At 37.2% G+C, this 144,179-nt stretch overlaps 2 protein-coding genes across 4 annotated transcripts; both read right to left on the bottom strand.

Moving 5' to 3' along the window:
• Window positions 1-93,107: 93,107 nt before the first annotated feature.
• LOC149078228 (uncharacterized) lies at window positions 93,108-142,650 on the bottom strand. 3 transcript variants are annotated; one of them, XM_089241832.1, is made up of 6 exons: window positions 142,398-142,613; window positions 140,225-140,284; window positions 137,950-137,992; window positions 132,975-133,087; window positions 127,730-127,826; window positions 93,108-94,345 (listed from the first exon to the last, which is right to left on the bottom strand). In XM_089241832.1, the coding sequence occupies exons 3-6, from the start codon at window positions 137,963-137,965 to the stop codon at window positions 94,185-94,187; spliced, it is 387 nt and encodes a 128-aa protein (XP_089097958.1). In that variant the 5' UTR covers window positions 137,966-137,992; window positions 140,225-140,284; window positions 142,398-142,613; the 3' UTR covers window positions 93,108-94,184. The 3 variants fall into 3 exon arrangements, with proteins under 3 accessions (XP_089097958.1, XP_089097957.1, XP_089097959.1); XM_089241831.1 differs by lacking the exon at window positions 140,225-140,284 and having other exon boundaries at window positions 142,398-142,650; XM_089241833.1 differs by lacking the exons at window positions 137,950-137,992; window positions 140,225-140,284.
• Window positions 128,307-132,961, bottom strand: mus301 (mutagen-sensitive 301). The gene has a single exon (XM_089241830.1). It carries the CDS (start codon window positions 132,851-132,853, stop codon window positions 129,929-129,931), a length of 2,925 nt encoding a protein of 974 aa, XP_089097956.1. The 5' UTR covers window positions 132,854-132,961; the 3' UTR covers window positions 128,307-129,928.
• Window positions 142,651-144,179: the final 1,529 nt, after the last annotated feature.

The following is a 144,179-nucleotide window of genomic DNA, read 5'->3' as shown; positions in this document are numbered from 1 at the left end:
TAAAAGAACACGAAATGATAGTTTGAATTTCTTTAAATCTTTCAAAAGTTCCAACTTTGGATTATGGATGGTTGAAAAGACTGTTTGCAAGCCCAACTGAACTCGCGATCATTCTGATTCTCGGGAGTGATCAGCGGCTGATCGTGACGATTCAAGCTTGAATGTATCTATGTAAGAAAGACACGCAAATCTACATTATATCAATTATGCCTCAATCAGATGGCTTAGCAAAAATTTTTTTTTTCCAGTCCATGAATTGACATGACTGGCTGAGTGATTTTATTGTCGTTTGAAAGATTAAGCTTCGCACGTGATTTAAAAAGGAAAAAAAAAAAGAGAATTCAACCTAGATTGAACAGAACACTCCACCTTATGAGGAGGAGACCCATAATACTTCAAAAATACAGGGTGGACGAGAAGTCCTAGATACATTTTGGAAACTAATAAAAAATCAAACAATTTACGTAAAAAGGTGTACAGTTAAACCTCGTTAGTGCGTCACCCGGTTTACACGCCACTCCGCTTAACGGGTCACTTTTTGTAAGTCCCAATTGTCCTCAGGCAGGAATTGGCACAGCTATGTCTTACTCCGTTTAACGAGTCACCCCGCTTATCAAGTCATATTTTTGCTCTCCCAAGAGTGACTCATTAACGAGGTTTGACTGTAGTTTGCTCCAAAGTACATATCATGGCCTAGAGTTTCTTTTTTTTTTTTAATAAATTGAAAAAAATGTTCAACCTTCACTCACGGAGGGCAGTGTAAAATGAAAAGCTCGATATAACACATAAAATGAACACAAACAGTGTGTAATTAATGTTCATGACGATTTGCATTACACAAAGCAACCATATTTCAACATGAGTACCCTTTCACCCGTTCAGATGTAGCCCGAACTAAAGAAAGTGCACTCACTTTGAAATGTGATAGACTTGTGTAACGCAAATTATCCTTAGCATTAATTATGCACTGTTTGTGTTGCATTCTATCTTTTATATTCGGTTTTTCATTTTACAGTGCCACCTGTGAGTGAAATTTGAACTCTCTCTTTGTTTTCTTTTCTGATTTATCGAACATTAAAAAGATCTCTAGACTATGATAAGTATTTTAGCGTAAACCACATCTTTTTCTGTGAATTGGTTGATTTGTTATAAATTTTTAAAATGTGTTTCCAGGACTTCTCTCTCGTCCACCTCGTATAATATTATTCACTCTCTACTGAGATTCCAAAAATCGATAGCAGCACCTGCTCTCTATAAATGTACGAACTTTTTACCGAAAAGGTGCTCAAACTGTTAGAAAGTGCAAACCACTTCAATGTGTCGCAGGCCACTCAAGTGATTTTGACATTTCTCGTGGGTCAGAAAGGTTTGGTCATCGGTCATTGGTGTCAATCGAATAAAGTTTTTCGCAATTTCCAACCTCCGAATAAATTTCATGCACAATATGCAAAATTTCAAAACAAAAACTCAAAATTATCTTTTACATTGGAGCTGCTTCAATTTAACCCCTTTACGATCACGGACGAAATATTTCGTCCAAAAGCCACTGGAATAAATTCAATTCCGTTCTCTGTATTTTTTTCCCTCTCTACTGACCATCACGATGCTTTTTTGTAACCCTATGAACCGAAGTTGTCTCTTTTCCTGCAAGTTTATTTCTTTACTCCTATTGGAGATTTCCCCCCCCCCCTATAATGTATTTTTCTACTGCATACATGTAAGAGCAAAAGAGAACACGTAAGGTAAGGGTGAAAAGAGAAATCTACTGTATCGCTCTTATCTACTTATCTATTATACTTTTTTCTCACTTTTACTATTGTTTTTTTTTCTTTCTTTTTCCTTTTTCTAACGCGCGGTTAGAATAGAACAAGGTTAACATCGCCGATTCGCCAAATAGAAATCATCCAAATTTATTGCCAAATTGTTGTACGTAAAGGGGTAAATGTCATTTTAAACAAAACCCCGTTGGCAATTGCAATGAAAGGACCGCTGTTTAATCACCGTCACATAAAGAAAGGACCAAACTTGTATCAACAATGATTTAGATCATTTTTACAAAATTATATTTGATGTCACTGGCCGCATCTGGTGACTCCGAGGTCCCCATTTTTGCCGCGGGACACAGGTTCAGCGTGTCTAAAACAGCTTGAAATAAAAGACCTTAAGTTATACACCAATCTTCGGATTACAATACAAAAGATTATCAGAGGAAGTATCGTGTTGAACCATCATCTGCATCACGGCCATTTTATGTACACAAGAAATGGACAGATCGGAATCTATGTTATTTTAAGGCTGATTCCGAATAGTCATTCTCGCGTGTCACCTCTGTAGTTCAAACCCAGACCTGTCAAATCGAATGATGGCACGTGAAACCTTACTCTTGAGTTGTCGTTCATTCTTCGCATGTTTTGACCTTCAAGTTTGACATCTAAATCATTAGAGACAGTGATCAAATACAGATAATTCTAACTATGTATTTTTTTTTACAAATGGTCTCAAATATTTTTTGTTATTGAAACAAAGGAAGGTGGAGAGAGCTGTGTATAAAATTTGACGAGGCTGTTATGTATATGCGACTTTTCCCTCGAGCAAACAATCAAATTTCTGTAGGTTTAGTACTACACCGAATCAGAGCAAAGACATTTTAGCCGAAATCGCTTTGCCGATACCACCTGACTCACTCGAATTCAGGGGATAAGAAAAAAAGAGGGGGAGAGGACGGTTATACCTCCGCTGTTCGGAACTAACTGTATTAAGGGTTAGGCCAAGGTACAGTGAGTGCTCTTCGAAGCGCGGCATCTCAGAAAATCAATATTTACGAGGGAAATTTAAAACTTGAAAAGGTAAAATAATTCATTTCCGAAGAATGCAGATGAACGTGACAGCGACCGACTGAAGTAATATACAATTCCCTTTTTTATTCTTTTTTCCCCCTATTTTTCTCTACGTTACACTTGATTCATTAACTTTATGAAAATCAAACCACCCGGAGATGGAAGAACTTTTTTTTTTCACGACTCGTTTACATTTTCCTAATGATCTTTTAGAACTAATTTATTACTTTAATTTTTCTTTAATGTCTGCGTTTTTTATGGGAACAACCGACCAATGACTTATCCCAGCCTTGGTGGATCATCTAGCGATGATTCACACAGCTAGTTAAATCGGATAGAGATTGCTCACGACGGAGAATAGCTAAATTATAGGGAAATGCCTAATTTACCATTTTTCAAGCATATACGAAATGAAAAGAACAGAAACTCAAAGAAGAGTAGAGATGATGAAAACATTGAATATCATATTTTCTTGCATGTGATCCGCGGATTCAAAAACCTCGTAATTTCTTATTGCTGCTTCTTATCTGTAGATTTTGGTTCTGAGATGTTGGAATAGAAGTATCCAAAATAAATTTTCAAAAAAAATTTTTTTAAAGATGTGAAAGATATATATTTGAATGGAAAAGCTACATTTTTTTCAACAAAAAATAACAAGCAACCCCTCACATTGAGAGAGAGACAGTTTTTTCTCAGACCGGTATCTCAAGGAAATAGACCTTTTCTGGATATTATGCCGAGGTGAACTCGGAAATAAAAGTCATTTGTCTCCACCGGGAAACGAACCCAGGTCTTCTTGCAAACCGAGTAAGTGCGTTATTTCATACACCACTGCAGACACGATTCTCGTTTCTTTATTTTAAGCACTGTGGCGTGACGTAGACATGAGCCTCCCTTATCTCCAGCACTTTCTGGCGCTTTTTTTTCAAATTTAACACAACTAAGATCTATCGCCATGAGCAATTTACTACTTAGTGAGTTGTGCCGGAAGTGTAAACACCTAACAGTCTGAGTGAGTATCTAGTGTTGTGTTTGATTTTTTAGTGCTGTAATCTATATTTCAGAAGTGAAGTGACTGAAATTTAATGACTGACTATTTGTACTGTTTGTACGCCTGTTGCTCTCTGTGACGAGACTTTTTAACGGGGAGATCGGCTTGCATTTGTACGTCGAAGTTAGGAACAACAGAAAACCAAATTCAGCAGACCACCACTGTGGTGACGGTGGGGTTCGAACCCACGAGTCCGTCACTATGACCACTCGCCCACCACAGCGGCTACTTTCTGAAGCTACATAATATACAGAAAGGTCTATTTCTTTAACCCTTTATATTCCTTAGGATTTTATTACTAATGCATGAAGTTTTTCACAAGCGGATCATACACCACTCAACATACACTGAACGTACACTCATTACCATAAAAATTTGCGCACCCAGAAGAAGTCGTCAAAATGAAACGAAATTTTACACACATGTAAGTACTACGTTGATATAAGTAAGTGATTAGAAAATCCAAGAAAAAGGATAATTTATTGCAGAAAAAAGTACAGATGAACAGAAGTTTTAGTACTCTGTTGGACCCCCTCTAGCGCGAATGCACGATGCGATACGAGCGGGCATTGAGGCATACAATTTCCGTATGATGTCCTGAGACATCTCGTTCCACAGTTGCTGTAAATGCGCCTCTAGTTCGACCAACCTCGTAGGGTGTCCAACTTGCCGTCCCAAATGATCCTAGATATGCTCGATTGGTGACAAATCTGGGGATACAGCAGGCTAAGGAAGGGTGGTAATGTGCCGGAGGCAGTCTTGTGACACCCTTGCTGTGTGTGGCCTAGCATTGTCTTGTTGAAAAATAGCTCTTGGGAGCCCTGCCATGAGTGGCAACACATGTAGCTGAAGGATGTTATGGACGTACCGCTGGGCTGTCATTGTGCCATGGATCAATATTAGGGGTGACCGTGTATCGTAAGCAATGGCACCCCATACCATGACACCAGCTGCGGGAGCGGTGTGTCGCTGTAAAGGCAGGATTGAAACGTTCACCACGGGGCCTCCACACACGAACACGATTGTCATCACTGCTCAAGTTGAATCTCTATTCGTCGCTGAAGACGACCTGGTTCCATTCCGTTGCAGTCTAATCCCGTCGTGCTCGACACCACTCCAAACGGAGGCGTTGGTGGATGAGTGTCATTGACAGCACACGTAATGAGCGCCGCGATACCAGATGTCCTTCAGCCAGGCGCCTTGCGATGGTTCGGGAAGACACAGGGGCCCGTAGTGAAGCTGCTGCCTGTGTCTGGATAGCGGCCAATGAGGCAGTTGGCTCTACGCGTGCGTTTCGGATGATGTGACGGTCTTCTCGACGACTGGTCTGTCGAGGGCGTCCTGAACCTGGTCGCCGTGTAAATGACGTCTCTTCTGTCCACTGGTCCCAACACCTCCTCACAGTAAAATCATAACGGCCTAGTTGACGAGCTACTCGCCGAGCTGACCACCCAGCTTCCATCACCCCGATGATTCTTCCCCTATCGAACTCTGACAACTGCTCATATGGTCTTCGACGGTGGTGTAACGGCATGTCTACCTCAGCATTTCCTTTGCAAACGATTAAATACACTCCAGCAAGCTCTGCTTACCTGTTTTATACTCCAAGGAGAACGAAGTTCAACGCCCTCTAGTGGCATTAATGCGCATTTCTAATCATTTGCATATCTGCCCGACATGTACCTTCAGGCCAACTTTCGTTTCGATCCCACAATTATTTCTTGGTGCGCAAATTGTTATGGCAATGAGCGTACATAGCGGATCATATACCACTACGTTTATTTCTGAAAGTGGCAAAATTTGCATCTGCTGATTATATGCTACCGTGGTTAACGGGCAGGACATTACCGTTATATAAATCGAGATGAAAGTAAAAATGCCCGAAATTCCTAAGGCATCAGAATTATCATGGCTGTGCCATAAATTTGTAAACAGTTTGAAAATTCATAAAAATTAGAAAAAATCTGAATAAATCGAATAGACCGAGTATTTCTATTCAGTTTGCAAAGCAAGTATTCTCACAGGGGGGGGGGGGATGATGATTTTTTTTTTTTCGATAGAGGTCACTGCAAATGACTGAAAATATGCAAGTCAATCTCATAAAATGCAAGGTATGCGATTAACAGCTCATTCTGAATTTTCCTGTTACTGACGCTTTCATAAGGTTTTCATGGTGGTGGTGGCGGCATTCGTGGATAAAGTACTATTGCTGAAATATTTTATCTCAGCCACGAATCGCAGGCTAAAGCTTTACGAACGTTTTGGACACAAAAGAGGTGATTTTTAAATTATTTATGAATTTATGGAACACAATAGGGGGGTTTCAGATGTAACAGTGTTTCCAATACTGCCAACGGGTAGTTGGGCATTTAGGAGTAGGATCAAATATTTCAACTCAGGCCTGACTAACATTTGCTCCACTCTTGGGGGTCACGTTTTCGAAGCTTCCTGGCTTATGGAATGAAGTTTAGGTACCTACCAGTGCACTTACCACTGGTAGGAAGCTTAGTTGGGATGGGATTCATCTGAATAGGCGAGGTGCCTGGGAGGTTTACAATAGCCTTCTACTCAAAGACCTGGTTGACGGGAATATTGGTTAGTTAATGATAGTAATAACGGTATTGACAGGGAATTACCAATCTCTGACTTCTCGATTGACACCAAATCACTGGGAAAATTAAAATGTGTTCTAATAAATACCAGGAGCTTGGGCTATAAGAACGATTTTTTAAAAACCATGATAGCTTCGGAGGGATCTTATAGCCATTACAGAATCTTGGGCAAATGATGGGGATGAACCCTTCTCATACATCTCAGGGTATGATAATATCTTCTGGCAGGAAAGAGGGTAGAGTCTTGATTTACGTGAAATCGAGTTTTCAAGCTAAGGAAAGTAACATACAGGCTAACGATATTGAAACTACTTGAATTGACCTTCAAAACAAAAGGCGACGTAAGTTTATTGTGGGAGTTTGTTACAATCCACCGAATAGGGATCCAAACTACATCGCCAAACTTTATGATGAAATTCCCTACATGTGTAAGCATAAGAGGGTTGTTATATTAGGGAGCTTTCAACTATTCGGGTATCGATTGGGAGAATCTTTCAGCTAGAGATCAATATGAAAGACGCTTTCTTAAGTTGGTGCTCGATAGTTTCTTGTATCAGCAGGTATCAGAAGCCACAAGGGATACCACTATTTTCAATTTAGTTCTCACTACATCCGAAGACCCTGTTCAACATGTTTTGGGGGAGGAAAATTTTTCTTCTTGTGATCATCGTTAGTTTTCTCTGTAATTTTTCTCTTCGGGTAAAGCTGATAACAGAAGAATGGTTTCTTGTTTTCGAATAACACCAACTTTGATTTTACGAGAGAAAGGATAACGAGAATTTTCAAAGGCGGATGAATCAAGTGGTAATTCGGTATGGTGGTAACTCGATGGGAAGAATTTAGTGCGAAGCTAACCTCTGTTTTGCACAACGTCATACCCTTTGTTCGTAAAAAGCGCGTTTGTACATTACGCCTATTCATGTTTACGGATAGCGTGAGTAATCGAGTTTGCAAGCTAAATCTCTATCTTTAAAAGAAAAGAGTGTATATAAATGGATTAGATGACCTGTCACCATTTACTGTTAAAAGAAGGGCGTTCAAGACAGCGATAAAAGATAATTGAGAGTCAAATTTAAACGAAAACTTTGGAAATTATTATCAAAAGGATAGTAGTGAAGTGGATAGACGAAAATAGTGTATTGTCTTATAATCAACATGGTTTTCGAAGGGGGAAGTTATGTGTAACCAACCTCCTTCGTTTCAATGATCACGGGACTAAGGTTTTGGGTAATAGCAGAAATGTCGATGTTGTTTACCTTGATTTCCAGAAGGCATTCGATCGGATCCAACATGATAAACTCTTGAAGCGTTTACACGAGATTGGGAGCAACTTGCTGAATTGGATAGAATCGTGAGAGATAGGTCACAATGGGTTATGGTGAACGGGGAATTCTCTGATTGGACAGGCGTCACAAGTAAAGTTACTCGAAGAAGTGTCCTTGACCCCATTTTTTTCTTTTTTTATCGATAAACTCGATCAGGGTATCGATGGGATTGTTAGCGAATTCGCAGATGACGTGAAACTAATGGGGATAGTCGGGAATCAAAGCGATAGGAAGTTGCTTCAGACCAACTTCTAGTATTTTATTTGGAATTGAATGAAATATTTTCTGATTTCATTTTTGAAAATTCAACTTTAAGGGTGGTAAAACCCCTTAAAAAGAGAGGGTGGTAACACTCCTTGAAAGAAACATGAAAAGCATACATAAGTTTCGATCAAAAAGAATGAGTCTGTTCTTCTTTCATCAGCGTGGGTTTTGAATAATTGAATAAAAAACATGGAGGTGCATTTGTCAGAAAAACGAAGCATATGTCTTTCTTATTTGAGTGAAATACGCTGAGATTACTTATTCATTTCTACGTAGTATGGCGTTGGAGCTATCTTTTGCTTCTTCGACACCGAAATGTTTAGAGCATTTGTTTCGGATCGTTGGGTTTCCGTTGTTATTCGAATCCGTGATAAATAAATGGCCAGTCTTTTCTTTCTGAAGCGAGGCCTCACTCAAAACGCCAAGCACCAGGGAAATCAATCGAGGGGGTTCTCTTCTCCCAAAATGGGTACTTAACGATGCAAATGGTTAGCGAATTGCCGTCGCTCTCGTTAAAGTCGTTACAAATACTCACAAAAGCTTTGTTCACTATTACGGCTGTAATTTTGGAATCATTTTCGGGTCGCCGCGGCCTCTTTTCAAGAAAATTAAATTCCTCGGAAACGCGGAACAACGGAATCAAATTGCGGCCGTGCAATCGTTTGATTTAGGGTGGAGGAAAAATCTCTTTAATTATAAATTACTAATTTTGGTAAATGACCGTCATGTTTATGCGGAAGAATATTTGCGTAATTGCTAAGGATTGCGAAACACACACTCCACCTTTTTTTTTAGCGAGAGGACATCGGCTTTTGTTATGCGAAAGGCACGTCGATTATTTTGTTACATATGCATGAATGTTTTGCCGAAATTAAACATTTGGCGCGTAATTATTGCGCATCGGAATGACATCCGCTATTGTAATTAGACCTTCGACAGGTTTCCCCTTCTTCGGCTTTTCAATCTTTTGGACATTGAATGGCATCTTCATCTGCATGATAATTACTTTCTTCCGAAGAATAACGGTTATGGCGAACGAATCCTCTTTCTTTTTATGTCGCGTTTTAAATCGATAAAGAATGTGGTGTATTTATATTTCTTAATTGGAATTCCAAAGACGAATTTGAACAATCTCTTGTTGCAATTTACGAAAGAAATTACCAAATTTCTGCGACAAATATGTTGGCGAACGTGATTCCTCGTATTTGTTCTCACGTACGCATTTACAGCAAACAAGATTTCTTGAATTTATTTTATAATAGTGAAACATTGCTTATGTCTTACAAATGTTTCGAAGAACAGTTTCAAATTTATTCAAAGAATAAACATTTTTTTCAATTTTTTGGATAATATAGAGAATATAGTTAGTTATACACTGAAGGGAAAAATTGTTATACACCACTTAGTTGGGTAGCGCGTTGGTCTAACTTTCACGTAAAAATAGCGACTATCATATTTGGGTGTATGACTGTGGTAATCCCCATATCCTACAGCAAGACCCACACGCAAGAATCTTTGACGGACTTCCTAGGCCAGACTTTTCACCTTCCCTTTATAAGAAATTTACAGTGTGAAAAAACTTCACAATATGGGAAGCATATGGCAGCACCAGTGTAACACGAAACAAACATAACTCTTAAAACATAAATACTTTAGAGCCACGCATTCGTTTTGTGTTCTCAGCGAACGTGTTGAGTGCACAACACGTTCCTGCATGCACCAATTCATTAGAAATTCTCCAGAAGAAAGTTTATGAGGTGCACTTATGGTCAAGTAGCAATAGTAATCAGGTTACAAAAATACCGAAATTACGTGATGCAGTTTCCCCTAACAGCGAACATTCATTGCGAATCATAATCGCATCGAACAACATGGGTGTTGCGGAACTTTATGCAGTCTTGGTACTTTTCCTTCAGCCACCTCGTTGAGCAATATGTTATTTCTACACTATTGTGTGTAGTTCAGATTATGTTTTTGTTTTCTTTCATTTTATTGAGAAAACACATGACACACAACTGCACTAATGTATTTTGTTTGTTCGTATTTGCTTGGTTATAAGGGGTAGTCCGGAGCTCCTCCGACAAACTCCTAAGGATGATGATACACTTCAAGACAAATAACTTTTGCAATGGAACCTTTTGTCAAAACACGATTATTTCGTCGGAAATAATGGTCCATCAAGCGAATTTAGCTGGAAAAATTAATTTCTCAAAAACTAGCACATGTTTTATGAAACTTCTTTTGGATCCACATTAAAAACATAGATCCACGCGTGTTGAGAAGTAAGAATGAATAATAATATCATTCGGTAATTTTAAAATCGTTTTAACACGATTTCCACATTTTCTATTTTCCTGAAATTCCCGCGTTTTAAAACCAAAATTACTTTTTCTAATTAATTTTTGTCAGTTATTATTGATATTTGTTATTTTATTGATTGATTTTACTTAAAACACTAATATTCAGAACGAAAAAAATTGAAATAAACCATGATACCAAAGTATTTTTAGTAAAATGCCACCCACAGTGAAAATATTTCTTTTCGAATCACTTAATTCAATGTCTGCATGCATAAATCAAGTTTTTCATTCACAAAAAAAAATATTTTTTGCCCTATAGCACAGCATTTCAAAAATAAACTATGCAAAACGGGAAAATATAATTTATATTTTTTTGATTACCCGATCACACATTTCATTTTAGAATGGAACTGCAAACAAAAAATAAGAGAAACCACCGATTATTTTAAATTAGCAAATATATACTCAGAGTGCTCCAAGCACTTGAAAAATGTATTATTTGATTGTTTTTTAACTAATTTTCGCTTATATGTAATTTTTTTCTGCAAATAAAAAATTGACAAAAAAAATTCCGCCAGTAACGAATCTTTGCCTTTAAAATGTATCTAGCGATGGCGAAACTTCATCATCGTGCGTTGATCGTATGATCTGACATTAGTTTTTACTACTAAACTACTGTATCGCATAGCAAAGCTTACTCTTCGAAAGGCTACTACTTTGGGTCCTTTCTGCTTTAGGGTCCATGCTTTTCACGCCAATCTGTTGGAAAATTCTTCGACTTCTGAACTGATCTTTGTAAGAGTATTTACTATGGTTTGTCGCGTTTTTTCCTTGTAATCACGACGAATTCCTTTCGAGGAAACACGATAGGGTCTTGTTGCATCATTTTCAATTTTCTAAAAGGTGACTAATGAAAATAATGTTTCTACTCAAAGGAATGTTTGAATTTTGTATGCGTGAACTTTTTATCAGTGTGTTTGATCAACATGCCTATTGACGTCTTAAAAAATCAAGCTCAACCCACCGCTGACACAATGGGAGTCATACGTAAGTTAATTTTAAAAAAATTATTAAAAGAAAGGGGCGGCTAAGGGCAGCAATGGATCATACAACGCGTTCACCTACAGCATATAAAACATCAGGAAAGACGTTTCACGGTGGGACAAAGATGGACTTTTTTTCGTAAGTCACTTTGTGTAATCGAAAATATTCAAAAGAAAGCAAAGCTTCAAGCACAATTTTCTGAAATGATTTATTCCACACACAGCGGGAAAAACAAAGAATCGAAAATAAAAGGAACTTAAAAACGTATGACAAAAAGAATTTTGTTGTTTCATTTAAACACAGCCGTGTAATAAGCTAAGGAAGTTAAATTTTTCACCACATTCCACCAGCAAAAATCCCATCTGAGTGAGTATTGGCCCTCCGATGCTTCCCGATGTAAACAAATATCACAAAATAAACACCTCAAGACGATTTTCCCGACACCGTTCCCGATACGAAAACTTCACTTTTGCTTTTTTTTCAGCTGATTTCGCAATTTGGACCACTGTGTGACATTGGCAACGGGACAAATTCAGGGAGGTGGATTGGCTGTAGTGGCATGGCCTGCACGCTCCCAGGACCTGAATCCATTGTCTTGGAGCCGCCTGGTACACCAGTAGACTCAGAGTAAGAACTTGTTGCCGGGATCCTTGTTGCTGCCAACAAGATTAAGGGGCATTTCACTTTCGACCGATACGCTTAGCGTCGCTTGCAGTATCGCCACAGTGTGCACTCTGACACCGGGCCTCCAAGAGCGGATTCAACCGGCACCGCCGTTCGCAGGTGTAAGTTATGCAACCGTATCCTCGGACGCCACTTTGAGCCCTTTGAACAGCTACTGTGAGTGAATAGCTACATAGTTTGTTGTATTGGCGTGTTTTATTATCCGCTGATATCCGTGACTTGCAGCTGTTTCTGTATTTACTTATTCCCGACTGAATACAGCGGGTCTCGCTTATATCGTTCCCATTCAGAACGTTTCCCCCTTTGGTACGATTCCCTTTCATGGTTCCAGCAAATGCCTATCGAGATATCCCGTTTAAAGCATTTTCCCGCCTGCAATATTTTTTCATGGTGGTTTCTCGAAAAACGTGAAAAGTGGGATACACTGTAAATGTATTACGACCCAAGGTTGTATTGAAAAGTTATTTGTCGTGTTTTCGACCACCCCTAGAAGTTTGTGGGTGGAGTTCCAGACCACTCTGTATTTTTTTTTTTCATCATTACCTTCTTTCCTCCCTCCTAATGCTTGGTAATTATTGTCTAATTTCTCATTGTGGTTCATAATCTGTGGCGCATGTCATCAAAAAAATAAATTTGTTTACAAAAAAACAAGGTTTTAGAGAGAGAGATATTGTTAATACAAATACAAATACTGAGGACATAACAGACAAATTTCCCAACGAGGTGGATGAAAAAGGTGCCCATAAAAAATAAAAATGTCAAATATAACTAAAATACAGCAACCCAATATAAAAACATGTATATCTCGAAAATAATAATGTATAATACTGCCCATAAAAAAGTACTATGGTTGTCCTACAAATAGCTTCTCGATTTATCGCACTATGTTCATCGTGCCTCTTTTTAAGCGTGTCAATTGTGTTAGACACGGTAACAGTATTAGAAAAACTCCCTGCGACACCACAATCTGAGTTTCCCCTTAATACTTGTGTTCCCTTGTCGAAGCAGTGGATTGGCGATGCATTAATAACGCATCGTCCATCCTATTCATCCCGTTGAAAATTTTGAACAGTTCGACCATATCCTCCTGACACCTGTGTTCCTCCAATGCAAACATATTCAAAAAACCTTTTTTTTTTCGTATGCCAAGAGTGGCTCCTCTCTGCACCCCCCCCCCCCCAACCAAGTCTATGTCTCTGTGTAGGTAAGGTCTCCAAAACCATACTCGGTCTAGGACAAACTAAGCCTCGGAAAAGCGGAAGAATGACTTTAAGGGAACACAAAGAAGCCTTTTCAAGAATAAAGCATCACCCTATCGCTTGGATTTGCGACTAGTCCAATTAGCTTCACGTCATCTGTGAATTTGTTAACAACCCTATCGATACTCTGATCGAGTTTATCATTAAAAGTTGAAAAAGGATGTGCCCAATGACACTTAATTTCCTTGAGGAACTCCAATGTTTTCACAACTATCTCAAATCAAAAATTCCCCATTCACCATAATTCATTGTGACCTATCTCTCAACCACGATTCTATCCAATTCAATTAATTACTGAATCAAAAATTATGCCAAATTATACGCGATGAATATCATACCAAAATATATATTTAAAAAATCAGGAAATTCGAGTGTATGTCCTCGTCTTCTCTCGCTTAACTAGACACAGTTTTGCTCATTTTTATGTTCACGCTAATGGTGAATATAACGATTTGTCTTTTCACTAGAATTGATCATTACACACACACCCGTGGACTTCTTTTTATATGGAGCTAAAGAAGGCTATTGAAAAAATATAAACTAAATTTGCGAGAATGAGTTCAGTTAGGGTGTATATGCATAACGGATGAGGACGTTTCTCCGTAGAAAATGCATAATTCATTCGGGTTTTCGTCCCAGTGAATGCTGGGAAAAAGCACTTCATTCCTCTAGATTCATTATAGGGTAAATTGTATTTTTTTTTTTACTTTTTTCCCGTGTGCGGCGAGCTCAGTATCGGCGAATAATTAATTGCATTCAGTTAAGAAGGCAAATTTAGGCAGAAAAGGCTCGTCACGCATCTTTTCTTTTTAATCTGATATGCATGGAATTCAGTATGAGAAATTCAAGTGATGAGGAAAGCAGGAGAGGGGTCAACGATTTGCTAATAGCAATTAGCGAATTTTTGCAACAGTAACTAATTGCCCTTTGTACCATTTAATGCCATCCAATTACCTACTTTGATCATCTATTGACTCCGGCAGCACTGAATTCTCATCAAACCTGGACAACGAAAAATCCATTTATTTGAATCAGTTTTTCTTACAAGGCAAGAATAAAAAGTACAAACGGAAAAAAAAGGTGTGTTACAGGTAACCGCGCGAGAGAGAGCATAAAAAAAACTGAACGCCATCGGCTGAAAATCATTGATTTATCAGTTGCTGTGTTTTTCGCGACTGAATAAACTCGTATCCAAAAAAATACACAAGTCAACCGAAAAGTTCTTTTCTCTCAAAAATCAACCGAATCGTTTGTTTCGTGAGGATTCAAAGGGAAAAAAACAATTAAACTGGTTTTCCTTATCCTCATCCTTTTTTTTTTTTACTTGAAATTTTTATTTGGAATCCTCAACGGATAGGAGATTGGAAAAAAAAAAAGGAAAAAACGAGAGAAAAAGAGAGGCGCCTGGAAATAATTAACGAGGATAAGGTATCCAAACCGTCAGGTCTAAGATCTGAATATATATACGCACTATACATTATAATCGAATACTAGCGGGAAAACGCGAGTGTGGAGATTGAAATGCAATCTTTTTTTGAATGGATGAAGCTGTTCATTTATTCAAGTGAAATAACGCTGAATCACAATTTAGACGCTTAAATGGCAAAGTAAAAATTAGGGACGGGATCCGATTAGAATTTTTTCGCTAGTTAATCAAAAATTTGTAATCGATTGATTTTAATTCGATATTTTTAAATGCCAACCATTTATATCAAATGTAGTACGGGTAACTATGTAACATTAATTATATTGATGATATGAAAATACAGGGTGGACGAGAAGTCCTGGACACATTCAAAAAATTAATAACAAATCAACCAATTGAAATCAAAAGGTGCGGTTTCGCACTGAAATACTTATGATGACCAAGAGTTTTTTGTTGGGTTTTTTTTTTTGATAAATTTTGATTAAGGTTAAAATTCCATTCATGGGTGGCACTGTAAAATGAAAAATTCGACATAACACATAAAATGTAACACAAGCATTACATAATTAAGGCTTATGACAATTTGCGTTACACAAACTATCACATTTCGATATTCAGTGCCCTTTTTATCTTGGGCTATATCTAAACGGGTGAAAGGTGATCCTGTTGAAATATGATAGTTTTCTGCTATCGAAATATATTTATAAAAGCCGGGTTTTCCTAGAAGTAGAATTTCAGCGCCGGGTGCAGCGCGAAAACGCTGATTAGTCAAAAACCTGAAATTCAGGCTTTTTGACCAATCAGCGTTTTCACGCTGCGCGCACCATAGAAAACCTACTCCTAGGAAAACCCGGCTAAAGTTACGCAAATCGTAATAAATATTAATTATGCACTGTGTGATGTGTTGCATTTTCATGTAGAGATTTTCGTTTTACAGTCCCACCTGTGACTAATAAATTTGACCTTTTTTTCAATTCATCAAAAAAATAAGAAATAAAAACCCTAGGCATGATGAGTATTTTAATGTGTGTAAACTACACCATTTTACATGAATTGGTTGATTTAATATTAATTGTTTTTTTCCAAAATACGTCCTACTCTATTCAGTTTACGCATCAAATGTAAACAAATTCATGAATAAATTAAGAAATTAAGGCCAACCGCTTGAAGCAATTTAATATGCTCTGAAAAAAATATTCGTAAAATCCTGGAATTTCTTATTTATTTATTCACGTCTCAACAGGCAAGGATTGCCGAATTACAGAGATGGACAAAAGCACAAATACAACAAACTACAAAAAACAAAAACGAGTGGAACAACAGAAATACATACGAAAAGCATAATAACATGAATATTAAATAGTCACACGTAACTTTTACGAAATTCTCTTATAGTTAAATTGAACATATCGGGTTTCACATCGCACTGATTATACATATTGCACATCTCAAAAATAGGGGACCGTCGTAAAATATTTGTTCGGGGTTTAGGGAGGCGAAAAGTCCGCCGAACAGGCTTATTTCCAATTGGAATAGAAAAATCAACAAGTTGAACAAGGTAGCAGTCATCAATTATATTATTGACAATTTTATACAAAAAGCGAAGGTAACTTCTTCCTCTTCGGCATTCCAATGATTGGAAAAAACGTCGTAGTTCAGTTGTACTGTCATTGATGTAGACGTGAAATTGCCTGTAAAACATATAACGTAGAAATTGAATTCTTTGGATCTTGCGCGCGTGTTTTGTTTTTTGTTTATTTATTTACTTGAGGAAATCTGTTCTGGTCACACAATCAGTGAGTTCAAAACTTCCGATCTTCATACTGTTGCTTGTTTCCCCAGAAACTGCTCCTAAATGCTACTTGGAGTGGGGCCGACTAACGCTTCTGAGCACGAAAACCTGCTTCTTACAGTTGGAACAATAAATTTTGTCCGAGGATGATGTCAATCTCCGCTATCCGTATGAAGGTTTTCAACGGCTGGCTGATGACCTAAGAGAGAAAGTTGAACTGCCCTTTCAAGTACATTTTTCCTTAGGGCTCGTGTGTACTGAGGTAGTGCACGCGAGCCCTAAGAAAAGAATGAAATTCGTAGCGTAGTATAGTGCGCTAACTCTTCAAGTGAGAGAACGAGGGTTCGATTCCCGACGGTTGAATTTTATCCCTTTCCTAAATTCGTCTTCACATCAGCCAGCTGTTAAAAACCTTCGCAATAAATTTTTATCTTGAAATTTGATGTTGAATAAATTTGTGACTGAAATCATCCCCAGTTTTCGTTGAATCGACTTGCATTTATACATTGCAAATAATTTGATCAAAATATTGATTCACACAAATATTTTTTTTAATGTGGTCGGGAACGATAAATAATCGCAGGTCGATAAGATAATCGCCTAAAAATACCAAAGGATGTATAGAAGTGTCGCGAGTTCGACACCCAGTTCGTTCTTGTCTGAAACGGCGACATGCCACAGAAAAAGATTGCTACCGCCGGAAGTCCCACACTGAGGGGTTAGAGCACCAACCTCTCGGTGAGTATTAAAAAGGCTGAATTTTTTAAAATCGGCAATAAATTGCAGGTTCTGGTCTAATTAGCTTTCGTGTTCAGAAAATGGCCGTGGTGAGACAAAAATTATTATTTAAATACGGTCATCTGTACTGTTATGTATATGAACATAAATTTCAGACATCTAATCAATCTCATAAAATAAATAAATTTCCAAATTTTTGATCGCATTTTAATCAAATTGATCGAGTCGATTGACTCAACCAACCTTGCGATTAACAATTGATCGATTAACCGACCCTATTAATCGGACTAGAATTAATAAAATCTATGTAGTATCGACCACTCTTATCACAACATTTCGTTTAAAACATTAATGAGCGATGGTCCGATTCCCTTAGAGGAAAGTGTTGATGAACCTCGCTTTAAACGTCAACCAAAACCTTTGCTATGAAACGACAAATTTTTCAGCACTTTTGTGTTTTCAATAATGTTTCTCAAAAAAAGTTTTAGATTTCAAAATCCATAAACATTGCTGAATTTCTTGTATGTCTTTTTCTACTGATACGGCAATAAAAGAAACAGGATCATCGAACATTGCTCCGTTTCCGTTTATGGTGCATAGAAAACATTGGCCGGGTTCCAGAAGCTGTGAAGTCCTATTGATATTTGTTTTTACCTTTTAGCGAGCTATATCTACGGAGATTGGGATCAGTGACCATTTAATCCTTGCATCTGTTACCCTTTTATTTTGACTAAGCATTCTGTTTGTCTGAAAATTATTTCAAGGAATACGTAGGAATTTAAAAACTCTTAGTTATCATTTCTTTCAATTTGAATTCAAATTCGATTTAGATTTCAAAGATGTACTCTAAAGGTGAGCTATACTGAAATACTTTCTGATAATTTGAAGGAAAAAAAAACAGCGAAATTTCAGTCACAGTTATAGCCTATTATTTAAAAAAAATTAGACATAACACATAAAAAACGACATCAATAATGTAGGTGGCGCAGTAACATCCAGACTTAACGCGAACTTTAAATTACGCGATATTCTATGAAAAAGGCTTTTGAATAAAAATATAATTAATGAATATCACGAAGTAATTCCTAATGCGAAAATAATTATGAATTGATAACCAAGTAAGACTTGTCCAACCAATGAAAACATCCTATATAACCTAGCTGCGCTGATTTTTTAGAGGCTAAAAGTATCTGTTTAAGATTAAATTTTGCATTAATTGTCGTACCCTTTCAAAAATACCCGGCATTTCGTGAACGTTTGCAGCTACGACGGCGATTCTTGCGACGAGGTCGGTGTTAGAATCAACAGGCGTCTCGTAGAACATGGCTTTCAGGGTCCCCCAGAAAAAAAAATCCCGGCTAAATATCGTTAAATAAACAGTTTTACCACCCATTATTGGCTTGTCATTTCTGCATCTTCGTTTATCCTGCAGCTGATCAGGTTGGGGTTTTCGGTCATACGTTCCTATGTGATTCTGTTTGTTTCTTTTTTTGTGTTTTCTACCTCCCCTAAAGGTTGGTGGAAAAATTCGTTCCTCAAGTGGGGGGTCGGCTTATACTCGGGTCAGTTTTTGATGAGAAAATATCAATCCCCCACAATCAGTAGTCATTTTTGTAGCAGTGTTCGAGAATCCGGCATTATTGGTATGGGATATGTTCAAACCCCCGATAATGTCAAAGACGAGGCAAAGAAATCGAAAACATCATTGGCTTTGATACCAGGTGGTCTAACGTCGATTTTAAAGTCTTATGTGAGCATCAACAAGTCTTTCAAAGGCTATTTGAGGAATTTGTGGATCGAATGGATGAGTTCCGATAATTAAGAAACTACAAAAAGTGGTGCTTTGAAGAAACCTGACATTGGCTTAGTGTGCCAATGGGTACATGAGGCGTGGAATTCTGTTTTTACCGAAATTATCATCCGATCCTTCAAAAAGTGTTGCATCAGCAATGCGATGGACGGAACTGAAGATAATATCCTCTTTGAAAGTGACAATGACGGTGACAGCCCAGATGAAGATAAAAACGAAGATGGCGCACCCCCTATAATGACCCGACTCGTATATAAGCCGACCCCCCCCCCACTTCAGGTCACCAAAAGCGCATTGAAAACCCGTGTGATCCCCAAAAAATCCGTGCATTTCAGAGAAAAACAATTCTTATATTTTCATGCAAAATGAATAGCTCTTACGGAAATTTACAATAGAAAATGATTCAAACTTTTTAATCCGTTTCTTCTGAGTCTCCAAGCTCATCGTAATCCATCAGATCATCATAGGGGGTGCGGCATCTTCGTTTTTATCTTCATCTGGGCTGTCATCGTCATTGTCACTTTCAAAGAGGATATTATCTTCAGTTCCGTCCATCGCATTGCTGATGCAACACTTTTTGAAGGATCGGATGATAATTTCGGTAAAAACAGAATTCCACGCCTCATGTACCCATTGATCCGATCCACAAATTCCTCAAATAGTCTTTGAGAGGCTTGTTGATGCTCACATCAATAAGCCTAAAGGCCAATCAACGTTAGCCACCACCCAACCAATGATGTTTTCGATTTCTTTGCTTCAGCTTTGACAATATCAGTTCCGTGGGGTTTGAACATATCCCATCCCAATAATGCCGGTTTCTCGAACACTGCTACAAAAATTACTACTGATTGCGGGGGGGGTCGATATTTTCTCATCAAAAACTGACCCGAGTATAAGCCAACCCCCCCCCCCCACTTGGGGAACGAATTTTTCCCCAAAAAAACTCGGCTTATACATGAGTATGTACGGTATATAAGCATACGATACAATTCAATAATAATAAATATTGCGCTATCACTACCTAGAATCATCATTAGGCTCAAAGTTGAAACCTTTCAACATATTTTGATATTTGCAAGCGCAAAAAACAATGGGCAGTCACCAACAGAATGCTGTTTATTCAACAGCACCTCCACGTCACTTACCAAAACGCAAGTATTTATGGAATACATAGAAACATTAGTTTTTTCAATAAACTAATATCAAATATTTATATAATTTTTTTATTTAAAATTGTACCCCGACTCAAAAGGTAATCGACGGTACCCTTTATGTCGTAACTTCGGTGTATCACTGCATAATAAGTAGCGTATATTTAAAAAAAAAAAAAGAAGGTTTTTATGTTATTTGATCTTTTTTGTGGCTAGGTTTAGTTATGAATATGGAGGAAGAAGAAAATTTTTTCATGTATGATGAAAAGAAAAAGACGGACTGAAAGGGACGATGTTCCCATGTTTTATGTAAAAAAGATTCTTTTTCTTTCTTTTTTTTTTAACGGAAAAACGTGAGTGAGCACGAAATCAGCTTGCGAGAATGTGAGTAGCTTTACACCACTGTGTGTGTGTATATAGTACATTCGAGGTAATGTGATGTGCGAATGAAAAAGGCAAATCTTTTTTTACGCTTTTGTTTCTTGTCACTAGTTTTGTTTTCTCAAACTTTTCTTATTTTTTTGGCCTCGAAATTTTTTTCTTCTTTTTTCTCAACTTATTTTCGTGTTTTATTTATTTATTTGTTGTTCGGGAATGTTGTTGTTGTTGCACTGCTGCCACCGACTCTCGAAGGCAAATGCATCAAAGACCCAACAGCCGACGAGAAAATAACACGTGGTGGTGCTTTACCTCGCCTCGTGTTTGTTCTTTAAGCGATTTACGGGAAAAACAGCTTATCGATTGCGCGAGATGCGTAATGCGTTACCCAAAAGTTCTCATTCTCTGGCATTTTCTTGTCTTGTTTTCAACGCCGAAATTCCTTTCGCTGGGAATTTAACCTGCTCTCGAGATAGGCGAGAGAAATTTGCCTGATTCACGAAATATCGCACCATTCTCTCGAGACGGTTCTTAGCTATAAATAGCTATCGGTAAAGACTTTATTTTCCCCAGTGCATAAAAAAAATTTAGTTTTTTTTTCCTTTTCTTTTTTTGGTTAATAGTTCATTAGCTCGATCGACAAGTCAGATTGATCTTCAAACTTTTGAAGCAAATAATACAGGGTGAGTCCATAAGCCCTGGCTTATTTTGAAAAAAAAAATGTTTGAAAAAAGCTATCAAAACAAACGGTTTGAAACATAAAGGTTCATATATATATATTTCAAAACTGATCAGCACTTCTCGACCATCTAGAACTTTATGCAAGTAGAGGTATGAAAAGGTAAAAATAAAAATCCACAAATTCAGTCAAACCGTTTGTGGCAACAACCCAACAGTAATAAAATCAATAAGTTAAAAAAAAAGTTTTTTTACATCCATTTTACTTTCATTCTTTGTAACACACAACGTTGCAAATAACGTGACAAGAAATGCTATACAGCAGAACTTTGGTTAACAAGGTTTATTCGTTCCGCGAACGTGCTCGTTATCCGAATCACTCGTATATCGAGTCAAACTTCTCCATTCCCCGTAGGAAATAATGGAAACTCGGATAATTCATTCCACAAATATCCACTTACGTAAAAATGACTAATGAAAACGGCATTCAATCAGCACAACTCAATAATATAAAAATAAATAAATAATGCAATAAAATATATCGCCATAAATAAACATGCAATACTACAATGGTATCTACAAATTAACTAACGGAGGACTACTATTTAGATTTCGGATCATTATGTTGCTTGCAAACTTATTCGTTTAGTGTGACTTTAAAACGAAAAAAAAAGCCTATCCAATGGATTTGCTTTTTTTTTTTTTTTGCCTCCTTTTTAGGATCACTCGAAAAAAGTAAATTGCATTGTCTCTGGACAGATTCATTGCTCGCTTTGCTACAGCTTTATTTGATTGGTTCTTTTCTGCACAATTCCACACAGATTCCCATATTCTGTACATCTCTCTAATCTCATTTGAGAAGTGAAGGACTTCTCACTTCTCTCTTCCTCAGACGTCCATAAACTCTTGCTGTTGTATGCAAAGATATGCTATAGACCAGGAGTAGTGAGAAGACTAGCGTGCCAAGTCGCCATTCTACCGATTTGGAAGGTTTGCCAGTCATCAATACTGTATTTTAATACTGTACCTCTTTCTGAGTATAGAAAACGTTATAGAAATATGCGTGTTTGTTCGCCTGGATACAGTCTTCTGGTAACCATGGGCAGAGGAGATACGGGTAGGTATGCCCCGCGTCAAAGGCGGAGCTGCCCGATCTAATGTATACGCGTATATATGAATTGACATCTTCGTCATCATGCCCCTCAGCAATCCTCATCGTGCCCATCCCACAGACTTTTGCGTCTATCTCCGCCTATGCCGGTATCTAGGTAACATCAGTATCTGCTCGAAAGGGGAACCTTAAGAGTGTAACATTTTATTTAATGATACCCTTTTACCAATGAAATGGAGGTCATTGACATTCTTTCTGAATAACATTCAGCACATAACCAAAAATATAGTGAGTTAATTCTTATTCAACCTCACGGAATCCCTGAAAGTCTCCCAAGGAACCCTAGGAGTCGTGGATCCCGGCTATGGACAAAACCAATCAATATATTTCAGAGTAGCACGAGATAAACTTCAGCATGGTCTAAAGCGGTGGTTTTCAACGAATGACCCACGTAGCTTTTAAGGCCCACCGATCTTTTTCGTAAAATGGTTGAAAACATTGAAAAACGATCAATTCTGGAATTAATGAAAGAAATAATTTTGGAATAAATAAAAGAAATAATTTTGGAATAAATAAAAGAAATAATTTTGGAATAAATAAAAGAAATAATTTTGGAATAAATAAAAGAAATAATTTTGGAATAAATTGATGAAAACTCAGAAGATTAGGATAGGAGGGGAAAAAGACTGCATCTAAGGGTTAATGAAATAAATAATTACAGAGCTGATGAAAGTTCAAAATTACTGAAAGAAGTAATTTTCTAATTTTCGAAACAAATAATTTCAGAATTAGTGAAAAAAGTAACGTAAATCGATAAGAGAAATAATTTCGTAGTTTCTGATAAAAATATTTTCCCTATCAATAAATGAATAATTGCACAATTTTTGAAAGATAGAAAGGGAAATGAAATTTCTCAGAATTTCCAAAAGAGAGAAATACAGTCGGACCCACTTATAACGAAGTCGGAAAAAACATCGAAATTCTTCGTTACATGCAAATTTCGTTATATCCATACCGACTTGAAGAACGACGCGTTTAAGCAAAATAGTACATTTCACATGCACGATTCGCATTTTGCAATAATCTGAGCGTTCTTAAAACAAATAGATTAAGAGTAATATACTTTAATAAAAATTAAAAATTTAAATAAAATCTCACATAACTGAATGCATCAACAAAAATATGTGCCAATCATTGCTTCTTGATGTTTTCGCGGACGTCGAAAGCTTCCCGTTTAAATTATTTTTGCCAAATAATCATGTATTTCTTCATAGTAAGAGCACGAACACGGATATTTTTTCGTCTTATTCTTTTTGAACCATTTGAAGAGAGAGTTACAAACTTCAAGTAAGGGGTCGTTCAAGTATTACGTAAGCAAATTTTTAGCCATTTTTGACCCCCCTCCCCTCTTGTCAGCAAACTTTCGTCAGCACTGACCCCACCTCCCAACGCATATTGGTGGGATCAGAAACGTACGCGGGAGAACACAATTTTGTAAAAATGAACTAAGCGGCACATTTACAGATCGCTTAAATGAACTGTGGCACAATTCCAGAGCATTAAAGTGGCCCGTAGCACATTTTCAGATCACTGAAGTAGGCCCGTGGCACATTCACAGATCACTTAAGTAACCCGCGTCACTGTTCCAGAACACTTAAATGAACTGTGGCACATTCACAGATCACTTAAGTAACCCGCGTCACTGTTCCAGAACACTTAAATGAACTGTGGCACATTCACAGATCACTTAAGTAACCCGCGTCACTGTTCCAGAACACTTTTAGAGATCCCTTGAGTGACATGTGGCTCAATTTTAGAGCACTTAAGCAGCCCCCCCAGTGCGGTTCTACATCGCTCAATTTATCCGCGGAAAGTTTCCAGATTACTTAAGTGATCCGTGGCATAATTACGGATCACTTTAAACTAGCGAAAGATTTTTCTCATTTGTGGCTCACCGAGTAAGATCCCATTAAGGATATTTTCATATTTTCATATAGGGTGGTTGATGACGTGAGCATCATTCAAATCCCCTATTCCCCTTGTCATCAAAAGTCATCAAATCGGAAACCCCCTATCGATGCTGACGTAATACTTGAATGACCCCCCTAATCCCGAAATGTTTGATTCTTCACTTTTTGTTTTACATTGTTTTTGTCTTCAACCAACTGTAGAGCTTCAATTTTTGAAGCAATAAGGCCAAGCGTTTTTGCACTCGGACATTCTCAAAATTAATTTGCACACGATGAGCTCATCGCAACTAACGTCCGAGTCTAGCTTGAGAATGGCAAATATGCACTAAAGGTGGTTTGGAAGTTAGATTCTCTTGGGACTTCCCCTTTTTCTTCCTAACAATGCAACCAAAATAACATTTGATAGAAAAAAGAAGCAAAATTGGATTTCACGGTGCTGAAAACAGCTCGACTAGAATGTCTTCATAGGGAAGGAAAAAAAAGCATTATCAGTTGTAGAAAGGTAAATTTGTAAATTTACCTTTCTACAACTGATACTCGATCGGTACTGAAATCCGATTCCAGTACCGATAAATAGATTTGGATAAGATTAAAAAGAATTGTGTGACAATTCCATGTCTGAAAATTGGTCGAAAATTCGTTATAGACGTACTTTTCTGAAATCGGGGTTCGTTATAAGCAATCAAAATAGATAAGCAATACGAAAATTCTCGGGACATGGTAAAACTTCGTTATATGCAAAAATTCGTATATATCCGTATTCCGTATTATAAGCGAATCCGACTATATGTATATAATTAAAGAATGATTTAAAGTTATTCCAGATAAAAATTAAACTTAAAATTAATTAATTCAGTCAGTAACTAATGATGTTTTTGAGAATTCGTGAAAAAAATTATTTCAGAACTTATCAAAATTTTGACAATTAATAAAATATATAATTTCGGAATATGTAGTCTTCAATTATTTTTTGTCCCTGTTTTACCACTTGGTTTAACTCGGGGTCCCATTGACTCCTTGAATTAAGATGTCACTAAATTATACATGAGTCGGTGGCCCGCGGGCTTGTGGGAAGTTTCAATTTGGCCCGCGTGTCTGACAGGTTGACGACCCCTGGACCAACTCGATGCTTATCTTGTAACTAGTCATTCCGTTTGCATTACGTACGAACATCCGATTCCCTGAAATAGCCGTTGCCAGGTGTAGTGAATAAGTAGTTTACGTGTTTTGCACAGCAAGTATGATTTCCAAGTGAACAACGACAACCTTTTTTTGGTCGATACTCTTCGTTAACTTACATTCTGCTCCTTTCTATTTTACAACCTACTTTGTAAAGTGTTTTCTTTCATCGCTAAGATTTGATGGAAAATTTATTGCCACGAGATGTCTCTGGAAGTCCAGCGCGATACATATACACGTTGTCCACTAAATGTGGACGGATTTTAGATAATCAAGAAATTGGCGGACCTGGGTGCGGTTTGCGCGATTAGCCTTGTCAAAGTCTGACATTTTGACAAAAGAAAATAGAAATAATTGAAATATTCACCGATAAGTAGCGCCACGTTAATGAAATACATAATGAAATTCATCTAGATGAAGAGTGCTCAACTTTATTGCAGAGTACGGGCCACTTCATTGGTTTGAAAAGGTGTTGCGGGCCACTTAATTCAACTGAAAACGTGCCTGTGATTGATCTTTAAATGTGTCACTTAAGTGATGTGTAACAGCGTCCCATGTCACTTAAGTGATTTAGAACAGCATCACAACTGCGGCGTACCATTTAAATTAGTCATCTGTGAATGTGCCCTGGATGTCTTGAGTGACCTGCAAATTTGCTGCGAACCACTTAATTCAAGTGAAAATATGCCGTAGGTCACTTAAGTGATCTGGAACAACGCTTCAAGTTACTAAAGTGATCAATAAAGGTTGTGTGTCACTGAATCACTGAAGTGATCTATAAAGGTGCTGTGTGTCACTGAAGTGATTTGGAAATGTGGCGCGGACCACTTAAGTGATTTTGGAAAGTGGCACTTGGTTTATTTTTCAAATGTAGGTTTGAGGTCGCCGGTCACATCAGATCACTCCGAGAGCCGCATTTGACCCGCCATAGGTCGAGCATATATGATCTAGATTATACAACAAGCATTCATTTTCATTAGGGAATGTAACAATAATGTTCGACGTATCCACCACCATATACAGTATTATATGCTAAAGAAATATTGGACTTGCCTGCAGCATGTCGGTTAGTTGCGACGCGGGACATATGACATCTTTCAGCTCAGACAATATTTGAAGTTCATCCACCTTGTCTTAGCTGAAACATGTAATACGCTGCGAGATGTCTCTGCTATCGACAGGGTCCGCCAGTGTAAATGATTTTCTCACGCAATGTCTTGCTTGATTTTCTCGCATATGGTAGTGCACACATCGAACATTTGTATTGTTTTCACATCCTTGTACCTCTGCTGAATTTAATAAAGGTTTGTCGGACTTCCGCGAATGCACCCATTTCCTCTCTCTTGGAAAACGCTTCGAAATCTTTCGGAGGTTTGAAGCGAAGTGTGTTCATCAAAAAAAAAAAAAAAATGCCAATGTTTTTTTACATTCTCAAATGCAACGATTGTTTGCTGCATTATATAGATGCATTTCATGTATTTTGTTAACATGTTGTAACCTGTCGGTGAGAATTTTAATCGCATCTTTTTCTAGCGTCGGAAAAAAATCCGACCCTCTCAAGTGCAAGGGTGCAAACCACACCCTGGTGCGTCAATTTTTTTGGTTTTTATCAATTTTATAAATCTGTCCAGATTTATGGGACAGCCTGTATTGTCTGGATATAATCAAAAATGGAAAAACTGTGCAGGAAACGTTGCGCCTCACTTTGTTTTTGGGTGGATGTTGAAAGTCCTTAATTTAACCGTTGAGGGAAGCTCCGATCGATCTCGCCATTGAACTCGTCACTTGATAATTTCATTCACTATGTGAATAACTATGGCATAAAAGATGTGAGAAGTGAGAATATGCTATGATTTCATCACAAATTTCTCCCCTATCTATTAAGATTACATATTGTACGTATACGGTATTTCGGTAATTACTTGGGGAGGGGGGAAGAGTGTATCCCGGTTATAAAGAAGTAAAGTTCATCTTTTAATGAGAACAGTCAAAACAGAGAACGTGTTTGTAGCATCTGACGGAACACAACGGAAATTGTGAGTTACGCAAATATCGTTTTTCGTTTGATAAATGTCTATTAACATCAACCCGCTCGTCTTTAAACACCGTTTGATGCTTCTTTTCTCAGAAAATGGCTGAAGTCTATAATAAATTGTTTGAAGAGAAGATCTTTTCGAATTTCCCAGATTTCGTCGATTATTTCGTATGTTAACTACATTTCTCACATATGGCCCCAATGGATCTTGGATGTTATCTTTAGCCTTCAAAAGGGGAGAGAAGTTTCATTTCCATTTGTTTCTATTATCTATCGATTTTTGAAGAATGCGTTGTTATTGTTCTTAGTTCATATAATTAATGAGCAATCACGGGAAGATCATTTCTCAGAGTGAAATTCATGCATTATTAGGTCAAGGTTATTGCTTAAGAATTACAGACAATCAAATATTTTGGTGCATATAACCATTTATATTCCCGGAAATTTTAGGATCAGATAAATCAACTTTTCAGACAATTAATTTTCCTCAAAGAAAGTTACTTTGCAATTAATTGCCATCTCCACAATTTTATTAAGTAACCATGAGATTTGCACCAAAGAAGACGTGAACCTTACTCTATATACTACTTAATCGTACTAATTTAAAACACGCCAAGTCAGGTCATTTATCGCCATACAGCAATTTTACAACCAGTGGAGTTGGGTGGGAAATGAAGGCGTTATCTATCGGTGGTCGCCCCAGGATCCATAGATAATAAATAACTTTTCTGATGTTCTTCTCCGGATTCGAAACCATGGACCTTGACAGTAAACTTCATGGTGGAAGACGAGCATCTTGCCACTGCACCGCTCGGGCGCTACAGCCTTAATCGTACACATTCCTCTCCGGAATTTCTAACGAATCGGTACATGGAATCTTGTGTGAGCGTATGTGTATTCGTGGCCTCAACGTATTTCTGTTGTCAGAGTTGTACTTGTTTCATGTTCTTGCTAGTGCTGCGCAATCCGTCTTCCATAATTTGAAATTAAGATGTTAAATGTGCTTGTGGATTTTTCATGTTATATTAGTATCATGTTGAAGCTGTGCCTGCCGTCTCTGGGAGAGAGCTAAATTCCCATTTCATTTTCTAAAATATGTTGAAGTTCCAGCACAAAAGTAATTTCATTTGCAGCAACATTGCAATTCAGCTAAAGAAAAAAGCCACCAAGACTGCACAAACCAGCAAAGTCTGCGTTACGGTGAGGCTTCTTCACACACATTGCCCAATCTGGTAATTTTTTAGAATCCTTACATGAGCTTTGCAAAATGATTTCTTCAAATATTTTTTTAGAAGAAACTGAATATAAAATGGTTTTTCTTGAATATCTGAAAATACATCTTATGTCCATAGAAGAGCAGTGATTGTGAATACATAAGGTAGGTATGTTTCTCATTTGAAATTTCTGAGATAGCTTGGATTAAAAACCGTTTGGAATTTTCTAATTACGTAATTGCAGTTTCAATTTGAAGAAATAACTGAAAAGAAGAGATAAAATAATGAGAAAGGTTATATTTCTATTTTTTTTCAAGTCATAATTGCTACCATATTTCAAAGATTGTTTGGGGAAAAAATCAGAGCCCTGGATAGAAAAAAGAGCGGAAAATTTTTTTCGTTTTTTCTCATCACAAATGTTCGTCTAATAGTTTCCTAACAATGGTGAGTACTTACAAGATGAGTTGCGAACATAAAAACAGAAAGTGGATTTTAGGATTAGTAAAAACGGAGAAGGCTCGCAACATCTTCCTTTCAGCTAAAGAACACAGAGTGGGTATAGAAGACATTCGAAAGGCGTGATTGTCCGGAAGCTTCAAACGTCTCTTTGATCGACAAAAACGTTCGTTACATTAGCCGCAAATGATAATATAAAAGTCCCGCTGCTATAAAGACACTCTCTCCTCGATCCGAATACAAATTTAATTACTCATCAATTCACATCCCGTAATCTCATCGTTTCCGATCACAATGTCGTCCATCATACCGATGCACCATCCAAACCCCATAATCACTTTCCGGTTCTTCCACGAAAGCGACGAAATTTCTAGATTAAGGAAGCGGAGCTTGCTCTCGACACGAGTACGAACGAATTTTCATACATTCATAAGCAGAGAGAGTGAATTTTATTTATTTTATTTCGAAGTTTAAAAAAGGAGGGAGGATTTATTTTATCTGCTTTTTATACGCGGGAAACAAAAGAAGGGAGCCAGCCCCCAAAGGTGCAAAACAACATCCACTAAAGAGGAGGAGAGAAAACGCAAACTTTACAAATGGTTTTGTAAGCGATAAGTTCTTTTGCTCTTTTATCGAGCAATCACCCTTTCCACATTTTTCCATTATTTCCTTCTTTTTCCTTTTTTTTTGCCGCTTCTCGAATAATCTTATAACCATTCTCATATTTTCCCACGAAAAATAAATATGAAAAAATATCCCAGCTTTTATCTATTTCACCAATTTTTGCTTCTCTTTATTTATTTATTTTACTTTATTTTTTTTTTGAAAATCGCTTTTTGCCGATGGCGTTTTTTTTTTTTTTGCTTTAAATCCGAAACATTGGGCAGAGTTGCGTTTTCTCTCTCGGTTTATTTTTTTTTATTTATTTTTTTTTTTTTTTTGGGGGGGGGGGCTTTTCCTTTTTTTTTCCCTTTTATTATTTTTCTTTTCCGGTTTACTACCTTTTTCGGATTGGCATTGCTTCTCGCCCCCCATGGGCTAATATCCGTTGAACGGTAATGGGCTTCCGAGGCAGTCGAATTCCTCCGGTGGAAATTAGTGGAAGGAGAAAAATTATTTCTGCCTTTTGTTGTGTACCTTTATTTTCGACTGCTTTCCCCCCCCCCCCTTTTCTTTCATATACACCGGTGCTTTTACGCTTACGTTTTATTTTATTTCATTTCATTTTATTCCTCTTCTACAAGAAGTACGTTTTTTTTTTTCGAAGGTTCTATAATAAAGAACGGCCGTTTTAATACAAACACGAGTGTAAGTCAGCGGCAGTAGGCGATTCCCGTCTCTGGCAGTTTCAACTTTTACGAGTTCCGGGCTCAGCAGAAAAAAGACTCTAAAAAAGGTTCGAGAGTGTTAAACCTCGTCATTTTTTTGTTTTTTATCCTCTCTCTTGCTGGAGAACCAGCTCACAAATCAAACTAAAATAAATAAGTCGAGTCGAGAAAACTAGAAGCTACTTTATTTATGTACGAGAAATTCTTAAACGCTATTACTACTACTTAACCCTCTATGGTTCACTCCCATAAAAAAAGTAATTGAAAAAACTTTTTTTACAAAAAAAATGGATGTAAATTGAAGCTATTAGCATATTTTTAATTGAAACAATACATTAACACGGCGATTTAATTAACTATAGGAGATTTGTTAATTATCTAAAGTAGTTAATTAAGGATACACAATTTGCCTTTATTTTAGTATCACCAATAAATAGATAGATCCTTGCTTAGCAAATTTGAATCGATGTTACCTTGAATTTTATTTCAATTTTTCTCTCGATTTAGTGGAATTTTATAAATCTCTGAACACGTAAAATTTCAACAACTCTAAAAAGTGACACCGACAAGGAACCAAACCAACTTTTTCTAGATAAAAAAAGTATTGCACTTATATAGCCGAATTTTGGACTATGATACAGAAACGCGTGTACTTTCTAATACCAAAAATACTGAAAATACCAAACAAATTGAGAAAAGACATTGGTATAATGGGGTTTTCTACCATGTATATTCAAATATACACAGGACCATATGGGGTGAACCGCACATGCGACTCGTACACATCTCTCTCTGCAGAATTTCTAACGAAATTACGACAAATACGACACACACACACAAAATAATAATTTAAAAAAAAACAAGGAAGAGGAAAAAACTATAGTTTTCTGTTATTTATGTTTAACTCAATAACACTATACTACCTCAAAAGGAAAAAAAAAACATTCTTTCTCTGCCCCTTCTGCTATCAAACATTGAACAGAAACCGACTCCGCCCACTGGCAGTTTATTCACAGGATGGGGAGGAAGAACACGTTATCACGAGAAGAAAACGTTATAACGATATTTGGATTAGGGGAAATGAAAACATTTTAAGAACCTGAGATATCTCGGGGTGGCCGCTGTAAGGGCTAAAAAAAAAGGTGGTCTTCAACTAGCATCAGTCCGGCCGGGGTGTGAGCGGTTCTATCTATCTATCTAACTCAGATCGTAGCATTAAATGCAGCATCAGCTGAAAGAGCATTTTTATGGCATCTCTGTCATAGGGCAGGGGTTCTCAAACTTTTTCCACACGTGGCGTCCCTTTCCCTAATCAACGCTTATCCGCGGCTCCCCAGAGCAATTTAACCGAGAGTTTCTTCGAAAATCCTCTTTCAGGTGCCACTTGAAAATCCCTGTCACAGACTATACTTAGACTGAATGGATGAACGCCAGGAGCTCCACTACTGGACTTATACCTTTGCCGAGATCTCTTCCAGCCCAGCTTTCGTGTTAGTGTCTGTAACAAAGAAGTGCACCTAACAGTCTGAGTGTGGAGCTAGTGTTGTGTCAGATATTCCAGTGCTGCCATCTATACTTCAAATTGTGAGTGAAGTGTAATGATTGAATATTTGTAATGTTGTAGGCCTGTTGCTCTCTGTAGCGAGACTTTTTAACGGGGAGATCGGCTCGCATTCGTGCCTTGAAGTTGGGAACCACAGAAAACCAACTTCAGTCGACCACGCTATACTTAGACTAGGTGAATTTGCAATAAATTCGGATACTCCCTATTTGACGAATCAACTAAATATAGTTACCTTGTCCTAACCTAACTGCATGTTAGAAAAAGGGAAGGAAAAAAAACAAATGAAAGAGTGAGACTGCATAAAAGATAAGGTGATAAGAATGTAGGTACAAAGTTAGATTTCTTTAACCCTCATCCTACCTGTTGTTCTCTTTCACTCTTATAAGAAAGATACGTCATATTTCAGAATAAAAAATCACTATCAGGGTACACAAAAACCAAAAAGAAAAAAAAAATTGTAAGGTTGCAGCAAAGCTCCGGGATAATCAGGAGAGGGGGAAAGAAAACAGAGTGAGCTTGTTCGAATTCATTCCACTGGCGTTTGGACGCAATTTTACGTCCTTTGATCGTAAAGTGGTTAAGTGCAGCTTTGAATATGACAGCTTAGCCCTCTATGGTCCCGTTTAAACGTATTTGAATATACATGGTAAATACATGGTGAAAAAAACCCCATTAAACCAATTTCTATAATGAAGAGGGCAATTCCTCAAGTTTATTCGCAGTTCAGTACGAACACTCTTGATGGCTCTGCAGAAGTCCAAACAGTTTTCGATCTCTTGCCAAGTGTTAAGCATTTGAGGTACAGCAGTTTAACCAGCAGTTAATCAGCAGTTTCAAACCATGTGTAAGGCTTCACATTTTACTCAGTTTGTACATGGTGTGTAACATGTTTCACGGATTCAAGTTCAGCTATCCTAAGCACGCACTGAACTTTATGTTGTGGCCACGCGTTAATTGGTCTTAGCGTCCACCTGCTACAACTAAACCACACATGCATCTGGTAAACTTCTAAAGAATGGGTGCATACTGGAATGTGCCGTGTATGTGTTGTATATCTAATGCGAAGTTTGTTTCTGAAAAATACCTGTCATGTGCTCCAGATTTGACGCCATCTGTCTTCCGAAATCGGAAGCGAAGAACTCGGCAGTTTATTTTGCTATATCGTCTACTATTCGTGGATTTCAAATGGTCTGATAGCTCTTCATGAAGAGAGCACAGTTTTTTTTATAATTTTTTAATTATAAAATTTATCAAATAAATCTTTTTGTAGTTATTATTGTACTTTTTGTCGTTCCAGCGTGACGTCGAAACCTGCATGCGTTTTTCGTGATTTTCACCCTCTCAACATGTTTTGCGACACCATGTTCCAATGCAATTTTTGTTCCTTTTGATGTCTACTAACAACCCTCTGAGTTTGTCGCTCCATTAACAGAACACCCTGTATAGAAAATTTTCAGTGTGTGACAATGATAATGAAGTTTCTGTACCCGAAAAAATTTTTGAATATCCTTCGTATTTAGCTTTACTTCCAATAGAGTTTGAATACTAAATAAGCGTTGAATATCTTAGAATACGAGAGCTGATAGGTGAAGCAAGTGTGTTTCCAAAGTTTATCGAGAAAGAATGGGGAGATTAAGATAAACGTTCTCAGATTTCTGGTCTGATTCGATGCAGCCGTCACTACATCCCAGGAAAAATGGTTCGCCATAAAGCCGAGAGCGGCCGACAGGTTATCGAACCCACTTTTTATTTATCTGATTTATAACGGAACAAAATACAGATATTTTATACTTGGCCTGCTTCTTTTCTCTTCTTCGAATGCGGTGAGGATGACGATACATCATTCTTTACGTGGATACAATCACAGAAAATATAAAGAGTTGCTGAAACTTCCACGCGAAAAGAAATATCTTTTCACTTTTTTTTATCTGCCAGGAATGTCTTTTGAATTATTAATGAGTAACTGAAAGTGGGTCTGAAGGCAAACATTCGTTAATCTGTAAAAATAGAAGAAGAATAAAAGTCTATATCATGCAACATGGAATCACCCGCGATTACTGAAATGTGACTCGGTGATGTCAGGACATTTTTATTCGTTAACACCGACCATCGATCAACCACGAAATCACGATGGACCAAATCAAGTATAATGTGCGTTTTTCGATAACGTCTCTAACAAGACATTACGAAAATGTTTACATCGGGGGAAATATTAGACCCGATCATGTCAATGCCATAGTTTGCTGACTTTGATTAACTGAAAACTCACCTCCAACAATTCACCGATAGTAAAACTTACCGACAGCAGTTAGTGAGTGACCGTGTGATTGAGCAGGTGAATGAATATGTGAGCGAGTGAGTGGCCGAATGCGTTGATGAATTAGTTAGCGAAATATGAAAGTTAGTGACCGAGTAACTTTATGAGTGAAAGAGTGTGTGGATGAGTGAGCATGAGTGACCGAATGAATGACCGAGTTAGTTATCGATTGAGAGAGTGACCGTATAAGTAATGTGTAAACTCGGTGAGCGACCGAGTAAGTTCATGTGTGGAATATATGAAGGATTTGCGGATCACATTCAATAGTTTCTTTAACTTCAAAAAACATATTGAAAATTGAAGTATTACTCCCAAAGCATCTAGAAATGCTGGTTTTGTTATTCGTAACAGTAATTTTTTCTGTAATACTGAAACTATCCTCCTCCCCTTTATAACTTTTTTGTCAGACCGTTGTTTGGAATATTGCAGTGTTGTTTGGAATCCTTATTGTGAATTCAATGCATCAACAATCGAACGCATCCTGAACAGATTTTTGCTTATTTCAAAAAATTTCATATTCATAATGTCCGCTTGTCAACTGAAATCCTTAGATCAACATTCATTATGATATCCTTGAGACTCGACGTCAAAAAGCTTTGCAGTTTTTCCCATCAAAATACTCAAGACTGATTTTGATCCACCGTGCATCCGATCAATAATTACTTTAAACCTTAGAACCCGTTGCTTATTCCACGTTCCTTTATATCGCGCAAATATATTGCGAGATTCCCTACTTTTTCGTTTTTTAATGTATTAATAATGTAGATTTTTGGTATGCATATGTACGTGTGTGTGTGTATATATTTAGTGTTTTTCCTTTTTTTATCTATTTATATTATGTACTGTTGTTTGCATACGTTTTTTTTTTTCTTCTTTTTTTTTCGTCACTGTAATTGAGCTTTGGAGCTGTTGCCTGTTGTGAGTGAATAAATATACAAATAAGGTTGAATAGCATCCTTATGTCAATATGATGTATCTCCATTCTTAAGTTCTATAAATTTCACGATTTCAAAATCCATTCCCACTCCTCTAGTTTGTAGGCTACTTCCATTAAGAATGGTTATTTTCATTTCTTTGCATAAAAAAGCTCCTTCGTGATAAATTGACTAGTCTTTAAAAATAAACAGAAAAAGCATTTAGAAAAAAAAAGTTATAAAACCGTTAAAAATCTAATTTTTCTAACGAAAAATAACAAAAAAAAACCTTTGTAAAAAAAACTTCCCAGATTTTAAAGGGTCCCCCTCCCCCACCTTCCAGCGTGTTTCACAGCTCTCTCTAACGCAATGATATCGTCATTTAAGGCCAAAATATTAAAAAAAGATAAAGGTAGGGGGGGAAAAGAGAGAGAGAGAGAGAGAATAAGTGATGTTGTGCGTACATCAATAAGGCTGAAGGCTATTTTCATCACGCAAACGCTTTTTCCCAACGTATTATGCGGAATGCGTTAATTAAAGCTTGCTCGCCTCATCAGAAAGATGGTTGCGGCTCTTCCGTTTTTAGAGATTTACTTTCGACATTTTTACGGGTATTTCAAATAAGTTCGCGTAAACAACTTTCAATCTAATTTCTTAAAAAGGCTATTATGTTAGATATATTCGACTGCGAGTGAAATGGAATGTGTATTTTGCATCTGTTCGATTCGTTCGTGTAAAAACCATTAAACCCGACTCGGCCGATCGAAGTGCGTTTTTTCCGCTTACTTTTCATTTACCTTATATGTGTGTGTGTGTGGATATATATCGCGTGAGTGGTAATTAGGAAGATCGGAAAAAAGGCGGCTTTGGGTTCGAGAGGGAAGCAGGAAAATGAACAAACGGTAAATATTTTCCATTGAATTTCGATTCCCTCGAAAGAATCTGCGAGGAAGAAGCGAGTTGGAAAAAGACGATCGGTTATCACCGTAGAAACTCGTTTAACCGAACCTCTAGCAACCGAGACAAGTGGCGAGGAAAGTATAATTGTAAATATATGCAAAATCTATATAGTATATAAAGCAGAGTGTCCGTTTGCTTGTGTTTCTTTGTGTGTAATTCAAACAAATCTACAGTTTTATTCCAGTCTTGATGAAATTTTCACACTTGACCTTCAAAAAAAAGAGGAAGGTCATTGTCTCCATAAGATTTCGAAAAAAACCCCACATAGGGTTGCCGGATTCGAAACTGAGAAAGGAAGACGCCCTAGTATTCTGACGGATGAAACCGGTCACAACAATAATTTCCAGACTAAAACAGAACAGCAAAAAAAACTTCATTTTAATGAAGATATGTTTCAAAGTGGGAAAAAAAATTTCTTAGGGAAAAAAAATTTTTTCCGTAAAACCTGAAAAGGAGGCTAAAAGGGTGAATTTCTTCGGATCCGAAATAATTCGGAAACGTCTTGTAACATTACCGCCACGGGGTCCTTGAGCTCACGACACCCATTTCAGGTTCACGTCGCCGTTATTGCGTTCCCGCTATCAACGGAAGTCACACATGCTAAGCAAGGGGAATTGTTTTTTTACAGAAAATAAATGTTGATATTCGCAGTTTCAATTTTAAAATCACGTCACCTTAGGTTCACGTCTCCCCTAAAGCCCGGGCGTACTTCAACTAGTGTATGCATATGTAACTTGTATAATACTTCTTTTTAATTATCTCTTTGCATAATTTTTACAACCACCGATATATATCGAAGTTAGATTGTTAACAGTGTATAAAGGATTACCTGTGTACCGATCACAGGTTGGATTACTGAAGTTGTGATCGGTAGACATTTTTCATGTTTTCGGAGATCATCTGTATTGACCGAGCATTGCGTCATCCGAGGTGGGTTCCGAACCCATTGCCCTCGGTTAATCAAAGTTGTACTGTAGTTATATGGGGGGGGGGCGTTATGCAGGGTAGTAAGCAGTGGCGTAGCCAGGTTTTTGTCCTTGGGATGAGGTAAAATTCAGAACTTGTTTTTTGTCGCAATTTTTTAAGACTTCGTTAGTCATTTTTAAGATAGCGCCAATGTTGGCAGAATTTTGATTGGGTTGCTCTGCTCCCACTCTGGCTACGCCGCTGGTAGTAAGGAAAAACCACAAAATTAAAATGTGTCCGTAGGCCACATTTCACTGGCGAACCGCTAATCATAGAGGCATACTTCCAGTTCGAAAAAGTATCCAAATAACGTGTAGAACTCAGATACGTCATTTATGTTGCAATGGGTTGTAATATAAAACATGAATTATGTATCTGAGTTCTACATGTTATTTGGATATTTTTTCTAGCTGGGAGTATGCCTCTGGGATCAACGGTTCTCCAGTAAAATGCTAAAAAGGGGAATTACGTAATCACCGAGCAATATATTGAAAGGCGGATAACGTGGATTAACTGCAGCAGCATTTAAGAAAAATGCTCAGATTGAGAACAAAAAATTCCATGGTTCTCTTTTCAATGGTCTTTTCAATTTGCCCGAGGGTTGCTCACTGACTAGATTTTGACTTCTCTCGGTTCTTCACTAAATAATAGAAAAGCCATTCTCTTTGATCACATACTTCGTGTCTGTATACTCCAGTAAATAAATAAATCTAGGAAACAAATTATGTGTGTTAAGGTTGGTGAGAAAATATTCTCTAAAGTTTGCCACTCTTAATATTGTAGGAGTTTATTTTCGATCAAAATACACGTTTAACGAGAGCAGTCTCTTCATTCTACGCAACTCGTGGTTTTAATTATTCGAATAGAGAGATACACGGCGCCAAATTAGGCGAACACGTGGTAGAAGAAACTACAGATATTAAAGAATTTCACCCCACCCCCGATACCAATTGCCGAGTGGTGTCAAGTCTCTCAACACCGACGATAGAAAAACGAGCTTTATTTATCGACGAGGACCAACGCTTTCTTCGACGCCGGACCTGCGTCGTACCTGAGAGAAATATATAAAGAGAGTTTGATAAACTATTTGTCAACGTTAACCCGAGGAGGTTATTGCGGTAATTGGCGTTAACCGATGTCATCTCGGAGAAGGGTCTACGCGCATACACACACATACTCTTCTCACTTCTTAGAAGCAATTCTTCGGCAATTTATCACCTGCAACCAATTAAGAATATTCGCGATTCCGCTCCCCACGTTTTCTCTATCTCTGGCGGCTCGCGATATCACCCCTAACCGATTTTAATTTAATAAATGACTTCCTGTCTGTGGCATGAGCCGAGATTTCCGACCTGTTCTCTTCCCTTCGCCGGCCTTTACAGAGAAGAGGCATGACACTCACAAAACAGCCATTTTCATTCTTTCTCCTTCCCTCGGTGTAATTAAAGTTTAATGGAGATGTGATATTTAATCGAGTTTTTAACAGAACTTTCAACCCGGTTGTTGCCGCCAATTTTCCGTCTCCTCGGCTGCGATCGAATTTCGAGTAATATCATATTGACTCGATTACCTCTTGCGATTTTAATCAAACGGACCATAGTCCAGAAGAAGAGTGTACGACGCCTGGCATACACAAAAATTGGATGAAAGTTCAATTACAGAATGAATTACCAAGAGGAACATGTTACAAGAGGAGGGGTCCACAACCTCCCGCCAAGGGGATTCAATCCGGAAAGGGAAAAGTTTTCCGGTAGAAAAGTATCAATTGTGGAGGACTGACCATATTTACTTCATGGAAATCGGGATCCATACATTCATACGGGCCATCGACAAAAAGTTGTCACACACAATTGGTCAGTAAAATTCCTAACCTTCTATAGCGAGAAATTGTTGAAAAATTACCAATGATGAGAAATAGATTGGTAATTGATCAAAATATTAACACACACACCAGAAAACGTTTGCATTTGACAAATATAAGGGATGAATAGGGTGGTCATATGACTCATTATTTTTCCGTAATTTTGTCCTTCCCGACGTTTTCACAAAGCTGCCAAACTCCCGAATTTCTACTCCACCTCCCGGACTCCCGAAAAATTCTTACATCTAACGAATTTCAACCTTGATTGTGAAAAGCCCTTACTTTTGAGGAAAAAGATTATTTCTAAAGAATTCACCCCCGGAAAAAAGACCGTTGCTTTTCTATGCCCGAAATGATGTCACAATCGTAATGCAAATTGATGCCATTTCGTCAAATCACAAAAAATACTTAATTTCTTGGGGGGGGGGGGGGGGGGGGGGAGAAGACCAAATTCGCCAAACAGTAAGCGTCAACTCAGCCTTTCGAAACCCGAAATTTAGCGAGAGGACTTATATATCTTCTTGCGTCTGTGTGTCCCGTTTTGGGCGCGATGGCGATTTTTTTGTTAGCAAGATTTTTGATGTGAGTAATAATGACAAGCAATTTAACTACTTTACGATCAAGGACGTAATATTGCGTCCAACCGCCAGTGGAATAAATTCAAACAAATCTATCTGTTTTTTCCCTCTCTCCTCATCACCACAAAACTTTGTTGCAACCCTATTAAAAAAAAGTAGTTCTTTTCATCTCCGTGATAAGGAGGAAAAACTTCTATTCTATGGTGAAATAGGTTGTACTATATGCATGTACATAAGAGAGGGAAAGAAAACAGGTAGGTGAGGGTGCAAAGGAAAATATACTTCATACCCCTACTATGTCTAGAGTATATAGTAATATACTGTTTTCCTTTCATCTGTTTTTTTTTCCCTTACTTTTCTACTTTTTTGCCTGTCTTTTCCTAACATGTCATTACGTAAGAACAAGGTTGTCAAAACTTGTATCGTATTTATCGCCAATTCGCCAAGCAGAGATCTTCCGAATTTCTCGCTTTCTCGCCAATCGCTTGTGAGCGAAGCAGTTAATCTACTGGTTGGCGATGATTAACGACTTGCAACTGATCGACGATGCCTTGCTCGATGTCACGTTTCTGCAAAAAATCCCTTGAATGCGGTAGCCCGGTCGATAAGATGCTGGCCTAAAGTACCAAAGGATGTTTAGAGGTGTCGCGAGTTCGATACCCGGTTCGTCCTTGTCAGAAAACTTTCCTGACACAGGCGTACAACAAAAAACGATGACTTGACAGCAGCAAAAAAATTGCTACTGCAGGGATCACTTAAGTGACCCGCGACACATCTACAGATCACTTGAATGACCTACAGCACAGTTCCAGAACACTTAAGTTATCTGTGGCACATTCAGAGATTTCTTATGTGGAATGTGGCACAGAGTTTTGGAACACTTAAGTGGCCCGCATTGCAGTTCTGCATCACTCAAGTTACCCGCGGGACATTCCCAGATTATTTAAGTGACCAGCGGCAAAGTTACAGATCATTTGAGTGACGCGCGACACAGTTTCACAGCACTTTAAGCGGCCCGCTACACATTTCTAGAACACTTGACTTTGCCGGGACACGTTTCCAGCTCACTTGAAGGATCAAAGGGACATTTAGAGATCGCTAAAGTGGTTGTATAGAGGACTTATCGATGGGAAAAATGTTAGTTCAGGTGCCCAGAAACTAGTGAAAGGTTTTTCTCGTTTTTGGTACACCCAGTAAGATGCCATTAAGAATATTTCATATTTTCATAAAGGGTGGTTGATGGCGTAGCGTTATTCAAACCCCCCCCCTTGTCATCAAAAGTCAACAAATCCGAAATCCCCCATAGATGCTGACGTAATACTTGAATGGCCCCTTACTCGTATCAAGGAGATGAAAACTAGCAACTTACCAAACATCATGGGATTTCGATTATTCTTAGTTTTATTCTCGATTAAAAGAATAGGTTTGTTATTCATATATATATATATACATATATATCGCACACTATATACACTGCTGGCCACCCAAATTGCAACACCAAGAAAGACAAGAGATATCGCAACAATATTTATTTTGTAGATAACATGTTGACCAAGCATCAAATGATTAAATTTATAGACTTCTGTGAAGTGTGGTTCCTGCCAAAATCAGTAGCCAGAGTAGCCGCCATTGTTGGAGATCACCGCTGCCACACGCCTCGGCATTGATTCAAAGAGACTTTGGATGTGTTCTTGGGGTACAGCAGACCAAGCAGCTTCCACGCGTTGCCAAAGTTGATCTGGTGTGGCAGCTGGGGATGTAATTTGGGCCAATCGTTGAGAAACCATGGGCCACATGTTTTCTATCGGCAAAAGATCCGGAGAGCGAGCTGGCCAGGGAAGCAATTCAATCTGGCGATTGACGAAGAACCTTTGGACAATGCGTGCCACGTGTGGTCGCGCATTATCCTGTTGAAATATGGCTGTGGGCAAGCCCTGAAGGTAAGGAAGGACAACTGGCTCCAACACCTCGGAGATGTAGCGCTGGCTTTTTAAAGTACCGACAATGCGTACTAGAGGAGTGCGAGGGTGATATCCAATACCGCTTCATACCATAATACCCGGTGCAGGACCAGTGTGGCGGTGCATAACGCAGCTGTTCAGCATCCTCTCTCCACGGTGTCTCCAGACTCGAATCCGACCATCGTGGTGTTGCAGACAGAAGCGTGACGCGTCAGTAAAGACAATTTCATTCCATTGTGCCGTCCGCATCCTTCTTTCATCGCACCATTGGCGGCGGAGACGTCTGTGGTTCTGAGTCAAGGGTAGACGAAGCAATGGACGTCTTGCGGACAGACCACTCTGCTGTAAACGGCGTCGAATATTACGCACAGACACTGGATGATGCGGTACAGACTGAATGTGCTGTGCTATGGTTCGTGATGTGACTGAGCGATCCGTCACTGCCATACGCACAATACGCCTGTCATCACGTAAAGTGGTGCACTGAGGTGGATGCGATCGAACACGTCGGTCCGTCGTACCCTCCTGCATCCAACGATCACATATCCGCATTACAGTTGTTTGGTTTCGTCCAACACGACTACCGATTTCCCTGAAAGATAATCCACAATCTCGGTAGGCCACTATCCTTCCTCTGTCGAACTCGGATACTTGATCAAAAGATGATCGCTGTTTTCTACGAGGCATAATTGATCGTTTTTTTGAAAAAACCACAAGAAAAACACAATTGCCGTACTTCAAATCGTCGAAATCTCCAAGCCTTAAATAGCGCTTTGAAATGGCGCCACAGGCGCGCGTGATGTGCGTCTGCGCTGAAATTTTAATCATTTGCATATCTCACCTCCGCTAATGCATGTTGTAAATTTCATATTATTTACATGCTTCCTTCAGGGTGTTGCATTTACGGTGGCCAGCAGTGTACATATACAGTCGACGCTCGTTATAACGTGGGGTCATTATAATGACCGATAATTCCCAAATGTTTTCATAGAACGACTATCCTATATGTTTTCATTTCGATGTAATGGCCCTTTGACGGGACGAAGGGGGTCGTTATATCGATCGTCGGCTGTATTATCATCTTGAGAATCGCGAAGCTGCGGACCGAGCTTTCCGTACTCCTTTCTTTATCAGAGCTAAGCCTCCTCTCTCAAGTCGAAAGTTCTCTCTTGACTCTCTCCGTGTCTCTTCACCTCCTCGTTTTCTTCTTCATTCGGGAATGACCTCCAAAGCCCCCTTCCCCCCCCCCTAGGAAATCCCTCAGCTCTTAATGAAGGTGAAGATTTCTCTGACAAACATTGATCATTGAAGGACCGGGATGTTTGTCATTTCTGACAAACATGAAAAACTCCGATGAATTTAATTTACGCGTACTGTACTCGTTTTGATTGGTGTGGACGCCTTTTACATATGATTAGCATAAATTTATGCATATATTGCATTTAACTTCACTTACTGCTGATTTAAAGGGATGGAGCGTATCGATGTGGAAGGATTTTGGATTGTTTGACTGTCGCGAACAAAGGCCTACGCAGGATTTTCTCAGAGACGTTCGTTTCTTACTACCACTTAACCATACATGAACCTTGTAAACATTCCTCGGAGGAATTTATAATTAATTGGTAATGTCAGAACCCGCGGAAAGTGTATGATTGGGTCTTTAAACGTATTTATGCTGTCAGAGTTGTGCATGTTCCGTGTTCTACTGGTGCTGCCATCTGACATATGTATATATTGTAGCGAGATAACTCTTGTGTACACCAAGTAGTCCGAGGACGGCCGTAACTTGTGAAGAGGTGGGGGCGGAAGCGTTGAGTATAATGTTAACTGTTTTTTACAACTGCCAAACAGCTCGCAATCCTCCCATGTCGGTAATAACGACTGCCGCAAAAGCGACGTTTATATCAATTGAATACACTTTGTTTTTCCATTTTGGATATGAGTGAAAGGTAATGATTCAAGATTTGTACCGTTGTAGGCCTGTTGCTCTCTGTGGCGAGACTTTTTAATGGGGGGGTCGGCTCTCGCACGATTACGTACTGTACATATGCAGGGTATCCCATAAATTCGTAAAGTTTAAAAATTCATAAAAACTGAAGGAATCGATTCACTCGAATGCTTTGTGCGAAAAAGTTATTCCCACGAAGGGGGACATTTTTGGTACGGGAAAAAAATTCGTCCAATTCTTTGTCGATGGAGGGCGCTGCATAGAATTCTAGTAGTAATGACTGGACCTAAACTTTCTCCTTCGATCTCTTTTGTGTCCAAAATGTTCGTAAACCTTCAGCTGGTGATTCATGGCTGAGGTAAAGCAACTTCACCGATAGCGCTTTGTCCACCAACATCAAAACGAAAACCTTATGCAAGCGCCAGTAACAGAAAAATTCAGAAATGCGTTGTTGATCGTACATCCTGCATTTTATAGTATGTCTACTCTGATTTACATATTCCAATGGTTTGCTTTTATGCAGCACCCTCTACCAACAAAAATTTGAATCAATTTTTTTCAGTACCAAGAAAAAATTCAATTCCTCAATTTTTATGATTTTTTAAACTGTTTTCAAAATTATGAGGCACCCTGTATTTCTCGGTTTACTGCATGCTTTGGCGAAATTTCGAGATTTGTCGAATTTAAGTAACAACGAATATTTCGTTGAAATTTTCCTTCTCTGCTATTAACTTTAACATAGGCTAGGATTAAAACTAACTAGTATCGGAACTAATCTTTTCATTTTCACGAATTTGAAAATTAATATGTAAAGTGTTGATGGAATACGTCGTGTACATATTTCTAATTAAGAAAGAAATCGATAGTTAAATCGAGGACAAAACACGTGTGAAAAGATCCAGGATTTCTAAGAATTTCCGGTTTGAAATTTGCATAAACTGCAATTATTGATACGCCGCCGCGGCGGTGGCGTATAAAAACGCGTCTTTCTCGTAAACAACGCAATTGCTAGGATTTATCACTCGTAAATTAAGACGCCTCTTATTTCGAGCTTTTGTGTATTCCTCAACAACGATGTTGAAAGGCAAAGCAAAAACTACATTTATGACGACAAATGAAAACCCAAGAATAGCATCGGAAGAAGAGATTAGTTATATTCAAATTCTGTTCATTATTTCTTCTCTGTTTGTTCACATTCGAAGGGCACAGGTGGGTGCATGAATGTGAAGCGACAACCAACAACAATAAATACATAAGTTTACTTTGACGTGGCTCAAATAGAATATCTGAATACGCTAAAAATGAGTGCAATGAATAAACTGAAAACAAATCCTCCTCTGTCGTGTGAAAATAAAGGCGGTCGATCGTGGAAAACACTATGCCAAAAGCCGATGCAGGGTGATTCGGAAAAGATGGGAAAAACTTTAAGACGTGATAGTACACACCAATACGAACAATTCCCATCAAAGAATGCAAGGTCTTATTTACATGAAACGCAAACGCGCCAGCGCGTTTCGATACGGCCGCTCCATTGAAACGGCACTTTCGCACGAGATGGTGCATTTAACACCCAAAACATGTTTGGGCTTCTCTAAATCCATATGCTCATCAGAGACGCTTCTCCATCGATGTTTGGGGCAGGAATCATCGGCGACCACCTTATGGGACCGTATCTTCCGCCGGAACACCTTGACGAGGGCAAATACAGGCACCTCTGCAAGAGGTGCTGCCAGACTTGCTGGAAGATGTCCCAACTGCCCACCGACGACGTGTGTGGTTCCAGCACGATGGAGCTCCAGCCAATTTTGAGCCAGAGGTACAGCACTATCTCGTCGTCACTTTGCCAAACTGATGGATCGGGCAAGGTGATCCTGTAGCTTGGCCACCACGATCGCCCAATCTGTCGTGTCTTGATTTCTGCTGCTGGGGAGGTTCACGGTATGCCTGGGATATTCCAGAGCATTCGCCAATCCCTCCTTCTCCGCTGTTCTTATTGCATCACCGTTGATCATTTTTGTCGCACCAAGGTCATTTTCTGCACACGAGGGCTAATTAGACCGGGACCTACAATTTATTGCCGATTCCGAACGGCAGGCTTGTTTTTTATACTCATCGAGAGGTTGGTGCGCTAACCCTTCGATGGGGGACTCCCTGCGGTAACAATTTTTTGCTGCGGTCAAGTCACCGTTTTTTGTTGTACCCCTGTGTCAGGAAAGTTTTCTGACAAGTATGAACCGGGTATCGAACTCGCGACACCTCTGAACATCCTTTGGTACTTTAGGTGAGCATCTTATCGACCGGGCTACCGCGCCTTGCATCACCGTTGGCGGTCGTTCTTTTGAGCAATTATTGTAAATTATTCATTAAAATTGCTTTTTTAACGTACACGTGATTCTTGCATTTTCTCCTCGTATCCCCGGTTTTACCATGTTGCGCCCTGTAGCACGTTTGTATTTCATTTTAGACCATGCATTGTCGGATGAAAATTGTTAAATTGTTGGTTTTTGTATGTACTACCACCTCTTAAAGTTTTTCCCATCTTTTTTGAATCACCCTGTATACTTTATTGCGAGACACAAAATCAGATATTGTGTGAGTCAGAAAAGAAATTTCCTTTAAGTCCGAAGGCTAACAAGTGGTCATACACAGATACTTTGGTCGAAACGGGACCCAGGACTCCGGGTCAATAATAATATCGTTGCTCTTTCCAGACTTCAATTATAAGATTTGTGTCACAAAGATGAGTTTCTATTGCTGCGTTACAGGAGGTTCTCGAAATTCGTGATGGTCTGATAACCTCCCGACGACTCGGACGACTTGACGGAACATGTCAAGCTGATCAGAGAGGAGTCATCGAGGGTAAGAGTCAAATCATTTCTTTTATCATTACCACACCAATCCTTATTTCTTGACACTGCATTTATATTGATCAGAGACAAGAAAGAGATGGTTTATACCTCCATGTTCTTCCGATTTTATGTTCAGTTGTTCCGCTCAAGAACAAATTATTTTACTAATTCCTCGATCAATTACAATTGTATAAATTCCTAATTTTTTGTCATAATGAATTTTTCTTAACACCAGGAAACATGATGGTTCACAAATTCTATTCGAAATAACCACCACGCCGATTTTAATTGGGTATAACTCGTATATATGTTAGTGTGAATTTGTTCAAAATTCTCGCTAAGTTAACAAAATTCCTCTCAATTTTTTTGTTCTGTAGATTCTACCGTGTTTCCCCGAAAATAAGCCCTAGCTAAAATCGTCAATCTGACGCTTTAGTATATCGTTGAAACACATTACGGATGTATTGAATTATATAAAATGATAATGGTTTTATTGTTATTTATTATCAAATAAAAATGCAAATAAATAAATGATATCATTCAAATTTATACGTGAAATAAATTATAGTATGAACAAAAATTAAATTTTCGTTAACGCCCAAGCAGGCCTCCTTGAATAACAGGTGAGTGCCTGCGTAAACAGATAAATTTGGAACTTTCACTTTTATCAAAGAAAACGAAGAAAATTACTACTCAAAGCGTTTCTGATAATAAATAAGTAAGCAGCATATGCCTGGTATTACACTGTAAAAGTTTTAGAAAAATTACTTTATAAAACTTAAAAATGCAACCAAATAGCATATATTGGCTACATTTACTCGAATGTAACCAATACGCTTATTGGTGTTTTCAATTTTTATAAAATAACTTTTCTAAAACTTTTACAGTGTAATTCCACCCTATGACACATTCCGACTATCCAATGAATGTCGTTTTCATAGGCCTGGATTCCACCTTAAAAGATTCCTAAAAGCCCTTTGATAAAACTTTAAAAATGCAACGAATAAGCGTATGAGAATGTAACCAATAGGCTATTGGTTTTTTTTCTTCCAAATTTTGCGAAAGATCTTTTGTCAAACTGTTATAGTGTAATCCCGGCCATAAGTAAACAACCGGTATAGTTCGACTCCGGAGACCAAATGAAGCGTCCAGTATTTCCAACGGACACGGGCAGATGCCCGCCTCATTCGGTCCTGAAAATCTAAACTTAGTTCTTGTTTACTGTAAACCATGACGCTCAAAATAAATGTTTTATGAAATTCAGCGTTTGCAAATTTTTATCGATATTTCCGTGTAACCATCATTCAAAAATGTTTTCAAAAAGATATTGAGTTATTATATCAAAAAAAACCCTCAGCGGATTTTTTAGGATCCTCCTAATATAAGCCCTAACGCATTTTTTTGAAGCAAAAATTACTAGAAGACAGGGTCTTATTTTCGGGTGAACACGGTATATTTCACTCCTGGAACTAGTCTTAACGATGTAGTTAGCCTATGGTTTAGATGGTTTAGAGACAGGCAAAGGTGACTGTTAATTACTTTTGTATCCACATAAAACGATGAAAACGATTGCACTTAGTTATTACGCGTATTATTGTTACTCCAGAGAGAAAAATACTGTGCTTACTTATTTATCTTTTTTTTCAAAATGAACTACTAATTCAATTAAAACGTATGCTATATTTTTACCAATACCAAATATAACATTTGGGCAAAGAGTAATAAATTTTATCCTTTTTTGTTAATTTTTCCATTACCATCTAATTCGTGGAAATGGTCTGGATCATTAGGTCCACCATAATGATATTTTGCTTCACGTTTCTCACGTTTGTACAAGTATTTCGTTCGCACTTTGTTTGATTCATACTAATCAAATACAAATTAATTCACAATTTTATGGAGGAAAAATTCTGCTAAAGACGAAACGTGAAGATAATATGAATCACACGAGTGAATTACATTACACCACAATTAGTGAGAAATACGGGACCTTTTTTAATTTATTTCTTCCCGGTGAGTAACTTAATATGATCATCTTTACTCATGCGACCGTGAGAGGACTTTGAATTCGAGATGTAGTCTTTGTTATTAATTAGTAACACTATTCTTGATACTAAAAGCTAAAGAACTGCAAATCATTTTCTCGTGAGCAAAGACTTATCAAGTATTTATATCAGGGTGTATTTTTAGGAATGATCAAAACTCTCTTTTTACTCTTTTCTCTATTGTAGTTTTATTGGAAAAAAGAAACTAATCTCAAGTAGAAAATGATTTAAAGCTCCCTCGTTTTAAATTTGTAACCGTAGAATTTCACGCTGATCTTCCATTAACGTGAGTGTTTATCATATCTAACGCAATTTAATGGAAAAAAATGTACAAAGAATGTACTCTTTTGTGTGTGTGTGGCTGAAAACGAACGAGCCGTCAACGTTTAACGATTGAGCGTAACTTTTCCCTCCTAAAGCCAACGATAAATTGGGCCAATTGTTCGAACATAACCAAGATAACTTTTCCACTAAACATCCGGGACGGAGGGGAAATATTTTCCAATTTTTTTTTTACCCGGAAGAGGAAACAAATCGTAAAAACCTCCCGCTTATACACTATTTAATCTTTTTTTTAAAAAAAAAAGGGAGGAGAGGAATAAATATTGTGTGTTGTGGCCACTTTTTCCTTCATGTTTTGAAAATTTTTACGCTATTTTGTTTAAATTCCGATTCCGTTTCAAACAAAACACGAAATTATCAAAAATACAATTTGCTTGGTATGCTTCTGATCAATGTGCTTCCTTAGCTACGCGGTGCTGCGTGTGCATGGCGAAAGTGAATACCTTACACGTAGAAAGACGTCACTCTCCACGTTAATAGAACAGATTCGCAAAACTGGCTGAATGAAGAGATATCAGTGTTTTAGGGAAAGAAAATTCATCACAGTTTGAGATGTGGAAGCCATGCATGTGCTCCAGTGGGGGAGGGGATAATTCTATTTCCGACTGACCAGACACGACCCAAGCTCTGTCCCTCCCGGGATATAAGCCTTTTACCCGTGTGGGTTGGGTCGTGCTGGGGAGAATCAGGGGTGCCGGACCGGGGTGCCTTCCGGTTACATCCCGGTGGGCGCCCCGGTCCGGCACCCCCGACTCTCTATCTAAGACCCTAGCTGCAAGCACAAAACCTGGTCTTAAGGGTTTTCCTCCGTCCAAGGAGACGGCGGCAACAGCCCCTTGTTCACCCGCACATCACTGTGGACGCCCACACGCGGGGCGCGGCGTTTCTTCTCAGTGTCTCTGGTCCGTTGAACCCGCTGGGATAATTCTATCTGTCTTCATAGCTCTTAGAGGGATGGCGTCCCACTCGTCCGGCAAGCGAGAGATCGGGGCTCGAGTCCTCGTGAGGGCACAGATGAATTTTCCTTCCCTGAAACACCCATATCTCTTCATTCAACCAGTATTCCGAATTTTTTAAATGCCTTATACCCGTGTCACTGGCCAAATGTAACCCTTAAAGCCATTTGATTGACGCATCAAACCTAATATAAATACCACAGACCTTAATTAATATTTTTATGTGAATATGAGTATTTGAATTTCAACTGTGATCACAGTTCCTTATTGTTTATGCTTCTTTATTCAGAGGCATACGCCAAATCAACCTTTAGAAGGAAGCGAATTTTTCCAGAGAATTTTGAGAAGCTTTAAAATTAACAGAAATTGATGAAGATGGCATAAAAATGTAGAAGATGCAAGGGGAAAAAATCTTCACTAGACTTAGGGAGCTTCCTATAAAATTAAGGCTGTGGGCTCGGACCCCGTTAAAACGGATATTTATAGTAATTTTATATATTTTTTTATAGAATCAAAATTTTGAATTTTGAAGAATTTAATTTCATTGCGTCCCCCGCAAACAGTTAAAAACTATTCAAGTAATCTACGACCTCTCTCTTACAAAGCCATTTAAGCGACTCAAGCTCACCAGAAAGCTAAGCGTGCCCTATTTCATTGAAAAATGTAATAAAATACAAATATAACAGTTGAAGCCATAACAGGCAATTTTCGAACGGAAAACTGGTTGGCATAGGAAATTTTAATGGTTTGTAAAGATCTTCGAGTATGATTAATAAAATTTTCTGTCTTTGAATGGGTCCATTTTGTTTTTCAGCTGGATCTAGAACTTCCGCAGAGGAATATGGACGATGTGCGTGTATGGTTTAGTAGTAGAGTAGCTGGATTGCCATGTTGTATGAAATAGGAATTATATTCGATCCGATAACTACATATTTTGATCTTGATATAGAACCCTTCAGTGCTTAATAGTCGAATAATTCAACATTCCTATTTTTAAAAAATCGAGCGCGATCATCTATATATATAAAATTGATTTTCTGTGTCGCCAAATTATGCATATATACCAAATGGGACCCGACTTGAACGATAGGTTACTTTAAAAATTTGTCAGAGCCGGGCAAATGCCCAAAATGGGCAAAAAACTGTCGGGCAACAATGGTTTTTGGGCCTCAACAATGACTTTCGGAACGTTTACTTTGGTTACCGTGGTTCCCTAGCAATGCGTTTCAGACGTGTATATGCCTTTACAATGGTTTGTCACTTCTCTAATCCTGTTTTTATTATGTATATGCATAACAGTTTATGCCTTTATAATGGTTTGTTTTTCAATCCTCACAATAATGAGGCTTTTTGAATAGACGTCAGAATCATCATCAGCTTCACTTTTAGGGTCATGAAAAGGATGATCCCCATAGAAATCAGTGTTAAAATTGCCGATTTTACTGTAGAAATGCGGAAATTTAGTGAGTTTTCCGCCACATTAATAATTTTAGAAATTGCATTGAATTCTCGATTTTTGACATATTGAGTTCGCTTAGAGATACGAAGCCCAGAAAATTAAATATGAATTAATAAGCCGAGCTTACCTTTGAGTTGGATATCCAGGCAATAACATTGATTTCAACTTTTTATTTACACCTTCTCAAGCTCGAAAATGAAAGTGTGTCTGTATTGTCTTTCAATATTCAACTGCATAAAATTAATTATGGGCCCGTAAAAAGTACATCGAAAAAATTCCACAGCTTTAATTAAGCATTTTTTGAAGCAGAAACAGGCAGAGATGGATAACTTGAAGTTCAAGTGGGAGGGGGAATCGAAATACCTAAGCTCCCCTTGAAAAAGCAAAAAAATATTTTCATTTCTACGTTTCTTTAAATCTAGATTTGTTTATTTCATGAGTCGCGCAGGAAGACGCCATATTGGTTAACTTGGACACAGTTCGTATGTCCTTGAAAGAAAGATGGAGATATCACGTGATCCAAAAAGCCTCATTAAAGGAACCCCTGGCAGCGCCGGGTATTATAGCTAGTGATTTATAGATGATAGATTTTACACTACGTAAAATTTTAAAAATTCGCGAAACATTTTCAGGTATGAATGAGAACCGAATGTCGAAAATGGCCGCCTCGTGCTTGTTTGTCCAAAAGAAACAAATGAGCGTATCTAGAGCACATACCTAGAAAGATCATATCTTTTGAAACTATTAGATCGAAGCGAAAGTAAATAAACAGCGGTACAGTATCACAGTATATTCAAAGACCCGTAATTTTTTACTTTTCTTGCAGTTCTCGGAAGAAGAAGAAGCCTCTCCTTCTCTCGGAGGCATCAGCAGCAGTATAGTTGTATGAAAAGGTTCTATTAAATTATCCGCCGCGTCAAGTGCAGTCGACTTTCTTTGGCAAACAAATTAATGAACAAAGACGTCGGTGGCCATTCGCAGTTGTCTTCGAAACATCGCGGGTCGGAAGAAAAGGGCGCGTAGGGGACACGTGCCCCGCTGCTTCTCAAACAGAACATGTTTATGTACTCGAGCTTACGCCCAGAGAAGAATAACTTTCAGTTTTATGTGTGTACCGAATCAAAAAATACTGAAAGACAACCAAAAATATAAAAAAAAGAAGACAGCAAAGTGTTGTTCTCTTTGTTATTTGAAGACTTTTTGACTCCCGAAGTATAAACGGCTTGTCGAAACTTGAAAAAAAAAGTCTTCAGAATAACCTCTCATTTACACCAAAGCCTTTATCCTCCAGAGAGGGACAAACATGTCTCTTTTCTCCAGATACTCACAATACTAGTTTCTTCCTCCGCTAACCTATCATACATGTATACATAAAAGAAGCTTTTTATTCTGGAAAAATAAAGTTTATAAAATCTTAAAACACGGAGGAGGGTCCACTTTATCTGACGTTCCCTTGACACTAGCGTCTGTCTGTATCGAACCGTAAAAATGGTCAAAACCATGGATTTATACGAACTTGTCAGAATCTCTCATTCAGCTTTCCGGCCATAAATATATAAAATGAACAGAAAATAAATAAAACGGAACATTTCCGAACAGCAAAATAATCTACAGAAGTGCGGGTGTGTAAAAGAAAATTTTCAGAACGTATATATGTAGAGAAGTATGAATGCGTGTGACAGGCCGTAAACCACACGTGCCGAATCCTCGGTCAGCGGGCCTGATTTGGTTTTCGGAGTCATTTGATGTGTCCCACAATCTCAAACCTAATTTTGTAAAAATGAACCAAGGTACATTACATTTACAGATTACTTAAGTGACCCCATGTTTCAGTTACACCTCACTCGAGTGGCTCATAGCGGCTCATAGATCATTTTAGTGACGCATGGCACACTATAGTAAGATGGAATTTTCCAGTCTTATAACATGGGATGCTGTTAAATAAGTTATCGTTATGAATAAATTACTATTTTACGAATTATTCTCAATGTCCTGCATCCCGTGTTGTACGAATGGAAATTCCATCTTACTATAGTTGGTAATCCTTGTATGTATTGAGAACTCGCGCAATGCGGCAACCAACCCTTCTGGTGAAAATATCAACCATTACGTCAGGGTCACCAATTGTGGTAAGATGGAATTTTCATTTATATAACATGGGATGTAGGAATTGAATTACAAATTAAAATTTGTAATTGGTACAGAGGGAGGCGACTCTGCACACATGTTCCTGTTTAGAGACGGACAAACAATTATGTGACAACCCAGACGACTTTGATTTGTGAAGCATGTGGTGTTGCCAAAATAAGGAAAACAAAATTAAATTATAACATATGCAGAGAGGGACATCACCACAATTCCTGATCACGCAAATGACCCGCAGCACATTTTCAGATCAATTAAGTAAACGGCGTTGCATTCCCAGATCACTCGAGTGACCTGCGGCACATTTATTTACAGATCGCTTAATTATAACCACTGCACATTTATTTGCAAAGCACTTAAGCGACCTGCGACACAGTTCCGGATCACTCCAGTGGTCCACGGCACACTCATAGATCGCTTAATTAAATGGCCCGTGGCACGTTTTCAAATCAATGAAGTGTGGTCCGCACTCTCCCAAAAGTTGAGCACCGTTGCCCCGTAAACCTGCAGTGATCGCTCATAAATATAAACTCATCAGTTCACGATGCACAAATGACAGAGCGCTTTAATTAAATATCGGATTCAGAAACAGTGAGAGAGAGAAATAGGAATCCCATTCCTCTTTCCAGCATTGACTGCTTATTAGTGAAACTCCCAATTAATACGACTTGATTAGGACATGTCGTGAAATTCGTATCAGATATTTCGGACCATATTCGACGATATTTTAAAAGGAGAAATCCGGATCTATATCATCAACGGAATCCGGAAGATAAGAGCAATGTATGATATTCGAAATTAATTATTCGAAAAGCTTTCAAATCGCGAGCACTTTCGATTGATCCGATTAATACTGCAGAGATAACTGATATGTGAATGAAATCGAAAACTCCGTGCTTTCCAGAAATCCGGCGGATCCGCATCAACAAAAACGACGTTCTCTGGGATAACGAGGTCGGATTCTGCCGGGAATACGTTTGTTTGTAGACAAAGAAAATTCTAATTTTGATTTCGCATCGTGATAACATTTCTAGTCTATAAAACCAACTGAACACCGAACGAGCATCTCTTATTTACATTAAACTTTGGAATTAACATAATCAAAGTGGAATTTCACGAATACAATCACATGAAACTCGATAGGATTTTCATCCGACAAAAGATCGTTTTTTAACATTTGCCATTAGAATGGAATACAGTCAAACTCGGTGGTAACGAGCTCGATTGTAACGACACCTCAGTTATAACGTCAATAATTGACATTGTCCATAGAAAATAATGTTGCCCCAAATAACTTTGCACACATAAACTCGATGAAAATGCCACGAACTCGGAACCTAAAGAAGGCGCGTATCCATGGAGGATGTGACGGGAGGAACGGATTGTACAGATTGTCGCACATTTTACGAGGCGACAAATTTTCCCATATTATTCAACTTTTAGGAAGGGTCAAAACTGAATAAAGGCATTCTTCAACCGCTTTGGGAATGGTCTCGTTCCTATCGCCTCTTCTGGATTCTCGCCTATCTGGATTAGCGGAGGCAGACATCTTCAACTGCGAATGGAACGGTGGCAGAGAGAGAGAGAGACATGTTTAGTTGCGAATGGGACGGCAGGCGTCTTTAGCCATAAATGGGGCGAAGACGACATCTTCATATTCCAATGGACGGAAGATAGTGATCTTTAACTGCGAATGTGTGGAGCAGAGCCAGACATCTTCAGCTGCGAATGATCTGAGGCAGACATTCAATATTCTAGTACTGTGTTTCTGGCCAAGGGTTATTCCATACTTGGCGGTTGCTCTGACAGTTGGTAATATTTTTGACTGGAATTGGTGTCTCCTATTTATGACTCCAGTATTTTTCTCGATCAAATATGGTCACTTTAAGAATTATGAAATAACAGCTACATATTTCGGTTTCATTTACAGTGATTACATATTTCGCGCTAAAAAGTCTTGAAAACGGTTACGTCACTTTTACCGACAAATATTCGTGTAATCTTCGATGTCTTTATAACCGTCTTTGACTGTATGTATAACTTCTCAAGCCTTGAACGAAAAGTAGCTATTAAAAAAATTTTTTGATCGATTTTTTGCTCTTTTTATTGCGTGTCAAAATGTCCATTGATTAATTAAAAATTTCGTTTTTAGAAAATAATTAATTAATCAATCAATTTAGGGCGATACATTTACTAAGACCATTGGAATTAGGTACACATACGTGTACATCAGGTCTTAAAAAAAATAATCATTAAAAACCATTCAGAACCGTTAAACATGAGGGTCCACATATGTGCACCCCTGGAACGAAGAAGATAAATTTTCGAGAATACTCGAATAGTTCGATAAGCGTTATGACGATAATACGAAAGGGTTTTTGAACTAAAAAATAGGCGAAAGAAAAATGTACAGATAGCATTCGCAGAAACATAATTAATTGTGAGCTCGCATTATTTTTTAATCTATGTCACATTCCCCTCCCTCCCTCTCTCTGTCTTTCTAACGGCAAAAGGAGCAAAAAAAAAACTTGTTGAAATGTTTAAATTCACTTCCGAAATGAATGCGATACTCCATATCTCGTGCTAAATATCTATGAATAACACCCTCTTCTTTTCTTTTTAATTAACGCGAGAGCTTTTGTTGTTAAATTTCTTTGTGATTTTTTTTTAATACAGAAATGTTATAACGGAGTGAAACTCCGAAGCAATTATGAAAATTTTCGGAAGCGTGAAAAGAATGTAATTAGCGTTTCTTTTCTTTATTTTATTCATAAAAATTCTCGATTCTTTTTTTTTTTTCTTGGGAAAAACCAAATGCCGTTTTGTGAAAATTTCTCTCTTTTCTAATAGGAAAAAAAAAAAAATGCGAAGCAATTATAAATTTTGATTAAATCGGTTTTTACGGGTTTTTTCCTATTCGAAGGTTTTTTCCTTTTGAAATCAGTCATTTGTTTCTCAAAGAAGAAGAAAGAATCTTTGACTTGCCACTTCTCAACTACTCGACTATCTTCTCCGACTTTTTTAAAAGAACGTCTTCATTACGTCGTCTCGAGGATCGCAGTAGAGTCAATCTATCTATCTGTTGCGAGAGAGAGAGACCACCACCTTTAGCTAATTAAAAAAACAAAGGAGCAAAAGATAACGCGACTCGTAAAGTAATTTGTTTCTTTTTTCTTCAACATTAGGAGAGGAGAAAAATTTTCTCGGGAGTCACACACTATATATACTATTATATTACATCAATGTTCTGCAACCTGTGCGTCGGTTTTCCGAGTTATATTTTTGAAAAAATTATTAATCTCAATAGTATGGATATGCAAGGTATCACAAAAATTTATAAAATTAAAGGAAATTATATATTTGAATGCGGATTACTAAATGTTTTCTTAGTTGCAGAAAAAAATTAGCTCAAATTTTTGTCGATGGAAGGCGCTGCTTGAAAGCAAATCACAGAACTCGGAAACTGAACCTTTCTTCAATCGCTTCTGCATCTAAAACGTTCGTAAACCTTCAGCCGACGAGTCGGGGCTGAAGTAAAACGAACAAGTGATTAACGTTTACCCCTCTTTTACGGGCAAATTTTTTTGTCCCGTTGTTGTCCGTAAGGGAGAGGTTTCACTGTATTCAAAACTGAATCAGAATTTTACTCTTCACAAACAACTTGCACAAAGTACATAATGTGTTTATTTGCATTCGCAATACATTGTTGAAATGCTGTGAAATAGCGCAAGAGTCAATCCCGGCTTTGTATATTTTGGTACGATATGATGTTGCATTCAAATCAAATATGAGGAACAGTAATACTATGTTTCTTCGTCAAGAATGTCATCTACTGCTCATTTTGATTCGAAGGAATTCTGAACGGTTATTCACGTATGAACAGTTTTCATGTATCCTTCCGGCTATCGATTTCTCGCAAAGGATCAAAATTGTTTCATCGCACGATGACTGTATAAATAATACGCTGTCGTAACTTAATTTAATCCATACGTAATCTGACGAGCTGAAGGAGATTTGGGAAATGTGAGAAACAAGACAATCTATCCCCGAGTTTTTTTTCAAACAGGAAGAGGAAACTCATTGCTCAAAAACAAAATTTTTCATCGAATTATTGGTATTTATTCTTGAATCCAATGCTCGATAAGGTTTCCAAGAACCAATTAAATACTATTGAGAATTTTTTTCTACAAAGTGTCATCATTCAAAACATGCAGATGATTCTCGGGCAAAATCTGACACCGTGGGGCTATCCCTGGTTTTTTAAATATATTTTCAAATCATCGCGAGGCTTCATTGTAACCCTATGAACGGAAGTTTTTTCCCCTCCTCATTCTTACCATACTCCTATTTAGTGATTCAACCCCTCCCCCCCCTTCCACATATAATGTATCTTTCTACTGTATATGTATAAGGGAGAGCAAAGAGTACAAATCTGGGGTGAGAAAGAGAAGGTGAGAGCGAAAATGATATCTATTCTACTAATCTATTTCCCCCCTTCCACTTCTAGCATACAAACAAAGAAACCAGGTTTTTTTTCAGATTTATCACCAATACTTCAAAAAAAATACAGATCATCCAAATTTGTTGCCGAAAGCTTGTGCGTGAAAGAAGTTAATCGAAGTGATTTGTGGTTGATCCGACGTGAAATTTGTAAGCAAATATTATAATAGGTTGGTCTAATTGGTGACGTCGGTGAATAAGCTCTTTACTTTTCATCATTAACGAATGAATATGAATTGTCGTCGTTTGACGAATTTCATCCATCATTTACTCACCTAACAATTTTTTTTTTTCAAAATTGGGTGGAATGACGATCGGCTGTAGAAATCCTGGATCAAGTGCATGTTTGCTCAGCCTTTCGCATGTAAAAGACACATACGTGCCCTTTCTATGTCCCATAATGATTCCTTGGTTTATAGGATGTCATACGCGCAAAGAGTTTGATGATAATAATAGAGATTATTGCTACAAGTCAATCAACCTGTATTGAGGGTGATTTAGAAAAAGAAAAACACCGAATGTGCACACACATGTGTTAGATTGATTGATTGATGACCGCTCACGCCCAGAGCTGTTGTACAAGGCAACTTCCTCTCTTCACCTCCTAGGAGGCTGGGTCGTGTCGGAGACCATCTTCTATTTATTCAACAAATGAAAAGTTATAATATACATTCTATGGATACAATCCATCAGAAGACATTGAGGATACGTAAAATCAAGATTAACAAAGAGAGAAATATAAAAAAATGAAATACAAAACCAGCGAAAACAGATTAAATACACGCTAATTTGCGCTAATTAGCTATGCACTATTATATACATTCTATGGAAACAATCCATCAGAAAACATTGAGTACAATACAATCATAGGATTATCATACACGTGTGTTAGAGATGAATATGACTAAAATATAGCAACAGGGATTTGTATTCTAGCTTTCTTATGAACTGATAAAAATTCCACAAAACTTTCTGTGTGGAATAGTATGGCTACACGTTCGCGTGCCCCCCCCCCCAATCTTAGATGTTGGCACCATTTGCCGTAAGGGGAAAGCAAACTATGCTGGATTTTTACTGAGGTGTACCCCACAATGACCTTTGGAGAATTGAGATCTCAGCAAAGGTGAAGTCCGGCGGCAAAGTACCAGCTTTCATGTGATAACGACAAGAAAACAATAGCTCCGAAATTCAAAAAGTGACCCTGCAGCTCACACGGAAGCAATTTCTTTGTGCTCAAATGATATTGAAAACTATAATACATAACTGCAAAGCAAATAAATTCAACAAACTTAAAAACTAAAACAAAAAAAACTTTTGAAACTGTTATTTATTGTTAGACCGAAAATTGATAAAAGTGGAGCCAAAAATTGAGTTTGAGGGTGACGAATCAGAAGACAGGTGATTCAATGGCTGAACTCATGAATTTATATATCAGGGGTACCTAATATTTGTCAACCGCGACCCAAAATCAACAAACAGATCAACTTCGTGACCCATGAGACCGTAAGTGTATTTGTACGACTCATCTAAGAAGCTTCTGCGAGTCAAGTTTGAGTCGCGTGGCCCATATCTCAAGAATCTCTGTCTGTAAGTGGGGATTTGTACGACCCAACTCGCAAGCCCCTGCAAATCAAGTTTGGCGGCTGGTGGTGATCGAGTTTAAGTTTTCCAGCTTCGAGGCACGAATGCAAAAGCCGGTCTTCCCATTTGAAAAGATTTCGTCACTGAGAGCAAGCCATCCACTGAGCCAATGTGTTACTCACATAGCATGAAAAGCTGGGAATTCGCAATTTCCACGTCAAAATATGGAAGACAGCACCAGCAAAAGATCACGAAACAATCACAACTCTGGCAACATATACACGTTAGAGCCACACATATGCGCATTCACACAACACGTACCGGCATGTACCAATTCATTTGAAATTCCTAGAGGAATGTGTTTACGAGTCGTAGAATATTGAGTAGTGTAATTAGTACATATGTCAGTTTTCACAACGAATTTGATTAAACTTGATACATATTTTATGTTATTAGAACATGTACTTTACAGCAATCGGACACGATTTCTAACATCTTACTTATATATACGCGGATATTTTTTCAAATGTTTCTAAACTGCATGAAATTTGTATGTACTAATGCTCAAGAAATTTCGATAATAATGAAAGAACATGTTTTTTTTTAAACAAAATGTACCGAAACAAACATTTCGCCATATATCAGGCAAGTTTTATTTAACATTCATAACGAATAAAAAATATATATGCATGCTCTCACGAACACTAAGCAATTAAGAAATAAACATTAGAAACATGCTGAATAACAAATCTCACGGGATTCTTGAACTTTACGAAAATGTCAAAATTCGTTTGACAGGATATGTGTTAGCGTATACATAATGCTGTTTCATTCTGAAAAGTCTTAGGCCGTGCATTCAGAAAAAGCCACACTTATATGCATAATTCAAAAAATATGCGTTTACCGAAAATAAGCCATCAAAACGAAAATTGCTAGCTATATCCGTATGTTTATGTGTTACTTACTCGAGAGGAATCTGTATGTATATTACTCGGGTGTTATTAAGTAAAACTAGAAAAAAAACACAAAATAAAGCTTTGTTAATGAAGTCGCGCGTTTTTGAAGCGTGGATCAATAGCCAGGAGCGTACTCAAAAATCCGAGAACCACAAAAGTAGGAGGCGGTTGATTCAAAACAAAAGAATAGAGAGAGATTCCCGATAAATCATTCACAATGAAGAAGAAGTTAATTTAAATGCTGTGAAGCGCGAAGTATAACTGAATCAGCTTCTTTCTCGAATATCTCGAAGTCTTTCAGCCTCTAGGTACCATTTGCGTGGCTTGCCGTACGCATCAGTATCTCTCATCAAACGAAATATTTTCTCGACAACTTTTAAGATCATTTTCACGCATCTATAGAGAATAAATTTCAAAAACAAACACGCGCAGAATATTTTTGTATTCGAGTCATTAAATAAACTCGAAATTTAAAAGCCTGTGAAAGACCGGATCGATTCAATTTGCATTTTCTGCTGTTATATCTACTCATAAATATTTGTTTTTTGGATTCCTTGATCGTTCGCAATAAATCTTCTTCACCAAGAAAAACAAAATTGTTACGGCTTTATTTTTTTTTTTATCCGGGAAAATCTCAGATACGTTTGAATGGTAAAGTTATCGATTCCTACGGCTAATAAAAGAAGCTTTTGTCTGGACGTGATCATATTTCCAATTAGACGACATTTTTGGGAATCGAACGGAATTTCTTTTATAAACAGAAATAAAAGTTAAATTGCTTCCTTTGGTTATAATCAGTAGAGAGTTGAAATAAATCTCGAATATAATTTTTCCCTCTTGAACTTCGATATCTCTTCACACATGCGGCGCCGAGGCACGGTTCTTATCAGGATTCACTCGACTCTTTCGCGTGCCGTGGGTTCGCCTTCAATTAAGTGTAGCTTATTAACATGAAAAGCTTCATTACAAACTCCGTGAAGCATGTGAATTGGTATACGGGAAAAATATATAAATCGGGGCTTTTAGCAAAAGCAAAATTCATCACGAATAGCCAAACTGGTTAAATTTACATAAAACTTGGGAGGAGGAAGAGAGAGGATTAAAGAATATATACACGGTATAGTTTTTTTAGGAAATTTTCAAAGAAAAAAATGCTAGTGTGGAAGGAAAGAAAACGTCAGAGGTGGAGAAATTTTTATGCAAAAATACACGAAATATATTTTTACACGCCATTTTCGAGGAACAGAAAATAATACACATTTGTGATATATTATTAGTAAAACTTCAAGAAATTTCACCTTCATGTTAAAGTTGTAAGAAAGAAAAACAACATTAATATTCTAACTGAATTAACATTACTTTCTTATTACTTATTACTTGGGTATAGGGTATAGGGATTGCAGGATATCGCAACAAAAAAGTCACAGCATATATATTTGTATGAGGTATATAATGACGTGTCCATATTCAAACATATTGGACTAACCCGTGTGGCTAATCGCATTCACCGGGCCGGGGTAAGTAACTCATATATTCGACTAAATAAAGTAGATTACTACCGCTACTACTCCTTTTCACTTTTAAATCGTACACAGCATAGGCTGTGTGTACACCACTGTCGACATAAAAATACACTGTTGCTCTAACGTATTTAGGGTGCTAGAGTTATGATTGTCTCGCTTTATATACTAATGCTGAATTCCGTCTTCCATATTTTGAGGTAAGAATGGCAGATGCCTGAATTTTCGTGTTATGCAAGGTGTTGAAGATCTGTCTGCTCTCTGTAGAGAGACTTTTTCAAATGGGAAACCCAAGCGCTTTAGTAACACAGTTACATCTGTTTTTTCCAAGAACATTGTAGTAGATTCCAATAATAAAGACGTTAAGAACTATTTGAAAAGCTTATAATCACGTCATAAACTGGGGTTGCGAAATTTAAAAAATGAAAACACGGGGCACATATTCCACGCAGATTTATGAAACTAAAGAAATAACTAACATGGACAATTTTATATTAATATGTAAAATGCTGTGCATTAATTACACTATAAATGTTTGATAAAAGATATTTTACAAAACTAGAAAAAAAACAACCAACATGCCTATTGGTTACTTTTGCTTGAATGTAAACGATGCACTTTTTGTTTACATTTTTAATTTTTATAAAAGAATTTTCATCAAACTTTTATAGTGTAAGCCCATCCTTAGCCAGAAAATTTGGTAAAATTCGCTTCCTTCTGTCTACAACAAATAGAGCCACCACAATAACTAAACTTTCGCTACTCTTCAGGTATTGTACACCCACGCTGAGTAGGCCTCTGGCTACGTCATGAAACGTCACGATGGACGATTCCATTCATCTTCTTTCGGTAAGAAAGTCGCAGGAAAAAGGAGCAGTTCGGTATTTTCCGTTGGTGTCTTTTGAGCTATTTTAGCGAGTTCCGCCCCCCCCCCTTTTCCCCGTTTCCCCTCCTTGGAAAATGAACCCTTCCTTCACGCGTCAAGATCAGAGGCCAACTCGGTATGGGTATACAATACCAGGATTATTATTATTTTGTTTTAAATTGCAAAAATACACACACGCACACGCAGGCACATTGCAGAAATACTGGCCAATAACAAACAAAAATAATACAAAAGAAAAAAAAAAGGCATAAATTCGTAAATAGTTTGAAAATTCATAAAAGTTGAAGGTATTGGAAAATTTGAATTCGTTTAACGAAAACGCAAAAGAGTTCCCCCCCCCCCACCTCCCCAAAAAAACATTAGTTCGAATTTTCGTCGATACAAGGTGATGTACGAAAACAAATATCAAAATTCTGGACTTTTCTTCAATCTCTTCTATGCCAGAAACGTTCGTAAAGCTTCAGCCGGTAAATCGTGGCTGAGATCAAACAACTTCACCAGAAGTGCTTCATCCATCAATGTCAACATCACAATGTAAACCTTATTCAAGCGAAAGTAATAGCAAAATTCAGAAATGAGCCGTTCCTCGTACACCCCTACATTTCATACAACTTTGATCTGCATAAGTGCGGTGATTTGCTTTCGTACGGTCCCTTCTATCGACAAAACTTTTAACCAATTTTCTTTTTTATGTACCAAAATAAAATTCTCCTTTTGTGAAAATAAGTTTTTCCGCAAACCGTATTCCAATACATTCCAATTCCTTCACTTTTTTATAAATTTTTAAACTATTTACGAACTTATAGGACACTCTGTGCATAAACATACACATTATGTGGCCCCAAGGGACACCAAGTCCCTAAGATTATTATTCGTTTTATTTACATCAAATTTTTATCTGGAGTAAAATGCACATGTGTGTATAAACAGACTTCTAACACCGTGAGACAACCATAATTTTTCGTCGACAGAAGTGTTATTATGGTAATCTTTTTTAGCCACGTCGTTGGGCATTTTGTCTGTTGTGGTCTTTGTATTTGTATAAGAGATTTTTAACTTCCTTCAAGCTGTTTTTTGTTATTCGATAATATTTTTCCTCTCTTTCTTTCTCAAGAAAAAACATTCTACCTTTTGAAAACGTTACGTTTTTAATGATAGAAATTTATGAAAATTCAGAGTACTATCCATAAATTCGAAACCGCAAGATCAAAATAATCATCAACATCAATCAAAAATGAAAAAATTCTTACATTGAAACTAGGAGTACTTCTGATTATAAACTGATGTGTTTTGTTTTGTTTTTTTACACCATCTTCAAGATGAAAGAAGCTCTCGGTGAAATCCTATTCAAAACATATCGAGGCAAATACTTATTCCAGATAAATTCCAAAAAATCAACACATTCAAAAAATGTATTGAGAGAGAAATATTAATCCATTAAGAAACCTTCCACGTGTATTGAAAGTACCCTTGAAAAACTAAATAAATATCACTCTAGTTGACTTAGAAAGACTCTTTACTATAAAAAAATACTGTGATAATACCTAAAACATGTCATACATAAAAGTAAAAATGTTTTTATTTTAACTTTTTATTTCTCGCGAACCGATGCATTTACACTCGACGAATTTCTCTCGAGCTAAATTGCATTTTACAGATAAATATATATGATAAAAAAAGAAATTGAAGGTCGAATCATAATGGCTTCTATCCGGACAATTTTTTTCGCCCTGCTTTAAATCGATTGACGTACTTACTAAATCATAACTTGATAAATCGATAGAATGTTCTCGAATACTACTTCTCACCAGAGTCTGTATCGAAGGGGCAAAAAAATAGAAAATGAAGACATACGTATTTGCGACCGTTAAGAGCGAAGGAGAGCTCTTTATTCCTTCTTTTTTTTTTCTAGAAATCACAAGAAACAAAATTTGCAGGATCACTGAGACTTTATGGGGAATAGATTAACCGAAAAATTAAAATTAAATCACGGATGGATCACAATCGTGCCCTTAGGAAAAGAGAACATTTTCATACGTAGAGAGAGAGAGAGCATTTTCTCTCTTCCTCAGCTAAAATTATAGGAGTGGATGGAGCCAATTTTCTACAACGAAGAAGCGAAAAAATAATAGTAATAAAAAGATGTTAAAAATAAGAAGATAAAAGAAAAATACTAGGAAATCGGTGGTCTTCCATGCATAATAATCTCTTTATGGAGACTCACTGATTGAGGATTCGAAGCTCGCGAGAAGCCTCTCGAAGCTTTGATTATATGGCACTTGCCTCTCTCATGCTCTCTCTCTCTCTCTCATCTCTTTTTCCCTCTCTCTAACCAAGTGCTTTTCGAAAAGTGCGTTAAAATATACGGGGGAAAAAATTAAATAATAAAAGTGAGTAAAAGAGATAGAGTTCTCTCTTTTTTTTTGTCTTCGATACTGAATGTGAGAGATAGATAGCAAAAATATGAAAAGGAAAAAGTTTCCTCCCTGATCCTGGGAATCTGATCTCCATAATTCTGGTCTTACCTGTTTTTGTTTTGTTTTTTCTTCTTCTTCATCATCATCTTTACTTGTTTATCCCCCCCCCCCCTGATTCGGGTATACTAAGAAAGCGTAATAATAATTCCCCTGTATTAAAAACCTTGCGTGTGAAAAACTGCCACCGACGTCGACAGATTAGAATATTTAACTACGTATCTATACCATGGGTTTCCAGCTGGTGTTCCGCGGAACCCTGGGGTAGAGTGCCAGCTTTTTTTTATGTTCGGCATGATCAAACGCGGCGGAACCCTTAAAAATCCCCAAACCTGCAGAGCTTTCAAGGAAGAAAATTTTCTTGTTACTGATACTGAAAAAGCTGTTCTTTGTTTCGAATTTTAACAACATAGTGTCATTCGGAAAGAAAAAAAATCTGACCACATTTTTTCACATCGAATTTTCAGAAGTTCGGGAATGTCGCATTCCGTTTCATCATTGAATTGTAGGCTGTCAAAATTATGTTTTTGGAAAATTTTCATCCACTAGAAGTGAATAGGTGTGAAGATCTTGAATAGCAGAATTTACGTGTACCTTTACGGCATACCCAGGGCATTCTTAACACGTGAGTCCCACCCGGGCACGGCACGGGGGGTATGCACACACAAATGTATCCACATTTGCATAGGAGATTATGTGATGAAAAGTAAAAATCTTATGTATTGTGATCATTGTAATTGAATATAATTTTCATTTCATTTGTCTATTCGAGAAGAATTTATTGAAATTGATCCTTCACCAGTTTTCAAATATACAAACTATACTAACGTTGTAAAATGGCAATTGAATTGCTCCCTGCGCAATCGAATATTGTGTACTGGAATCGTTGATATCCTATTAAGCGGGGCTTTTTTACGGTGTAGGGAAAAGACAGGGCGGTTGATTTAGAGCAGTAGTACTCAACCTTCGGAAACCGCGGCAGCCAGTACTGGAAAAAAGGTTAAACGTTTTGTCAACAAAAATCACTGGAAATATGCAAGTCAGAGTCCTCTAAAATGCATAGTCAACGATTTGCAGCTTATGTCTAAATTTTCCTGTCACTGGCTTACATAGGATTTCATTGTGATGTTGATATTACGAACGTTTTGGACACAGAGGAGATTAAAGAATGATCCAGAAATCTCGGATTTTTCCTTCATGCAGCACTTTCTATCGAAAAAAATTTAAGTAATTTTTCTCTGTGCGAAAAAAAACCCCAATTCGTGAGAATAACTTTTTCGTTAACCAATATGTCAATATTCAAATATACCAATTCATTCAATTTTTTTGTGAATTTTCAAACTATTCACGAATTTGTGTTGCACTCTGTACATCATCAGTTTTAGTTACTAAGCAAAGCAGGTCTGTCCGCAGAGAATAGGCAGACCTTCAACTGGATATTTAAATAACTCGAAAATTCGGACATTCGTTATTTTCACTTCAAAACATGGAAGTCAGATGGCAACACGTCTCAAACACAAAACAATCATAGCTCTAACAACATAAATACGTTAGAACCACGTACGAACACACAAAAGTACCACGTTCCTGCATGTAGCCAATTAGTTAGAAATTCCCCAGATGGATGTTTACGATGCGCATGAACAGTTTAACGAAAGTCTAAACAGGTCATATTGTTCTGTGTAACCGGATTTCAAAGTGCGTATTCTTACTTAAAATTGCGGCCGTGGCAATAGCAAAGTCTCTCAACCCGTTGTTTTCGTTTCTCGTTTTAACCGAATTCGACTGCAGTAAAAATAAATCAATGCCTGTTTATTAAAAACAGTTTAATTATAAAAGGCTCTGAAAGAGGAAAATTAATATATTGAGCTCCGATATAAAAGAGTAAAATTTATACCAGAAATCAATAATAGCGTTGGCGGAAGTTCATTTGAATATTGGGGAAACATTTTCAAACACGGCTCCTTTTTTTTTTTTTTTTCTGCGTGTTTTCAACTAGCTTTTTATAGAATTCTTGCAGTTTTCTTCTTCGTTTTTGATGAAAAATATCCGCTAAAAATCCAAAGACATCGTTGATTCATTACCAACGAGAATAGAACATAAATCAAAAATGTATGTGTCAAATAACGACAAAAAAGAGCAAAAAGAAAAAAAAGAGGATGAAATAACATTACGGGAACACGAAAAAGAAAATGGCACCGTAATTTAGCGCGGACGCCTCTTATAACATTTTTTTTTTTTTTAATGGATGATGAAATCGAGTCAACGCTTATTTTTAAAGATGAAAAAGAAAAGTTTTAATTAATAAATTTAATTTTAAAAAAATCTCAAATATTTTTGTCAGTACAGTTACGAAGCGCAATCGTGGGTTTGTTTTGGATTGGCACTCAAGGAAAGAGAAATATACAGTTGCCTTAATTAATTGAGTCTCAAATATGAGATATATCCGTGTGTGTCGCGTGTAATTCGGGGGAGCCCGTGACTTTCGAGCGAAGTAGATTTAATATTCATGAAACATACGCGTATAATCACGTACGAAATTAAAAACCTCGACGTTTCGACTTATTTTCGGAATGACTTATTTCGTATTTACGGACTTATTCGAGGAATGTCGTGCTTCTTCGTTTGCTGTTACGTGTATTCTTCTCTGTTATTTTGACATTATGCGATGACATATTTTTTCGGAATTTAGGGATTCATAACTGGGAAATACATATATTATCTTTTGTTGAAGTAGAGTGATACTATGTTTCAACACGCTCATTGGTAAGTGAAAGCCCCCCCCCCCCCAACCTTCAAAGAATTACAAAACTGCACATGTCGTTACCATTCGTTACAATCCTCTTAGAAACTTGGTACATGTCGAGAAATTGTTGTATATGTTATGGGGAAAACTCCTACTTTTTGCATCACATTTATTTTTTCAAAACGCAAGTTTTAATTCAAAATCAGCTCACGCAGGAAGTATCTTCCCTTTTTACAGCCGATTCACGATAAGCGAACTCCGATAACTCGAATAAGTCAAAACTCTCGAGTAAGTCTCATTCAAGTCAAATTTTGCACTCTCAGCTCCAGAATGTTTTCCATATTTTAGTACTGAAATTTTTCTCTTAACTCGAAGTTTTCTTCATTTCAAGTCCAAGTTTTCGGGAACTCGAGAAATTTAAAAAAATAGCATTTTGTAATAGTACTTACCATTCAGCAACGGAATTTAACGCTTAACAACACAAATCAGCATTTATGAACAGAAATTAGCATTTAACAATACAAATCAGCATTTTTATAGAATTTAGCAGATTCATATGTCTCCCGAAAAGTGAATGACTTTCCTCACAAAAGAAGGATAGTAAAGAGAGAGAGAGTAACAGAAATCATTGCATCTTTCTATAGGAAATAATCTTATGTCCACTTTATTTTATAATTCGTTTCATTTATACGAGTATCATTGCCTGTGTCCGTTTCCATAATATGTTCGTCTAGTTTAAATATTTTCATTCAATAATGATTCAGCATAACAGAAGAAATTATTTGTGAACCGCCAAGAAATACTTAAATAGGGGAAATTAATTGTTGGCTCGGAAAAAATTCGTAATTGGGGGGGAAATAATTTGTGTACCGGCAAAAATAATACAGCATATACAAGGTGCATAGGTAACAGGGCGTATGGCATTTTATTGGCGAACTGTTGATCCTAGAGGCATACTTTCAATTAGAAAAGGTATCGAAATAACGTGTAGTACTCAGATATGCCATTCATGTTGCAATGTGTTGGGAACCAGGTTTTTTCTGCCTTCAGGTATGGCCTTCAAGTGGAACGGTGATGGACTACTTTAAAATGCCCCCCATGATGCTATAAAGTCAATGTCGCTTGGTTGTCACCATCATCACGGTAGCTACAGGAGAATATTTGTTTTTCAACTTCCATAAATATTACACAGGCAAATGTTTATCAATTATTGGAAACGCACCGAATAATTTCACACTGAGCAGAATGTGCATCACAAGGGCACAATATTTTATTGCGCTGTGCTCAATTTTAGCTAGCGGTTCTCTACAATTAGACGAGTCGTTATTTTTTCGTAATATGGAATACTGCAAGTATGTACATATTATCTGAGTTGGGCTGGAACAGGAGTCTTCAAAGCCTTTTGTCCCTGTTTGAGGCGGGACCCTATTTGTCCCTTATATTAAGCTGTCGTCAAATTACATGAGTTGATGGCCTAGTGGGAAGTATCAGTTCGGCCCGCCGTGTATGAAACGATCGAAGACCCCTGGGCTAGAATATCTCTTCAAGATGGAACGTTGAGGAAGATAGAAGAGGAAAGGTCTAGAAATAATGTGTGTTCTGTTCTCCACTCTCTCTGTGGGTCTCGCCTTGACTGTTTTGATACAGAATAGGAAGATTGCATTTGTGACTCATGTAAATATACACATCAGCGAATCATCAACTAAAAGAACCAAAAAATGCAATTTCCATTTTTTATTGTCACTGACTCGTTAAATCTGGTGTTTGATCAATTAGAATTGCTTCTCTTCGTTTTGAACCCTCCTAGTCCAGTGTTTCTGAACCCAAGGACCAGCAAGATATCCGAGACAATTAGACGGAGCTGTAACTTTCAACGTAAGTAGCATGACCGTGTGTTCCGTACTTTAAGGGACATTCCTGTATTTTTTTGTCCGTTCCGACTTGAAACAATATTGTCCCCGTTTTCTTTAATGAATCCTATTCGGTTTTGTAATCTTTAATTAAAATGGCGAATGAATAACTTTCATAACTTATAAATAATTATACTATGCAATTATGACTACAAATATAAATACTCGTCTAGTATTTTATCATGTTCAACGTTTTTCCCTTGAACTACATTTCAATTCAATGCGAATTGCAGTAGGCCTTCATTGTCCGCTCATTCATAATTTTCAGTCATTTCAGCAGCAATTGATGATTTTGCTGACGTATGGCAACGTTTTTGGTCACTAACGGCATTGTCCCGTATATAACCGTATTTTAAGTCGTAGTTCACCTATTTTTCTCAATGAAATATGGTCCCCTGGTCTTGATGAATGATGTGTGTGTGTGTTTTTTAATATATTTAAGTTTTTCGCAATTTATTTCATTTCCCCACTCTTCAGAAATTTTAGCAATAATCCACAAACTTGTCGTAAATTGCATTTACTCCATATTTTACTTCATATTTACATCCATATTTTTCTGGACATCTTTTTTCAGTCACCTCGTTGGGAATTTTGCGTGTTGTGGCCTTTGTATTTGCATTGCCATTTTTACCTTTTTTTGTTTACATATTTTCCCCCGAATAGATATACTGTAGTTATCCTAATATGAAAGTCTAATTTTCATTTGAACCCATAAGAAATTACTAATGTCAATAAAAACATTTTTTATTCAGTTGGAATTCAAATTATCAAGTTTGTCTGCGGACCATAGGCTGAGAAACACTGCCTTACTCCATATCACCCGACGAAAATGATTTTTTATGTGTTTCTTCTTAGTTATAATATTCATTTTCAAATACAATGCGCTTGTCAATGCAAAGACAAGAAACCAAATTTTATGGAAATACGGGTTTTTATCATGTTTCGAATCGGAATAAACAAAAAAATAAAAGTGGTATTTCATATTACCCGAATGTACTATGCAACTTTCAACGAGCACGAATCTTTGAACATCGGTTAAGAACCTTTATCATCAGTTGGATTATCCCTTCGAAGAGAGTTTCGTGTCCTTCACTATCTCGCCATTAATTAGAGCAGGGCGTCATCTCTATAATTATATTAGAAAGAGAGAGCTAAAGATGGATGTGTTATGCGATTTGGCGCGTGAGCGGGTCACCATTAGACACATCTTTACCCTCAATTATAAAAGAGTCTCCGAACTCTCTTTTTTCTTCTTATTATATTCATTTTTTTTTTTTATCAGAGGATAAATTAGGAAAAAGAGCCTTCATTTAGCTGTACGGAGGTGATTATATTTCATGGCGGCCTCGATTACATATTCATTACGGCGGATGACATGAAACCCTCATATTAACCCCCCTTTTCTTACTTATTATTATTGTAATTTCGTGTAATCAGTGCATAATTTGAATCGAAGCCGCCTTCAAAGACTCATTTTTCATTTCTTATCTGAAATGGAAAAAAGAAACGTAGTGTTCGCGTGTGTGTGGGGCGTGACGATTTCAACCAAAAATAAAATTTTAATTAGAAATGCAATTTTTTTCGGTCTTTCATTCGTCCGACAACGTCTTATATGGCGTCGTATGTTGACTATCGAATAACTTTTAAGAGACTGGAATTTCGGGAGCAAAGACGTGGATGTTTTTCAATTATAATCGTTCTGTCACTTTTGTTTGAAAAAGAATTTTTCAAAAAATAAAAAATACTAGGATGTATCTAAATTCAACACACAAAAAAATATATATTCGCCTTTGAATTTTTTTTTTCCCAAACTAACGACCAAGGAGATGAATTCTAGGAATTTCGTTAAACCTGCTTCTAGACATTTTAGAAGAAAGAATTGGATAAAAGTAAAAGTATATCGCAAACAAACGTGATGATTTTCCTGAACGGAATTTTTTCCGAGGCGATGAATTCCTTCCGGCTCAGTTTGGATGGACTTGAAATAAAAAAACAACGTTAGATACATACGAAGTTTTTTTTTAATAAAAATGAAATCCAAGAAAAAGAAATTTTTTCTCTCTTTTTTTGGCTTTAAAATTGTAAAAAAGGAAATAATTTAAGATTGAATTTCCGAACATGTGGACAGTTTTTGAAGTAAATATCTCACAAATAGGTCAGGTTTAATGTGATAAGTTTTTACTTCCTCTTCGTCTTCTTCTTTTATCCTGTATTTACTTTTAAAAAAATTAAATACAGTACGCGCGCTCTCTCTCCACTATCTGACTTTGCTAAAAATTTATAAATAATAATTCTTCGTTATTCCAAGCTGCACAAAAACTGATCTTGGGTAGCGGCTACGCAAAATCGAATATTAAATTCTCCCTCGCTGTGCTAGTCACTCTTCAAAACCGGACCGACTTTTTGCGCGGGCTAGAGAGTAAGTGGAGGGGAATTGCTTCGTGGAAGAGGGCTGAAAGTGAGAAGCCCTCTGTCATCTACATCATGGACATTAAAAAAACTAAAAACTGTGGGTTTTGAATCTTTCATTTGAAGCCTATCTTTTTGGATTTGCTTCATCACTTACCAATGAAGAGTGAAATAAGTTTGAATAATTTTTTATAAGAATTAAACTTACGATTTACGTTAATGTTTTGTTTATATATATTTTTAAAGTGCGGTGTATGTATTCATACTGTATACGGTACAGTGTATATGATTTTATGTTTCCTGCAATCAAGAAAGATATAAAAGAATCTATATATATTTGGGCTGGGAATCGATTAAAATTTTCAACTGGTTAATCAAAAAAATTTTATCGATTAATCGATTAAAACATTTTGATTAACCAGAAAATTCTTATAAAATTCGATTAATTGACCGATTAATCGAATTTTAATCGAATATTTTTGTGACCAAATAATATTAATAGATGCTATAAAAATATATTTCATTCATTTCACTCACCTATTCGGTAGATGTAAACAAATGTAGGAATAGGTTAAAAAATGAATACTTCCCGCTTCAAGCAATCTGATATGCTGAACATAATGGCCTAAACCTGTGATTTCTTCATTTGGATCTTGCTTTTTGAAAAAAAAAATCGGCTATTTTAGGTGATTATTCCCTGATTTCGAAACTACTTTCGATTATACTGTTTTGCTTGTTTTCCTAGAAACTCCTCTCGAATGATACTTGTGAGGAAATGAGCTGATGCTTCCAAGAATGCGAAAAACTACTGTTCATAGTGAAGACAATAAAATTTGTTCGTCTTTTAAAACTCCTTTGATTTAGAACTTTCGCAGCAGCACCTACACTTTCATTAGACTCAATTTGAAAGTTAAAATTAATAATCATCAGTTTTTATTGAATCTATTTGATCAACATATTGATTCACATATTTTTCAATATGGTCACTGGGGGGGGGGGGGGCACTAAAACTATTCAAGTGCTTAGGGATTGCAATCGTCTTAATCAGGCCCTGAGTGAACGCCGTTCGTGGATAACGTTGTTTAATAAAAGTATTTTTTTAAGTTTAAAAAATTAGAAATTTAAAAATTAAAAAATAATAAATATTTAAAATAATTTTAAATATTTATATTTTTTGAATAGTTTTAAAAATTTAAAAAGAAAAAAATTAAAATTTTTTAATTAAATTTAAAAGTTCTTAAAGTTTGTAGTCAATTAAATATTCGTAATGAACAGAACGGCTTATAACTTTGATCCCGTCAGTGACCGTTGTTGACAGGTTTCATTGTATAAAATTGTAAAGTATGGACAAAGAGTTAAAGTATGGCAGTTAAAGTTGCTATATCTCCATCTCAGAAGGAAACAAAGGGATAGACGTATGTGGGTACATCATATTTGATGAACAGGGACCCTCATATGGTGTTTTTAAGGCATTATTATTATGGCGTTATTATTTATGGCAAAATAATTAAAAAAGTCCGTTAAAAAGTAGCCAAAGATGCGGACGAATTCGCTCCTCATCCGCATCGTGTGAATAACTCCGAATAAACCTATTGTCAAAACTTCTATTTGCGGATGCGGAGCCCGCACTTAGTTTTTGACACATGCGGACGACGTCCGGACCCGCATGAACATTTCCTAGGTGCGGAGATATTTCGGCTCGTCTGAAAGGCGCAGTATATTGCAATTGTTAAAACTTCTTCCGGACCCGCATCCGCTCCGTGTGAAAGGCCTCTAAACGGACCAGCACTCACGTATATATATTAACTAGCTTACCCGTCGCGCGTTGCTGCGATCTCAGAAGAAAGGAAATTCAAGAAAATGAAGGAAAGGAAAAAAAAAATAAATTAAAAAAGAAAAAAAACTATGCCAGAAACCTTCGCGGGAGTATTCGTTTTTATATACATAGATATTATGAGGGCTATATATAAATAAACTTGAATTGTTTTTATATTCAGTGTAAGGCTCCCGTCCGCTGCACTCGTCATAGTTTCCTCACTATAGCATTCCTAAACCATGTAGGGAATTATGAATCACCCTGTATATATATATATATATAACGAGTGCAGCGGACGGGAGCCTTGCACTGAATACGAAAACAATTCAGGTTTATTTACAGACCTTGCAGGTTTTCGATGGGTGAACCTTTGATCACACGGCATACAGGGTGATTCAGAAAAAATTGGAAAAACTTCAAGAGGTGACAGTAGACACCAATACAAACAACTGTCATCAAAGAATGCATGTTCGAACATGAAATGCAAACGCACTAGCGCGTTTCAAAACGGCCACTCCACAGACGTTAAAATGGAATTCCTGTTGAAATTTAACTGGAGAAAAAGAACACCACGCAGCAAGCAAATGTAACCTGGGGAAGAAGAAAAAACCGTATGCAAATCTGAGTCATAGTGAATAAACCGCGTGGACACCAGCCCTGTGAATTTATTCCAGCGTGCAACCGTTCTAACAGTTGTAACATACGGGATAATATGGCGAACTTTAGCAATACTGAAAAAGCAGGCATGCATTTCAATTACGGAGCTGCAAACAGAAGAACCATAGAGGCAGCACGAATGTACGGTGAGCGTTTTCCCCATAGGCGGTTGCCCAATCTGAAAGCATTTGCGTGCTTGCATCGGCAGCTGTGAAAAACGGGATCCTTTCTTGCTTCCCGGTCTGATGCAGGTCGTTCAAGAACTGCCAGAATCGGATGCATAACGCACAAGCGCGTTTGCGTTTCAGGTCACCCCATGCATTATTTGATGGCAATTGTTTGTATTGGTATGTACTATCAAAGAAAGTACTACTACCTCTCAAAGTTTTTCCCATCTTTTCTGAATCACCCTGTATATCAATTCTATAATCCAGTTCTTGCCATACCCCCCCCCCCAACATGGCACGATCCACAGTATAGATAGCATGTGCGATCCGTCCACGCAGTTCTGCGATAAAGGAAGGGGCGGAGTACGAACAGACGATCTTTGACATAGACTCGCGCACATTTCGCAGCGAATGGGGAGGGGGAGCTCTATCTTGTTAAAAAAATGAAGTCCTCGTGATGTTCCTGTAATTATAGCAAGGGCGTAGCCAGGGGGGGGGGACTTGGGGGTCTAGTCCCCCCCCCCGAAATGTGAGAAAATGACCGAAAAAAGGGAAAAAGATGGCCAAATCTATTGTTCTGTCACTTTGGTCCACCCCCGAAATGAAAGTGCCCCCCCCCCGAACGAAATTTCTGGCTACGCCCCTGAATTATAGCATATCGAGGTACATAGTGGTAACAGTTTGTTAGGCAAAAAAATGGCCCGTACACACGTGGGCCTGACTGCAATTTAGCAAATTGCAACAGACGGAAATCTTTTTGTTTGAACGTGTGAACGTCATTTAATTCATTGGCTGCTTTCAGTCGAACGCGTACTGCCATCTACTGGCGACTGGTGCTATAAAAAACTTGAATTATTTCTGTATTTAGTGCAAGGCTACCTACCCTCTACTGCACTCGTCATAGCTTCCCACTATAGCAGTCTAAAATCCCGGAGAGAATTATGAATTACCCTGTATATATATATATATACTGTATCCTAAAAAAAAGGGCTGCAAAACTATAAATTTGGATTTGCTTCTCGATAAGGGTGGAAGGGGTCCTGCATAAGACGGTGCCATCAGAAGAAAGCATGGTCGAAAGGGTGCCATGGGCGAAAAAGGTTAGGCCGGTTATTTTTCGAGTGTAGGAGAGGAAAACATGTTACTGTGTGTATGTCTGTGCGCAGAAGTTTATACAGTCAGACTCGCTTATAACGAACACAGATATTACGAAGTTTTACATACAACGAAGTTTTTCCGTGTCCCGTGAATTTCGTATTGCTGATTTCAGCAAAGTACGCCTATAGCGAATTTTCTGCCGATTTTCAAACATTTAATAGTGACGAATTTCCTTATAATCTTATCCAAATCTATCTATAAATGTAATCTACCTGTAATGTTATCTAATAATCTAATCTTTGGAATCTATCTGTAAATTTACCTTCCTGCAACTGATTTGCTTTTTACCTCTCTGCTTTATTTTCCTCGGAAGACATACTAGTTGGGCTGTTTTTTGGGTACTACAAATATCTTATGTATTTTCTTCTTTCCTCCTCTTTTTTTTCCTTCTTTTCTCAGTTAATTCGATTTTGTTTTCAAAAAACCCTATTAGGAAGAAAAGATTGGGGCCGCGGTAGCCCAGGCAGGTCGATAAGATGCTTGTCTAAAGTATCAGAGGATGTTTAGAAGTGTCGCGAGTTCGATAACTGGTTCGTCCTTGTCAGAAACTTTCCTGACACATGGGTACAACAGAAACGGCAGCATGACCACAGAAAAAGATTGGTACCGCAGGGAGTCCCACATCGAGAGGTTAACGCACCAACCTCTTGGTGAGTATAAAGAAGGCTGCCGTTCGGAATCGGCAATAAATTGTAGGTCCCGGGCTAATTAGCCCGCGTGTGCGGAAAACGACCGTGGTGATGCAAAAATGATCAAGAAAAGATTGAAGTTATTTTCTAGCCTACTTTTAGAGCACATTTGCCATTCTCAAGACAGATTCGGGCGTGGTTGTGATGGTTGTGTGAAAATTAATTTTGAGAATGTCCGAGTGCAAAACGCTGCTCATTGCTTCAAAAATTGTAGCTATGCAGTTGGTTGAAAGCCAAAAATGGAGAAAGAAAGTGGGGAATGAAAAAAATATTCGGAATTACTCATACTTTAAATGGTTCGAAAAAATGAGACGAAATAATTTTCCGATGTCCGTGCTCTTACTACTACAACTACTTTACCGTACATGCATCTCGTACACATTCCTCTGCAGAATTCCTAACGAATAGGTATGTTCCGGAATCTGTATTCTGAACGTATGTATATGCGTGACACTAACGTATCAATGTTGTTTCATGTTCTTGTTGCCTATCTTCCATATTATTTGAAGTGAATATGGTAAATGCTTGAATTTTCATGTTATGTAAGTATCGTGTTGAAACTGCCTGTTCTCTGCGGAGAGACATTTTCACACGGGAGACAGTTTCGTATTCCCGCCTCGAAGTTGGAAAACCTCAGAGAACCAACTTCAGCCGAGCACCACTGTGTCGTCAACGGGCTTCAAACCTGGATACTCACGTTGAGAATACAGGACCATGCAGTGTTCTTTCTACATATGCCATATGCACGTATTACGCATTTTACACGCTTATTTGGCAAAAACCAATTGAACGCAAATCGTTCAAAGATCACAAAAGTATCAAGAAGAAAGAACTCAACCTACTATCCCATCCTCGTCGCCAGTGTAGTGACCGGGTGGTAAGGCGGCACTCGACAACAGTGTATGCAGAAAAACACTTCGGAGGTTTAATTCATTAATGTGAACTTATTAATACATTAGAAACTAATCACAGTGCAGTTAAAACGTACAGCACGCGAACACACATAAGCATCACCGCAAGCAAACAGCGTGCGAGAGAGTAAGCCCCGCAACACGATTACACAGGATATACATACATACAAAAATTCCAGTGGCGCCACCTAAGGGTTTAAACACAAATATGCAACAGCAATATTTGGCGCATATTTTTTGTCCATGTATTCATTTACATGGGGTTTCAATTAATTTTTTTTATCTTTATTAAAAAATATATCATTTTAATCTATTCATTTTAAGAATGCTCAAATTACCTATCGAAAAATTCGAATCTCGCGTGTAAAATTTTGCTTTTAAAAACGCATCATTTTCCAAGCCGATGCGTGTGTAACGAATAGTTTTGCTGTTTTTTCCTCGACTTCGTTATAAGTAGATCCGGCTGTATTATTTAAATGGGCTCTTTCAATTAACTGCCAGAAATACGTTACACAACCTACAAAAAAATGGTACCGAGTACCGTTTCTATAAGGCAGAAGAAGATTCAGAAAAACAAAACGTCCGTGACTCAAAGGCATAAGAAAGAAATAAAGTCTTGAAATGTGGGTTAGACATATACTGCCAGTAACAGTTTTATTCAGAGAGAGAAGACATTCTACGTCAACATTAATCGGAGATTTATCGAAGGCAATAAAGTCCTCCGTGTTTCCCCTTTTCGTAAGATGCCCGGAAGGCGTTTTCAGTGTTATGTCTGAAGAAATGTCTGCACAAAATACATTCATACATCAATTTAAAAAAAAAAAACGAAATGATTTTGAAACAGCAGTTTGAGAAAAATAAAATTTATTTATTTATATATTAGTGTTTTTGGGGGGGTTTTTTTTTCGTTTCTTAGAATGAATCCGATGGAGTAGGAGTGTGGAATCGCTGTGGGAATGTAAATAAAAATGTCTGTACAAGTGAAATAGAATGCGTTCCAGGCCATCTTCTCACATATCTGAATAAAATCTCAGATTTCACTTTCTTGCTCTGTATTAACCAATATGTACTATTGTACGCGCGTGGACACAATGTATCGGATTCGTTTGGAGCAGCAAAAGATATTCTGAGAGAATGCCTTTTCTCCACACAAAAAAGGTAAGAAATATTGATTTCGTCGTTGATCTCACGTTTACCGATCTCTCTCTATCTCTCTCCTCGATATCACCGAAAAGTATCCGGTTTTTTTTTCCCTAGAGAAATCGAATTTTTATTCAAACTTTTCCTAAGGTGTAGTTAAATATATTCATTTCTTTGAATACTGACATCACTGACCACCGGCGTTTAGAATACTGTGATACTTCGGCTAAGAACGAAGGTGATTCATTCCCGAATCATGTTCGTTAGCCGAAACGTGATTTTCCATATGTTCTATAGAAAATTGTTTAATTAGTTCCAGGCACTGTCCAAAATTTAAAGAAATGTCTTTTAAAACACCAAGGAGCGGTATAAAAAAGACAAAAACTGATCGAGGGCTGAAAACAACAGCTTGGACTTGACATACTGAAAATCATTCTATTTTATATTATGTACATATTATGGTCAATGTAATATTATACATACTTAAAAATCGTCTTGGTAAGTTTGATAAATTTATCACTTTAACCGGTGAATATGCATAATGCCCATCTGCCGTTGGTAAGTTAAATACCAAAAAAATTAAAAGATATATCACTATGCATTAAGTGTATTTCTTTCAAAACCGAACACGGCCCATGCTCCATCGCCGTCTCGGGAAATTTTAGCATATCCCCAATGGGGCTGGACCATGGCGGACTTTATTATACGAAAATAATAATACATAAAATAGGAAATAAAACAACGCACAGATACAGCAATTACAACAATACCAGTAGAACATGTCTAACTCTCCACACAGCTTCATATTTTTATAATAGAATTAATCATTCCCATCTGAAAGAAACCCATCTTTGCATCCACAGATTGTTTCGAATTTAGTTTCTTTCCTCGATCAATAACCGATTGGAACCTCCCATCAAACATTATTAATTGTACAATAGCTCCCGATTTTTTTTTTTTTGTAACATCAACCGTCTCTTCTGTGAAACTTCACCACCGCGTTTCCTTGTATAGGCCTCGGCCAAACAATATTGAATGAATAAATAAATAAAACATTCCAATGCATGATGTATATTGAGGCACCAAGTAAACACAGTAAAAAAAATAAGGTTATACAATATACACAAATGGATGAAGGGCTCACTACATAATGGATGTGCACTCGTAAGAACAGCCAGTACGTCGAATCACGAGTGGGAGTAAATCATGGGTCGCTTTAGTTAATTTTTACAAAATTAGGTTTGAGGACGCGGGGCACATCAGTTGACTCCGAGGGCCACATTTAGTCTGTGGGCCATAGTTTGATCATATATGCATAGTATATCATACGGAACGATTTATCATGTTTACTAACGCGGTGACACTTGGGTATATACATGTTTAATCGCCGAGAATAGTGATAAATTTTAGAAAATTTATCAAACTTAACAAAATGCTTCTCAAGTATGCATAATAATCATTTTTTATGTATAACAACCGCATTTTTCATTTTTACCGCAACATGCACACCCGACACCAGCTTTAGTCAACAAATACCATATAGCTTCTTTAGACTGAAGCTAGTGTTGGCACAACTCAGTCGACTTCTCAGGTGTCCGCATCCATTTGGTCAGCTCATTTTCTGTGTCTGATACACGCAGATGGATAAGATAATGTCCGGACTGTTGAGTTTGATGCTCGCAGTCTTTCACTTAAAGGATGCACTCTCTGAAAACATAGCCTCCCTTTTTATTTTTTATGCATTTTCTATTAGCTGAATTTTTCATTTCGCATGAAATGATACAAAAACTTTCAGAAAGAGAAGTGGAGTTACATCTGGAAAAAAATTCCGAGGTGGACATGAGTTGATCGGATTCCACATGACAGTAATTCTGATGATGGATGGCACGAAAATCCAGCTCAAGCCGAGGCAGAAAAATAACGAAAAAAAAATCTTCGTTAGCCGAAACATTCGTAATCCAAAGTGTTCGTTAGCCGAAGTATCACTGTAACTTCTGTGTTTTTATACCCCATGATACCCCTTCCTATCACCATGACTACGGATTCTTTAACTATCGGTCGCTGATGGTCGCAAACTTGGATGTCTAGGGCTTCTCAGATTCGTAGTGTAAATCTACGTACAATCCAGTTGGATTTGTTGTTGCACCAATGATTTCAAAGGCATCTTAACGATATCGGCGGCCTGGGCTGGGAGCAGACATTTTTTATACCTCTGTCTGAGCCATGATTTCATATATTTTTCGGAGAGAAGCAGTATTCACACAAAAAATCACATTATTACAGAAATCACTGGAAATGCTGAAAAATATTTCTATACAAAAGTCTGAACAAGTTAATCGAAAATTAATGAAAACCTGTTGAGAATTTGAAATTAATGAAAGAAATACTTAATTCCAGAATAACAAAACAGAATAAACAAAAACACTTCCTTAGTGAAGGTATACAAGAATTAATAAAAATGGTTCAAGCATCAATCAAAAAATAATTGAATAAAAAATTTTAAAAATTGCATGTTAATGAGAGAAATAATTCTAGAATTAATAAAATTCCTAATTTATGAAAGAAATCACTTCAGAATTCGTGAGATCTTTCCGTAATTTGGGGCCCCGGGTCATGCCCATCTGTTAAGACATCACTGACTGATTTAAAAATACTACAAAACTAAACATTTTTTGTTATTTGGAAATATTTTAGAAGCATTTTCTAATTGGAATCCGTGAGTCTGAAAATGAAATGCACATGAACCGCTGCTGTAGAATTTTAGCTCCTAACCATCTAAAGATCTCCCAACACCCATGGGGTTAATTCACTTAAATAAGCAATTCAAAATAAGTGAGTTACGTGGAGATATACAATTCTTAAAATCTGTACGCAAGGCTAGAGTTGCGTTTGTCATGTGTTCGGCAGCTACTGCCATCTATCATCCAAAATAGAAGAGAGGAATTGGCTATAAGTGAAAGTATAATGGATGTATTCAAGTCTACACAGTCTAGTACGGTGGTTCACTCAACCATAGGCGTACGCAGAAATCAAACCTTCCCCCCCCCCCCTTTGCGTACGTTATGAACCATTCAGAGGTAGGCGAGAAAATTAAAAACGTAAAGAGTGTGGTACAATATGCCGCTGTGCGGTCGTATGGGTATCGTCATAGACTCGCGCTGATTCTGATTTGAACTCCAGAGACTGCACAGTGGTGGTTTACTGAAGTTGATTTCCCATGCTCCCCAACTTCGAGGCGTGAATGTGAGCCGACCTACCCCTTAAAACAATATTTCTCAAAGTGGGCGTCGCCAATCTTTGTCAAGAGCTGGGGACATTGACTTGTGTGCCTATTTATGCTTTGAAATGGTTCTACTATATAAGTGAAAATATCTATTAAACTATTCTAGGGAGCCTCAGATGAACCATGAATTAGAGAAACCGCTGATGACAAAAGTTTACGAACCATGGATTCAAAATGTCTCACCAAAAACCGCAGCAGACCTACTAAGGGGAAAAATTCCAACATCACACTTCACTCACAGTTTGCAATATAGATCGCAGTACTATGTCACAGGACACGAGATACGCACTCTGATCACGCATTCTGGGCACACTTCCAGCCAGGGTTTAAACTAGATAAAAAAATACCTTTAGAAAAAAAGCTAAAATCTGGGGAAAGCTTTAGCAAAATGCTACAATGCTAAAATGATCTATCGTTGGATGTCTTCTCGTTTCGTACCTCCTGTACGCATTTTTGCGAAAGTGGCTACTACTTCTTTCGCATTCTAAGATTTTCTTTCGCATTTTACGAAAAATGCAACCGTAGCTTAAAGCCTGCTTCCAACACGACTCATTCGGTAGTAAATTGCCCATGGCGATAGACCGAAGTTGTGCTCGGTTCAAAAGAAAGAAACTTATGATACAATATTAAAGAGGGTATTGTCACATACAGAAACACCCTTAAGGGTACACTACAGGTCTAGCATTTATGGTAAGAGGAAAAAATTCAGTAGAATTTTTACTTTTTATAATGATTTCCGAAAACTCTTTCCGAAAATCACCATAAATAAGTAAAGTTTTGTTTTCAATGAAAAGAGCTTTATTCAGCATTTTGTAAACATTATAAAAGTTGCGCTTTTGCTTCGTTTCCAGCTGATTTTGTAGTTTCTGGCTCGTTATTTACTCATTATGACGTGTTTTGCGAAAATTGTTTCTTTTCTTTTCTTAGGGAACGTGTCAAATCCAGATGGAACTTGTTTACCGCGTGCTTTTGTGCAAGTTCATTTTCACTTTTGCCTTTTCATAAGAGAACTGCATTGTAGCGTGTTGTTTGGAGCTAGTTTCTTCTCTTCATCGCATTATTATTTTTTCTTCTACACGTCATCACCATCGCTTGTTCTACGAATTGCCGAAATGAACGTTGCAAATCTCAATATGCATATACAATGATTTTCAGAGGAAATGCCTAAAGGGTGTAAATTGAATTTTAAATCGCCAGAACCACGAGAGAAAAAAAAAATATTTTCCTTTCGCCGCTCTTAGTCAGAAAATGATTTCACCATGATATAAAATGAAATAAAATAAATAATCCTATCACACGGCGTCGGTTTACGAAAACTTATGCTCGACGTTTCGCGCTCCACACGTTTTGCCTCTTAACATTTCGCATCGGACGGGGCCAAGTGAATGGATGAGTGAACCAGTGAAACGATGAATGAACGAGTGACCGAGTGAATGAGCGATTGAGCGAATCCGTAACCGTATGAGTGACTAAGTGAGCAGGGCTGCAACTAGTTGCTTTGTCAGCCGGGGCAAGCATGCGATTAAGTGGCCAAGTAAATGGGTGAGTTACCTACTTAGTGAACAATTGAGTTAGTGCCCGTATGAAAGACTCACGCACTCACTCACCAGCTCACTGACACACTCACTTGTTCACTCATCCACTCACTGGTTCACTCAGGACCGTATTCACCGACATGGTTTAAACCTGTAGTCACAATTTTTGGATAAGAGATCAACATAGATTGGTTAAAACCCTGAATTTAACCAATCCTTGTCGATCTTTATCAAAAAATTGTGACTATAGCTTAAACCATGTCGGTGAATACCACCTTCAGTCACTCACTCATACGGTCACTGATGTTGTCACTCATGCGGTCACTGATGTTGTCACTCATGCGGTCACTGATGTTGTCACTCATGCGGTCACTGATGTGGTCACTGATGTTGTCACTCATCCACTCACTTGATCACTCCCTTGTTTATTCATGCTGTCACTGATACAGTCACTCATGCGTAACTAATACGACCATTCACCCCCCTCACTCAGTCACTCATACGATCACTTATGCGGTCACTCACCCAAGCACTTGACCCTTCCGGGAGTGGAACGTCCTGAGAACGAAATGTGGGAGGCGAATTTTCCGTATCCCTATGTCGTCATATCCCATATATAGGATAAATACCTTCTTCTAAATCTATATAATACTTGCGATTACTATTATTATATTATTTTTTCCTTTTACACGTCATCACCATCGCTTATTCTACGATGGCGGCCAAAATGAGCACGAGAAATAATTCAATGCAAGTCTCAATATATACAATGATTTTCAGAGGGAATGCCTACGCTGATGTAAATTCAGTTCTTACTTGCCAGAACCACGGGAGGGGGGGGGTCGTTTTTCTTGGCTACTTATAAACTCAGAAAATGATTTTTACCATGATATAAAATGAAACAAACAAGCCATATGCCGTCATATCCCATCGTAAAAACCGTCTTCCACATAATAGATACCCGATGATGCATCCGAGAGCATAAAAAGGATCAGCTAGCTTTTGACGTAATCCGAGTAGTAGACGATCAACCCGCCGTTCTTTTTTTTGAAATGATGAGCAGGATATAAGTTGGAAATGATGAGATGCAAGAGCAAGAAATGCATTTGCCGTCCGAAGAAATGTATCTTGTATTAGATGTTGGGGGGGAAAAAGGAGATTCGGATGAAAAATGGGAATTGCGCTACGAAAAACAAACGGAGAAATTGCTGTTTTCAGAATGCAAAAAATTCGCGATTTATGTTCCTCGCATTCGCTCATTATCCATGTTTTATTATTCATGTTTCGATTCGTGATCATTCTTTTTCCCGGATGTGCGAAATGAACGAGAAAAATCAATGGACAACAAGTAAGTTCTCATCGTCGGATACAAATGAAAAAATAAAGTGTACTAATTAGGAATAAGCAAGTTTGTTTCCGTCCGGTTCATTTCTCATGATGGAGAAGGTAACGCAAAAAGATCAATCAGCGATCTCTTAACGACTCTTTTTTCACCCTCCAATAAATACGTTTCGTGGTTTTTTTTGCATCAGATCGACTCGTGAAATAATTGACTTCCTTGTTATGAGACAATTTGTTTCTTTGTCTCTCGTAATGAATCTTTTCATTCGTTTACCTTTCGAATGATATCATCTTATTTTAAATATAAAATTACTTTTACTTCATTTGGTAAAAGAATAGTGCTTGTCAGTACGAACGGATTAAGAATTCGCCCATTCATCAATTCCTCGCTTCCAATTAGAGAGACAGGTGGCGGTACACATGTCTACACGCGTTTACTGTAAAAGCTAAAGTCAGGTCCCCACCAGCAGCGTTACGCAACTACTACCGGCGCAAAAACCAATTTTTGGAGCGTGACTACGCGAAACCGACTATTAAAATTTCCCGCGCTACGCTAACCACACCTCGAAATCAGTTTTTGCTGAGTAGCTTTACTGATGTGGACCCGGCTTAACAAATGCAACACTTAACAGGATGTGCCGTTATACCTCAGAACTTAAAGGAATGTGCACAACACGGGTTCTTAACCCATGGGTCATGACTCATACTTTGATAGCAGGGCTTCCGAGATTGGTAGTTTGAATCCACTGACAGCCAGGGCTCTTGAGTTATTTGTCCCGTGGGTCGGGAAGCTGATTTTGTTGTTGATTTAGGGTCGTGGCTGAAAAGGGTTAAGATCCCTGATGATAATAAGATGAATGTGCGGTCATAATACATGGCGGTTACAACTACGTAAACTGGCTCTACTTGGACCTAAGTAGAACCTGTTCTGATTGACGTATATTTCGTTGAAACTTCGTATATACGTTATATGAATCATGCGGAAAGGAAACTGCAATAAAATGTTATAGTTCGAATTTCGACCATCAAGTGGAAAAGCGAGAACAAGAAACACAAATTGCAGACAAAATTTTAATAAATGTGTATAACAATATACTTTTATAAAATCATAGCGTAAGATCAATGTGCATTCCATTTGCGTCAATCACAAGTGGAAAGTGAATTATAGAATCCTAAACGGTATGGCGAGAGGTTTCTAGAGGAATGGCGGATTGTTCTATTTGCTTTCAGTTCAAACTGAGTCCACATGTGCTTCCTCCATTAGCACGATCTTTTACGAATCCTTACAACCTGAAGTCACAGGGATTCATCTCCGCAGCAGGCCTTATCATCTGTCTGCTGATCCCCAAAGTAAGTACGAAGCAGTTCCTTGACTTGTCGGCTATCTTTTAGAATACTAAAGGACCACGGCGGTCATTTCGACCGTTTTTGATTTTCTCCCTCGACCTTCATAATGAACCAGATCGTTTAAAATTTTGAAATTTTACGGCTTTTCCTGAAAATACTCAAATATTACACTAACTATTGTAAATTTAAAAAAACTGACCACCACCGGTCAGTTTGACCGGTAACGCATAGCCATGCTTAGCTAATATTTCATTGAATCATGGCATATCTCTAACATAGATACGCTCGCTTTGGCTAGTTAAAAGCATCCTCAATGATCGACTAATTCCGGGGGAAAAAATCCACTAATACGGCCAAAAATGCAGTGATGCAAATCATTGAATCTTATCTGAAACTAAATAGAGTAGCTATTTGACTACGTGATGATTGTTTTCCTTCATAAATACTTACTGAAATACAGCTGATATAATAAACATTTACACATGAAGGTATTACATTTTGTGTTTCCTGAGAGTAAGAAAACAAAAACGTTCTTCTTTCACTACGTTCGATGCATTGAAATACAGTATATATTCTCAAAGTGAGAAAAAATTTCTGAAACCGTAGAGTTTTACAACGAAGCGAAGTACAGTGTTGATCAGATGGCTCGATAGCTCGAAAGAATTTCGTAAGCATATAAAGAAAAAATAATAATTGATTAACTTCATTAAAATTAATTACATTACATTGATTAATGATTGGGTACCCCCTCACGCATACTTCAAAAAACAAACAATAAAAACCATTTAAAGCTGTTAAATAACACATGTATGTGTGCTTCTTGAGCAAAGAGGTTAAAAATAAAATGTAATTACAACATTTATTTGGAAAAAAAAACTCCGATTCTTTCTATTCCATTTCTTACTTATACTCATATTTATATTTAAACATAAACAAAATTTATGAAAATCTAGATCTTGTAGTAAAAATCAGCTTCCGGTCTTTTTGAACGGTATCGGTTCTTCTAGGGTTAAGGTTGCAAGTCTAATGAGAAAGCATACCTAAATGAATAGGATAAATAGTTTGCAGCCTGGGCTGCAAATTGGAGGGATAATTTGCTCACCGGCAAAAAATAACCCAATAGTGTTTCGAAAATTATGTAAACAGTCATAGTTTATCATTTATTATATCGTTTTTCGCCTGTAGGTAGGGTTAATTGTTATTACATTCTGCAAAAAACGAAAATAACGCATTTTCCTGTAAATTTTCCTAAATTGGCGTCAAATTTGTCGAGTTTGACCGCAGCGCCAGTGCTCCGAAGTCTGAATGTTGACTTGGCGCCAGAGAAATTTGTATAAAGAATGGGATCTCACAAGAAACTTCAAGAATGTAGGCTAGAACAGGGGTAGCCAAGTCTGGCTACCCCTGCCAGGTTGCCATGCCTCTGCAAATTTGAATATGCAGACCATGCATGTCGTTTTTATGTAACGCGAGCATTCTCTCCGTTCTGCAAAATATTGTTCAACTGTGTTCTTATTTTCGTAAAAATGTTTAGTTTGACACTTTTTGAGGTCTAAATTGTTTTTATTTTTCAGTCGTGCATTGGATTACAACAATGCAGATTATGTATGTACGTATATCGGTAGGAAAGCGTTCGCGGCCACTTTTGGCCTGCGTGCCGCGGGGTGGCTAACCCAGCTCTAGAATCTAGACTTTTCTTTCCCTCTATACAAGCGCTCCAAGTGGATGGAATTTGTAGTTGAGGGAGAAGGCAAAATCTTTTCTACTCTCTCGTACATGCTTGAGAAGCCGTCTTTCAGGGAGTCTCTGCTCAGCGTGTATAGTCAAATCTCTGTTTGTGAATACGTGTAAATAGCGGTTCTAAATAAATCTGTGACGTTCTGCATTTTGTTTCGTCCTTTATTCACGGACGGACCCATAGCTGATAAACACTGATAAATCTCATATAGATTTAGATTCAAAACGGAGCGAAATACGATGTATTAATCTCGCGTCACACAGACAGAATATTTTACAATCAAGACATAAACAGACGAATCGAAAACAACGAATAAAAAAATTGCTCCATTCAATTATTAATTCAGCTCCAAAAGAAGAATCGTAAAGAGATGATGTTACTGCTGAATGTTAGTAAACGCGAACCACTTTTCTCAAAAAATTAGTTTTCCGACTGAAAGGACCCTCCAATTTCATTGAAATCATCCATATTGAAAACATCTTTTTCCTTCAAAGTAAGATCGGATGATGGGAAACCGTTAAAAAGGGAGTTTTATTTATATAAATACATATTTTCTTCTGCCTTCCCATAGAATTACGGTGCATTTACGGAACAGGAGAAAATTGTTTTTCCCTATTTCTGACGAGATCTTTTTTTCCTGCAACCAATTCCGCGTCCCGTTCGGTTCCTTGTTGTGGGGAAAAAAAAGTGTGTCTTTAAATATCATAGAAATGGTATTCGAAAGAAGAAAAAATGTCTTTTAAAGGCGTAACCACAGAATCACGCCTCGTAGATTGCAGATCAGTGTAGGAAAATTCACATTTAATAAATAAATAGAAAAGTAGAAGATGCTAAACTTTTTTTCCTTCTCCCTCGAACACATTTCGCTGTTCGATCAATTGTCCGATTCAATTCAAATTTCCCTTCTTTTTCCCCCATTTTCTTTCTTAGAAGGCATTTTTCGATTACTTCCGCCAAACACCGCGTCGATTTCTTTTCCCCGGTTAAAAGAAAATGTTCGTGTTCGATTCCAGTTCCCGAAAATGGCCCGAGAACGTATTTTTAGTGATGTTAACTTTTTCCATGTATGAAACACGAAAATAATAATGTGACGTTATTGAATTATGATCACTTCTTGAATAATTCGCAATATTTTTAACGCGTTTAGTAACATATGCCCGACGGCAATCTGGTATAATTATGAGAATCAATCATGTTTATTCGATTTCATCGGGAACAACAACCTTGGTGCGAAAAAATTATTTCTTTCACACATGTTAAATATGATCTTTTCTCCCGTTTTCGCCGACGTACGAATTTCGCACATCAAAATCCCACTTTTGGTGATTTTTTTCACTCAACAGCTTCAACACCTCCAGCGAAAATGATCATGAAATCGATGGCAGCACCTACTGATATGCATAATCGTGCACTTTTAACCCTCAAATTGTCCCTATTGGTTTTGCGTGATGGCCTTATTACTCATCATGTGATGATGTGGATTTCTTTTTCTTTAATGAGATTGTTAAAATTACATAGATGGCTTAAAAAAATACGTGTTATGTTTTTTTTCCCCTTTCTTTATTTCGTGATTCTCTGACAGGTCTCCTTTTCTTTCAATTCTGTTCAATCTGCAACGTTTGATTCTATGTAGGGTTACCAACCATCCTCCTTTTTGATGTAATTTCAAGCGTCCTCCTACGTTTAGGAAAATTCGCCTTTTTGTCCTCCTTTTCAGGTTTCCGGAATTTTTCATTTTTTCTCAGGAAATTTTGTTTCTCCATTATGAAACATAAATTTCTTCATTGATATGAGTGTTTTTGCGGTCTTTCTCCCACACTCATTCACCAATAGCCGTCGAAATTTCCCGAATTTTTTCTGTTTCTGCTTTTTTTAGTGGTTCTGTTTTAGAGTTGGAAAAAATTACATGAAAAATTATTGGTGCAGCCGGTCTATTGGTTAGTATAGTAGCCCCATCTATTGGGGAATTTGGGATAAGGGACGTCACTAAGGCTCTGTGCGCAAACGTCCTCCTTTCTCAATCTTCGGATCTGGTAACCCCTAATTCTATGCAACGTTTGAGATTGAGTGCCATCTTTTACAAAAGAAAGGTTTTTTTTTCGCTGGCACAAAGGAAGAATCATATCTCTGACTGTGCACAAGCCAAAGGGTTAATAGAGAATTTTATTAACCCTTGTCGAAAGCTTGTTTTTCTTCTGCAACAGATGGCGTCCCTCCAATAATCGGACTTTCTAATCACGCAGTATTAGGGTTGTTTGTGCGAGAGGGACTACACTCTCTTTTAGGTAATTAATTACTGATTAATGTGATAACAGAATACTTTGGTACCACTGCCAGCGTTAATAGTATCGAGGACAGTAGGTTTTACATAAAAATAAAACACAGAACAAACAAGTGTCCCGGGGAATCTTCGAAATTAATTTCTGTTGAATTGTGCACCTATCGCGCACGCATCTGAAAATATACAAGCTCACTACTGTGTGTGCTTACGCTACTCAATAATATAACTTATTGTGTAAACGCGGGGGTGGGGAGATAAATTGCCTCACTTGCGATAGATTCGAATTTCAAGCTGTAAATAAAGAAGAACTGGATGCAAACAAGCAATTAGCAACGGATGAACACCAATCCGGTGATCCAAAACCCACCACACTATATCAAAAGTGCTTGAATTTACATGTTGACAATGGAAAAAATTTTACATTAAAAAAATTCCCAAAAATTTCTTGCTGATTGTTTTTAAATTATGGAACGAGTATTACTTTCCGAAAATGTGATTACAAAAAGAAATCCCGTATCAAATTCTCATAAACGAGAGAAAGGCAAGGCAAATGCAAGCGTTAAATGCAACACACACACACACAAAAAAAATTCGATTCCAAACCAGAAAGCAAAGAATCGTCTCTGGCGAAAGTACCGAACGAATAAGGTAAAAATCGAAACCTTATTGCACGATTTCCGTCCTCATCGATTCTACTTCCATCATTTCCGACCGTCGATAGAGTATGATTTTGGTGGTGGTGTTGAAGTCTTATATTGAGAGGTTGGTGATGTATTCATTTCTGGACCACAGCTACTAGTATCAACGCAAATTGATTTTCGTTTTGCATCGGAAGTTTCGAATAACTCGAGTGGCATACAAAAGTCTTATTAATTTTGATAAACAAAAAAATAATAAAGGCATTCCGTTCAATCACATACAGTATTTACGAGTTTGAACACTTCGAATTCTCTGACGTGTATAGGAATTCGGATTTTCTCTTTCTTACATTTCTTTTTATCATTTTCTTTGTATCAAAATTCAATTTGCAACCATAGCGATATATAGGATATTTTTCTCCCTCTCTCGTTGAAAATCGTTCGAAAATCAAATTTAACTATAACAAATTATGTGTTTCGAAATACAGTATTAGTTTCGGTTTTCATCACCAAAAGGAATTGAGAAAACAGTGCTGATTCGTTGTTTGGGTGTCGACTACCTATTGGTTATCCAAGAAAGTAAGGAGAGCCTTACTTTATTGGCAGCCCAACGTTTGATCTGAACTGAAATATAATCGTCCAATCTTTACCGATTTACTAACTATTGCGTGGTTCTGTAAGTTTTGACAGTTTTTGAACAAAGAAAAAATTTCAGTATTCAACCTCTATTGCTCGATGTGTATGCAATCCATAAATCATTCCTTTCAACAGTGGCCAATTTTTTGGCCATTTTAAAAATCAAACTCTATTAGAATTTATGAGGGGTTTAGTGTGCAAAAAATGAATATGTGTGGAGCTTTTATAATAATCACTTCAGCGAGAAATTTTTCAAATAAATAATTTTCGTGAAAATGAAACAAATAAAACTGACACACACTTCTCCAACTATTCTCAAATGTCTCTTTCGTATAACGGATGTGATAAAACATTTCAGCCGACCCTCCTCCGTCCCCATCTCCACGAATCTGTTTTTTGGTTCACCAAAGACGAATGGGGCGTTTTCGAAGCGTTTCAGGAGCATGTGACACACTGAATACCAATCCACGAAATTTTTGCCGGACAAGTGGTGACTTTTCCTAGACTCACTTGGCGATTTAACACATGTTATTTGGTGGCATTATTGGCAAACAACGCTCTTTCTTTGGCGACGTTGTCGCAAAATGAAACATTTCAACGAGATTTGGCGCAATGCCGATTAACATTAGGAATCCCGATTGTTTCTGATGGAGAATTGGAGAAACCGCGACACCCAGGCTCTATCGCAAGAAGCAACGTATGCATTTCGGCCCCCGGAAGGGGGGTGGGCAATGGAAACTTCCGGCAAACCCAGAATTTATTGAGTGATATAATTATTGAGATTGTGTGTGTTTTTATTGCTCACGGTGATTCCCCCCCCCCCGAAACAGAAACCAACTCGCATTCGCGCTTTAAAGTTGGAAAACTAGAGAACACCCTTCAGCCGACCACCATTCGAGATTTTCCCAGGACATCGTGACTTTTCCATGATGGCGCACACCTTCACGACTAATTTTGCGAGATGTTTGCTAGCTTTTGAGCCATGTTAAGAATCTTTTCTAAATTTCGAATGGTCAGTTTTAGATTCATTTTGATTTCCACCGTTGAGACATCGCTGCGATCCCCATTCTCTGTACCGAAATTATAGGATAAATCTCTCCAAAACCGTGTAACTTTTTGATAATCTTCGTAAAAAGCACTATTTTCATAAATATCAATACAAGTTTGATAAACATTTTCAAATTTCAAAATTAAAAAGCATCAATTGCCTAAAATTGAACTTTTTCATCAGCCAATATCGGACCTGTCTGGAATACACTGATTAAGATAAAAGCTAACAAATTTTTCGTGTTGCCACAGAATGTTTATTTATTGATAGAAATATACGACATCAGCTGAGTAATATGCTAACAAAAAACGCTCAAAAGGTTCGGGACGACGAACCAATATTACATTCTAGGGAGAGCATAAGCGATTTAGTAACACCTAAAAGCGATCGCAACGTAGATTATGCACGTATCCCCTTGACACATTCACGTTTGTCTGATTGCCGTTATCAGACACGAACATGGTGTTTCTCCTCTTTCAACGTGAAAATGTATAAATTCAAATTCCTTTGGATTTCATGTAAAAAGACAAAATTCTTTTTTTTTTTTGTTCCGTAATCTCGAACCGAAATCCAATCGAAAAATCGCTCACGTCAGGAACCATTTACGTTGCTTACGCTGGTATTACACTATAAAAGTTTGATATAAGACATTTTATAAAACTTGAAAAATGTAACCATTAAGCGTGTCGGTCACATTTGAGGAAATGTATCCAACAAGCTTATTAGTTGTTTTCTCAAGTTTTGTAGAAGTTCTTTTATCAAACATTTATAGTGTAATCCTGGCCTTAGAAATATGATAAACGAAAAGAGCGCAAATTGAACACTGTAACTAGTTACGTGGAAAAGAAGAGCGCAGTTGTCCTGTTCGATCAAACGGGACGTTGGCCATCGAATTTGCTTCAAGATTTATTTCTAATGTAGTTATCAATCGGTTAGTGTTATCAGAAAGTCCCGATGTGGTCACATTATGTGACGCGCACTGTATATATCACACATCATATTTGGCTAAGTTAAACATTCCGGATCTTTACCGTCAAGTCAAAGTCATCATCAACTAGGTGATGAAATCTCACTTCGCCATTTCACTGTAAATACTACTGCTGTATAATGGTGTGACTTTTTCAACGTTTTTTTTCGTTGGAATCAAAAAAGAAATTCCTTGTTTCAATATCCATATTTTTTCTTAATCGTCTATCGAATTTTTGAAGGGGAATTTTTCAGTGAGGGTCTTCCTTGAGGCATCGCGGATGGAAGGAACTTGCACAAATTTACAGAGCTCTATTGATTCCCTGAACCAAGTTCGACAGAATTCACGAGAGAATGGCAGCCGCAATGACAGCTATCAGAATAGTCAGCCAAATGTTCAGGTTTGATGAAGGGCGACCTCCGCTGTCCGGTTGATCGGCAGTGCTCGCGATCACGTAGCGCAGTCGATTCTTGCTGGATTCCAAGTCTTCGTCCATTCTAATACCTGCAACGAGATTAATGCGGATCATTAGACTGATAACGTGCAATTTCTTCTCTGACGACATTTATATCCTCTTCGCCCCACAGGTCCACGTATGTGGATCCCCAGGTTCAACAGTTCTTTTTAAATGGTTTTTAATACTTTTATTCCAGTTAAGGCTTGTTTAATGTACCACATATGTGTACTTAACTCCAATGGTCGTAGTAAAGATATGGACCCAAATTAATTAATCATGAAATTTAAAATATATATATATTATTTTCAAGGGGAATTTTTTGACACAGAATAAACACAAGGAAACATATATTTTCTGGATATTATGCTGAGGTGAACTCGGAAAAAAAGTCATCTTGTCTCCACCGGGACTCGAACCCAGTGGTCTCTTTGCATGCTTTCCCGATATGCAAGAGTGTATAAGTATGTGGCTTATAAACAACCCTCGACGGGAAATATTGTTACACAAAAATATTGTTATTACAAACCTACAGTGATTTTAAATGTATTCCGCCGGAAAGAAAATTGAACATGGCCAATTTGTAAAATGAATATTTATAGTCGTATTATTACTATGGTCAGATGGCAAAATGTCACAAGTCACTTTTCCTAAAAAATTGAGTTGTTCGTATTCTGAAGTCTTGGTCGTCAAAATATTCTGGAAGGTGACAAAATTTCGTCCACCTCTTTCGGTTTATGCGGAACCAACGGAGGCAAATTACAATTAGTCAAAAAGCCGCAGTATCACATTTTTGCAAAATATTGTTTACAATTTGCCCTCGTGAAATTTTAAAAAAGAGACATTAAATTTTGCCATCTGAGCACAGATTTATTGCAGCATAAATTTATGAATTATGAAAATCACCTTCATCCGCAACATGTGATAAAGATTAAGACTAAAGGTAAGTTCCGTTGAAAAAATCGGGGAAAAATGGACACTTTTTAATAAAAAAATTTGGGAAGAACAAAATTATATACGGGAAATACTATAATTTTTATGCACGGAAGCAAGAGCGATGACAATGTGTCGTTATATCCGAGGTTGTTGCGATTTTACCGACGTTACAAGCGAGGGTCCTTAACATCAACACTGAGATCTTTATAACTGACAAAAGAAAAGGTTCCTAGGGTGTCTTCCTCAAAAAAATTTAAGTAAATTCATCTCACCCAGAAACAAATAAAAACAAAAAAATTAGCCGCAGAGTGCAATTATTAAAGTTCGCAAAAAAATATTTAAAAGGTTACAGTTGGCTACTCATCGTCTCTTGAGCTTCTTGGCGATTTCTGTAAAAAACGTCTTTTCACTCTCTCTTGTTCTAGAAACTTTTCCTATCTTTCTCTGTCTGTGCTGTACCTGATCATGTGTTGTTTGAATGACGTCACGCTAACACGGGGGCTGCGGGAAATTTAAATTCATTCTTGGTCTCTATTGGCGTTCAAAACATTATACAAATACAAGGCCACAACAGGCAAAATTCCCAGCGAGGTAGATGAGAAAAAGATGCCAATAACAAATATGGAGATGTCGTATATTTCATATCATAAAATATTTACTTTTTTTGTGACCAATAATAATTCAGCCGTATTTGTTCATATTATATTTGTATGAGTAGATTAAGTGGCGAATTCGTCAGAACTTTTTGAAGACGTCACTCTTTCCTTGTGAGTTTGACTGTGTAAGCAAGCATATTAAGTCCACCTTAATATGCCGTATGATCACCCAGTGGTGACACGAGAACTTTTAAGGATAGAACTATATTGGGTATAGCGATAGGGGGCGCGATTCCCATCCAGTTTGTGATGGCGACTGAGAATGCAACTTGAGGTGCGAAATATTTGATATATAAGTAAAAAGTTTGGGAATCTCTTTACCATAAAACGCAAGAAAGGACAGATTTAAAAAATTCGCGGGTTTTCTACAGCACACGCACCGATGCCACTTACAATGATAATCTATTTCAAGCGAAGTTACTCTAGTAAGGGCTCTTCCCACGGTGCTTTGGAATCAAAGGAGTAAAATCACAAATATTTTGTGAAATGACGGATGCAAACGTCGAAACACGAGGTCGATCGAAATCGGGACGGTTAGGCGACGAGAACATTTCGGCGATGAGACGTTATGGCGCCGAAAAACTAAAGATTCGATTATATTCCCGCTATAACTCAGTCGTTGGTTGGTATGTACGCTGCCAAGAACAAAGTACCCATAAAGTTTCCTTCTTGGTTTCATGTTTTTATTCCCGGCAGTACATTAGGGTACATCGAGCATACAGAGTCACATACGTCACAAATGTTTTCTAACAGCGAAAAATTTACGGTTTTTTTATTCTTGTTCCGCTTTCGTTTCTTTGAGAATGTTTGAGAGCGGAGAAAAAAACGACACAAATTCTTGACACCGTATAATAACGAATAAAACTAATCCTTTACTGCATAAAATAACATTGGTTGGATATGTTTCCTTCAGACAAGAGAGGATATTTCTAAACATTTTGACTTCTTGATGCCATTCTGATTTAGAATAGAAAAACAAAGTTCGTTTATTGGTTCTACATATCAAGAACATGTTCTTTCTACTATTTAAAACAGTCACATAAAAACAGTGGCTTATTTATCTTACGAGGGTCATTTAAAAAGCAATACCGAAGGTGATACCACGGAGGAATGGGTGGTGCAATCTGGATGAAAAATCTGTCATTAGCAGGGTTGGCAGGTTTTTGATGGTGTAAACTGTGGTTTAAACTGCCACGTCAAAAACCTCGGATATTGCTTTTCCATATAAAAATTCCCATTGGAAATGCACACGTTGATTGCATGTAATGTTTAAAGCAGGGTTGGGTTTCTTCCGGAAGAACCCTATTTCTTTCGAGACAGTGGAAGAAACTGGAAAAAACCGGAAGACACTGAAAGAATGTGCACCAAGTATTGTTTGGTTAAAGTATACATAATTATTGCTTGTTATCCCCCCCCCCTTACCACACAAAATGTTAATTTGAGTATAAAAAATATTATACAATTTAAAGATCATCTTTCCCTATCATTTGTTCACGTCTTATCGATCCTGAATATTAGGGTGAAAGATTAAATTCTGAACAGGAACTGTGGCAAAGTATAATAACTTGCGATTTCTTTTCTTTTTTTTTTAACTGTAAGTGCAAACCTTACTTCGGTCATACCGTTCTAAGTACTTTAAAAAAATATATAGTGAGAAAAAGGATGTGTATTATACATCTAAATTTTTAAAAGGCTATGATTGTGTTGAAATGCTTCTAAGTTGCCCCGCAAATTCACAAGGTTTAAAAATAATTTCACATATTTTTTTTGGATTTGGCCACTTAACTTTGGAACAGTCTGGCTGTTGTCATAACAAAAAAGGTTTTGTTACACCATGTTGCACTGAACTGATAATAGTGAACAAAGTTTATACGCAAATAAAGGACTTTTTATTTAAATATGCAACTAATAAACCCTTTCAAAATGGGTGCTATATTATATACTATTTCTAATATTATAATTGATAAAATTCTTTTGTAACAGCGGTACATCAAGCTTATGATTGCATGAGTATGAAATGAAGTAATTTTTTACACACAAATCAGATTCTTCCATTTCTCCCGAATTCAATAGAACAAACCTATTTCTTTCGGCTGTTTTTTAACGGTTTTTGAAACTCGGAAGAAGCTTCCAAACCCTGGCAGTGACATACCTGATGAACTTTGTAGATATGTCGATCGAAATGCTTTTAAGCAATTCAAATTCTGCAGGACTCGTCTTTTGCATTCTCTAAGCTGAGAAATTGGTTACAGCAAAAAACTGCTAAAAAACTTTTAGCAGTGTTTTGTTTTTCAATGCTACACTGCAGTGAGGAAAATGAGGATTTTCATGATATTTTTTGATATTGTAATTATTATTTATAAAAATAATTAGGGCTGGTAAGATTAATCGGTTCGGTTAATCGATCAATTGTTAATCGAAGTTAAAACTTTTAGTTAAGTTAATCGACTCCTTCAATTCGATTAAAATTTTTATTAAAAGTTTGGGAATCAACTTGATTTGTTTGAAAAACTTGAAAAAAGCGATTACTTGTTTTACAAATTACGTTCTTATATATAACATTTTGTATAAGTGACCATATCAAAAAATATTTGAATCAATATTTTGATCAAATTTTTCGTTAAGTCGATACAAAAAAAACTGAAGATTTCAGTTTCAAATTGACTTTGATGAGAGTTTTAGAAGACATGACCAAAATTTATCGTCTCCACTATGAGCAGTAGTTTTTCATATTCTTTGAGGCATCAGCTCTCAGCTCCTCTTCTTTCATGTACCACTTGAGAGCAGTTTCAGCAGTCATTTGAAAGCAGAGCAAGCAACTGAATTATCGAAATCAGTTTCGAAATCAGTGAGTAGCATGAAAAAACAAAAAAACAAGATTCTAGTGAAGAAATTACAGGTTTTGACAAAATTATGTTCAGTATATTAAATTTCTCCAAATGGGCAGCCCTAATTTCTTAATCCATTCCTATATTTGTTTAAATCTGCAGGATAGGTGTGTGAAATGAATAAAATATATTTTATTAATATTAAAAAGCATCTAATTAATATTATATGGTCACAAAAATGTATCCCATTAAAATTCCATTAATTGATTAAAACTTTTTGATTAACCAGTTAAAAATTTTAATCCATCCCCAGCCCTAATAATAATCTGTTTTCTAATGATCTTTACCATAAGATGAAATTTTCATTTTCCAGTAGTACCGAAGAGATCAGTGCCATTTAATAAATAAATAATTTTTAATTGCGTTGTTACTTAAAAAAGTTGAAAATAATTTTTTCTAATTCTCATTAAATTGAAATTAGTTGAATTTATTTTAAACTTTCAATGATATTTCTCCAGGTGTGATGAAAAGCTTCAGGTAGATATGTTACCTTGGTCCAAGGACTGTGATATAATTTTTATAATTCATTTTACGAGTATATAGTTAAATTGTCTCATAGGCTTAATTCAAATTTATTAGAGATTCTAAAATGTATTCGCCATATCTTTCTTATGTTGTAAAAAATTATGATAATTGAAAATGATGAATACACACTCTAGCCTACGTAAAAGTAAGTGTTTTGTTATTTAACATATCTATCAGGTTAAAAAAAAATATTTGACAACAATGATAGAAAGTGTTCGACTGTTTTAGTACTGAGTTGGTTTCTGAAGTCAAAAACCTAACTCTGATGCCTTATTACGCATATTTCGAATAAACAGCTCTATTTCGCTTAGCAAATTGAACACATGTGAGGAGTCATTCAAGTATTTCGTCAGCATCGATATGGCGAAGGGGGTTTCGGATTTGCTGGCTTTTGATGACAGGGGAGGGGGGAAGGTTTAAATGATGCATATGTTATATATATCAAATCATAAATATGTTCTAGACTCTTTTATATCGAAAAATTCAAAATTGCAAATTATAATCAATATTTTATACAATGATTATTGTATAAAAAATATTTGTATCAAATAATATTTAAAATTAAAACTGAAAAAATAATACGCAAAAATGTAAGTTTTTCATCACGTTATATACCTATTGTGGTGGTCGAGTGGTTATAGTGACGGACTCGCGATGCGAGGATCCGGGTTCGAACCCCACAGTGGTGGTCGGCTGAAGTTGGTTTTCTGTGGTTCCCAACTTCAAGGCGCAAATGCGAGCCGATCTCCCCGTTAAAAAGTCTCGCCACAGAGAGCAACAGTCCTACAACGATAAATCATCCAATCATAACACTTCACTCATAGTTAGAAAAACTGGTGGCAGATGGCAGCACTACACATAACAAGCATTACAGAGAAACAAAAAACTTCACGTCAGGTTTCACTACACGTACACGCACATTCCCGCATGTACCGATTCGTTGGGGGTTCCGGGGGGGGGGGTGTAGCAGTAGTAGGTAGGGCCTCCAAAAATGGCTCGGGGATCCATGATGTTGTTAAGTCAGCCACCTCGTTGGGCAATTTGCCTGTTGTGGCGTTGTATTTGTATTGTGTTGAAAACATTATCCAAAAGCATCATTTAAGTTTTTGACGGTTTACCAATTTCTGACAGTTTACGCTTGACATCAAAAACCCAACCCCGGTGATTAGTTGTTTTCCGGAAGCGTTGTTTTCGTAGCTTTTCTAGAGCACGTCACTTTGGTGTGGCAAGGAAAATAGTCCTAAGTGACGTCTAGTTCGAATCTACTCTTTTAAATATCCATAAAAATAATATGAAAAGAAATCCCGCGGAATTACTACGGGTCACTCAAAACAAATTGTAAATATTAATATTTTGAACGCCAATAGAGACCAAGAATGAATTTAAAAATCGCGGTACCCTAGTCTCAGAGTGACGTCATTCGAACAACACATGGTCAAGCACAGCACAGACAGAGAAAGATGGAAACATCTCTAGAAGAGAGGAGAGAGTGAAAAGAAGTTTTTTATAAAAATCGCCAAGAAGCGACAGAGAGAATGACTAACACTTTTATAATTTTTTGCAGCTTTAATACTTGCACTCCGCCGGCAAATGCTTTTTTTTTTTACAAATACAAATACAACGCCACAGCAGGCAAAATGCCCAACGAGGTGGCTGAGAAAAAGATGCCCATAAAAATATGGATGTCATATATTTCTCCGACGTTTATAAATATTCGATGTTTATTTTGTTTTTATGTTTGTCTGGGTAAGACGAGCGGCAACCTCTTTATTAGCTCAAAGGTGGATGGTGAGCCTGAGCGCCTCATTATGACCCGAAACTGACCACGACCCCTCGCTTTGGCCTCATAGGAGATATAAGCTGATTAACCAGAGGGTTTAGGCCGCCTCATTATAACCGATTTCCCGAAAAAGTGCGAATAAGAAGTGTTGCGTCATGTGCCGTATCCTCGAGGTAAGGATCCACGAAAATTATTTCCCAAACCGAAACAGCCTCTGCATTTCACGAACAATCCAGGGAAAAGATGTGTCAACCTTAATATATCTTAATAAATCTAAATCTCAACGTTTTAAAACGTGGTGATAGAAAAACAAAGTGACTATGTAGTAATATTTGGAAGAGGTACTGAGGAGGACTATCTTAAGAAGAGAACTTATCAAACTTTTGTAGTGTAATCCCGGCCTTTGAATGTTTTGATCATTTTTCACTATAACTGTTCTAAATCTCGGAGAAATGTAAATTCTATATATTTTTCCCCTAAAATGTGTCTCATTTTTGGGTGGCGGCTGAAAGAGTTTCAAATTTTTCGCCGTTTTGGTGGTCTTCGAGTGGGGGGAACGGAGATCGGCTTATACACGAATATATGCTGTAAAGGTAAAAATAATGGCAGTGTACAATATTTATCAAATAACCCACTTAACCCTCTATATAGTCCCGAGTATATTCTAATACACACGACAAAAATAAGTCGAAAAATACCTATTATACCTATTTATTTTCTCAAAATTTTATTGCATTTTGGAAAATACGCGTTTTAGTGTTATTTTAAGACAAAATATGGTTATATAAGTTACTTTTTCTTTTAACTTAGAAATAATTAATTAATTGTTGGTGTCACTTTCCAAGAGCTGCTGAAATTTTACGTGTTCAAAGTTTATCTTTTGAATCACATCAAACTGAAGGAATTGGAAATAAAATTCAAGAGCAAACCAACTTTGATAAGCAAGATTATTAGATAACAGTAAAGTAAATATAAATTGTATATTTTACCCTGAACTGGCCATTGTAAGATAGATGGCTTTTTTCTCAGCCCGAAATATCAAGGAAACAGTTATTTTCCGGATATTATGCTGAGGTGAACTCGGAAAGAAAATTCATCACGTTTCCGAACTTAGGCCGTCTTGCATACCGGTGGTAGATGGTAGCATGCTTGCCCGGTATGCAAGAGGGCCTGGGTTCGAGTCCCTGCGGAGACGTGATGATTTTCCTTTCCGAGTTCACCTGAGCTTAATATCCGGAAAATAACTGTTTCGTTGGCTATTGTAACTTATTAAAAAATTAATCCACTCTAATCACACTGTTGTGTATTGTTTGAATAAAAAATTTGCTAAGAGCGCCAATTTACATCTGAATAAAAAAATCCGGTAAAAAAAATATATTTTAATACGTTTTTATGGGAGTGAATTATTAATGATGGGGGTAGTTATTAGGAGTAAATGGTTAGTCTAGGAATTGTCTCTAATAACACACAATCTAAAATTTTATCTGTTTTCCCTTGCATTCACACCTAGATAAAGCAATTCCTTGATACACACGAGTGGCATTCTTCATAACAATCACGTGACCAGAACATCCAATCAATCTGTTCTAGGGCAACTAACTATCTGCCGAAAGAATTCCTGTCCGTCGAATTCCTGGACGAGCATCTATCTATTCATTCGTCTTTACCGAAGGAGCATCGTTCCCAGAAACGAGCGATATTAGTTTGTTGTTCCTGGGATTTACAAGAAGAAAACTCGACGCCCAACGCGTATTCTATTTTTCATTCGTTTTCCAAAGTTTAAATTCTCACGGTCGTAATACGTTCGTTATTCATTTTTCCCCCTCTTTTTCTTTTCTATAAATGACAAGCCATTGATATTATTTCCGTTGCATCTTCGAACGGAACGAGCGCATTTCCATCACACCAAAGTACTTACCCGTGTGTGCCTTCTATTCTTCTTTACTCACGGTTTCTTTCTGGAAACAGAAAATATCGGAACAGCATTTTTTCCGATTCCTTCGGGAAAAGGGGGAAAAAAATGAGTAAAAATTCCTGAGATGATTACATCATGTAGAGATACTCTGAAAAGAAGCACATATGCTCGGTCAGAAGATTTATTTTGGAAGACGCTCACTGATGTATTTCCGATGTTTCTGAATCACTGCGAGAGTCGAAAAACGCACAATTTTGAAGGAATCTATAATAAAAAGACCTACATAGAAAGAGTGAGAGTTGTAATAAACTCCTTCAGATAAGGTTTATGCGAGTTTCAAAACTCGACCCAACCACTTCTTGACAAAAGATACAAAATCGTAATACTTTCCCGGAATGAAAGGGATTAAATCTCGATTAATAATATTAACGTAAATAGTATAATGTTCAATGGCGGAACAGAACGGACGGGCCTAAGGATTAACATACATTAGCTATTATAAACAGCTAAGCCAAAACATTAAACCCCCGCAGAAAACATAGAATATTAAGAAGGTTCAAAATAAAACCCTTATCGGTTTTCTGAGGGCTAGGTGATTTGTTTAGCAGCAATAACGGGTAACAACGCGATTTATGGCACTCTCGCAAGAAGGCTGCTTGTTACGGCAAACGTATGGATCTCCTTAACAACGACGCCACTACTACTAATAAGCACGTTCCTCTGAGGCCATGTGCGAATTCACCAATAGGAAAATTCTCGACAAACAATTCATCTACAAAGTAACATAGTTAGTGAGTGGATGAGCAGGTGAGCGAGTGAGTCACTCATACGGTCACTCACTCACTCGGTCATTCATACTGTCGCCCACTCATCAGGTTACTCACTTGGCCACTCATACGGTGACCGGCTCGCTCAGTCACTCACTCCTCCATTCACTGATTCCTCACCCACCCACTCACTCAATCGCTCATACGGTCACACCCTCGTTCACTCACTCACCGGTGACGAACTGTTATCGGTGAATTGTTTGTGCTCGGTTTGAAAGATGGTCGAAACGTCGATAAGGATTGAGACAGAGGCCTCATTGATGTTAGAAGTCAACACAGGTTTTTTGGTCTTGTTCAGAAGTGGAAAAGATACTAATCAATTCTCACAATTGGTTTTTTTCATCCTCAACTAAAGACTGAAATAAAGCTTCAGTATTGGATTCTTGCTAAAGACGAGGAAGTGTTTTACGAACAGGATAATATGTTTATCGTATAACAGTATCCTGTTGAATTCGAACAAAAATAAGAGGGCTAACATTACACTGGGCGAGTAGTTTTATTGTTTCGGCTCGGCTCTATAAATGCATAACCTCTTCGCTCCAGAAATACACATGTGTACCTTAATTTTTAACGGTTTCAATGATTCTTTTTTAAAAGTTAAGACCTGAGGTACACACGTGTACCTAACTCAAATGATCATAGTAAAGATATCGACCGAAATTAACAAATTAATTTATCAATTAATTACTTGTTCTTTTTCTTTTTAAAGGGCATTTTGACATACAATAAACACAAATCAATCAAAAAAAAATTGTTAATAGCCAGTTTTGGCTAAGGTTTGAAGAGGATAATCATTAATCTACTGAAAATACACTAAGGAAAGAAATACGCGACACAAAATCGGCGAACCTGGTGGGTCACTACTACGCAGAGCAGACAATTTGTCTCAATTTAAAACAACGTAAATCACGTGATGGTTCGACGACTAGAATCCGCCAATGCAACAGTCAAAAAAACGACTCGTTGCATATTTTATAAGTCAAAAACACAAGAACGAAAATTCATCAGATGGAGAAAAAAAAGTGCCGATCTAGCTATTGTTCAAGTTAAATTCTTTGTCTTTTCTTTCTCTTTCTATGACAAAAATTTAACTAAAATTTCCGAAACGAAAGAAAAAGGGGGGGGGGCGGGTGAAAAGGATTTAGACCACAATTTGTTTTTCTTTTTAAAGATTCGTTAATGTTATATTACGCGGAGATTTATCGCGGCAAGAGGGTTTTAAAGAGCTACCGAACGTGGAGACAGAGCAAAGAGATAAGCTCCTACAGCGAATCATTCTCTCTTTTCACTTTTCTTTCATTCGAAGAGAGGGAAAAAAAGCTCATCAATTAATTGCTTGATCTTTCTGCATTTACCAGAAAAAGAAAGGCTAATAGTATATCACATTTCTTAGCCGGGACAGCGTAACAAATCATAGTTAATAGCAGCATTCCGTTTCTCCTTATAACCCACTCTTTGGCCAAGGCCTCTCTCAAGGCTCCTCCTTGGTAACCCCCCTCCCTCCTCTATCTATCTCTCTGTCTCTAGCTCACCAATCTTTCCTGAAAGGTGGCTTCTGGAGAGGAAAGGGAGATTTAAGTAACATTGCTTCCCGGAAATGACAAAAACCCAGAAAGACAATATTTTTGCTCAGTTTGCAAAACCACAAAATCCTCTGAAATAAGACTACTTCTTCTTCTTCTTGCCGCTTTCTTTCACCGTCGTTAACCCCCTTTTTTCTTGGCTGTTCTTTACAGATTTTTCTAAACGAGAGTGGGAGGGGGGGGGGTACATTTTCGTACTAAATAATCCCTTAAATTGCGGAAAATAAATAAGAGCCAAACCAGGTTTAGCATAAAAGGGGGGGAGGGGGTGATTTCTTTTAAAAGTTAAGAGATACATAATCCGCTTCATTTGAAAAAAAAAAATCTTTATCTTGTTTTGAAGTATAAGAAATCCCTATTTTTTTCATTTAAATGATATTTTTACACGCAAAATAATTATAAATAATTACGACAGATATAATCTGACAAGCCCTGATACAATGACAATAGTAATACCTGCCCTACTCCGAAAAGATATACATAACATCCAGACGCGGACTTACAGGGGCTTAGTGGGCAATAGGCTAGGGTGGCAAGTTCGGAGCAGCAGCAAATTTGAGGAATGAATGCTCAAGAAAATTAGTAGCATGGGAGAAAGGTGGCGAAATTTCTGTATCTTACAGGCAATAAAACCATAAATAATCCTCCGCCGAAGTACTAAGTCAGTGAGTGACGGAATGGGTGACCAAAAGAGTGACCCAGAGAGTGAAGATGTCTGTGAGAGGCCAGAAGCGCGATCAAGGAAGTGCACAGGCATGTGAGTGTTTTTCAGAGCCGTAACTAGGATTTTTGCCACCCGGGGCAAACATTATTTCGCCTCCCCACAATTTAAAAAGTCGATAATTTTTTAACGGTGTTCTTTGTTCGGGGCCATTCAAGTATTACGTCAGCATCGATGGGGTGGGTGTTCCGATTTTCTGACTTTTGATGACAAGGGGGGGGGGCTGATAATGCTTACGTCATCAGCCATCCTTTATGAAAATATGAAATATTTTTAATGGCATCGTACTCGGTACGCCAAAAACGAGAAAAACCTTTCGATAGTTTGTGGGCACTTAAAGTAACATCCCCCCCCCCCCCATTGATAAGTGCCCCACACAGCCACTTTAGTGATCTTTAAATGTTTCGTGGATACAAGTGATCTGGAAATGTGTCAGCGGGTGTTTCGCCCGCATCTTTATAGGTTGAAATTCGTGCATAAAAACTATTTTTTTCGCAATTTTTGTAATTATTTTGCAGCATTATTTTGCCCATATGCAGCCTAGAGGTATTCTTTGGTGGTTTAATCTAGAGCCACATAGAATATGGGAATAAAGATGTCTTCATTCCGATCCTCACAAGTAGTCGATGGGAGAAAATGTCTTCAAATATTTTCAAAACATTTTGAAAACAAATCTGTCTTTTCGGAAAAATATGAAAGAAAAATTCCAAAAACATCCAATGTTCGAAAACATTCGATGTTCCTAAAAAAAAAAAAATTCAGGAGATATCAAAGAATTTGGAAGTAGAAAAAAAGAGGAGGGGTGGAGACGTTCAAAATGTCTGTGCTTAGAAATATTCACATCACTAATCTGTCTTAGGCCGGGATTACATTATAAAAGTTTTATAAAAGTTCGTTTATAAAACTTGAAAAATGCAACCGATAGGCCGATCAGTTAAGTTCGCTCGAATGTAACAGATGTGTTTATTGGTTACATTTTTCAATTTTTATAGTGTAATACCAGCCTTAGGCCGGGATTACACTATAAAAATTTTATAACAATTATTTAAAAAAAAGCAACTAATAAATTTATCGGTTGCATTAGAGCAAATGTAACTGATAAATTTATTAGTTGCTTTTTTCAAGTTTTATAAAATAACTTTCATAAACCTTTCATAGTGAGATTCCCATCCTCAGATTAGTGATTTCTGAAGTATAAAATTTCATTTTTTAAGTTCATAGACTGAATATTGAGTAAAATATACTTGTAGGTATCGGGGGAACCACCAAAAATATTCAAGTGCTAGGGTCTTCAAACGTCTTAATCCGGCCCTGAGTGAACACCGTACGTGGATAACGTTGTTTAATAAAAGTATTTTTTTTAAAGTTTAAAAAAATTAACAGATTAAAAATTTAAAAAAATAACAAATATTTAAAATAATATTTCAGATATTTATATTTTTAAATAATTTTAAAAAATTAAAATTTTTAAATTAAATTTAAAAGTTATTAAAGTATGTAGTCAATTAAATATTCGTAATGAACAGAACGGCTTATAATTTTGGTCCCGTCAGTGGCCGTTGTTGACAGGTTTTATTGTATAAAATTGTGAAATATGGACAAAAGGCAGTTGAAGTTGCTATATCTCTATCTCAGAAGGAAACGGAGGGATAGACGTATGTAGGTACATTATATTAATGAGCAGAGACTATCATATGGTGTTTTTAATAGTATTTATGGCAAATAATTTAAAAAATTCCGTGAAAAATCACCTTCAAAAAGTAGCCAAAGATGCGGACGAATTCGCTCCGCATCCTCATCATCTGAATAACTCCGAATAAACCTATTGTCAAAACTTCTATGTGCGGATGCGGAGCCCGCACTTAGGTTTTGACACATGCGGACGACGTCCGGACCAGCATGAACATTTCCTAGGTGCGGAGATTTTTCGGCTCGTCTGAAAGGCTCAGTATATTCCAATTGTCAAAACTTCTTCCGGACCCGCGTCCGCATTCGCATCCGCTCCGTGTGAAAGGCCTCTAACAGGCCTCTGCACACGTGATGGAATATGCTGTGACGTCAGCAAGAGTAGTGCTATCGTTTCTCTCCCCCCGACCCTACCCAGCCACGACCTCCTATATAATATAGGATCCTAGGTTATATAGGAGCTCGTGGTTTCACTCGTGCAATGATCCTAGTTCATTGCACAGCTAACGTTATCTGGAATACAGTTAAAAAAAGTTCATGAGAATACCTGGAATATTTACTGAGAAATTTGGTTTCGCATGGAGTTAAGTAACGAAAAAATGAATCTTGACTTGTAAAAACAAAGTCATAACTTTGTTTTTACTTATTGCATGTATAAGAATAAAACACATTTGGATTCTGTGTAAAATATTTTTACAAAACCATTTCGTGAATTTTCTAAAAAATCGTCACTTGAATATGTAGTCGATATGTCCTCGATAATGACTAAAGTTTGAAGTAGGTTTTTTGCACAAGCCCGGTGGCCCGGGGATGGACCTTGTATTTTCTTAAGTTTTTACCACACAATATATATGATATACTATCTGTTATCCGCGGCTTCGCTCGCGTGAATTTGGTAATCTGAAAATTGCTTCATGATGATTCCTTCCTTCCCTCACCACCCCCCCCCCCCATCCTGAAAAATGTTTTCTATTGTTTTTCGGACAATCCGAGTTTTCAGTAATCCGAGGTAGTCTTGGTCTCGTTCACCTCGGATTATCGAGACTCTGCTGTAATCCAGTGTTTCTTAACCTTTTTTCGGCTCATGCCCCCCCCCCATGGATCCCACTTTTTTTCGTGGCCCCTTCTGCCCTATCCAGGGTCTCCTCTACCCTCATCCAAGAGTGAGGTACTTTCTGCTTACCGAATTTAGTCTAAAACCTAAATTTATTATGAATGAAATTTAAAAAATCAGATCAATCTATCTCTGGAATCCTGGCTAGGCACGGATTCAAAAGGTGGATTATAATCTCTCCCAGGAGTCAAATTATATGGTAAAAACGGTCTGTGTAAAATACAGGACGATCTAACGAACCTGCACGATAAATCGACCCTCCCAACACATCAACCGTTGTTCTGGGGGCCCTCCATACTTAGCTGGAAGTAACAGCTTACATATGAAAATCATAGTAGCAGATCCCATATAGTGTAGTGCCCCTCCCTGTATTATAGCCATGAAGACCCAGGTCATGCCCACATAGACCCAAGGGTTAAGATGGCCCTGTTTCTATGGACGGATCCGACGAATTCTGAGAAAGCAGTAATATTTTTCAACCATGTTTCACTTTTAAAGCTATTTTTCTCTTCACAGCTCTCTGTGACTCCCTTCACACCTGCCGTGGTTCACCTTTCTTCTGATTTTCTCTCGTGGCCCCCTAGAATATCCCAGGACCGCAAAGGAGCCATATGGCCCCAGGTTGAGAATCACTGCTGTAATCAACATAACCGATCGAATCCATCATCCTACACTTAAGTTCGTGCAAAAATGTCCGATAAATTTAAATAATTCATTTGTCATATTCAAACATACGAGCTGAGCATTGATTATACATAATTCACTAGTAAATGTGATAAATTCGCAAAATTCATCAAACTTATCAAAATGGTCAGTGATTATGCATCATAACCGACGGTTAGAGTCTATAATTTAGTTTTCATAATTTCGTTTTTAATTGGGTTGCTGTAATTTAGAAATATATGACATCTATATTTGTTATAGGCAACTTTTTCCTCAGCCACTTCGTGGGGCATTTTGCAGATAGTGGCTTTGTATTCGTATTTGATTATGCATAATCATTTGATTTATCACATTTACCATAACATATACATTTAAGAGCAGAGGTGTCCGGCCCGGAGATCTTGTGCGGATAAGCAACTGCACTCTAACCAAGGAAATAAATGCTCTGGATAATATTGCCGAGATGAAAAAAGAAAAAGTCTATCGGTCTCGGCTGGAAACTGAACCCGTTCGTCTTGCACAATCCGAGTAGTGTGCAATTCAATCAGCACGAGAGACACGACTTTTCTCTACACGCACAATAGTTTGACCTGCTGCTAAAACCATCTCTTCACCTATTTTTAACTATTTCAGGGATTGCACAAAGGCAAAGAAGTTTGAGAAATGCTGATCTAGAAGGATATCAAAATAACTAACCGTTATATCGTTAAACTGAGAACTCCTCCTTTGGTTTCGTTAATGAATTCTTACGTTATAGAAACAAATGGCCATTTAAACAAACAAGAATAAGAATTAGAAATAGTATCCGACGTTAAGAACCGAGAAACCTGCGGTAAACATGAATTTAAAGTAAGTAACTATACCGGGAGAATAAGTTCTCCCAGGGGTGTGATTTGAATAGAACACGGAAAGAGAGAGGAACACGCGATCAAGAAAACGCACTAACCACGTAGAATTATGGCCACGGCTACACTAATCTTAATTTGAAACGCGACGCGTCGAGTGATGGCGTTAACGATTACGATCCCGTCTTCCAAAAACAAAACTAAACAATTTCTCGTCGCCTTCGTTTAGATGTGATTCACATCAAAAGGTCCATGGTTGCAATCAAGAAACATGCTTCCTTTGATTAAAAAGAGGTAAATAAAAGCAAAGATTTAAGGAAAATTCACCAACAAACAGTTCGTCACCAGTGAGGGAATGACAGCGTGATAAGCAAGGAGGGGGAATATGTAAGACACCGAGTGAGTGAGTAGCCGTATGAGTGGCCGCATAATCGTATGAGTGAGCGATTGAATGAGTGACAGCATGAGTGATCTAAATCTTCAATCATTACCCTTCACTCATAGTTCGACAAATAGATGGGAGCACTATAACAAGCACCACACAAACAAACTTCACGTTAGGTCCACAACACATACACACACATTCCAACTCGAACTCATTCACAAAAATTTTGTAGAGAAACATGGACGCATGTGTGGTTTAGTAGTAGTATTCAGAGTGATCGAGTGAGCGAGCGACTGACTTATTCATCTGCTCACTCACCTGTTCTACCACTCACTTACCATGTCACTTTGCCGATGAATTGTTTGCCGTTGAGTTTTCCTAGCGGCAATTGTCATGTTTATTGGATTTTTGCGTAGCAAAAATAAACAATTGAAAAAAAACAACTTCTCATTGTTTTCATATTGATTTGATTCGCATCAAAAGGTTCATGGTTGCAATCAAAAATATCTTGAAAAAAAAAAGGGGGAACTAAAAATAAATGGTAAAACTTTTGCACAGGTTTCTTTCGAAAAAAATGAATTCGTGTCATTAATTAATTAGTCTCACGAATTCTGACCAAGAAAAAATATATATCAGAAAATTGTTGGATGCATCCGTCGCTTTCCTTCCCATTACTCATTTTTACGTTTCCATCTCACACACACACAAAAAGTAGAAAGAATTTCTCCCGAAACAAAAAAAGAAATCAACAAAAGTCCGAGTTTCTTCGGAAAAGAAAAAACAAAATAAAAGAATATAAGGTAAAATAAAAGGGGAAAAGATCAAAAGCACCAGCATAGTCACCGAAAACTTGATGGAGCTCTGTCTCATTTACTGCTTTGATCTCGGCGATAGCAGATTCTTTCTATTTCTACGCTGTAAGAGGAAGGTTTTACCTGGACTTTTAGAATCGTAATCTCCGCTACGAAGGAATAGAAAAGAATTCCACATCTCGTTTTATCAGATATGAAAAAAAAGGAATACATAGAAACGATTTCTAGAAAAAGGTCAAGCTATAAACAGGATTAGAGTAAATACGTATCCGCGTATTATCCCTTCTAACAGGACCCTGTTACCTGCGGGCGCCTTTCTCATTATCAGAAAATATTCGAACTATTTACTGTGAGATAAAACGACAATAATAATGTACGTAGCTATTTTTTTTAACACGGAATGTCGTTCATGCGAGAAGTACTTACAACTGAAACAAAACCGGAGAAATGATCCAAGCCCCGTATTTTCAAACTTTTTGCTGTAGCGTCATATCTCTCTCTCTCTCTTTTTAAGCTACAAAAATCTATTCTCACCTTCCCCGAGAAATGCTCCGTAGTTTTTCCGGGTAGTCTTCAATTCGAAACCCACTACGACCACGCGATTGATTTTACATGCGAATTTTGTCAATCTTCGAGAATATTATTATAGGCACAATGGGGTACCTGATTTGAAAAAAATGTAAGATGAATAGAAAAGTCAGGAATTAAAGTATCCGACTACATACGTTGAAAAACATCATTTTGAAATAAATATACATTTTTTTATTTATTAATTTATATTTTTTACGAAAGCCCTCTTTGTTATGATTCTAAAACAAACCTAGGTTTGTTTATTTTAGAATCACAATGAAGAGGGCTTTCGTAAAAAATAACCTAGGTTTGTTTATATGGCACTTAAAATCGAAGTTACATCCATTTTAGCGTTGCGTTTTACATGCAAGTAATCCGTAAATAAAAATTTTACACGCGTTTTACGAAGAATGATATTTTTTACATTTTACTTGAGTTTGAAATATGATTTCAAAAATCTATTCATTGTATCCCTACGAAATTTTTATAAAATATTTTGCTATATATTTTTGAGGTTATGAATCAAAATCTAAGGTTTATCATATATTTGTCTAATTACAATGCTTTATAGACAATATGTAGGATGAAATTTCAAAAAATTGACATTCACATTAATAGATTTGAGTATAACTTATGATCATACACTACAATACTTTAAATTTTGGTTCATAACCTTGCACCATAAATTTACTGCGAAAATAGCAAAACATTCATAGTATTTTTTTCAATCGAAATTTGTTCCGATTATTTCACGAATTTTGCATAAAATCTGACAAAAAAAAATGACATGTACGTAGTCCAAAATTTATTATTGTTTTCACCATTTTTGGACACTTTCTATCGAAAAATGTTATTTAAGTTCACTCCAGCACCATTTTATAGAAAAGTGCTCTCGAACGTAGTCGGAAGAGAAGACATTGAAATGCATCTCGTTCGTTTCACTGTAATCATTAAAGCGTCCGTTATATTTCATACAATAGGTTCCGAATGCATAATCCGGACACACCCAACCGAAATTTGCCCTGGATGATATTTACGACATTTTAATAATACTATACTACTACTTAACATTTGTACACGTCATACGTGGTGCTGCCGTTTTGTAGCACTAAGCCCTGCGGTCGAAGGCTATAGCTCTGTAGTTTTAGCAAAAACCGCACGACGGACATTAAGAGGGTTGGCACCACTTCTTGAACCTGCTCCGCTGGCTCTCGAATCGGGATTTATTTCGCTCAGTCAGATCTGTACTGAGTAGGATGGCGGATGATATTTACAACATTTTAATAATACTATACTATACTAACTACTTAACATTTGGTCAAACTAGGTTTACGATGTGATCTGAATACCCTTAGGGGTGGGACAGTGGTGTATCTTGCATTATGCACATCATACACATTCCTCTACAGAATTTTCAACGAATCAGCATGTGTCGAAATATGTGTTCTGAGTGTATGTGTGACCCCTAACGTATTTATGTTGTCGGAGTTCGTGTTCTGCTGGTGCAGACATCTGTCCTCCATATTTTGAACTGAAAATGGTAAATGCTTGAATTTTTCACGTTATGCAATTATCGTGTTGAATGTCTGTCTGCTCTCTGCGGAGAGCCTTTAGGGTGGATTCACATCTGCAGGCCCTTACCGTGTGCTGTAAGACACGGCAACCATTGTTTAACATAAAAATGTCTATACAAGATTCATTGAAAGACTGGTTATTTGTGGAGATAAAGATATAGGTAGAGCACTCGTCCGGCAAGCGAGAGACCGAGGTTCGCGTCCCCGTGGGGGCAGTGATGAATTTTCTTCCTGTAATCTTCATCTTCACAAATAACCAGTCTTTCAATGAATCTTGTATTGACAAGTGGAGAGGACATTTCTATATGCTATATAAAAATGTCTGTTTGCGCCTGTGCAGCCACGATACGATAGATATGAATATGTTCATTAGTTTTATATTAAAAAGTGTTTGCCGTGTGTGAAACGACACGGTAAGTGTCTGTAGATGTGAATCCACCCTTATACTGCACTTATGGAAACTAAATACTCCTGAAATATTGAGAAATTCCTATAAACACGCCATACCAGACAATTTATATTGATGGACCACAAGTTTGAGTTTTGGACGTCACACACATCATCAGTATCACACAAAAAATGATACTTTTCCGCGGTCTCATAAATTTCGATACAATAAAATTTCGATTGACCGTCACCGTCCGGACCAGAGCTGTGACGGATAACAGAAATCTTTTAATACGTATGTACAGTAACGTGATTTCATTTCGGACTTGGAACGGAAATGAAAATAAAATCTATACAAAAATTGACACGTTTTTAAGACAAATAAAATTTAATTTGTCGAATGGTCGACGCGTTTCGGCTCTCCATTGTAGAACCGTCATCAGGACCTCGTGGTCAGAAATCACACAAATGAGTAGTTGAGGAGGGGGGGGGTGTTTATTTTTGGTCGTCCGGAGAGTTCACCTTTGTATTTGCTGAGGCCGAGTGGTCTTCGGATGTGAGTTAGGGCGCCATCTGTTGAAAATTCTGTCTCGACTGAGGTTAATAAAGCCTGTCCAAGCTGACTAAATAGGTGGCGTGTTTCTTCCATCATTAACGAGGAAATCTTGGCATGTTCTGATGAAGTATCCCTCGAATAGAAATTCAGTTCGGAATTATGTGTTGCTTTTTTAAAAACAGACGCTTTCTCAAAATCAAAATTATGTGAGAGTTGCCAACAGTGTTGGGCAATAGCCGTACTAGTCTGTCCCTTCTCAAAATGCTTTCGGTGTTCGAGAACTCGAATATTCAGATTTTTCCTAGTTTGACCAATACGCCCTTTTTGGCAATTCTTGCATGGGATGAAGTAAATACGAAGGTTTTTTTTAACAACTGGATGTTGCGAAGATATATTTTGGAAAGAGAGAAAATTCAACTGCCCCTGCGGGGAATCGAACCCACGTCCTTTCACCGTCCGGGTGAACGCCCTAGACCACTAGACTACAGCGGCACAGAATCTCTCAATCTTTCCTTGGAGCTCGTGTACACTGAAAGGGACCGTACATGGACGACCAGACCAGACTCAGGCCAAGCTCACAACTGCTGACGTTGCCACCAGAGTCGCCATCTGGTGGTCGTCATCCTTGTATAACACAAGTGACGTCATCCTTGTATAAGTCGCCATCTGGTGGCAACATCAGCAGTTGTGAGCTTGGCCTGAGTCTGGTCTGGCCGTCCATGTACGGTCCCTTTCAGTGTACACGAGCTCCAAGGAAAGACTGAGAGATTCTGTGCCTCTGTAGTCTAGTGGTCTAGGGCGTTCACCCGGAAGGTGAAAGGACGTGGGTTCGATTCCCCGCAGGGACAGTTGAATTTTCTCTCTTTCCAAAATATATCTTCGCAACATCCAGTTGTTAAAAAAAAACCTTCGTATGGTAGCGGAGAGTGACGTCATCCTTGTATGAAGTAAATACCAGATTCTTTGGAGGATGAGATAGGATCTTCAAGTTGGGAAAAGGTGCGTATTTGTTGAGCGGAATATTGTATGGATACAAAGGCTGGATAAGTGGAGTTGCATTCGCTGGGAGAAAAAGGCATGTTATTTTGCCACCATCACTTTTGAGTTCACAAGAGGGTAGTGTCATTCTCCATTAACAGCAGTGCTTCCTGCGGCAACTGCTTTTCGGCCATGTGAGCTCTAACTTAAGGCACAAAAACGCTGTGGAACCATTCTGAAAAAATTGTTTGGTCGATCTAAGCACTTTTTTGGGCATAATAGTTCATATTTAGGTTTTTGAAAACAAGGGGTTTTTTTAATTTACCAATTACAAGCATGGGTAATCTATGGCATTTGCACAGACCATAGCAGTGATCCAATCTTTATGGACCTTGAAACCTGGAGACTGTTTTTTCCGTGTTTTCTTTTTTTTTAGACACGATGACGGATAATATGATAGTTAGGGGCCCATATGTCGGGATAGTTTTTTTATAATCACCCTGTATATATATATATATATATTTTTTTTTTATATCATTTCTATTTTCTAACAGATTTGCTTGTAGTACTATATAAGATGGGTGCATAATGTTGAGCAGTGCTAGAGTGCCTGCTTACAAGTAATCACTATTTGTCGGTAATTGTGCGTTCGGATTCAGATTCTTTGTATTAACTTTTTTTCGATTGTATTATATAGTGAAACGTGTACGAAACGGAAAGTCACGAGACTGAAATAATCTATCTTTTACAAAAAGATAAGTGAAAAAAAAGGAAATTTTTCTACACTGTCGTTTTGAAAAACACTACTCTTGCAACCTAAGGGTTAAGGAGGCGAGATATCATGTAAATGCTACTGAGAAGGTGAAGTATCGATCAATGTGAAATGTCGATTTTTTAATCATTAAATGAAAATTTTGCAATATAGCCACACTTAATCTCTCTCTCATCACGATAACTTTTTTACCCCATCCCACATTATAATACCACACTAATGATTGAAAAGAGTCTTTAAAACAGATATCATTCAACTATTTAAATACGAAGATTCGTCAATTTCAAGGAAAAAAAACCCTACTAGGAAAAAGATTGGCCGATAGGGATTCGTTTCCTTAGCACAAAAATATATTCGACATCACACGCCGAGTACTTCGTAAAAATACAGTATTCATGATATATCCTTCGACCATTTCTATGTGCATATATCTCCGGCGTGTCATCGTGGAAAGGGAAAACTCGAGTATATAGAGAGCTCGACGCTTGGGTCTTAATGTTATATTTCTCTTATAAAATGGTTCTTCGGTGTTAAAACCATCACGTTACGCCGTGACACGTCGAGCAACAACTAGGAATTGTGTATGATCGAGGAATTCGCAAGAAAGGAACTTCTACGTAGAAAATTCAAATGAAAGAAAAACTTTAGATTCAGAAAACGATCTGATAAAAACTTCAACACAGAGAATGAATCGCTTCATATTCTCTTAATGCTTTTTTTCTTTTCTTTTTAGACATTTCGTGGCATGCGAAGCGACAAGTCTCTGGAAATTTGAATTGCATGGGAATTTGCCGAGCAACTCTTGACAGATTCCGACTATTCCGATTTTAAAAAATAAAGAATCTTTGCATTTCAGTCGTATTTCAGAGCTCTCGGAATCATGTGAACATGTTCATACTCGTTAAAGCTGGAAACTAAACGATATATGCTGCTCACCGATCCGATTTCTCGCAGTTCCTTGAATGTATAAATCAAATACCGAGATTGCGGCTCTTCAGATAAAGGTCTATACGCGATATTAAAATAAGCTATCGAATGAAAGGAAGGGTAAAATAACGGATAAAAAGTCGTCGAAAACCTGTTGATGTGCTTGAAGTTTGTTCTCAGCCAGGGAATATGGATCATTCTTCAGAATATCATGGGAGAGAAGAACTCTATTTTTGAGAGTGTCTCGAAGTTCTCTTCCAGTTTGGAATTCAAAACTCATTTTTAGTAGACAACTTTGTCTATAGGGACTTTACACAGGAAAGTCTCGGAAATGGGAAACGTGTACTAGAGAGACGAGATGAAAATTATGAATATACGAGATTTTCGAGAGCCGCGATAAAAATAGGCAGCTTCGAGATACTGTACCGCAAGGACGTTCAGCCTTTAGGAGATTGCGGGCCACTTCATTGATTCAAAAACGTAGCACGGGCTACTTAATTCAGAGATCTCGAACAGCGCCGCGGGTCACTTAACTGATCTGGGAATGTGACATACCCCCATTTAAGTGATGTGGAAATGTGCCGCGAACAGCTTGAATGATCTAGAATTGTGTCACGAATGACTCAAGTGATCTGGAACTGCGTCACAGGCTACTTAAGTGATCTGCAAATGTGCCACGGGTCACTTAAGAGATCTAAAACTAACTGTACAGCGTGTCCACTCAAATTATGTACAGATATGCCGCGGGTCATTTGAGGGAATGTATCCCGTGCCACTTGGCAATCTGAAAATGTACCACTTAGTTCATTTTAACAAAACTTGAGTTTGAGGTCGCGATCCGCGTCAAATAACTCCGAGGATCACCACATTTAGTCTGCGAGCCATAGGTTGAGCATGTATGCCGTATAGAATTTTCCCCCGCTGATAATAAATGAAAATGTAAGCTACTTATACCAATTTACGTGGATGTTTCACCCCACCCCCCCCCATAAATCTGAGGAGGAACTCTTCGAGAAGTTCTGTAGTAAATTCGCATTTGAAAAGATTTTTATCCGCGAGAAAAATGAATTTATAATTCGAAATCGCGCGGATTTGCCAGTAACGCGGAACGCCAGCATCATTCGGCTGAGGGCAAAGTTACGACGAGTCGGTATAAACTATTTAGTCGAAGATTAAACGTCGGACTCCCACAAGTAAACTCTCGCGAGAGAGAATTAATTCGTGCACGAACCGCGAACACGCATATAACACTATATAATATTTAATGAGGAAACTAGCTACACACGTTCTACAGTCAAAGCCGCGCACGAAACGCACCAACTAGCAGCTAAGCAGTTTTCGGAAAAATGACTTTGGCGCAGATAAGAACTAATCGAGTTTGACCTCGACTGGTAAAACTGTATCTCGCCCTCACTTCGTTTGGCAATTTCTGACAAGTATTATACGTTGGAGGAAGGCAGCTAGCGAAGGAACATTACATACAAAAGGCTGTCAAACAGAGCAATTAAGTCCCGGCAGTTCGGATGTAAACGGTGGAGGGAGCTAGCTACTCGATCCATCCATCCATTCGTCCGTCCGGCATCGGTTCAAACACCACTCTCAACCCCACTCCCTTATCTCCTCTACATTTCAGTGATGCCAAAACTCCGTTCCTTCAGTCGTCAAAAGCTGTGCGAGTGAGTGGAGAGGCGAGAGTGCGGGAACTCATTTTATTTCGCTGGCTGCTGTTTCGCGTCAGAGCTTTGTCAAGTCGACGACGAATTCCATTACTCAGGAATGCCTAAATAGCAAGCCTTTTCCCTGACCATCATGCGCAAGATCCGTTTTATTGGTCTGCTCTTTCTAGCTTCTACACGTACACCCATACGTCTTCTCATCTTACAAGCATTTCATCAAGGAATTGAAAACTAGAAAGGATGTTCTCAAGATCATTCACAGCGTACAAAATAAGCACCGGATGTAAAGGAACCATCAAGCATATAGCATACAATTTTGTGGCCGGTTTTTCCAAAAATATACTTTATCAATACTTTTGAAGCACATAAATGCACAGCCAAAGTCGTCTGTAATGACATTCATGGTACCTCAAGCACAGAAGACTAAACGCGGCTTGAGTACGATAACAAAGCATCAAAGCCTAATCGTAATAAAACAGGATCCATAAAAATGGTTTTTATTAATTCAATAACGTGGGACGTGGTGGAGGACGCGATGTATCCCATTCCGGAATATCAAAGCTCTGCCATATACCAAAAAATGCAGGAAAAATCAGGATCGAGCAGCATGCCGTCCACAAAATGTGTTGGTGCGTTCTCGTAGGAGTTATAAGACATCCTCATTTTTATGTCATTTCAAGCGTCTTCATACATTTTAAAAATATTTACTCTTTTGTCCTCATTTTCAGATTTCGAAATTAATTTTCTTTCCTGGAAAACAAAAATTTCATTGCGAAACTTATATCTCTGTATCAGTTTGAGTGTCTACTATATTTTTACTCACACGCATTTACATTCTTTGGCCAATCACAGTCGAAATTAGCAGGAAAAGGCTAGCCATCATCCGGCAGCTCAAATATAATATTAAAAAATAAAAAAGCTTGGGAAGATCAATACTCTTGAGTTACATGAGCACCAACTGATAATCTTAACCACCTTTGTGAAAATTATGCACAAGCGTAGTAAATGTTTAGCATGCATCATTTAGGGGTAGGATTTTTAAGCACTAAAAATGACAGGTCGACTGATAAAAAGTCATTAAATTCAGGTTTTTCAACGAATCAGCAATGACAATGAATTTTTAGCACATAAAAATAGTAGCGCCATACATCAGACACTGATGTATGGCTGTAAATAGATTAATTATCTGAATTGGTGATGGTAACTCGTGGGAAAAGTTGGTCCATGGGGAAAATTTTTAGAGTTTTATCAAATAAAAATAATTATTTTTCTAGTTTTGTGCAACGCTTTTCTAAAGCTAAATACTTGGCTACATATTTTTACCTATAGACGGCAGCAATTTATTTTGAATTTGTGGGGGGAACTTACTAAACGGGAAATTTCGGCTCGATGAGAATACCATCACTGCATCTGATCAAGTTCGAGCAGGTCCACACATAGGGCCTCAATAGTTTGAAATTCTTTGGAAATTACCCTTACAGTAACTGTAAATAATTTTCGTATTGATAGTGAATGATTCGTGTATTATTGTAAAATCGAATTTTCAACATGCTTTCAAAGTGAAGCAAAGAAACTGAGGAAATTAGTTTCTGAATATTGTGAGAAAGTGTTCTGTACAGATGAAACAATATTGTTTTGCAAACTGTGCGGAACTAAAGTTGCTGCAGAAAGGAAATCCACTGTGCTGCAACACATCAATTCCGGAAAATATAAATTAGGCCTTCAATGACTAGAGGATGAGAAAAAATATTTTTCTTTTTCTGTTTTTGCATTAAAAAATTTCTGTGTTTGTGTTTGGTACATTAACTGCAAAAAAAAAAAAAAATTGAAAGCTATGTTATTGATTCTCTGATACTCGTGGTTAGTAAAACGAAGAATTTTTGTTCTACTAGAAGTAATGGTTCAAAATAGTTTAGACTGATTGCATCAACACTTCTCACCATAATATTTTGATAAAACTAATGTTATCTGAGATAGGAATGAAAAAATTTTAGGACATATATATATGGACATATTTTTAGTTTTATAGGGCATATTTAGTTTTTAATCATTTTTTTTATACAGCATTTTTTAGGGCATGAAAATCATAGCCCTACCGATCAATGATGATGTCCGCCGGAATTGGAGCCAAGACATCCTATGAAACACCAGGCGATATAGCTGTTAGGTAAATTTCCTCCCGTCATAATATTCCATAAGAAATATCACGGGAAAATAAACAAATTCTTTTTCCATCAAAAAAAGAAATAAAATCATAATGGTAATACACATCCGGCAGTTTAATTAGATTCCCAAACGCGATAAGAAACAAACGAGAACACCGAACATTTCTCTGGTATATACGTATAAAAAAAATCTCAAAGTTTATTTCAAGTTTTTGCAAAAAGGGAAAAAAAGACTATTTTCTTATTATCATTTGCTTCTCGCAACGGATTTTTCGAAAACGTGTAGAAGAAGACTTTCAAGTTTTATAAAAAAGACAAACAAATTTAAAAGCGTTTTTAGAAAAGTCTAGAAAGGAACAAAGACTCGATTTTCGATCGACTTTTGAATGAAGTATTCGCGGTAATTTCACGTCCCGCTATAATTAGCTGGGCTAATCTGGCCTCTAGATTTACCTTAAGAGGATTTTGTGGACCGCACACTGGTGTTATTTCTCACAGAAAAAAAAATAGCGAGAGATTTCCAATATAAAATACACTGTTTCAAAACTATACATTTTACAGAAACAAGAACCCACTATCAAACTCGGTTATAACGATCATCACAACAACTCGGATATAATGTCAACGAACCCAACCGATTTCCATGGGGAATAATTTGATGAGCCACGCTTTAAGTTAATGAATCTCGAATATAAAGACACATTTTCCAACACATTTGGTGTTCGTGACGGTAATGTTTTTCCAAGAGATTCACCATCTACATTTAATACAGTAAATGTCCAATATAACGATTACGGCTTACAACGAAGTGATTGTCCAGCAACTTATTTTAAAGATACAAAACTATTAGGTTATAGCGAGTTAAAAATTAAGAAGCATTCGCTATAACGTCAAAAAAAATTCTCAAAATGCCAGAGAGTTTTTTCTTCTCATAATATAATGTTTAAGAATTAAAAAAGTTGATCCCAAATACAAATACAAGCCACAACAGGCAAACTGCCTAACGAGGTGGCTGAGAAAAAGATGCCCATAAAAAATATGGATGTCATATTTTTCAAAAATACAGCAACCCAATTAAAAACACAATCACAAAAATTATAAAACCATAGCACATGCACACAAAATTTCTGAGGCACTTCTAACAAAGAATGGACACAGAAAAGTAAAAAAATTTTAACCCCCCTCCCCCTCCTATTTTTGAACTTCCCTACCATACACATGGCATTTTTATTCGGCATTTATTTCCTCCTTTCTTTCAAACCGAACACGGCCCTGGCTCTACCGGCTTTAGCCAATATTAGCCATTGCCCTTGTGAAAGGGCGCGATCGTGTCGGAGAAAACTTTATTATTAGAGATACGATGTACATTGCCTACAATCAAATGTACTCATACGCACAAAATATTACAGCACAAAAAATGAAAAAAAAAAACAATGAATAAATACAAAAACACAAAAACGGAGCAAAAAACATAAAAACAATGCATAAATGCAAAAAACATATATGTTACACTGTACAATTGATCATTTTAATTATTCATCGGGTCGATCAAACAGCTTTGATGATACGAAATTCTCTGCGAAAATGTCTCAGAGATTCAGCAGTTGCGAGACCAAAAACCAATTTCATATGACTAGAGTCCGGTTCATTCGTTAATATTAAAATGAAATCATCTAAAAGGCGTTTCAATTCTTATAAAGCAGCAATTAGCAATTTTTTACAATTTTACAGCCTGCCAGAGCAAAAAATGGATATTCGCTATAAAGATGAGTACGTTACAACAATTTTCCTCGTTATTGTGAACTGGCGTTATAACGGACTTTTACTGTATCTCCTTAACAATGAGCCTATAATGTTCTTACGATACCTCGGTTATAACGACACTGTTTTAAGGAAATCCGGTCCCTCAGATATCGTTAAAACAGTTCAACTGTGAATTTCATCCTTTATTTTCATGTGCTCGTCGCATTGAGCGATAACGCATAATGTTCTCGAATTCTCTATCTTTTCTTCATCAATCACGATCCAACGAAAAATGATTTATAACGACGATTTTTTATAATCATTATCGTATATTAAATCAAATATGAGTTTCCATTATAAAAAAAATATATACACATTTATATGGATATCAACGTTATCGCATTTCCGATGAATTTTTTCAAGGCGTATCACATGTCCAGAGTTCGAAATTGCGTCCCGGTGACTTCAAATAACGGCAAGGAAACACACATACTCGCGTGGAATCATGCGTATGAAATATTCATGAGTACCGACATCGCTGAAGAAATTATGTGTGCTCTGAATTGAGCAAGTTTCGACGAGACGCGAGGGGCGTTGGTGAACTAACTCTCTCTAGCAAGAAAAATGGATAGGGAGGACCACTTATATATATATTTCAGGAGAGAGATTTTCCAAAGTGTTTTGCCTTATAATTTCTGCTTTTTCGGGGAGCAGCTGCAAAATCTTTGGCCCAGTTAAAGGAAAGATTTAAGAGGCACGCGCGAGCCAGCATATGTATTAAGCCACGAGCGAGAAGGCGAATAAAAATAAAGGAAAAGAATAGCCGGCAGAGAAAGAATCTTTATTTTCGTAAGAAAAGAAATATCTCGTCGTTTCTCTCTCTCTATATATATATATATATATGTGTGATCATCTCGCCATCCTTCCCCCCATCCAAATCCGTAGCACATTACGTACAGATGATTGCTTCCGAGACTCATTAATCAACGCAATCAAACGCGAGAGAAGGAACGAGGAGTTCGTGAATATGAGACGCAATAACAATAGAAAATTATGATTATGGTGATTATTATTATTATTATTACGATGAATCGATAAAAAAAAAGGAAGAGCAAAGGAAAGAAACGGCAAATTCTCGGCATAAGACTTTTTGGACTGAAAAATCTGATTCCAGCTAGTAACAGATGTTTTTCAGTTGTTACACGATATTCAAACTGTGAAGAATGAAACGAGAGAATCGGACTCTTATGCTCGTGGCAATTGAATTAATTAACTTGATCTAATCAGTCACAACGAATCTCAAAAGCACGTATTTGATTTAAAGCATCATTTGATTTATGGTTGGTTTTTAAAGAAAAAAGTAGCATCAAGGTTATGTCCCCGATATGATATACTGTAGTACCAATGCACTCAAACATGTCTGTCTTTTTCCGAGCGTACAATTAAATTGTTTTAATTAAAATTTTTTGCATATTTTTCAGGGGAGAAGATATTGAAAGTCTCGAATATTATGCGAAGGACAAGATCTGCGGATCGGTTAATATTCCCTCGTGAACGAAAAAAAAATTAATGAAATTTTTTAAAAAATCACATCGACGGTTCTTTCATAGAAAACGGCAGAAATTTCATTTCCATGCGCTTGTCGAAAATAATGGCGTATAATCCCAGATCAGGTGATAGTGATAGGAACCGAGAGACACCCAAGCTCTGTCACACTCGGTGATATAAGCACATTTTCCCTGAGGACTCGGGTACCTCCGGGGAATCTAACCATTTATTGAGATTGAACAATACATGGCAGGGAATATATGCATGCAGATACGGAGGGCGGTCATAAGGGGGGCATCGCTCCTCCCAGCGTCAAAGGTGGAGTCGACTGATCTAATGTATGTGTATATAAATTGACATCATCATCATCGTGCCGCCACCCCCAGACTTCCAAGTCTATCTCCGCTATGTATCTGGTTCTGTAGCTCTGATATCCTCAGGGTGCTACTCCAGAAAGCGAACCAGTCTACGTATTTTACTTTTTGAATTCTCCCACTTCCGGATGCACTCAAGCCAAGGTATTCGCAGATATTGTGCTGGCTCTTTGAAGTAGAAGACTGTTGTCTTGGCGCATAAAGTTGCGTAGTGAAGAGGCGTGCCTATGGCCGAACATGCACATTCATAACTGGGGATTGATTTGAACCTATGAAAGTCAGCAGGAAACGGACCATGACCCGTTACGAACATTATCATCTCACGTGACCATTTATGGTTCCGAGGCATTAGTGTTGTCATCCCACCTCAGCTGCCATTTAATCATTAGATCCTTACAAAGGATTGCTTCGGCATGTGATGCGGGAAGCAGCAGATCATCTCTAATGATTCCACCTTCGGTAGCTTCCTTCGCCGTGGTATCCGCAAATTCATTGTCCCATTGGCCTATGTGCTTTCACCCATGAAAGGCTGTTCTGGTATGATTGCAGAGTTTTCTTATTCTCCTGGCCATTTCATGGCTTGACTGAAGATTAGAAACCACCTGTATGCTAGAGCGACTATCAGATCTAATTAAGGCAGTTTCTTGATGTAAAGAAGCATCCAAGACTGCGTTGTAGCTGGCAAAAAGCTCTGCCTGAAACACGGAGTTACCATCCTTCAGCTTGACCAACCATAGAGCTATTCCTTGCTTACCTTCAGTCTTCACATAAGTAGCTCCAGTCCGTTTCTCCGACTTAGATCCATCCGTGTAATATACAGTGAAACCTGTCTAAGACGGAAATTTGTATTAAACGAAACATTATATTATAGTCTTGTGAATAATTAATGCATTTTCAATAATAGGAAACCTCTTTAAGACGGAAACTGTCTAACGCGGAAACGGAAGGCATATTTAGTCTATGTATGGGTACAAAACCTGCTAAAACGGAAAGAATTTTTGGCCAAGTGCAAGTTGTTGTCCTTTTGATGGGAGAAAAGTTAAGTTGTTCTGATCCCCTTTTTTTTTAGACGAACTTTTCACTTTTTGGAAAAATTATGAATGCTTATTATCTATCTGAATTGGTTCTGTGGTCGTGCTGAAGCCGATTTACTATTCAAAATTAAGTAAAAGCTTGTTTAGCATTTCATTTATGATGGAAATGGTGACTTTTATTACAAAGCACTCAGATTTCTTGGAAAAAGTTTGATAATTTCGGGAGTAATACGTGAGGGAGACTGAATTATTGTACGATACCGTGTTTTGGATACTGAAGAAATTTTCATTCAGTGTAGAGATGGCCACCAACACACACACAAGAAAAAGCGTATTGAATTTGAACACAAAAATGGAGTTCGTAGAGAGGTAAAAAAAGAAACTTTAAAAGTGTTACAGATGTGTAGGATCTCTGTTTGACAAACACTATTGGTTATTAATCTCATTGTCCCTTTTTTTTTTTAAAAAAGGTATGCAATTTCTCAATTTTTAAATACAGTGAAACCTCGATACAACGATATCCTTTACTATGGTAAATCCCTCTATAACAATATTTTAGGAGATTTTTTCAAACTGCTATGTATTAAAAAAACGATATTTTTTTAATATTTTGATCAAAATCATTTTAAATTTAATTTTAACTTCGTCACCTGTTTTCCTTCTTGTGATAACATCATATTTTGCACTAAAAATCACTGAAAACTAAAGTTAGTTATTGGTATTGCTACTTTCTGTGTAAGACACGAAAGTGTAATGCGGTAAACTTTACAGGGGCAATGCATCTTGTAAATCAATTACAATTTTTTGCGGCGAATAAATGCATAAAAGCACATTTTCTGATGGTATTAACAATGCCTACGTAGAAAGATGACAACAGCATAAATTTGATCGCACGTAAGGATAATTTTGCCTCTCGACATAACAATATTTTTTCTTGGTCCGCAGAATATAGTTATATCGAGGAGAGGGCAGTGGGGGTGTGTGTGCATTTCACTGTATTAAAAATGTGTCATTTTTGACAAAAGTGTTTGTTCTACTGCTGTTCAAGGTAACGTTTTACATTGAAGTTTAACTATTAGCGCATTTTAAATATGAAATTTCAAATTTATAGTTATTTGATACATCAAACATGGGAAAAACATCAAAATAATAATATATATACATCTCTGTTTAACACTCGTTTGGGTTATAGAAGTTAGGGTGATGTTCTCAAAACAAATTTCGTAAACGATCAAAAATAAATCACTGCATATATTTTTATATGCATAAAAACGGAAACCTGTCTGAAACAGAAAATAATTTCAGTATCTTGACCTTTCGTTTTATACAGGTTTCACTGTATAAGAGTGGATGACTGAAGCAGTTCACCTTCCTTTTCCAGTACAGTCAAAATGACTGCTGTGGTCTTTCTAGTGTTAACAGGTAAAAAAACACGCTTTCACAAACAAGTATAAGTTATCTTAAGATATAAATAACATTTAATATGTCTACAACATGGTATCAATATGGCAAACCTTTCATTAGAGAAATCATTCAATGCCTGAATGTACCTCAAGATTGGTTACATCAATGTAATTACTCAGTTTCACCCCCTTCCCCCTCCATTTTATGGATTAAATACATATATTAAACTTTTTTCAAACTTTAATTCTTGAAAATCTATCAAAAAGAAATGGGTGAACGAATCTTGGACAAAGCATCCATCTTGCCTAGTATCTAAAATAGATTTTCAATGAGAAGTAACAACATGCAGGAGAGGTAGACTCGATGAGAGAGAGAGAGAGAAACGCTCACCCCAAAAAGCCCCTGATCTCTTATCAAAGATGTCAAGTTGTTCTTCATTATCTGGGCTCAACATCGTCATCAGCCTCTCATATTCACCATCAAGAAACTAAATCAATGAATGACCAGATCGAAAAAAAAGAAGTATATAGTTTATCTGATAAACTACAATAGCAGTTATCTTAATATTTAAAAAAAAGAAAATAACGCAATTAAAGAGAATGTTAATATTCTAAAACTTTTTATTTTGTTACTATATTTAATGGTAAAAGTGAAAAATTCATTATTATGAATATTTTGTCGAGTATTATTTTTTAAAAGCATTTTTATTTTGTTTCAAATTTTGTTTTCAGTTATCATGATAAATGTATTTTGCATATCTTTCCAATTTGTGTGACAAAATCATGTAATTTTTTCATTAAAACAAATTTTAATGAAGTGAATAAAAAAATATATTCTACGTTTCATAACATTATAATTGAATTAACAATTTTAGAATGATTTGCATCATTAGAGAGAGAGAACAAAGTAACACAGAAACTACGCTCATTTCCATTATTTTTCAAAGTTGAATTACTGTGCAAAGTGATAAAGTATTCAAAAATAATCATTTTATTGATTCGTTATTCATTCTTCTAACAGACATTGAGCATCCCTGGAGATATGAGACGTGTGTACATTCTTCATGACAAAAATGAACATAATTTGCAATCATGAAAGACAAAAAAACATTTTTTTATTTGTTTTACGAAACAAGACCAAAAATTAAATTTGATTAATATGAAAGTGAAACAAATATAATGTGTCACTGACAACTTTATGTATGACCTTAACACTGATATAAAGCATGAAAATTTTAAGAAAGCTCTCGATTATCAAATTGTCATGACAAGTCCACTTTAAACAAAGACATTACAAGTTATTGCAGTTCTTTAATTTGGATTCAGATCCTCAAAGAATTCATAAAGATAAATAAAAAGTACAGCACTGCCATCGTGCCGATTCAATCCAAGAAAAACAAAAACATTTGAATTGCATTCTATTTAATATAAAGAGGGGAGGAGAGCCAAAAATTATATATAATAATGGCTCTTATTTATCATTATCTTTGGAATAAACTATGAATAGTAACCATCAAACTAAATGCTGTGAACCACCGAAATGGGTCTTAAAAAAATCCTCATTTAATTTGGAAAAATTTGCAGATTCACTGTGGCGGTGGTGGTTTGTGTGGTGTGGCTTGTCATCTTAGGTTTTGATTAGGAGGCCCTTCTTTGACAACACAAACTGGCGCTGTATCTTGATGCTTTAAACATCAGGTTTTACTTGTCATACCCCCTAGAACCACATAGAAAGGAAAGGTTTTTGATTTCACAAACAAGTGAAATCAAAATACTCCTCTACTCCACTACCGCTGACATGTTGGATCATATCGGGATGAAACTCCACTTGGATAATTGATAAGAGCTTTTGAGTTCCAACAAGTATCTCAGACCTAACAAGGGAAACTTAAGAGGTAACACACACTTAAATTGGGAAGGAAGGTAGGTTTCACCCTCTTTACCAACTCTAACTATGAGGGACCCTAAAGTATGATGTTTATTGAAAGGATACGGAAATCATAAATACATGAACAAATATGCAATATGAAGTGCCTTGTGTTTATTTAAGCTATTGCTTGTATCATACTCAAAATTTTGACCATGTAAAGAGATCAACTGGAAAAAACTTAAAGTTTCTCGAAGTCACAAAATGCATATGTTTTAGTCTATATGTTTGTGTCTGTACATGTTTCTGCTTTATTATGTTTAAAAAAAGCAGTCGCAGCGACAGTAGATGTGCAATGAAAAACATCAAATATCTAATGCAACAATCACAATAGACACATTATAGAACCCATTTGCTTGTGGTGGTTAATTTTGTGAATAAAGTTTTGCAGTAATTTTGGTTACAATAATAGTTAAAATAGCATTTTTTTCTGTATGGTGTATCACCTTTTTTTTGCGCAAGGTATTTTAATGCAAGTTCTTCACACAGTTATCAATTAAAATAAAAAGAAACAAAGCACACTTAAACTAATACTCTTATCACATCAATATACTGGAATTCCTAATTCACTTAATTAGTTTAGAACATAACATCTTGAGTATAAAGTATTTGTCTTTCAAACACAAAAAACTAACATTCATTAACATGAAATTTACAAACAAGTCACATCATGACACTGCAATCAAAGTTTTGAATCATAAGTTCAGCTTCCTCTTGTAGAGCTTCAGCCCGTTCCAACACCACCATTTTGGCAGCCGAAATAATCTGGGCAGCTACTTTGCGTGATAGGAGATTTATTCGAGATGCCAAATCTCTGGGATCCGCCCTTGCAATATCCCCGACAGTTTTGAATCCAGCAAGATACAGCTGTTTCGCTCGTCCTCTCTTGACTGCTGGCAGCTCCATCAGTGGTATAAGCTCTGCAGTCGTACAATAAGACAGCCGCTTAACAAAATCAGGTAGCAAAAGTTGGAACGCCCAAAACTGTTCTAGCTCTTGACAAAAGTGAATCAAGGTGCAGCCAAATGCAGATGCAGCAGTCAAAAAGTTTTGCACAACACCTCTATGGACTTGGTACTTTTGAGAGACAGACCAGATGGAGTTTTGTTTCCACAAATCATACAAAATCATTGAAAGATAAAAATGATGCAGCAGTTGCTTGCTTTCACCCCTCAGGTATCTGCCACTCATCATTATCATTACTAAACTTTCTGTCACACCTATACGTTCAGAAACTACTTTGTCTTCTTGGCTAAGAGACATATATTCATCAGAAAATATTTCGTTGTTGAACTTTATGGCATCAAACTGATCCAGTGGAGTTACAATGTAGAGCAAGTGAAGATATGAATTGAGCGACAAACCATCCAATCCTTTAGTGAGATATGTGCATAAGTCTTTAACTTTGGAAACTTCGACACCACCTTTAAATGCTGCTTTTCCAAACTTGGTAATACTTAATGTGCCTTTATCTGTATCTGTGTAATAGATTAGACCCCACTCAATCAAAACCTTTACGGTATCCAAAAATAATACATTTGGTGTTCCACCTGAATTTCTACACTGCACAGCAGCTAGTGTGTGGTCCATGAATTCATGAATTTGCTGCAAAGTCGTTGCAATCTCTAATCCAATGAGACTCAACAAAAGCATCTGAACTCTTTCTGGTTCCGCCAATAATGAACTTTGACAAGAATTGAAGTTAGAAAGGAGAAGTGATTCTACTTTTTTCTCCTCTCCGGGTCGTATCATGAGTATGCTCTCGCCTGAACTATCAATACCAGCTCGCCCTGCTCGTCCTGCCATTTGCTTGTACCTATTGAATGAGATAAAGTCTTGAGCAACATAAGGAGCACGGAGGATGACTCGCTTTGCTGGAAGATTAACTCCAGCAGCAAGAGTTGAAGTGCATGCCAAGCAACATAACGTACCGCTAATGTATGCCTCTTCTATAAGTTTTCGTTCATCCATTGTCAGACCACTATGATGGTAGGCTACACCAACTTTGATAGTATCTTTCAAGATTTTACATACACGTCCACTGCCTTCTGAGATGAGTGCATCAAGGAGAGCAACTTTCTCCTCAAACTTGTGGGTTTTCAGGGAGCCAGGAAGAAGATGGAACAGCATGTTCGCAACATTTTCACAATGCTTTTTGGTGGGGCAAAATATCAGGCAAGAGTTTTGGGGAATGACCTCCTTAACTAGACCACATACCATATCAGGATCTTTCATTACCATCTCCTTTGTGTACTGAAAATCGAGAGTAGCTACAGGAGTTTGAACAACACCCTTCCCGGGAACAAATTCAAATAATTTATTGTGAACTTTAACAAGTTCGCGTAGTTTCACTGGCCGAAATTCATTTCTGTAAAGTTGAGCACGAAGAAACTGTAGAAGGTCGTCAACGTTTCCCAAAGTAGCACTCATGCCAACGATTTGTGTATTTCTAAACAGGTAAAGTACTTTAGCCAGGAGGCATTCAAAAATAGCTCCTCTGCCACCATCTTCACCGATCATGTGAATCTCATCTGCAATCAAGATGCCTATTTCTTCCATTCTCTGAGTTTCTATAAGGGAATTCACAAGCATATAAGCTTTCTCAATAGTACATACATAAAGAGTATGCCTGCGTTGCCTTTTCTTGGGAGGTATAGTCCCTTTGTTTCCAGCCAACTCCTCTACAATGAAGTCAAGTTCCACTGCAAAAGGAGCAAGGCCTCTCACTTTCTCCTGCACCAAAGAAACATAAGGTAAAACTAGAATAGCATCTTTGAAATGACACAGTATTTCCCTAAACATCAATATTTCTGCAACTAATGTTTTTCCCCCACTTGTTGGCAGCATATAAATCAAATTAGATTTCTGTTTTACAGCTGGCAGGGAAAGGCACTCGATTTGCCATTCATACAGATCCTCAATGCCTCGAAAACATTTTAAAAGCGTTTTCACTTGAGATGATAGGCCAAAGAACGGCCCAATATCAGATGGGGACATGAGCTCCTGAAATGCTTCAGCCTCTTCCATCACTCTCTGCCTGTTATTTTTTATTACTGAAGTGATGGACTCGCTTCTTCTTCCTCCATCTGACTTTGAAGAGATATTATTTTTCAACTTCCTTTTGATAAATGATGAAATGCTTTCATCAACAGAATGGTATATGGGTGAAACATCAGACATTTTATGAAAAACTTCCTTAGCTGTCTTTATGTCACCTGAACAAGGTCTTTTGGGAGTGCTCGACTCAGATGCATCAGGAATAAATGAGGAGGGAAACAAAACATCATCATCATTACCTTGCCTTTTGTCATTGTGAGCAGCGATACCCTTTTGAGGGGTTACTAAACCTTCAAATTGGCTGATTTGAAATATTTCAGAATTCATAAAGATTGAATCATTTTCAAAATCCAAATCCTTAGTTCCTGTTTCATTCGTACCATTTCCAGAAGTCACAGTGCTGTTCATAGTGCAGTTTCTAGCAGTTTCCAATATGGGTGAGTGAAAAAAATATTGAATACCCATGTTATTTTTTGGAGAATCTGTCGACTTGTTTCCTTTTCGCTTTTTAAGCCTACTTCTGTTCATCATTTTGGAAAAATTATTTGGTGTCAAAATATATATATTAATTCATTATATGCTTTCCTTTGAGAAGTACCCACAGAACGACATATCTCGAAAAATAATTATGATGGTTCATTCAATCACTCACCGAAGTGTTATTCTCTGAATACATATCAACCGTGTTGTATATCTTCCAAAACTCTGATGCAAAGGATGAAGCAGCACTTGAACTACAGACTGTGACAAGAAGCATCGTTGCCACTAAAAAAAATAAAAATACCTAAGAATTATTGGTATCAGCAAAAATATAAGTAAAAAAAATAGCACTGAACTCTAAATACTAAACTAAACTAGTGTTTTTCCATAAGAGCCTCCTTACGTGGAGTCATTCCTTTGCGAATGAGCTACAATTCTACTTTTCCCTCTCCCTCGCTTCTACTGTAAATGCATTGGAGACCCTCAATGGTGCTATTCTCTAAAGAACAATGAGCAGTGGGATTGTGATGCGAGCAATCTGCTATTGGAGTATGTATTATGCTATCAAACGCAGAGACGCCATACTACAGGACTTGATAGTACTTCCCTTTTATTAAAAACTAGCTATAATACCCGGCGATGCCAGGGTTTTCTTTAATGAGGCTTTCTGGATCACGTGATATCTCCCTCTTTTTTTGAGGGACATGCAAACCGCGTCAAAGTCAATTAATATGGCGACTATTGAAATAAACAAATCTAGATTTTAAAAAACGTAGAACTGAAATATTTTTTTTTCCTTCTTTAAAAGGGGCGCTAGGTATTTCAAATTCCCCCCTCCTCTCCTTGAACTTCAAGTTATGCATCTGCCTGTTTCAGCTTCAAAAAATGTTTAGTTAAAGCTGTGGAATTTGTGTTAATTTGTTTTACGGGCCCATAATTAATTTTAAAACATCCTAAGCTATATGAATTCATGCAGTTGAATATTAAAAGACAAAACAGAGACATTAATTTTCATGCTTGAGAGGATATAAATAAAAAGTAGAAATCAATGTTATTGCATGGATATCCAACCTCAAAAGTAACCCCAGCTAATTAATTGATATTTAATTTTCTGGGCTTCATATCTCTACGTGAACTCAATATTTCAAAAATTGGGAATTCAATACAATTTTTAAAATTATTGATGTAGTGGAAAACCCCACTAAATTTCCGCATTTCTACAGTAAAATTGGCAATTTTACACTGATTTTGATGGGCCTTTCCTTTGCTTTACTCTCAGTGATGCTGATGATGGCATCTATTCAAAAAGCTCTCATTACTGCGAGGATTGAAAAAGTGGCAAACCATTATAAAGGCATAAACTATTATACATATACTGGTTGCTCAGACCTCGGTTTGTAGATTCGCCCTCGCAGCAACGTGCGCAATTCAAGGTGAAGTTGGTATCTCCACCTTTGAAGTCAGGGAAGCAAGATCAAAACTATCATACGTCGCCCAACTTTGGTCACTGGATGATCGTAGAGTGGTGAAAAAACTCTTCATCTACTCTTTCTATTGCCTCCAAAGTACATCCTGGTGGCGTAGGACCAACTTCCTCGGTAAAAAGTATCTTAACACGCTAGTGCTACAAAACATCCAGCGACCAGGTCGAGCAATTGAAACATTGATTCGCAAGAAGGCCCACGAATTGTGGAGGCAAGAAGTACTAAAGAAATCATCATTGAACTACTATTGCAGGAAGTTAGCCTATTCCTGGGAGAGCGCGTATGATGGATCTCTTCCATCAATACTCTTCTTCAAAGCTCGAACTCGCTCACTGGAGACAAACCACCGTCTTGCTAAGTTCACTGTGAACATGGTCGCTACATGCCCTCTCTGCAGGATGAACGAGGAAACCATAGAACACATCCTATTACACTGTCCTGAATTGTCACGCTGTCAAATGTACCCACACGAGCCTCCAGATGTAGATGAACGTGTTGCTTTTAGACTCGGTCTAAACATAAGACCATCTGACAAGGAAAAAATCGTGAATGACACGAAAGCACTGCTAATGCAGTGGCATAGCAAAAGAAATTAACTACGATGAGAAGAGGTTGCGGTGCTAGCCATTACAAAGGCATCCTTATCCTAAAGAAGTGACAAACCATTGTAAAGGCATATGCATATCTGAAAGATAATGCTAGGGAACCATGGTAACCAAAGTAAACATTCCGAAAGTGATTGCTTTGGGGGAGGGGTGCAGAACATTATTTTGGACCCTGACCCTCCAATCTACATCAGCAAAGTAATCTGTTTTCTCCTTGTACTATACAGGATAAACCTGACAATGCATGTTTTACAGAACTAAAAAATTAATAAAAAAATTTAATCAAATTTATTGGCAAACAAACTTGATTACACGAGCATCCGTACAAACTTGAAAACATAATGTTCTCATCACTGGAACTTTCCTATTTTAACGTAACAATTGAAAAAATATATATAACAGGTGAAAAACAAATGATACTTTCATATAACACAAGGAATAATACGAGTTAAAAATATAACGAAGAAAAATAACGTATGGAATGGATGTAAGAAGTGGCAAAAAAAATCAGAGGAGATGATTAATCTCTTTGCAACAAAAAAGAGTTGGAGTAAAGTCAAATTCTGACAGTGTATTAGATTAAATGGTCTTTGCAAGTCTTAAATTGGATGAAAAACTAACACGGAATAAATCAGAAAACATTTAGGGCTTGCCACACCAGTCATTACAATAAAACAATTGCAATAATGCAGGGTCATTATAACCAGTGTAGACTGTACTATGCGCTCTGAGATAAAAATAATTTTTTTAAGCGGTCTATTGCTATTCAATAAACTTAGAAAAACTGGTAACACTGTATTTACTCAAATGTAATTTGTAGCTTAGTTCTCAGCTACAAAACTATGCTCTTTTTTCTTGATGTTGTCATCAATTCTAACACAAATGCCTAAATTTTTTAAGATAGAAAAATATGTTTCCGATTTGAATGAACATGGTAAGTGTCAGATCTAGGTATAACATCTATCACTTCAAGGCCCTACCAGCAGAATAGAATTCTCATTGATACAGTTATGCTTCTTCCATTACAGTTTAACGTGCAAACAATAAACACTAATTTTTCCACTTACTAAACTCATGCAGTCAGTAACTACTGATTTTAAGCATGAACCTGGAACCGAATCTAATTAAGCACAAACCACAATCAGCACAGCAGTGTATTGCAATAGCAGATACAAGAATTCTAATTGTAATCTAGCCATCATACCTGCTGTGATTTATTTCGTTAATATAGATGGCAGCATCTAATAGATCTATTCTGCACTTATTTATAATGTTCTAGTGATTTAAGATTGCTGTATGTTCTGCTTCTGTCTCTCTCGCTCTCCAGAGCATTCGAAATCATGTAACCAATGCGTTAATATCTATTTCTATCGTGCTTCTTCTTTCATCATGTGTGTATGTGTATTAAATGCAATAATTCAGAGTTCATGCCGTCTTCCACTTGGACATACATTTCAAAGAGTATGGAAAGACTATTGACATATCTCAGGACAGTTGTCCAGAATCATGGTTGTACCTACAAAAGGACTGGAACGATTGTGGCACGGTGTCGAGAAAGCTTTTCCCTATAAGGACTTTTTTCCTGGGTTTCATAGCAATCACAAAGAATTGTTTCTCTGTGACACCTAGTCATATTCCGAAAAGAACCGCCATGCGATCACCTTTAGCCAATAGACATCTCTGAATCAGGGTCCCCCCCCCCCCATCTTTTTATCAATTGTAGCAATTTGGCTAAACAGATGGAAAAGTTGTAGCCAAATGAGGAAGGATCTTAGCCAAATTGACCTGTCATAAAATGCAGATTCCAAAACAATTTATGTCAAGTTCAAAATGTTAAAATAAATCAAAACGCAAATCATACACAAATAAAAATTGTTTAATATAAAATGTAAATTACAGTACAGAAAATATTTCAATTCTCAAGAATTCACTGAGAGTTTTGCTGCCCACAATTCAAAAGCATTTTCAAAATTGAATTGTTGCCTATTGGGACCATTAACAGAAATACTGTTATTTGCATTTTTTTACATCCATTCTGTTCCGCAATGGTGTTTTAATGTGTTTCAATAAGGTTCATGATACTGATGGAAGAACTAGAGTGGAGTAAGGGGTTCAAACAATAGGTTTTTTTTTTCACGTAGGCTCTTGAGCATGTGGCCAACTAGTTGTGATTCTAGATGAGGTTGATCGCCCCTGTCACCTCCCTCCTCTAGAACCATACCAAAAGTCGCTGAACATTGTTTGTGATTGCCCAACAAAAATTTCACTTCTGGATTTTCACGCATGCATCAAATGGCCGAATGGACACTCAACCTTTTATTTAATCTCCCAAATGAAACATTTCGTTGTGATTTGATGCAATGGTGATTGGCTGCATGAACCCTACTCCAAACAGAAAATATTTTTAGCTGTGGTCCTTGATAATGTAACTCGGTGATTGGATTAAAGTAACTTGCAGCTCACATTTTACGTTCCTTCAAGTTTTTCAATATGTTGTTTTAATATGTTTGTGACACAGCCCACAACAACAGCCTAAAATGGCACCAGCGTGCTTCTGATAAATCATTGTACGCTCATAACAAATTTCATTACATTATGACCAATAATTATTTTTATAAGCAATATTCAGAGGTCTGAGAACAATTCGAACACACTAAACAAAGTTGCCTATGCAATTTAAAGAATTGCTTAGGGCAGAAGGGTCCAGCATGGGCCAGGTCTTCTTCGACCACCTACTTATATCTCTTTCATGAGACACAGAGGTGGGCCATGATCTGGTTGTGAGGAAGGGAGAGGCAGAACTAATGGTCAATATAATATGAAAAAGTCAACATCTAGCGTTGGAGGAAAAATTGATTTAAAAAAATAGCCTGCTCCAAGAAACACTGTGAAAATGGTAGCAAAAATATTATCAGTTTCTCCTATTCAAGTAAACTGCATATATACATAAAAGAGTGGCTAAACTTTTTTTTCAATACGGTCACGTCGATGGAAAAATCAAAAAAAAGTATGTTTTCTATATTGCAGATATTATTGGAAAGAACAACAATACACTCACGGCAATGATAAATCATCGTGTAAAATGGATAAAACTCTGGTTCCTAGAAAAAGAAATTAAATTCAATTCAAAATCATGAAATGTTTCAGCAACACTCTTGTTAACACAGGCAGCCAAAAATAATATACAGATAATATACAGACCTTAATTTGGTGGCAAGTTTTCAGAGAATGAAAGGCATAATGATATAACTACCATATTTTTTCAAATATAATCTGCAGTTTGTACATGAAGAGGGGAAGAAACGTGAATTTCTTAGTGTGGATTATGTTTACCTACAGCTGCATATTATATATATCTGCAGTTTTAGAGAGTAGACAAATATTTTAATTTTAAAAATATATTTGGGGATATGATAGATCGATCACATATATTTTTTCTGTTCTTTAAGTAGTTATTCACGAATGTCCACATGCAGATGGCACACTGCCATGGATTGTGGGCAAGAAAAAAAATGCATGCTGGAGGCAGAAGGTACCATGTTACAATTGGGAAATTTTACAGGGGAGCCATTTAAAGCTTGTTGTTTTTTGGGGGTTTTTTTCTATGGAGCTCGCTTTTTTTATAAAGTGAATATCTGTTATTTAGTGAAATAGGACTTGGTGTCCTATACCTATGTATAGTGTAACACAGGGCTGATCAAATCCCAGGTCGCCATGGCGACTAAACTACTTTGTGCAGTTACTAAATGGCAAATTGAGAGACGCACAGAGTTTGCAGGGTACCCACTCAAAAAATTAGAAAACGTAGGACTGGAAAGTAGGATGCGGTATCCCCCTTAGACAACATAATCAAAGCATAATGAAAAAACATCCCTCAAAGATTTTTTTTTTAAAAATTCAAACTTCATAGCACTATTTCAGTATTCTTATAAGATTGACTCGAGCCAAAGCAAAATGACAAAAATGACAGTAACAAGAACAATTTTTGGCAAAAACAATGTACTAGCACCACAGATAATTCTATCCTGTCTCTCCTCGCAATATATGTGTATTCTTTTTTTCTTCATGAGGATACTTCCAAAATCCAGTGTTCAAACTCTCCTCCTTGATGCACAGCAAATTATGAAGATACATACGTTTTTTTAAGAATGACGCTCCTTCACAAACACTTCCAGAAAAAAAAACAGTGCAAAATGTGTAAACTACAAGGTCCAGTATATATAAGTTAAGGTGAACCGGATGGTTTTACTACATTGTCCATCCTTTTGTTAGAGATCTGTTTGCATTTTACTGTTCAATGGTAGTGTAATAGTTTTTGACAAATGAAGCGTTTCCATTTTTACCTCTTTGCTGAGCATTGTAAATACTGTTTATGCCTCTGCACATGCCCTAAAAATACAGAAGATAATTGAAGGCTACTGTGGTGTATCTAGTTCGTCCCAGAAACACCCAATGCAGACAGATCCAGTGGGGTGCCAGGAAGAAACAGAAAAAGATATATGAATCTAGCAACACTAGGAGTTAAAACACTTGGCCAGACCACGCAGTTCTGAAAGGATGTTCTTCCGTCTCTCTACGTAAAAATATGTAATCGTTCTTATAATTATATTTAATTAAAAAATGTTATAGTAGTTATTTAGAAAAATGCTAGATTTAGTTATTCCGATGCCGATGAAACACAATGCTAAAAACCTAGAATAGGCCTATGTATCCATCTGCTTTGTAATGCAAACTGTTGTTCACCCATACACAAAATGTGTACCATAATTTTGAATGATGACTGCTAGTTAGCCTACTGCCCAAGATCATGGAGTAGTAAATACAAAATAGTTTTTAATGGTAGGTAGTTTAATGGCTATGCTACTTGTTCAACCCTCAAACTAAGCAAAATAAAAATTAATAAATCAAATCGTCCACATACAATCCCCAAATAACTTGAAAAGCGATACAATTTCTGATTGGCAGAATCTAACATATTTATATTATTGCAGATTTGATTCTGCCCTCAATCAAAATTACACAAATTTTGTTGATCGTATTTCATTAAAAAGTAGGAAAAGTAAAACAAAACCTAGAAAGTAGGACATTTTACCAAAAATTAGGAAAAGTGGGAAGCCCTGTGTTTGGCATTTATAGCCGCATATCCACCAATGTGAAAGAGTCACCATGCTCTGGAAGCAGTCAAAAGAAACATTATTTGAAACCTTTTTCTTCGGGTAAGAATTATTTTGTCGCCTAAATTTTTTTTACATTTGTCCAGCCCTGGTGTAGCAATACTGCAAATGAATAGTATTATTCCAAATATTAACGAAAATGGACATAGTGCCCTTTACCTTCAGTATACAGATATGATGACTTCATCCCATGTCCACCTCCACGGGCTAGGTGCAGATCTGGAGAGGGGAAGGGAGGCAAATATATAACTTTTCCCAAACAGCAAAAATGTGGAAAATAATAATTCTGTCCCGTTGAATGCAGGATGTATCACCTTACCCAACACATTTTTGCTCATGTGCATTATAATGAGTTATATTTTTCTCAAAGTACATACATTTTTTTCAAAGAGATGACATAAAGTCACTCTAGGGATAACCAGAATTAGGAATTAAGGAACGTTTCCTGTAGAGAAATAAATGGAAATGATCTATGCCCAGGAAAATGTATTTCTTCATAACAAAAGCTTTGAAACTTCCTCTACTTACATATTAGGAAAACTCATCTCGAAAGTAGAAAATGAAAGCGAGGGTTATTTTCTTGTCACTGACATAAGTTCAGACGTGAATTTGTCTTTAGTACCTTGTTGATGTATAAGAAATGCAACTCGATATGCAAACTTGAAGCAGTATTCACATTAACTGGGCGCATCACTAAATCTGTTTCAACCCTTCACTGGTGTGTGGTGGGGTCAAAATGACCCCCAAATTTTCATCTTGCCACCCCTTGAGGGAGAAATGTATCTGGACCATCTTATTTTCAGTACCTTTCAAGCTAGTAGTTTACATGTGTTTGACAAATTTATGATGTTTTTCTTCTCTCTATATTGTTGATTAAAGTTTTCGTGAGGTCAAAATGACCAAATTATTTGTGTCTTTTTTTTTTTTGTCTGCCGGTCAAAGTGTTCAAATCAAAATGGTGTACTGGAAGAGCACCAATTTTCTCAATAACGGTTTCAAATTAATGGTGAAATGTCAGATATCCGTAGTGCGAACGAGAATAGTACTGTTGGTGAATTTTACGTAAGACCTGTGTGATCAGCATGTCATTGTATTGTTTGTAAGGACTGTTTCCAACTTCGAAAATGACTAATTTTAGTGCTTGTGAAAACATAATAAATATTATTTTAATTTGTACATTTTAATCATACCTGTTCGTTTTACAATCATGAAAGTTGCGTTCAAAAAATTTAATAAATAATTTAAAAAAAGATTTCAAAAGTCATGCATCCCTCCATTTTTTTTTGAATGTGTGTCTTGATAAAAGAAAATTTTTGGGAAAATAATTAAAGAAATTTGAAAAATTATTTAGCGAATTACTTGATAGATGAATGAAGTCATGTAAAAAACCCATTGCTTCTATGAAAATTTCTTTTGTTGGTTTTTAAAGTACTTGCTTGGGTCAAAATGACCCCATAACACGTTATACACAGAATTTTCACAACGCCAGTTAAAGTTTAACAAGATGTATATCTAAAGAAGCCTCATACTTTTGCCATTTTTTGCACCATAGAGGGTGTGTGCAGACTTTATTACAGTCCTGTTTCTTGTTTTTCTGAAAATGATCCATAATTTAGACACAAATAATTTTGTGAAGAGCAAACCGATGCAGTTAATTTTGTACAATAAAATTTAAAATTTATGGTTTTGTTAAATTATATTTTGTAAAGGTTCCGTTTTCAAAATTTGGAATTTCGAGAAGGGTCTGGATAAAGGACTCATATTTTGGCTGACTATAGATGTAAAAAAATGCTGAAGAAACAACAAGACACCTAGGCTCTGTCACAAGAAGCAACATAAGTACGCACCCCCAGGGGTGACCCAGGAATCTCCGGCAGAAACTCACAGCGACAACCGTTCCCTATAGCCCCTCTTTGGGTCCATGCTTGAGCAAAGGCGGGCATCTTCAGCTGGGAGTGGAGTGGGTCCAAGACAGTGTGTTGGCAAAGTGTAAGTGCTAGGCATCATCCCATATTTTACAGAACAGACAAATTTTCCCCATATTGTTTGGCTCTAGGGAGGGGCGATCGCCCAACCCCTGGATCCTCACTTGTGTCTTGTAGGCGCGAATTATGAATGGAATAAGATGCCTGCGCTAGCGGCGATATATAGACTAACAATTCGGCGATATGTTTAGCCACAACCACTCAAACAACAATCTCCGCCAGAGAAAAGCTGTTATTTAAATAACCTAAGACATGAGCACATAAAAACCATATTTTCAGTCGCATATAACACAACCCGTTTCGAGCACGAAACGAAATCTCAAGTTAAAAGAAGGAGAGTTAAAGACCTGTGGATGCTTTATTTTCCCCACGAGAAAGGCGGCCCTCGTCGTTTTGTCCCTCAGTTCCGTGGGGGCTCAATTTGCTTCACCACAAACCGAAGTCATTGTCCCGAGATCAAAATGATTTGAAACGAGATCGATCGATCGATTGATTGGCGAACGAAATACGTGAAACGAAAATTATTAAAAACCGCCTCTTGAATCAAAACATTCACGCTTTGAATTCTCGGACGCTTTCAGTTCACACGCGTCTCTCCGTCTTTTCATCAACCTTAAAAAATTTCAATTTCTCAAGCCTTCATGGATGCATAAAGCCCTGAATAATATTCTAGTCAAATCAAGTCCAGCCTTCGATTTCACAGACTAGAATTTGAGTGACTCATAAACTATAAAGTGTGTTTAAAATATAGTTTTCTTCACTTATAATTATAACCAGAACCAGAATAGAAATTTTTCGGAGATTAACTGGCCCTTGTGCGGGCCATCTATCCCCATAAGGGCTGGGGGCCCGTCGCCTCCCCCGATGAAGAGAAAGACAAGAGAGTGATGTATGCGTAATTGTGAAGTGCATGTATGAAAGGAGAAAGGTTTTTTTTTTTTTTTAATATTTTCATATTTTTTGACAAATCCGGGAATGAGAATTTTCGATGAAATTATGGTTCTTGGTTTTCTCACATTTCTGCAGGTAAAATGACGGCACAACCTCAGATGTTAGTGTTAAAATAAGAAGTGAGATAGCGAAATTTCAAGCTGTGAAGAAGAGACGTTCGTTTGTTTTTGCGATGATAATTGCGACAATACGATGTGGTAAAACCAGCGTAGCAGCAGATTTTCGATGGAGGGTGAGGGAATAATTATAACCAGACTCAAAATTTTACGATGGTGACTGGTCCTTAAAGCGGGCCATTAGCCAACAAATTATAACCTTAATTGGGCATCCATATCACGAACTTTTCAGAATTCGGGGAACAAATCTGTTCAGATAAAGTGTTTGTGCTGTTATCTACTGGCGATTTGAAACACTACAGTTTCTTGAATTCGCTAATAGATGGCAGCTGTAGTTCCGATTTGAAAAAATAATAATCCATTGGAATTCCCAGTTATACTTCCCGCCATTTACAATTTTATGGTGACTAGCAACTCAGCTTCAGAGGCGTAGCCAGAAATTTCGTTCGGGGAAAGGGGGAGCCAAAGTGATAGAACAATAGAATTGGCCATCTTTTTCCCTTTTTTCGGTCATTTCCCCACATTTCGGGGGGACCAGATCTTGATCATTTATTTCTTTAATTTCTAAAGCCCGTTTAGCCTGCAAATGGGTTTGTTTCGTCACTTAACCTGTTAAGAAAACACCACCGAATAAGACAAATACACGAAAATACAAAAATCCTTATGAATTTCGCCACCAATGGACAGGCCCGCAACTAAGGGGGGAGCAGACGGGCCTCGGGCGCTGGAGCCGAGGGGGCGCAAATTTCATCCTTCAACATTACAAGTGGACGTCAAAATGCGCGCTTGCCCCGGGTGACCAAGCATCTAGTTGAGGCCCTGCCAATGGGTGTCGTCTTCAGAGGAAAAATATTTAACCGCTAGTCACGCTGTCGACCGAGTTTCCCACTTGGATTGAATACCAAATCTTAACGCTCGGTTGCTCAGCGGAAAAAGTACGTCTGTTCACTTCAAACGTCGTGGTCAGGACATTTCTTCTCGATGTATATACACTCATGTCCATAAATTAAGGATAATTCAGAATCACACGGAAATCGAAATCTAAAGTAAAAATTTCACCTG

This window comes from Pholcus phalangioides, unplaced genomic scaffold (genome assembly GCF_987345545.1).
Source record: "Pholcus phalangioides strain wild (caught in Gottingen) unplaced genomic scaffold, Ppha-v1.0 ptg000014l_1, whole genome shotgun sequence".
Classification (NCBI taxonomy): domain Eukaryota; kingdom Metazoa; phylum Arthropoda; class Arachnida; order Araneae; family Pholcidae; genus Pholcus; species Pholcus phalangioides.
The sequence above is the reverse complement of the archived record's forward strand: the minus strand, read 5'-3'. Positions and strand labels throughout refer to the sequence as shown.

Coding starts and splice junctions, on each gene's coding strand:
- mus301 (XM_089241830.1), bottom strand. CDS start 132,853: ATGATGAACAGAAGTAGGCTTAAAAAGCGAAAAGGAAACAAGTCGACA.
- LOC149078228 (XM_089241831.1), bottom strand. Junction 127,827..132,974: donor ATTCAGAGAATAACACTTCG/GTGAGTGATTGA, acceptor TCATTGATTTAG/TTTCTTGATGGTGAATATGA. Junction 94,346..127,729: donor GAGATCAGGGGCTTTTTGGG/GTGAGCGTTTCT, acceptor ATCTCGTTGCAG/GTATTAGAATGGACGAAGAC.